At 46.1% G+C, this 133,958-nt stretch overlaps 9 protein-coding genes across 12 annotated transcripts; 7 read left to right on the top strand and 2 right to left on the bottom strand.

Moving 5' to 3' along the window:
* Positions 1 to 16,767: 16,767 nt before the first annotated feature.
* On the top strand, positions 16,768 to 22,137 carry commd3 (COMM domain containing 3). Its single transcript, XM_047023589.1, has 8 exons — positions 16,768 to 16,951; positions 18,891 to 19,002; positions 19,199 to 19,262; positions 19,332 to 19,366; positions 20,320 to 20,380; positions 20,489 to 20,545; positions 20,633 to 20,695; positions 21,814 to 22,137. The coding sequence occupies exons 1-8, from the start codon at positions 16,813 to 16,815 to the stop codon at positions 21,871 to 21,873; spliced, it is 591 nt and encodes a 196-aa protein (XP_046879545.1). The 5' UTR covers positions 16,768 to 16,812; the 3' UTR covers positions 21,874 to 22,137.
* An 825-nt stretch (positions 22,138 to 22,962) lies between these two features.
* On the top strand, positions 22,963 to 32,052 carry bmi1a (bmi1 polycomb ring finger oncogene 1a). Its single transcript, XM_047023578.1, has 10 exons — positions 22,963 to 23,325; positions 26,766 to 26,896; positions 27,245 to 27,341; positions 27,726 to 27,781; positions 28,154 to 28,204; positions 28,755 to 28,863; positions 29,581 to 29,626; positions 29,869 to 29,967; positions 30,096 to 30,176; positions 30,741 to 32,052. Exons 2-10 carry the CDS (start codon positions 26,779 to 26,781, stop codon positions 31,053 to 31,055), a joined length of 972 nt encoding a protein of 323 aa, XP_046879534.1. The 5' UTR covers positions 22,963 to 23,325; positions 26,766 to 26,778; the 3' UTR covers positions 31,056 to 32,052.
* A 2,686-nt stretch (positions 32,053 to 34,738) lies between these two features.
* On the top strand, positions 34,739 to 39,361 carry spag6 (sperm associated antigen 6). Its single transcript, XM_047023607.1, has 11 exons — positions 34,739 to 34,876; positions 35,075 to 35,170; positions 35,294 to 35,460; positions 36,135 to 36,318; positions 36,392 to 36,597; positions 37,020 to 37,193; positions 37,356 to 37,508; positions 37,780 to 37,971; positions 38,165 to 38,281; positions 38,501 to 38,646; positions 38,823 to 39,361. The coding sequence occupies exons 1-11, from the start codon at positions 34,852 to 34,854 to the stop codon at positions 38,884 to 38,886; spliced, it is 1,524 nt and encodes a 507-aa protein (XP_046879563.1). The 5' UTR covers positions 34,739 to 34,851; the 3' UTR covers positions 38,887 to 39,361.
* Positions 39,362 to 43,686: 4,325 nt separating this feature from the next.
* pip4k2aa (phosphatidylinositol-5-phosphate 4-kinase, type II, alpha a) lies at positions 43,687 to 63,158 on the bottom strand. Of its 3 annotated transcripts, none has more exons than XM_047023564.1 (11): positions 62,508 to 63,158; positions 62,171 to 62,411; positions 54,299 to 54,396; positions 54,101 to 54,197; positions 53,278 to 53,430; positions 53,025 to 53,171; positions 52,596 to 52,634; positions 46,317 to 46,430; positions 45,867 to 46,107; positions 45,495 to 45,598; positions 43,687 to 45,240 (listed from the first exon to the last, which is right to left on the bottom strand). In XM_047023564.1, the coding sequence occupies exons 2-11, from the start codon at positions 62,309 to 62,311 to the stop codon at positions 45,160 to 45,162; spliced, it is 1,215 nt and encodes a 404-aa protein (XP_046879520.1). In that variant the 5' UTR covers positions 62,312 to 62,411; positions 62,508 to 63,158; the 3' UTR covers positions 43,687 to 45,159. The 3 variants fall into 3 exon arrangements, with proteins under 3 accessions (XP_046879520.1, XP_046879521.1, XP_046879518.1); XM_047023565.1 differs by having other exon boundaries at positions 62,610 to 63,158; XM_047023562.1 differs by having other exon boundaries at positions 62,827 to 63,158.
* A 154-nt stretch (positions 63,159 to 63,312) lies between these two features.
* armc3 (armadillo repeat containing 3) lies at positions 63,313 to 72,513 on the top strand. The gene is made up of 19 exons (XM_047023526.1): positions 63,313 to 63,857; positions 64,023 to 64,214; positions 64,517 to 64,565; positions 64,676 to 64,793; positions 65,046 to 65,171; positions 65,371 to 65,439; positions 65,630 to 65,805; positions 66,222 to 66,416; positions 66,603 to 66,786; positions 66,878 to 67,030; positions 67,754 to 67,862; positions 68,048 to 68,297; positions 68,383 to 68,519; positions 69,023 to 69,191; positions 69,268 to 69,368; positions 70,705 to 70,803; positions 70,881 to 71,072; positions 71,224 to 71,386; positions 71,657 to 72,513. The coding sequence occupies exons 3-19, from the start codon at positions 64,518 to 64,520 to the stop codon at positions 71,933 to 71,935; spliced, it is 2,568 nt and encodes an 855-aa protein (XP_046879482.1). The 5' UTR covers positions 63,313 to 63,857; positions 64,023 to 64,214; position 64,517; the 3' UTR covers positions 71,936 to 72,513.
* A 1,051-nt stretch (positions 72,514 to 73,564) lies between these two features.
* Positions 73,565 to 75,485, top strand: msrb2 (methionine sulfoxide reductase B2). The gene is made up of 5 exons (XM_047023596.1): positions 73,565 to 73,776; positions 74,102 to 74,199; positions 74,668 to 74,744; positions 75,023 to 75,170; positions 75,308 to 75,485. The coding sequence occupies exons 1-5, from the start codon at positions 73,662 to 73,664 to the stop codon at positions 75,434 to 75,436; spliced, it is 567 nt and encodes a 188-aa protein (XP_046879552.1). The 5' UTR covers positions 73,565 to 73,661; the 3' UTR covers positions 75,437 to 75,485.
* Positions 75,486 to 76,335: 850 nt separating this feature from the next.
* Positions 76,336 to 79,706, top strand: c8g (complement component 8, gamma polypeptide). Of its 2 annotated transcripts, XM_047023588.1 has the most exons (7): positions 76,336 to 76,639; positions 76,930 to 77,075; positions 78,009 to 78,079; positions 78,564 to 78,671; positions 78,799 to 78,900; positions 79,017 to 79,052; positions 79,586 to 79,706. In XM_047023588.1, the coding sequence occupies exons 1-7, from the start codon at positions 76,460 to 76,462 to the stop codon at positions 79,603 to 79,605; spliced, it is 663 nt and encodes a 220-aa protein (XP_046879544.1). In that variant the 5' UTR covers positions 76,336 to 76,459; the 3' UTR covers positions 79,606 to 79,706. The 2 variants fall into 2 exon arrangements, 1 of the variants encoding a protein (XP_046879544.1); XR_006956351.1 differs by having other exon boundaries at positions 78,799 to 79,052; positions 79,586 to 79,681.
* A 1,236-nt stretch (positions 79,707 to 80,942) lies between these two features.
* ptgdsb.1 (prostaglandin D2 synthase b, tandem duplicate 1) lies at positions 80,943 to 83,705 on the top strand. The gene is made up of 6 exons (XM_047023598.1): positions 80,943 to 81,109; positions 81,800 to 81,939; positions 82,167 to 82,246; positions 82,333 to 82,446; positions 82,954 to 83,055; positions 83,209 to 83,705. The coding sequence occupies exons 1-6, from the start codon at positions 81,014 to 81,016 to the stop codon at positions 83,226 to 83,228; spliced, it is 552 nt and encodes a 183-aa protein (XP_046879554.1). The 5' UTR covers positions 80,943 to 81,013; the 3' UTR covers positions 83,229 to 83,705.
* On the bottom strand, positions 83,376 to 89,570 carry LOC124469959 (E3 ubiquitin-protein ligase TRIM35-like). The gene is made up of 6 exons (XM_047023560.1): positions 88,755 to 89,570; positions 88,431 to 88,526; positions 85,945 to 86,175; positions 85,836 to 85,858; positions 85,632 to 85,750; positions 83,376 to 85,297 (listed from the first exon to the last, which is right to left on the bottom strand). The coding sequence occupies exons 1-6, from the start codon at positions 89,154 to 89,156 to the stop codon at positions 84,771 to 84,773; spliced, it is 1,398 nt and encodes a 465-aa protein (XP_046879516.1). The 5' UTR covers positions 89,157 to 89,570; the 3' UTR covers positions 83,376 to 84,770.
* Between the last annotated feature and the right edge of the window lie 44,388 nt (positions 89,571 to 133,958).

The raw sequence follows: 133,958 nt of genomic DNA, 5'->3' as shown, positions 1-133,958 counted from the left end.
TCCTTAGTAGATCGGTCCTACACGGTTTCGCATATAGGCTACGCTATTACATTTTCAGAGCCGCTATTTAAAGTCAATGCCAACATATTTAGTAAAACACTGACTTCTCAATGCCGGTTACTCCCGCCTCCCTAGTCTAATGACTGTGAGTGGCAAAGATCTGAGATTTAAGGCCTTCACTTCAGGGTTCTTATATCATCGTGATACACACTTCGAGTTCAACGAAGAATTATTGGCCTCATTGATGTTCCGTTGTTGATGTTCCGTTGTTGTTTTTTATTTTTTAGAAAGGTCTATGACCAATGACAAGCACGTTGATAGAGAGATAATGTTCCAATGCAAGCATACCTGCTTCTGTTCTGAAGTAGTGTATGGCAGTATATCTGAGTTGGAACGTTCTCACCAGAACATTCCCGGTGTGGCAGAGATTAATGCGGCTCGGGCCTGATGATGAATGTGACGGGATATAGGTTTGAGATGGAATCACGTACCATCATTATCAGGTAAAAATAGACGTGTCATTGGATCATTATGGACTCATAATAATTAATGAAACAGCCCAGCCGTTTTTCTATAGATCGTATATTAAATAATTCTCGTTTCTAACGGAAAATGAATTAAATTGGAAGTAGCCTAATCTCTAGACACAAGCTAGGCCATCCGTTTTAGTCAGGATGCACAGTGTCCACAAGGACACATACCTGCTAGAGTGCTAGTTTTGTGTGTGTTTGTGTCTGTAGATGTACTCTATTTGTATTGGTAATGTTAAAGTTGACGTGGAGTGTGACTGTGTCCTAAAGAAAGGACCAGGCCCCAGTAACAACCAGACCAGTATGCTCTCACCCCTCCCCCTTATCACGCTCCACCTATCAGTGGGTCTCATTAATTATTCGCTCAGAGACCCTGGAGGCAAGGATAAGGAAGGTTGGGGGGCACACACACACACACACACACACTCTCACACACACACTCACACACACTCGGTCCAGTGACTAACACACATACTCAACCTTTCTATCTCCTCATCCCTACAACACACACACACACACACTCACTGAGGGAGTACAGTGCTTTCAGAGGAATGCGTGCCGGGGGAGGGTCATCAGGACAGACAGAGCCCATCTTCATACCTGTGATCTCTGCTTACTTGTTGAACACAGGAAAGAACGTTTTATATGTTTAGGTTAAAACGCTACTAAGTTCCAGATGTTGCTCTCAGAAAGCAATGTTTCATAGTGGGTAGATGCCCTTTATTGAAGGTTGGTGTATTCGCTCCAATGCACAGATTTTGAACTGTGTTCATTGTCACTTTAAACATAGAATCAAATAGTGTTTTTCATATTAATTTAGAACATGTGTAATGCAAAGCTTTTAACATACATTAGTGTTATACTGGGGCAATTAGGAGTCAAGCTGTAATCTCTTAAGAATCCCAAAGCATTATGGGTAATGGGGGGCAAGGGGCAAGACGTGAGATGAGAGATGGAGAGACGAGAAAGGAGGAGAAAGAAACCTAATCTAAGGGCACCAGGTGCACCTTTTGTCAACGTAATCTCTCAGCCCTAGAGACCACACACACACACACACATTTTTAACAAGAGATGTGACGTGAATTCCAGGTTTGGTTTTATGCTGCATCATTAATATTATGAACAGGTTGTCCACATTAACTTGTAAGCTTGTAAGAGTTAACCTGATATCTTGACTTTCCCTACAGACAGAACAGGGGGGAGGAGGGGGAGTGAGAGAGAGGGTAATGACATAGACTGAGAAGTGAGGGAAAAGGGTGAGGAACAGAGATCCAGAGAGAGGGAGATGAAGAGGAGGGATGAGGAAGCGATGAGGGGAGAGGGGAGATGGGTGAAAGATGAGGGGAGAGGGGTGAAGGGAAAGGGGAGAGAGGTGAGGGTGAGAGGTGAGAGGTGAGGGTGAGAGAAGAGGGGTGAGAGGTTAGGGTGAGACAAAGAGAGAGGGTGAATGGTAGCAGGCTGGGTGAGAGGGTGAATGGTAGCAGGCTGGGTGAGAGGGTGAATGGTAGGCAGCAGGCTGGGTGAGAGGGTGAATGGTAGCAGGCTGGGTGGTGATTGTATAACTTAAACAGAAATTGTTTTTCCTGGAACCATCATATAGAGCAGTGCTCTAATGAGGAATGCACCAGAGAGAGAGAAGGGAAGAGAGAGAGGTAGAGAGAAAGAGTTTGAGAGAGTGAGAGAGTACAGGTGAAAGAGAGTGAGGGTGAGAGATTGTGAGAGATGGTAAATGTCGAACAGATTGCTAGTTGAGAAAAACAAACATGCGTAAATCTATCAGTACCTTTTACCCACCAGAACACCAGATAGCCAATATAGACCCCGCCCCCCCCATACCTGCCCCCCTGCCCCTTTGCCCCCCCTGACTCTCCCCCCAATCAGCTCAAGGCCAAGGGCACAGGCTGCCTTATTGTGATTTAATCTTTCTCTAGAACAAACATCAAATATGGCCCCTTATCAGAGCAGCAATCCTCTACCCATCAGCAATCAATATTTCTCATTGTGTGTGTGTGCGCGTGTTTGTGTGTGTTCAGTGTGTGTCTTTAGTGCATGTGTGTGTTCTGTGTGTGTGTGGGTGCATGTGTGTGCCTCTGTGTGGTTCAGTGTGTGTGTATGTCACATCCATGTGCAGTAGGTGCTGACCTCAGTCTCTGCTTCTCCAGTGTGGAGTGGCTGATGCGGCGGATGCTGACCTCAGTCTCTGGGGGCGGAGTCAGCCCGCGGGGGCGGAGTCAGCCCGCGGGGGCGGAGTCAGTGGAGAGGAGGAAGTCGGCGTTGATAAGAGCAAACATCACTTCCTGTCTTGGTGGAGTAGGAGAAGCGGGTGGCTGAGGTGGAGAGAAGAGGACCTGTTGATGCTGCTGGGGCCGTCTCCTCTATGGAGAAACACACCCACACACACACATGCAAGCGCACACGCATGCATACAGACGCACACATGCACACACACTTACACACAAATGCATGCCACTTCCCCTCTATGCCTGCCTCTGAGGGATGGTGGCAGCAGAGTTAGTTACCAGACCAAGCCACAGTCCCAACCCAACGCCTGTCCCCTGTTCTGGAGCTCCACAGGGCCCAGGTAGACCAGAGGGACAACAATCTTCAGGGGAGGGGGAGAGAGACGTGGAGACGGGGTGAGAGAGCAGGTGGAAGAGAGAGGGTAAAAAGGGGAGAGAGAGGGGGAAGAGAGAGGAAGGAGAGAGGGGAGAGAGAAGGGAGAGAGAGGGGAAACTATGTGTGGGGGCAGTCCTTTGTTCTGTCAAGGACTTAACACAATCAGAGCCTACAGAGTGTCAGGAGCACACAGGCATATATCAACTTCAATCTCTTTTTAATGAAAAATCCTGGCCTCTCTAATATGTGCAAATTAACCTCCTCTCCTCCTTTACAACCCCCATCCCTCCCTCGCTCTACCCTTCCTCCCTCACAGAGGCCCCCTCATCAGCCCCTCACCCGCCCCTCTCCCGCACCTCTTCCCCCTCTCTAACTCTCTCCGGTCTTTCTCTTTCTGTCTTTTTTCCCCCTCACTGTTTTGTCCACTTCATATCAATCTCTCACTTTATCTCTCTCCCCTCTCCAACTCTTTCTTTCCCCTTGTCGTGGAAAATCTCCATCTCTCTCCCTCCCTCTCTGTATCTCTCTCTTCCTCTCTTCATCTCTCTGTCCCTCTCTCTTTCTCTTGTTCTCTCTCCACTTATATTTCTCTCTGTGAGCTGAGGAGGGACAGACAGAAGGCTAGATTAGTGATAAGTACTTACAAGAGACAGAGAGAGATTTGTGCTAAGAATGCAAGCTTGCAGCTAGTTCTGTGTTGTGGAGATGTGGCTAGTTCTGTGTTGTGTACATGTGGCCCAGTCTGGTTCTAGGTAACACATCCCTAACCCTCACCTGTAATAACACCATCAGCCTGCAGTGAAACCACCTGTCATTTCTCTGTGTTCTGAAAGGATTTTTCTTTCCCTCTCTCTCTCTCTCTCTCTCTCTCTCTCTCTTTTGTATGTTGTACAGACTATGGTGGCAAACCAGTTTCCCCATTGGGGATCAATAAAGTAAATCATCATCATCATCATCATCTCTCTCTCTCTCTCTCTCTCTCTCTCTCTCTCTCTCTCTCTCTCTCTCTCTCTCTCTCTCTCTCTTTCTCTCAAACACACAGGCACACACACACTCTCAACCACACACACACTCTCAACTACACACACACTCTCAACCACACACACACTCTCAAACACACACACACACGCTCTCAGTGCTTTTACTCAGATGATTACCGTCAGGCTGTCTGATGCCCTCCTTCTCATTCTAGCCATGCTGATTGTAATTTAGAAATTACAACTAATGAGGAATTTTTAAAAACCCGGGGCTGCCTGTATTCTGGGCTCTACAGCTCCCAGCTCTAATGGCTTTCCTGGTATGGAATCCATCTTTCCCTTATTCTGCCTGGCGGGAGGTCCAGCTAGTACACGCTCTCTCTTTCTCCTCCTCCCTCTCTCTTTCTCCTCCTCCCTCTCTCTCTCTCTTTCTCCTCCTCCCTCTCTCTTTCACCTCCTCCCTCTCTCTTTCTCTCTTTCTCTCTTTCTCTCTTTCTCTCTTCATGCTTCTTTATCTCTCTCTCCCCCTCTTTCTCTTTCTCTCTCTTTTTCTATCTCTCCATCCCTATCCTCCCCTCTCTCTCTTTTTTCTCTCTCTCCCCCTCCCCCCCCCCCCCTCTCTCTCTCCCCCTCTGTCTCTCTCTCTCTGCCCCTAGCACTTCCTCGCTTAACACCCCCCCAATACACACACACACAAACTCACACACACACAAACTCACACACACACACACACACACAAACCTTCCCTCAGTCACTAATTGGAACAACTGTTTATGGTGAAAATGCTTTATAATAATTACGTTTCTTTCCATCTGTGAATTATTTTTACTAAAAACGTACAAGTTACAACATGTAGAAACAATGCTGGAAATGGAAAACCACTGTTATTATAATTATGAGTGTGAATACAATTAATTTTATTAACAAGGATATTTAAACTGAAGAGTGAATCTCCAACCGTGAGATGAAAGTGGAAGTGCAGGTGGGCGTCACCACAACGACCAGGAACACCAGGTGTTTAGAACAGCCTAACCAGTCTGGCCACCGCAATGACACACTTGTGTGTGTGTGTGTGTCTATTTTAGAAAGATGCCATAAAAGCTAGATGAAAGCACACATACACAGACACACAGAACCCCCCCCCCCCCCAAACACACACACACACACACACAGACACAGACACACACACAGACACACACACAGACACACACAGACATACACACAGACACACACAGACATACACACAGACACACACAGACACACACAAAGACACACACAGACACACACAGACACACACACAGACACACACAGACACACACACAGACACACACAGACACACACACAGACACACACACAGACACACACACACACAGACACACACACAGACACACACATGCAAATCAAAGCCATCAACAGCTTGTGATGAAGTGAGATGTGGCCACAGCCGAGTGTGCCGTTACCATGGAACCCACTCTCACCTCGAGCAGAGACAGAGAGAGAGAGGAACACAAAGGATAAGACATACCAAGAAGAGAGAGAGAGAGAGAGAGAGAGAGAGAGAGGGAGGGAGGGAGGGAGGGAGGGAGGGAGGGAGGGAGAAAAGGAGAGAGAGAGAGAGAGAGAGAGAGAGAGAGAGAGAGAGAGAGAGAGAGAGAGAGAGAGAGAGAGGGGGAGAGAGAGAGGAGAGAGAGGGAGTGATAGAGGGTTGAATGAGTAGAGAGAGAGAGAGAGAGAGAGAGAGAGAGAGAGAAAGAAAGGAAGAAAGAGGGAGTGTCCGAGTGTGTTAGAGAGAGAGGAAGGAAGAGACTGAAAGAGAGAGTTATTGAGTGAGAGCACACAGCATGTTTATGAATGAAAAGGTAGTTCCTTTGTTTGATCGCTGCTATGGGAGCTAGCAAGAGCTAATAAGAGCTAACAAAAGCTAGCAGGGGCTAGGAAGAGCTAACAGAAGCTAGCAGGGGCTAGGAAAAGCTAACAGAAGCTAGCAGGGGCTAGGAGGAGCTAACAGAAACTAGCAGGGGCTAGGAGGAGCTGACAGAAACTAGCAGGGGCTAGGAGGAGCTAACAGAAACTAGCAGGGGCTAGGAGGAGCTAACAGAAACTAGCAGGGGCTAGGAGGAGCTAACAGAAACTAGCAGGGGCTAGGAGGAGCTGACAGAAACTAGCAGGGGCTAGGAAGAGCTGACAGAAGCTAGCAGGGGCTAGGAGGAGCTGACAGAAGCTAGCAGGGGCTAGGAAGAGCTAACAGAAACTAGTAGGGGCTTGGAGGAGCTGACAGAAACTAGCAGGGGCTAGTAGGAGCTGACAGAAACTAGCAGGGACTAGGAGGAGCTAACAGAAACTAGCAGGGTTTAGGAGGGGCTAACTGTGTGCTGTCTAGGAAGCATCAGACAGGACTGCTTCTGTAATGAGTGACATGTTGATGTTTTGGTTGAGTAGCCGTTAGTTTCCCTCCTGACTCCAGCAAGCAGCTGAAGGGAGGCTCAGTGATCACGGCTTTTAATGCATATTAAAAAGATGGACGTTATAACCTCTTGAACTGTCCATCTCTTTAGATGAAAGTGTACAAATAAAGGCATAATTCTTTCAATCGTTGACACTTCCAACAGAACCGCCCCCCCCCCCCCCCCCCCTTCATCCAGGAGACAAACATTGTAGAGCCTTTTCAGCAATGAACAAGTGAAAAAAAAATTGGGCACATCCTTATGAAGCATCTGTGGGCTTGAAAGTTTTCTGACGATGTTTCTAATCACTGCATGTGTCTGGGTGGTAGAGAAGATCTGGAATGATCTACCAAGGCCCAGGATGTTCCTCTCTATTCAACAGAGGTGCCTCTAATGAAGGATGTCCCTTGAATCACTCACAAACCGATAACATTGTTGACCAAAAGGAAAACATTGTGTAAAGGTTTATTATATTACAAACAATTTCCAAGTTTTAATCGTTTCCGCTGCTGAATCATAACTACTAGATTGGACGATCCTATCTAGAGAGGTCTGTTATAATAGGCCTGTTATAATGTGCATGACCATTCTAGTAATTCCAGCTCTTGGAGTGGTCCTGGCTGAAGGAACACAGGGTAATCACAGGAAGAAATATCCCTGTCCTCCCTAACCCTCCATTAGAACAGCCTGCGTCTGTCTGGGGACATTGATTCCCCCCCCCCTGCTTCTCCACTTTCTTTTCTCTTTCGCTTCTCAGGTTCCATTTGGAGACTGTTCATCTACTCTAGAGGATAGCATAGAGAGAGGGGGAGGAGAGAGAGGGGGGAGAGGGGAGAAAGGGAGGAGGAGAGGAGGGGAGGGAGGAGAGGAAGGGAGGGAGGGAGGGAGGAGGAGAAGAGGGGAGGGAGGAGGACAGGAGGGAGGAGAGGAGGGGATGGGAGGACAGGGGAGGGCAGAGAGAGAGAGACGAGGGGAGAGAGAGAGAAAGAGAGAGAGAGAGAGAGAGAGAGAGAGAGAGAGAGAGAGAGAGAGAGAGGGGGGGGCTGTACAGCAGGCCTGGTCATCTGAATCTCTTTTCTTTTTTCTTCTCTGCCTGTTTGCCATCTCCACTTCCTCCATCATCTGCCTAATCCTTCTCTTCCTCTACCACTCCTCTGTTTTGTTGTTTCATTCCTTCCTTCCTCTGTTCATCTCTCCCTTTCAAGCCAACCCCTCTATCATTCAATCTACCTCTATCTCTCTCTGTCTCTCTGTCTGTCTCTCTGTCTCTCTCTGTCTCTCTGTCTGTCTCTCTCTCTCTCTGTCTGTCTCTCTGTCTCTCTGTCTCTCTCTCGATCTATCTCTCCCGCTCTTGCTCTCACACACACTATGAGCCAAGTCTTGAATCAATGCAGCATTGACTTTCCTATCAATGAACATTAGTATGGATCAGACTGCTGCTTGCACTGCCTTGCCCTGCCCCAGAATCACACACACACACACATCCACACGGCCTGTTGCCACGGGGACCTCTGATTTCATCACTTCTCAGCCAATGACACAAAAAGGGGATGGGCGGGTGGACAGAACGATTCGGACAAAAGAAGAACAGAGTGAAGGAAGGGAGGATGGAGGGAAAGATAAAGAATGGGTGGATTGATGAAGGAGGGGTGGATGCAAAAAGACACGAGTGGATTGATCCACCGTTCATGATAGAAACTACAGGAAATAGACACTGACAGAAAAGAGATTCTGTTTTGTCAGGTGAAGAAACAAGATTCTGTGTGTGTGTACTGTAGCTGAGAGAAGGAGGTGGGTAGAGATGGTTTGTGATGGCACTAAAACAACAGGTTTTAATGATCTGTCTTTTATCCTTAGACTGTCCCTCTCTCCTCTCTTTCTCTGTCTCAACCTCTTCTTTCTCACTCCCAAATATTTCTCCCTCGTCTTTCTGTCTCTCTTAGTCTCTACCCTCTTTCTCTCTCAATCTTTCTCTCCTCTCTTTTCTCTCTCTCTCTTTCTCTGTCTTTAATCCCCTCCTGTCTCCTGTCTCTCTCTCCCTCTCCTGTCTCTCTCTCTCCCTCTCCTGTCTCTCTTTCCCTCTCCTGTCTCCCTCTCCCTCTCCGGTCTCTCTCTCCCTCTCCTGTCTCTCTCTCCCTCTCTCTGGGGGTGGGGACACCTGGGGCTGTGACAGTCTCCCGTGGGGGTGACAGGGGCAGTTCTATAATAGGAGAGGACTGCAGCGAGAACACAAATTAGAGAGTGTGGAGCGCGTGGGTTTTGTAGTTCACTCATTTGGGCCCCAAACACAAGCATGCAAACGCACAAAAGCACACACACACACACACACACACACACACACACATAGACAGGCCACAGGGAACAAAAGGCATAAACCAACATACAAACCAATTAGATGTATGCACACATGCACTCACACACAAGTACGTACAAGTGCACACACACACAAGTACACGCAAGCACAAGCCAGATGCACATTCAGTACAGGAGCTCAAGTACACACACACCAGCCAGACACAAACACACATATGTGTGTACAACCACTCCTCTCTCACCCTATAATGGGTTCTTGAGTCCAGTTGAGACCACTTGCTGAGGTTCTTTTGTGTTCTGTGTACTGTTTTTTATTACAGTATAATACAGCACATGTGTTATACAGGCATATTTTTTATCTTCCTTTAACATCATAAATTAAAAATATCAACAAAATCTGATATTACATGTTCGTAGCTGTTAATTGATTATTTATTTTTTTGTACAGGCCTAAATAGAAATATTAGCGCTACTGCAACCTCCTCATCTGTTCTTTTGAATTGCTTGCCCTCTCTCTCCCTTCTTTCTCTCTCACACCCTCACTCACTGAGGGACGGGGGGAAGGAGGGGTAGGGAGAGGGGGGAGGGGGGAGGGAGAGGTAGGGGGTAGGGGGGAGCAAGTAAGCTGCATGGGAGACTTGAAGAAAAATAGAACAAAGAAATAGCCTTCTTTCACAGCACATGCATGCAAGTTGATCCTCCGTTAAGACCCCCTGCACGAGGAACCTGAGAGGCATCGGGGGCGTCCTTCGCCCTGCCTGATTGTAAAAGCGCTTTAATTTGGACAGGAGTGGACGCCTGCCTGCGAGCGCGAGAGCACGGGGGAAAGCAGACTCTCCTATTCCCTCTCCTCAACCACAACCAAGAAAGACCTGATGAGAAGAGAGAGAGAGAGAGAGAGAGAGAGAGAGAGAGAGAGAGAGAGAGAGAGAGAGAGAGAGAGGGTGGAGGGAGATGCTATTCAGTCATGACAACTATTATCTTTACATTATTAATACATTGCTTTGATTATTAATATTATAAATAAACTGACTAGCCTAATAGACAAATTAATTTTAAGTAAATTATTTTTGAGTGGTGGATATTTTGACTACATACTATAACGCCTGCAAATGTATGTTTCGTAAATGATTTGCTTTTGTGTCGACAACTATTACTCGAAAACAGGGTAATTTAGGCTATCAGATAGTAATTATTTGTAGAATAGGTGTCACCCTAATTAAATGTGTATTTACTTGATGGTGTGCCTCGTGCAGAGTTTGTTAACAAACAACTCAATGAAAAATAATACATAGATATGGCTGTATTTTAATTTCAACAAAGTTTTGGAGTAGCCTTCCATTGCATGGCCAAAGGCGGTAAACCTGGAACACAGAACCAAACAATATGCTGCCTGAAAACCACTCATGAGCAAACAGAGCCCCTGCGATTATGAAACACACACACACGCGTGCGAGTCGACAGGCATTCCGTAATAATAGTGAGTGTTCAAAGGTGACATCGTTTTATTCAAGCCAAAACCAACACAGTCAAAACGCTTTGCATATTGAAGATTTAGTTTTATTTTATTTTAGATTTAAAATTGTATTTAATTCAGCGATTATCGAAGACTATCTGTGTAGAACATGTAGATGACAGGCCTGTAAGATCAAGGATCAGAAGAGCATATAGTTATGAACCGCATTTCGGTGTGATGTGCCTATGACTTGATAACATGGACGAAATTAGTAGTGCATGTGTATTAAGTGTTTGTTAACTTTGTATCCTACTGTCCAACTGAGGCTGGTCGAGGTTATCATAAATAAGGACTTGCCTGCCAATGTAGCCTACTAATGTAGCCTAATGCAGTCAACAATTGTGATAGGCCTACATATGCCTATGCCATATAAACATCAATAGCCTACAGTCAACAAGTAAAAGACTACACTTTGTGACCGGCAACTTTAAACTACAACCTAGGCTACATGAACTTCCAAATAAACCGGATTATGCAGCTAATATGGCATTTCCAAACGTGTCCAAGCCAATTATTGCTAAATATACTTTATATCTATGATTAATTCAACAATGTTAGTACTTTTTAGTCCGCACCCGGGCTTCAGGACGTTAGCCTAATCAAAAAAATATACTAACAAAAAAATAAAAAATCCCAAATGGGTCATGGTTTAGACCTGTGGTGTGTTTGCTGAATAGCTCGATGTCACCGGCGAGTTAGAAGCACGTGGGAGACAGTCAATGCAACGTGCGCCGCCACGGTGAATCAGGAGAGCATGGCGTTCGATCGAAAGAATAATCGCCTGCTTTTGATTAAATGAACAAGAATGTGAATTAATTAAAATACCCCAAAAGTACTTAATGTAGGACTATTCCTACACTCTGAAAAATATATTTCAATAAAACATTTGGGTGGCGTCTCACGAGCCAGGGAAGCTTGCTGGATCTCGAGCTGTAGTTTTTCAGAGGGAGCGGTCCGCGCCCGCCGGGGAGCAAGTAGCTGCTTTTCCCCACGCGCTACGCTCTAAAGAGGAATAGCCGCTCGAGAAAAGCAGAAAGAACACCGGAGAGAAAGTCTCCGCTTGCACCTGTATGAAAATCTCCCACGTGCTGGCATAAAATGGGTTAAAATAGATAAATATTGTTACAGCAATCAGCCTTAGTCAAATGTTCAAAATAACACAAAATTACAACATTTAGCCTATTATAGGCCATACTAACTGCAGTGATTGTAAATACACTATAGTGCTGTAGCAGGAACATAATTGAAGCCTATCATTTTACATTTTTATTGTAATATTGTTATATATTATACATATTTTTTCTAAATAACATATGACTGTGTGACACACCTTTACACAAAGGTCAATGTAGGATTGATTTTAATCCATATTGTCATAATTAGCCAGATTTTTACACGGCGTTTTGGTAGAATGGGTTAGTAAAATAAGTGTTTAATTTGGCAAATTATTCTGAGCTCTCCATCCCTCGAGCTTTAACCAGAAACACCGTGAAGCCTGTGGGCTCGGGATTGTTGGTTGTAGACAAACCAGAGCTTAGTTCATGTACTCATAACTCGAAAAGACTCATTTTAGTCCTCACTACACCCATAGACTAAGCCAGATAAGACGCGTACATCTGTATAAATGCAGCCTCTGCGTACAGAAGAATCGTGCTGTTGCTTACATACAACGTAGATGCCTACATTAGATGCCTATGAAGTAAGCCATGTGGCCTAAACGCACGTCTGGAGGGAATAGCAGCAAGAAATGCATAACAATCACCATCCTAATGTACTCTGTCAGTCTGCGAGGCTGCGCTTTCAACAATAACACTCCATGGCGTGCGCCATAAGTCGTGGACATGAGGGTGCCTCGCGCAGTTATACGCCGGATAGGAGAGAAGGCTGCAGAGGTTTGAGTTGATTTGCGTGAACATTAGACCGTGCACGCCGTCGGTGGGTGGATGGGAATTCTTTGGAGACATTCATTTTCCGTCAGCCCTGTCGCGAGGTAGCGTATCCCCTCCCCCTCTCCCCCTCTTTGTTCCCCTCCATTGATTCTCACTGCGCGAGCTGCGACTATGGGGGGAGAAGTAGACTCTACACGAACCACACCACTGCCACCCAGCGGCCAGCGGTTTGGGCGCGTGACTGTGCGCGTGTGTGTTCTTTGTTCACTTGGCCAAATCGCCTTGCGTGCTTCATAGTTTTACAACCCACACTGTTTAACCACGGGAGTTTTACACATTTATTCATCTGCAAGAAAAATAATGGAAGATATGTAGTAGTGTCCATCGTCTCAGAGCGCATGCGCATCTCAGACAGAACAATTGAGCCGGAAGCACGGTTTCTTACTAAAGGATTCTGAATGTAATTCACATAATTTAATTAGGCGTACATATGTTAATTAGGTACTTAAGTGGGAAATTGTGATTACTGTCAGGCTACCCTAGGTTACAGTCTACAGTGATACATAAGCTAATATATCGGAGGGTGCCTCTGTGCTATATGGTCAGTCAGTCTTTAAGAAATTAACATTCTTACCAGTTCTGCCAGGAGGGGTTCATCCATAATAATCACTTATATACGTCTAAATAACTGGAGATTCTGGAAATAGTAAAAAGTTATAGGTCTTACATTTTAAAACCAATTTTCTTAAAGAGATATGTGAGTATGTGAATTGCTAATAATAAAAAATAAAAATACTAAATCATTTCAGATCAAACACATTTTTTTACTCTGAATTGAATTAATAATATGAAAGTAAGTGTGTGTAGTTGATATGCATACGAGGGTGTGTGCATTTACGTGTGCATGCACGTTAGGGTGTGTGTATTTGTGTGTGTGTGTGCGTGTGCTTGACACTGCACAGGTGCAGATTTTCCCTGTTGGCTTGAACACAGAAAAGGCGTTATTTCACGTGGATGCGATGCGGTGTATCTCCTAGTGCGTGTGCAAATACTGCATACGTTTATTTGCTCACGAGCTTGTTCTGAAGAAAGAACGAGGCCCATATTGAAAATAAGTTACATTAAAACGCAATTTAAGTTGACATCTTTACTGACTGAAACTGGAGCTGGATTATGGTTTGACACTAGATTGATAAAGCATAAACACACGTTTCTAACTAGTGTCACTTCTTATGTTAGATATATACAAGTTCCTATCAATGACTATTGTATAACATTACCTTTTACTGTATAGGTGCAAACACAGCTTCAGAGTGTGAATTTGAACTTCGTGGGGTTGCGCATGCGTCTGGTGCGTATAGTCTCATACCATAAGAATATGATTAAAAACTGGTAGCTTGCCCAGGGGCAACATTCTCTCTCTCTTTCTCCCTCTCGCTCCTTTCTCTTTTATTTTCTCTTTCTCACTTTCTCTCTGAGACTTTCTGTCTCATATTTCAAAATGTTAACAACAAGAACATCAATTTAGAGTTGAGCATCTATAGACAAAATAATATAACCGTTAGGATGCTCTCTGTCTGTGTGTAGATTTACACTTGCTTAATCTTTCATCAAGTACAGCTCGCGGCACTGGGACCTTTAATTGAAGAATGACTTGTTGGATCTCCACCAACCGCAACAGTCGTCTTAACTTTAGACTTTATTTTTAAGTTAACATTTACTTAATTAAATTACAAATTAACCCAGACAAAATAAAATAAAACGTATTGTCCCTGTTGCAGTTTTTATTTTTATTATTTAATTAATAGATAAGAATCATCATCAGTCATTTAAAAACGGGAGTGTTAGACTACGCTACAGCAATGAGGATCTTGCAAGTCCACTATTTTTAAGACGACTGGCAATGCAGTAGCCTATTTGGCTTCTTACTATTGAATCTTGCTTCAAATTGAAATTATAAACGTTATTATGAATCTTCTTAAAAGGGAATGTCATTAGAAATGTAATAGAAGGCCAGGCTATAAGTGAAATCAACGTTAAAGCATGCATCAATTCTCTAACGCATTTCATTAAAAGATATTATCAAATTAACAAAGAGTAACATGCTCAGCAGACAGCTTTATCGTATCCAAAGCGACGCAGGCTCAGACTTTATAGGGGCGATTTGAACTTGTGATCTGAACTTAATATACCAAGCTATACCTGCCCATGTAAACATGCTGTTCATAAACTCTGAAGATGAAAGTACACTCTTTTCTTGAAAGTTAAACACAGAAGGCATGTATATTTCTGTATCAGGGGACAGATGTGGAATCTATTTCCGAACAGATCAAATGAAAAATAAAGTTAATTCTGTGTAAACTGTTTGTGCCTAAGTTTAGACCAAGTCACTTCACGCAACTCTGAATTGAAAGTATATACCATGTGTGAAGGTTAGTAGCCTATATTTGGGACTGAGATGTTGACAGCGTTGCGTCACAGCTTGCTGGAAAAACCGATGATCGACATCCCTGTAGTTCAATTAAAGCACAATAGCTCGTTAAACGTCTTACATATCATACACTTTTACAGCTTTTTGAGTTTTGATGCATCCGTTATAGGTTGTGTTTTTGTGTGATAACACTCTGGGCAGCTTACTGTTTTAGTAAACACTCTGAACAGGACCCTTTTAACTTCGCAAGGATATGGTCTTGAATGGTGAAATCTATCACCTTTTATAAATTAGGCCTTTCCATTGTGATAATTGAGGGCAAGACCCCTCGACTCCGATGAGTTATTATGACGTGGGCTACCATCTGAAACCAATGTAATTTTGTCATACACATATCTCACTAAATGTTGAAAATATTCGTGATCATTTTTGATTGAAAACTGGCAGCGTCATTTAAATTTACCGCAGGGAATCAATGTATTTGCAAAGTCAGGACTGTCATTTTTATTGACGTATAGGCAAGTCGGCTAACCCTCAGAAGTGCCTTGATTCAAACTTAGCTTTTAGCATTTCTCAAATGAAACGTTGTCCAGGCACCAGTTCCAGCAACAATGTCTGAATCAATATTATTCTCTTCAACTGCAAATCGATTTTCGAAGTCATCGCTTAAAATGCAGATTTATGCAGATTAGATAAGTGACGGCGCGCTCGGACTCTGGGAAATCTGCAAGCTCCGTTGATTAATGACAAGACTTTCGAGGACAAAAGTGAGACAGGCAAGACTATAGGGCAGTAAGACAGAGGAGAGCGAAGGGAAGCTAAAGGTAGCCACCGAGATTTAGAGAGAGAAGCCACCAACATTATTTGGGAAACACAATGACGAAGCAGGGTTCACTATTTCTCAACAGTTACACTGAACTTTGATCAAGGAGTCGAGGTCATCTTGATAGCCCCTGCGTGTGTCATTTAGAGTTGGACAATTCATGGGCAAAAAAAAGCCCTGATTCTTATAACCCAGTAGTAGCCCAGTCTTCAAACCCATAGTAGCCTATATCCTAGTTTTATGGCCTAGTGTTTTGTTAAAATACAGTACAAAATAAAACGCTGCCTGTCCTAATTCTACACGGGCTTTTGTCATTTCGTAGACTAATATTATTGGCTGTCAAATTATGTTTTAGGTGTTGCAGATGGCACTATGGGCCTACTGCCCATCACAACCTGAATGAATGACCCTTCCTGACACTGTTATCAACAGCAGTCCAGGTGCGAGGTCATGACCTCTGGCCTTCATAAGCTCCAGATCCGTGACGCATTTCTTGTTTAAAAGTCGTTAAACACATTCACGTCATTTGAGGAAAACAGATATTCACTGAAAACATTAGATTTTTTAATTTGTTTTATTTTGGAGTGCGATTAGCCCATCTACAGCGTTAGTTTCCATAGGTTATATGAAGCGAATGGTTTCCTCTTGCCTGCTGTAACGCCGCAATGTCCCCTTGGGGATTAATAAACTACCTACAACAAGACTACTACATCTAAACCATAGTTTATGAGTAACCCGTGTCTGTGTACTATTAATTATAGGCTTCAATCAAATCAATAGCCCTACATAACTGCCTTAAAGAAGGTAGATTCTATCTAATACAAATGTTTCTTATTTTTTTATGCAGTTACATTCAGACATATGACGGAGCAAATTATCAGTACCCAGACCGTAAACATGTAGCAGAAACGACTAGAAACCCAGTCCCTATACGCTACAGTACCGTAACCCAAACTGGTAGAAGTAGGCTATTGAATTTCAGTGGTACCATTAGCCTACGTTCTCTATGACACGTCTTTATTGTGGCACGGTGGATAATATAGCCGTCCATAAATCTTAGCCAGGAGTTGGAATCGCCATACATCACGAACATATTTTTGTACTATTGATGACCCATCAATAACAGCCTTTAGTCGTTTACTCTGTAATTTTCAGTGGTGAACCTTATAGGACAAAAGCTCTGGCGCCCAGTCTGCTCCGTTCGTGTTGCGCGCTGCATGCGTCATCTGACCACATCACGTGATTTAGTGTCGTGGGTCATTCCTCGCGCAAGATGGAGTTGTCGGAGTCTGTGCAGAGAGGGCTGCAGACGCTGGCAGATCCGACGGTTTTTGACTTGAAAACCTTCACTGTGTTCATAGAGGTTGCTTTTCGAAGTTTACTCTCTGCCCATTCCGATCACAGTATTCTAGGTAAGATCGTCGCCTCTGCAAATCGTCTTTGTTTGCCTCAACTTCTTCCGGTTTTCTTTGAATTGACAGACCCTTGGTGTGATGGTTTTGCAGCACTTGAAAAACAAAAATAATGTGACATCGTCGACGTCTACGAGTGTCTTTTGCATGTTTACGGTTGTCGGGAGTCACAAGACGACGTTCTCCCTATTGTGGGAGTGCTTGTATTCACTAGGATACACGGACATGAGCTGGGTGGATATTGTGTGAACCACAGCCTAATCAGATCCAGGCTGTAGACGTTAGCAACGCTAATAAACAGGGATTGACTGAAGAGACTCTTGAGTCTGATTATAAAGCTGAACTGAACTTGAATATTAAGAAACACAAAGGTCACATCGACAGAAGCTCTCTCAATTCAATTCAAATGTGCTTCACTGGCATGAATGTCACGATAACAATGTTGCCAAAGCATCAAATATCAATTAGACAAAAATACATAGATATAGATGAAAGCATTGATTACATGTATTTGTTGTGATGAATTATGTATGTATGTGTGGTGTGTGTGTGTAGGTCCTTCACCTTCCCTCATGTTGTGGCATGTTGATACTTATTAAGCAGCAAGATACACCCTTCTCCTAGGAGTATGGTTCTTTTGAGAGGCCATTAAGATATTTTACATCTGATATTACAGAGTGGAATTTGCTAAAGTTAATATTCCTTATTTTTAATTAAATTAAATTAAATTTAGTTATTTAGCAGACGCTCTTATCCAGAGCGACTTACAGTAAGTACAGGGACATTCCCCCCGAGGCAAGTAGGGTGAAGTGCCTTGCCCAAGGACACAACGTCATTTGGCTTGGCGGGGAATCGATCCGGCAACCTTCTGATTACTAGTTAGAATGGTTTACAATGTTGGAGGAAGTATGTCTGTGTCTGCCAGTCTGTCTGTCTGCCAGTCTGTCTGTCTGCCAGTCTCACACTGTCTCTCTGTCTCTTTCCTCCTTTCTGTATGTCTATATCTATTTCTCTGTCTCTGCCCTGTGTCTCTCTTTCAGCCTCTGTGTCTGAATGTCTCTCTCCCTTTCTAAGTCTCTCTCTCCCTATCAGCCATAACATTATGACCACTCACAGTGTTATTCACTTCACCTATCTCGTTGTCATGGCATCTGTCAGTGGGTGGGATATATTAGGCAGGAAAGTGAACATTTTGTCCTCAAAGTTTATGTGTTATAGAAGCATCAACACCACATGGATGGCTGGGTGCGTGTGCATCGCTAACCTGGGAAACACATGGCACCAGGATGCACTATGGGAAGAAGGCAAACCTGCAGAGGCAGTGTGATGCTTTGGGCAGTGTTCTGCTGGGACACCTTGGGTCCTGACATTTATGTGGATGTTACTTTGACACCTACCACCTGCCTAAACATTGCTGCAGACCACATACACCCTTTCAAGGATATGGTATTCCATGATGGCAGTCACATCTTTCAGCAGGATAATGTGTCCTGCCACAAAGCAAAAAATTGTTCAGGAATGGTTTGAGGAACACCAGTTCAAGGTGTTGACTTCCCCAGATCTACATCCCACTGAGCATCTGTGGGATGTGCTGGACAAACAAGTGTGATCCCTGGAGGCTCCACCTCACAACATGACTTAAAGGATCTGCTGCTACCGTCTTGGTGCCAGATACCACGGAAAACCTTCAGCAGAGGGGTTAGGGCTGTTTTTGCGGCAAAGGGGGGCCTACACAATTTTTAGCAGGTGGTCATAATGTTATAGTGGGTCAGTGTATATATTTATATAGTGTGAAACCCATATGTAAAGCAAACTTACTGTAACAGGGCTGTACATGGGTAGACCCAGAGAGACCAACAACAGGGTTTATACCCGGCGGTGAGACTTGAGGAAAATACATTTTTTGGGACTAACTCCACAGTTTTGTTTTTGATTCTAGATCAGCCTGAGTTGAAACTAATCGAGCAGGTGTGTTTGAAACAGTGTCACGTGGCAGTGACTTCCTGCATACTGGAGGGAGTCAAACTAAACGCAGACAAGTCCACCATAAGGTACACGTTCAGATTTGACACAGGCTGCTGTTTTTACAAGTATCAAACACCTCCCATTGTCAGAGATGTGGTAATTTGTGGGTGATGTGGTAATATACATAAGGTCAATACTGAAACTTTTCAAACTTATTTACAGAAGCCAACAATAGTGAAAAGTGTTTCAGTAAAAAAAAATATTGGTTACTTTGTCATTCAGCTCCTGCCTCGAGGACAACCGGTTTGAGTCTGAAAGAGCGGAAGTGTTCTACAGTTTATTCCAGGTAAGTGTTTCATATTTGTCCATTTCTTATTCCTGAGGGATCATTGCTCATAACTTTTTCTCTCCACAGAAACATAAAGGTGACCTAGAAACCCTATTGTCAAGGTAAGTTATAGCTTAGCACACAGCGTTTTAAATACATTATGTATTCATTGATGATGATTACAATGTTCACTTGGCAGCATTTTTAACCACACAAGTAATTTTATTGCATGTTTCATAAAATCCTTCATATAGAAATAATGTGCATTTCGTAGGTTCACTGATTGATCCATCATACAGCAGTTTTTACACAGTAAAACTTTAACCTTAATCTATCAACTTACCTTGTCAGTTTCACACCATGAGTTGATCAAATAAATTTAATAAAAACGGCTGTCTGAGAGTGTTCAATACAGTTTCATTAAACCGTTGAATTGTGAAACTATTGTTAAGTGGAAGGAGAAGATGGATGAGACATCCTTAAACTGCCTTTCTTTGATCAATGAATACCTTAACATTTACAACGTTTAGCCTTACTGTATTCTTATTCATTTTAATACATATACGTGTGGCCTAATTATATTTATTCACTAGACAATTATAACATTCGAGAATGTTGTCCTCGTTCTGTCATCGTTTACGTTTTTCTGAGCCAGTGCACGTGTGTGATTTGACAATTTGGCTCAAACAAACTATTTAAATTGTTTTCTTTTTTTCTATGGGGTTTTAGTGTTCTATGGCTTTTACGAGTAGCATTTGTTTGTATTGCATTGATAAAAGACACATTTACATTGTAATTAATCACGCTGATTGTGGGCTTTGTTGTTGTGTTGACAACCAAACGTTAGAACAAGAATCTGTCCTTTCGTCCCCTGTTGCGTGCAATTTGTTAAACGGAGTATTTCCAATATCGTTAACCATAGTGAGTTATAAAAGAGACGTAGCCTACTCCGAAAATATTTGTGGTTTTGATTAGCTTTACATGTATATTAGACTACATTTCATTTATTTCTTGGTGCTTAACACGTTTTAAGCTGTCATCATTGAATCTTCTGAATTGTTCTTTCCTGTTGCAGTATAGGAAGTGGTCCACCCCATGTCAATGACGTATCGTGGCGTCTAGAGTATCGCATTAAGGTAGGGATAGAGTTGTAATATCAATATTGCTAAGCTACTAAAGATAATAGTTGGTTAAAACTGAGTTATGGCAATGTAGGACTATAGCACGTTTGTCTTTTTTTGCAGAACGGGCACGTGCACAAGGTCAACGAGCCTTCCTACCTTATTTCCCTAAACGTCGAGGTGTGTATTTTTATTTGTATTTATTTACAGAAATAAAAAATGTAGCTCATTGGCTTCCTTGTCTCTTACGGTTTTCCTTCTTTGCAGAATGCTGACGTGGGAAGGTCTTTAGACGACGTTCAATTTAATTGTACAATGGAGCAACTGCAGGTAAAGTATTTAGTTAGAAACTTGCACTTTTTCGTGCAAAAGTTGGGTAGAAATTAGGTTTACAATATTCTATTCACATTAACATATCAGACTTGTATGGTCCTTAGTTTTGACACATTTAAAATGCTGAATAAATGCTGGTGATACCGGTGTCATCTACTGGTTTGTCTGTACTATTTTAAAGATAGGAATATATGAGTTCATTTATCAAATGCAAATCACACAAGTTATCATGTTATATAGAAACTGTAACTTTATCAATGCAAATCAGTACCATTAGCTTAGCTGTTGTAAAAACATGGCAGAGAGCACATTTAAAAAGACGGTGCAATCATCAACAATGTGAAATAAAGCTTTCATCATAAAATCATGTTTAAACATTTTAATGACTTGACCATTGTTATTCATCCTCGAATACGGCCTCTGTATAACGTGTCTAATATGGCACATGCATCAAGAAACGAATACTACCTTATTTTGTTTTAACACACCGCACAAATCAAATAACGTCGACTGTGCAGCATTTGATCCTATACTAAACTTGTGTGAATTGTACGTCAGGGAAATGCGCTCTATTGTCTAATGAAAGCCTTGGATGTTTATAGTTTACATCGTGTCTAATTGCGTTGACACTGCGTTTGTCACATAACATTGTCCTTAACGGGTTCTTCATAAAGTGCCCCTATGAATTTGACTGAGTTTATCCGCAGTGGTTTTCTAAGACAGTATCCTATACTATACTGTAGTACAGTAGGCTACTGTAGAAAGACTTAACTACAGTATTTATGTGGCGTATAGGCTATAATGTGTGAATAACTCCGTCTTTTTGGGGTGTCGATAGAAAGTTAACTGTTGCGCTTAATTTATATTAAGTTATTGTCGTGAAATCTATCGTCTTAACAAGTCTCCTACTTCTCCACAAACGGATCGCGATCTAAGTTAATCTATATATTTTTTCCTCTGTGTAAATGATCTGACATTAATATTTAGATGACCTCTGTAAATGCTTTCCTTTCTACCTACTTCTGGTTGAATAATGCCGACGCATATTAAGTCAGAATAAAAATGTTAGAGCGTCTCCACGATGTTGAAATGAACCGATGTTGCCTTGTGTTTAGGATCTGATGGGGAAGATGAAAGATGCAGCCAAGAGTCTGGAGAAAGCTACGCAGTTCTGAACTCCTAGCGGAGACGCCCTGTGAGAACAGTGGAGTCCGGTTTCCGAATGGATCCTTATACTCTTCCCTGCTCACTCACCTTAAATATAGCCTACCGCTGACACCGGAATTTTCACCGAGAACATTCACCGAGCGTTCATACTTTTCTTGTTGTTGTTTTATTCTTTGACATTTAAATTCATAAATAATGTAGGCCTATAACTATAACTTGGCTTGAGTCGTAGACTCTGTCTATACCGATTTGCAATAAAGTTTATAAAATGACTGCTATCTTATTTGACTGCTTGTGGAGGCTATTTGATAAATCTTTAATGTAATAATCCTCAGTCGCGGTATAATGGAATCTGCTTATTTAGATGTAAACCATCATGCTACGGGTTGTAATGCCATCAGTTTCAAGTCAAGGAGCCCTGTCCAGAGATGAAGTCTTTATTAGGCTGTATGTCTCTAAATTGGAATAGCCTCCGTGAAGAAAGATATTCTATCGGAATAGCCTCCAGTGCTCCTGTTTGACCCGTGTTTTCTGGGGGGATAGCTACCCCGAGGAGGAGAGAGCGTGAACATAATGGTAATTATGTGAGCGTGTAGTCTTGGTTTATCCATCACCTCAAGATGGCTCGAATATAGGCTACTATTTAGAAATTCGGGACGTATTTTTCTTTCACTGACGTTAGTGGAATTATCAACGTGGCTCACGTGTATAATTGGACCTTTCGTTATTGGTTACCTACGCAAGGCTATCCACTTGCTCTACGTAGCCTATTTATTAAATAAGCAAGGCAGAGGGCTGGCTCTCAGGAAGATGAACTGTCGATGAAAAGCAACGACTCTGTTTCTGGTAGAATAGTATTGTTCACCAAGCAGCGATGCTACAACTTACTGTTGTCTTGACAGCACGTAACGTGTTGTGTTATCAAAAGCTTCGAGCAATATGCTTAGTAGCATTTAAACTGTGGACGCGAAATGAAATTCTTTGTGTTGAAGTACAATACATTGTGAACGTAAACTAGCGAAGTTCGCATACACCGACACTAATTTCCAGGCCACCCTTAAGGAATGAGACCACGTGATCAGAGCGGGGCGGTCGAACCACAAGCCATTTTGGGGACGGTGTCAGTTTCCACAGAGCACACTCTGCTGCATTTTTCAAGGGGCCGATTTTGGAGGCAAAGTTATCGTTAACGATATCTGACTGTTTGGGACGCACAGTCGAAAGTCTGGAATCTACGGCAAGGATAGATATTTCACGCACTCCAAGTCAAAAACGGGAGAAAAATACGAGTTTTACGCATCTGAAATGAGCTCCGCTTTGCCTTGCGCTCTGAGCAATTGACAGCGTCTGCAGCTAGTTTCAAGATGGCGCCTCGGCTCATATTCATTTTCTGCTGATCGCCTCCTAACTTTCATTGTCTATTCGTCTCCAGTCTCACAGTTCACCGGCCGAGCCATTGGGTATGTAATATTCGATATCTGTTCTTACCAAAGGATAATTTACAAATTGGTCCCGTGCACTTAATTGTGATTTTCGTGCGTACGAATGTGGACCGATCCATGGTGGATGCAGGGCTTTGACAGTGGCTCGCGCTTACCGACGTGGAACACTGTCCTCGCAGCTTTCTAAATTATGACCCCTTCACACATTGTCAATGCATGTCATAGAAAAACTAATTGCGTTCTACACTGTTTAATGTAAGCAACTGGTTAGTATTGTTTTTTGAAACCTACGTTAACGTCGTTTATATTTCTTCAAAATCTGTGATCTCGATCGAACAAGACCGAGATTAGGGAGATGTTCACCGTGGCCAATACTCAAACGGCCCCCCTTATTGATATATTTACTCACAATGTCTTCATTTTATAGAAATATGATCTTCTGGATGTTGGTAACTGGTCACTGTTTTTGCTTTACGCATAGGTTGCCGGGTTATGGATTTATTAACTTAAGTTCTTCATTTGGTGGACTGTCCTATGTGCAGGACGACTGGTGAACCATCACTTCGCCAATATTTAAAATCTATCAGATTTTTAAAACAAAATTTCACGTAAAAAGAGTGAACAATCCCTGTTAAGGTTGTCACCGAGTCTGCACAGTTTTATCGTTTTTGTCAACATTGAGCGCTGGTGGTGAGCACTTTGATTGGGTGTTATCTCAGTAGTACCAAACATAGCCTATTTGAATTAGGCTGTGTCTAAATGCTATATTCAGTGGTGTCTTCATAGCTTTATAAACGCTCCAATAAGGGAGATGATATGTCCACACCAGTTTAAAACACTGTGACGTTTGTTAATATTTGCAATTGGAAACTGTTCCCAGCGGCTCTGCATTGTGTTGTCAGATAACACTGTTTGTGCGTGTGAAATAAGCAACCCACATTTTGAACACGGCCTGAATATTAGGGTTTAAGAATGTGTACATCCAGGGTCTGTGGTGAATTGTTTTAGTTGTTTGTGCCTTTATGTTGCCGCTTCATGATCGCCTATTGAGTGTCCCTCTACCTTACAGAGCCTTCAACAGAAGTCTTGCGCTGGCAGGGACTTTGTAACGCCGTTCCGTCAATGCCATCTTTGGAGGATATAATAATGTCCAGTGTTATTATTCCGAGTTGCTTTTCGATCATGATTGACTACAGAGTATCAAAGCGAGGCCCAACTCTTCACATTTGCCCGCGTTAATTTAACTGTCTTCAAGCTCGAGACCATGGTGAAGGGATTCAAAGTTGTGTCTTGTTGCAGTAAAAGTGGAATTCAAACACAAGGTTCCACCACAAAGATAACAGGGTTTAGATCTATACATTTTATTTAATATAAATTGAGCATGGTGGAGGGGGGTCCATTAGCGTGCTAGACTGAATGACTTCGAGGTCTAGAACCTTTTGGGTTAATTTTGTACTCTGACATCGTATCTTGCACTTGACGCATTCCCATTAATAGGTCGGTATGTAACGTATGCCGTCAACAGGGTCGCTTTTCTAATGTGGACTAATTTGAGTCAAGAATGAAAACAATTCAAACTTAAACCATGCACCACCATAAACCAGGCTTTTATGGATTTGATCTGATATGAGTCTATGTGCCCCTGTAGATTCACTGGAAGCAAACGCATTGAGATTTGTTATGGGCAGTCTTATAGTAGGCTATAGCGATAACAGTTGTGCAAACATGTAGTCGATCGATTGATGGGGTAACCGTGTTTATGTTAGGCTGCTCAGGATAAGTCACTGAAGTCGGCAATCTCAAAATCCGCCTTTTATCATCCTTCTCCCGGTGGCAGTGTCATAACGGCGGCTGTGACCTTTCTCAGGAGTCTGAATTATGTATTTCTTAAAAACAATTTGACTCTAAGTTTATTATGTAATGTGCTGTTCCCATGTCCTTTCTCTTCATTACCACGAATGATATTCCGTTTGGAATCATGTCAGGCGTGAAGGCTGTAGCTATATGGATGATGAGCGCATGAACGTATTTCTGTAGTTTCAACATATTCATGATGGTCGTTTTAGCAGCCTCATGACCCATCTTGTGATTTATAGAACGCTTTATAGTAAAATGAAGACGCTCACTATTCATTTGTGTTGACGTTAGACTATATTATTTTGTGTAGGCTGTGCCGATTTACTGGAAGAAAAAAAAACGAATTTGCTGTTATTTGTTCCGTAGACAAAGTTTTGATCAAAGTCTCGTTTAGGCATGAACAGACATTGGTCTTCAGCGTTAAGTGGAATATAAACTGGATATGTTGCCTGTATAGTCTGGGTCGCGGTCGTCATGCACGACTGCTGAATATACCCATGCAATGTATAGATTTAGTTGTGCATAAACTTGGATAATAGACGTTCAGACGGTGTCGAGGTCGAGCTGTGGTGTTGTTCCACTGACTAACTTATGCAGCACGCATACGGAAACGGCACAATCAACAGAAAACGTTGTCAAAGCTACGTTTTGTTTAATTACACCTGTGCGCACAAGAATAAGGCAAGGCACATCAACGAAGAGTAAGAAATTGCAAATACGGTTGTGTAAAAATTGTGCTCCATATAAATAAAATCGTATCATTATTTTTTTCGAGAAGCTTTTTTTTTTTTTTTTTTCAAAATGGCAGCCATGATGTCGGGACCAGCGGTACCCAGTTCGCAATGAGAAGGACGAACAAACATGTAGCCTTTTATTCGTCCATGAATACCTGAATTAGTGATTACATTTGTCATAAACCGAGTCTTCGGTCACGGGCAAGATGCCAAGTAGTGCAACCGAAGTTGCCATAGAAACGGACAGATTATTCGTGTGTGTTACACCTGAGACGGTGTGATTCAGTGTTTTTCTCTCACCCGAGAGTTTGACGGATAATTAATTACTAGAATGGCCAGAAATAGAACTGATATCAATCCAAATGAACGCTTGTTCTCTCCAATGGTGAACACTCTGATTCGTGCGTCCTCTTATTTTATTCCTTTAACACGCATTATAACGTCTAACTGGTACGACGTTGGGTGAAGCTGTCCATGTTCTTGTCAGTCTGCCACCAAATTCTTTGGACGATTCAGGGGCACTGTTGTGTCATGGTGATAGGGTGGGAGGCTCGAGATTGGTCTCCAATCTGTAACACGTGGTTTTGAATGCTCTCCTTTCAACGTTGAATAATATCTCCACCCCCCAGTTGTCGTACTCTGAGAACGACCAAGCCGTTCATTTGGTTGTTATAGTATTAGCATAAAGTATGATGTTTCTTTAACACCGACAAAACAACCCCCCTCCAAATGGTTTAAATTATTCAGCATGTGATGATTGAGAGCAAACTGGGTAAAGCCAGTTATCTCAGTGTGCCAATATTATTAACTTATAAAATGATTGTCTAACGGGTATTTTTCTCCCCCCGTGCTGGTTGTCGCTGTTAGGACTGTCCATCCCATGACGATGCATCGAACAACTAGAATCAAGATAACCGAGCTTAACCCGCATCTCATGTGTGTTCTGTGTGGCGGATACTTCATCGATGCGACGACAATTATAGAATGTTTGCATTCATGTAAGTTCTGGAACACTTTTTAACGTTCAAGAGAGTCGCCTTTCATACAAAATGATTTTTTTTTTGGCAATGGGCAACAATAAATTTGCATGAAGGAATTCCAATCCTGTTTATTTTTAATTGGTTAGTAAGCATTAGAGTATAAGGATGCAGTGTGTTGGACAAACCAATAAAAAAACAGGATTCGATATCACGTAAAAAAGTAAAAGTAAAGAATATTTGACATGTTGTTTACTTGAAACCCCTCTTTAGTAACAGTTGATCCATTGTGGTAGACATACTTAGCTGAAATGAGCTGTGCATACACATGTTGAATAACTTAACGCTTGGTTTCTCAACGGGTTGCAGTTTGCAAGATGTGCATAGTCCGTTACCTGGAGACCAGCAAGTACTGCCCTATCTGTGACGTGCAGGTGCACAAAACCAAGCCTCTCCTCCACATCAGGTGAGGACAACAGGCTGTCCCTCATAGCTTCAGTCAGGCCCAACCTCAGACTCCGGTCAGAGCTCTGCCACATGTCAATATTTGCAGCAGGGGCAGTATAAAAATAAATAATGGTCTGTTTTTTCTTTAGCGAAGTCAGAACCTTGAGTACCTGATATGTAGTTACCACCCCGGAGGAAATCCCTCAGAAGTTCTTCAGTTGATCAGTGTCCACCATCTTCCTGTTTGGATGAAGTCTAAAAAATATATTGTTCTTGGCTAGGAGATTATTACACGTTAAAATACTTTTTATTCGTCACACCGACCAAAGACAGTGATATGGTAGGACTGTCTGATAATCCACACTCCTCCTGAAACTGTTCCTGAAACTGTTCCTGTCTTAAGGTCTGACAAAACCCTTCAAGACATAGTTTACAAGCTGGTTCCTGGTCTCTTCAAAAGTAAGATCAGTTTACTGTTGGTCTCACTTTCTGTGTTCTAAATGGAAGTTGTTTAGGTAGTTTTTTTTTTGTGGTTTTTAGTTAACAAAAAAATAAATGTATTTACCTCCTTAAAGTACTGTCCCATGGATTCAGAAACCAAATTATTTAGATTGAAAATGACACTTATATATGAATTATTTTTCTTTAAACAAATAACGATATGAATATGATGTACAAATATATGATAGAAATAGGTTATTTGCATGGAATCAAGTGAAATTATTTAGGTAATCAGCAATTTTTTATTATTAATGCAACAATATCTGAGTTGTGATGGACAGTGATTTTTATTTATTTTTTTGACTTGGGACCTAATATTTTTCTCCCCAGATGAGATGAAGAGGAGGAGAGATTTCTATGCAGAGCATCCAGCTGTAGATGGTTCGTTTTACAACAGCTTTTTTTTCATGTTGAAAAGTTTCTGTTCATGTTATTATCAAATAAATTAATAATGATCTGTACGCTTTACCCTTACTGTGTGGATGACAAATAATGTTCAGATTAGACATTTACCCTCTAGCGTACTTTTATTACATTTCACATTTGACTCATTCCGCAGGCATTTTATCCAGAGCGACACACAGAAATGGTACATTAAAGTACAGCAGATATCAAGGCTCAGAAGTGCATAGTTGTATCAGCATTTTGGTGGACATTAATAATGTCTTTATTTACCAGCACAATGCAAAGAGAAACAGCCTCATGTAGTCTGTCACAAGACTATATGAGGCTACATAAGACACGAGTGCTGTCTTGAAATGCAACTTTTTGGACAACTGCAGGATGTTCATACCTGTCTCTCTTCCCTTTTTCTCTCTGTCTTTTTGCTCGTTCTTTCTTTCTCCTCTTTCTAATGCTGTCTTCCTCCCTCTTTCTCGTTCATTCGTTCGTTCTGTCTCTCTCTCCCTCTCTCTCTTTCTCTCTCTCTCAGCGACAAACGGGTCCAACGAGGATCGGGGCGAGGTGGCTGATGAGGATAAGAGAATCATCACAGACGATGAGATCATCAGCCTCTCCATCGAGTTCTATGACCAGAACAAGTAAAACATGCTCATGTTCATCTGTCCTTTTCAGGGACAATGATTTTAATTTCTTTCTATCTTCTGTTTTTGTAGTGCTTTCTATGTGTAACACTTGAATAACTAAGTTACTGATATCGATGTACTCTGAGACAATACATTTACATTTATGCATTTAGCAGACGCTTTTATCCAAAGCGACTTCCAAGAGAGAGCTTTACAAAAGAGCATAGGTCACTGATCATAACAACGAGGTAGTCCCAAACATTGCAAGCAGCCAAAACATGAAGCATACATTGTGAAAAAACTAAACAAGTGCCAAAAGGGAAGACCCATAAGAGCATGCAGTTATACAGGTTACAAATTAAAACAACATGAACCACAAAAAGTGCAGGACTGTACCTGTGGAAGAACAATACATAGTAAAATATTTCACAGCGAGTAAAAGACTTATTGGCCTTACAATACAATAAAGTTTGTAATCATATCGTAGACTGATTATGAAAATAAATCTAAATTATTTAATTTATAACTATTTAACTGTAAAATGTATAAGCTTAACATCAGTAAAAAATATCAGTTATGACATATTAAAAAATAAATTGTTCATAGTGCTTACATTTAGTAGAAGGCACACATACCGTTATTTAACACTATCCAGTATTGCAACTATATTTTCTGTATATTATTGAATGATATTAACACACTATGATTTCCCTGTGTGTGTCGTCTGTGAAGGGTAAAGCACACTCTGTTGACGGAGGACAAGCATCCTAAAGAACAGGTATGTCTGGTCATGTGGAAACCATGGCAACTCACTGCATGCTCCTGTCCTCTGGTTAAAAATATGAATTTACACAGTTAAAGCACATGTATGTTGTTAGCATGATCGCAGTGTGGGCCAACAACCTCAATATTTCTTCTCCTGCCTGGCAGTTTATTTACTTATTTATATATAAACACTGAACAGAAGGATTGTTTAGATTTTTGTCTCCATATGGGTGATGATGATGGTGTTTTGTTTAGGCCAATCACAAGCGGTACCTGCAGTGTCCGGCAGCCATGACGGTGATGCACCTGAGGAAGTTCCTGCGCAGTAAGATGGACATTCCCAGCAACTACCAGGTAGGAGACACTGTGTGTGTGTGCGTGCGTGTGGGGCTCAATACTCTGAGCTTCACCTCCTTTTGGATTCAGAATCCTAGTTGTTGTGCTTTTTGTCCTTTACATCATGTCTCATTTTGCTTCTGAAGGTTGAAGTGATGTACGAAGATGAGCCTCTGAAAGATTACTACACATTAATGGACATAGCTTACATATACACATGGAGACGGGTAAGATACTCCTTTATAAAAGAAATTGAGATTTGTAAAATATATTTGCTTCCTTTCAGGACAAGGTTATTCTCCAGTCTAAACATTTGGTTTCATTTGTAAATATATAGCTACTGTTGTTTCTGCAAAAATCATTGTGTCTTATGCGGCATGTGATTAAAGTACAATTATTTTTTATACATGATTTCCATCAACCGGAACACAATGCCAGTGTAGTGGGGATGGGTAATGCTTAGTGGTAGAGCATGGGGATGGGTAAAGCTTAGTGGTAGGAGCACAGGCATGGCTCAGTGGTCAAGGGTCTGACTGCTGATCAAGAGGTTGCAGGTTCAGATCCACACTAGGAGTTAATTCTAAATTAAATGCATCATAATACATTACATGATTACAGGGGTGTGTGTTTCATTATACATGGCTGAGGAATGTCTTTCTGAAAACAGCAAATATTACCCCCCCCCCACACACACACACACACATCCTCAGTATACATCTAAAGATCTGGCCCACCCACATATGAACCCAAACCTATGCCCCTGCATGATCATCCAGCCCTCTGTGTTCCAGAATGGGCCGTTGCCTCTCCAGTACCGCGTGCGGCCCAGCTGTAAGAAGATAAAGCTGAGTCAGCAGGCGGGAGCCGGACGATCGGGGCCCGAGAGCGACTCGGCCAGCGACAAGGCCAGCAGCCCTGCCGACGTCCCCTCCACCTCCTCCTCCCTCCCCAGCCCAAGCACCCCCCTGCAGTCCCCTCACACAGGCTTCCCCCTCGGCCCTGGGGCCCTCAATGGGGCCTCCACCTCTGCCCAGGGCCGGCCGCACGCCTTCAGCAGCAAACCTCACAAGGCCTCGATCAACGGATCGTCCACCTCCTCCGGATGACCCTCTCTCGGAACCCGGCCCCTGACCTATGACCCCCTCTCTCCAGCCAACGCCAGAACGTTCAGCTACCGTTTCCATGCCAACGTAGTTCCATTGTCGTAGACGCTCTCTTTTTTATTACTGTTGTTGTTTATGAATATAATGAAACGTGTAAGTTTAACGTAGTGGAAGTGAATCATTTCAATAGGAACAGGTTGAGGTTTTGTGATGAAGAGAAGCTGGCAGTGGAACAGCGTTGGGAGACTGTTGGATATAATGGCCAGCGTTTAGTATCCTGAAAGCTGCATTTTTATTTTACAGATGTGACTGAAGATAGCCTTTATATTATTTTTTCTTTCCTTTTAATGATTTATTCAAACAAATGTGTTGACAATTTTAAGTGTGTTTCCAACCTATTGTCAATCAGTTTAAGCATGGTCATGAACTTTTTATTCCTAGAGATGTCTGAAACGGTTGGTTTCCTCTCCAGTTCAGTTCTGTCACTTGGCAACGCAACGCAGTCTTGAAGAAAAATAAGAGCGGCCATAATGGGATTCATACAGAACAAGAATCGTACATTTTGGGACAGTGTTTGGGATTGGTAGAGATAAGGAGCTGCTTGGTTTATTTATGTTCAGCGCTTTAATTAGCCTAGGCTACTTGAAACGTTTTTTCTTTTCTTTTTATAGCTGCCGTGGAAATGAATTGAGTAGGCTATCATTGACTCGTAGGCCTATATCTTTGATACTGATCACCAAGCAAACTGGCAGGTGTAAACGCTCATAATGTACATAGCGATGCAAATTAAATCAGTGATTGCGTCATATGTTCTCTCGCGCCAGAGAATGATTTGCTCTTCTAAATCCACCAACCTCACCCCCCATGTCACGCTCTATGACAAATGTTTTGATGTCTCCCGTGTCCTTCGTATTTGTATCGCTCGATTGTATGGACAACTATTGTATTGTTACTGTTGCACAGTATAAAAACATCTAAATAAAAACATTTTACACTTAAAGTTCATTTTTATTTTTTGTGAAATGCAGCTCAAAGAGTAGGATAGGCTTCTGGGGGGGGGTTGCGTCCGCCATAAAGTTCGTTTGGTCGGTAGCTTGTATTTTTGAACGTTCACATATATATGTATTTATTTTTGGGTGGTTGAATAGCCTAATACTAACCCGAAGACAAAGCGGAACTTGGAAAATGCACAGATGTCTGGTGCATGCGCACCATGGATTTAAATCCAATGAAAAGATGACATGTCAAAGAGTTATGTTAATTAACGACATTAAATTAAATACCTTGGCTTTGTGGTTTAGGTAGACCTAAAATATCTGATTTGATTCTAAACTGTTAATCGATAAAATATTTGTAACTAAAATAATCTTCATACAAATAGGCCTATTGAAAGCCCATTTCCGTAAGAGGCATTATCAATTTGTTTATCTGTCTTCCACTCATACCATTTTAACGTGTTAAATGTCATTTTATAAACGTCTCATTGGTAACCTGTCGAGTAGGCCTACAATTTCGATAGCCTGTTTCAGTTCAAGTCCCATTGTTTGAATGGAACGTTAATATCCTATACATCTGCCTATATTTTATTTCATACTTGAGTCGCGTGACGCATTGTCAGTCACCTAGCTAAGAGACAAATGTGATTTATTTCCCCCCTCACATTGAAGTGTTAATTTAAAATAATCAAATGTTATTAGAAGTCATCCCTAAAATATTTAATTAATTTAGTTAGCCTATAATTAGGCAAGAATAAGCCTAAGTAGGCACACCCATGCCTCAAGATTGTGAATGTTTTGTTCTGAAATAGTTGTTTTATAATTAGTCACTGAACACATCAACAAAAGCTGTATTTTCTTCAGTGAGTAGACTTGCAAAGATAATTATCGGTGACGTATGAGTAGTAGTCTAAATGAGATAGCCTAAAATTTCGATAATGTCCGTAATTTCTAACAATTATGTCTTGTAATGTAATGTGTTTATTCATTTAACTGCAAGCATTATTTTCTTTTTTTGTTGCTGTAAATCAAGGGATCGTGGATACAAATTTCGAAAAAAATTATATAAATAATGTAAATAATGATCTAAGCCTATTTATTTAAGTTGTATTAATTTAAGACGCTTTATCCAGGTATTGGTGATAGATATCCAAGTATCATCTAGGTAGGCTATATTTGAATTATTTGCATAATTAGGCCTATAGGCGAACGCCACTGCAGTTTTAACGCACAATAGCCACGTTTCAGTGTTTTATGGTTTGTTAGATTACCTAGTCTAAATGATTAGGCTATTTAAATGCTTTATTTTGAGAATCTCAAATACAACCGAAACCACAAAATTACATTTGAAACGCATGCCATTAAGACATCATGTTAAGTATAACATTATTAACACATAAAGACTTTCTAAATACATTATATTGGACCATTATATAACACGATAACACTTTATATAACACCCTGCCCTAGATTAATGTATTGTAAAAGTCCTTCCTCCAGTAGGCTATGTCCTTCAGTAAATTGTCATGTGAGGATGTCACTGTTTTGCCCCAACCCACTTTCCTATATAGGCTAAAAACAAGATCGATAAATCCAGTCTTTCTCTGCAAGAATCCTCTCCTCGTTGTCTGTGGGTTTTAAAACATTTTCATCAGATGCCTCGAACGCGAAACGTTAAACAATTTGGGACATTCTAGATGATTAAAACAAAACTAAAATAGCCAATGTAAAATAATTATTTGAATACACAATTTATTTCATATTAACCTACAAACTACGGGTGGCTCAATGCTTTGTCTGTATAGGACCATACACTGTACTTAGCAGAACTTCAGAATGACAATAAGAACCTGAAAAATACAGGTAATTTATGACGTTCGTCCATTCAACGATTACGTGTCATTTTAGTTAGGCTATAGTTAGGTTGGCTCTTCATAATCCCAGGGGGAAATTGCGATAATACAGGAGTCCATATGAAAATTAATCATAATCAAAGTAAAAATACAAATAAACAGGTTACCAATAGAAAATACACAGGTTTGATCACGGGGCTAAACATCTAAAAAAACATTTTCAGGGGACACAGGCTATGGAGGCTACATACATATGGAATGAATAAAACAATACAATTTAACGCTGGTGTCACACTATAGGCTACAATACCACAATACAACACTATACAGCAACACTATACAGTAACAAATAAGTTAACATTATGATAAGTAATTTCAATACATCGTTTTCAGAACACACTGGTCTATACGATCATTGGACAATCATCAGTATGGGGACAGGCTTTTCTAAACCGCCTTGAACAGCCGAGGGTTTAGCCACAAGTAAGATGTGAAATACGAAACACTGGACTGGGTAACAGGATACAATGTGGCTTTAAGAGACAGATCTACAATGTTTCACCGCTACCGCTCGGTGGTGAACGCAATTTAAATGAAAAATACCAATAGGCTACTGTTTGCATTCACTTGTCTGCAAGAGATCTTAGGTTGCATCCAAACAGTAATACATATAGAGATTCTGATATATTGCTCCTAATCCTTTTAGCATTTTTGTTGTTGCGGGAACTATGCTAGCCACAGAGCACGAGCTGTTTTCGCAACCATTTCTGCTTCCGGATTGTTGCTAGGGCAACTGTAACACGCTAACCCAAACTTGAAGCTGAAACAGAAACGCTGCATCGCATTGCACGAGAAAGCAGTGGTTTAGAAAGAATTCACTACAATAATACTTTGTTGTTGTAGTTAATAACTACGTTGGCTTTTCTGAATTTTTTGTATGAGGTTGTAGTTATGAGTCAACGACAGGTTTTGCAAGGTAAGATGAAGTGATAATTATGTGACGTGATGTGAGTGAATCAAGAAATTCGGCAGTAAGAATGCACCGTTTACTGTTGTACCGTGGCACTGGCACTGCCACTACAGTAGGCACGTTCCTAGAGCTACTGTAACATACTGGTATATTTAAACTTCAGGTATGCCCATACATCTCTGTCGTTTCGTTTTTTTACCCCAGTGTTTGAGCAGTATCAAAAATCAAGAACACAATTCGTGCAGACTGTTGCCGAGCTTGCAACAAGACCACAAAACATAGAAACGTTACAGAATGCAGGTGAGTTGTTATCTCCTTTCCCCTCTCACACACTGTCACACACACACTCTTTATTGCTCTCTCTCTGTCACACACACACACACGCACTCAAACACACAAACTCCCTGCCCTCCTCCCTCCCAGGTGTGATGTCTCTGTTGAGGCCCCTGCTGTTGGATGTGGTTCCCACCATCCAGCAGACTGCAGCTTTGGCTCTGGGACGACTGGCCAACTACAACGATGACCTCGCAGAGGCTGTCGTTAAGGGAGACATCCTACCACAACTAATCTACTCCCTGGCTGAGCAGAATGCAAGTGTTACTTACCACCATGTGTGTCTTTGTGTGTGTGTGTGTGTGTATGTGTGTGTGTGTGTGTGCGTGTAAGCCAGGGTCATGACCCCGAATGGGAGTGTGTGTTGAGGCAACTTGGCATTCTGCCTGGGGGCCACTTCAGCAAACCTAAGGACCCCTTCACCTAAGAGCAGAGCCTTTCTCTGTCTCTCTCCTTCTTCCTCTCTCTCTCTCCCTTCTCTCCTCTCTTCTCCTCTCTTCTCTTCTCTTCTCTTCTCTTCTCTTCTCTTCTCTTCTCTTCTCTTCTCTTCTCTTCTCTTCTCTTCTCTTCTCTTCTCTTCTCTTCTCTTCTCCTCACCTCTCCTCTCTTGTCCTCTCCTCTCTCCCTTCTCTCCTCTCCCCTCTCTCTCTGTCTCTCTCTGTCTCTCTCTGTCTCTCTCTGTCTCTCTCTCTGTCTGTCTCTCTCTCCCTCGCCCTCTCAGTCATGTCTAAGTGCCCAGACCTAAAGGGTGCAGAGTTCACAGGATAATCTTGAAAAAATTGGGTCTTGTTTGTAACATTTCTCAGGAATCAGAAGCTTTGATATATAATAGTCCTCTTTTGTGTATGCACATATGATGTGTGTGCGTGTAATGTAGGTGTATTATATGTGACTATCTCCTCCTGTGTATGTGATGTGTGTGTGTGTATAGAGGTTCTATAAGAAGGCAGCAGCCTTCGTGCTGCGTGCGGTGGCCAGACATTCCTCAGCCCTGGCCCAGGCGGTGGTGGACTGTGGGGCGCTGGACGCGCTAGTCGTCTCTCTGGAGGAATTCGACCCCGGGGTGAAGGAGGCCGCGGCCTGGGCCCTGGGGTACATCGCTCGGCATAACGAACGTACGGACACGCAAAATCTCACACACACACACACACAAATCTTGCCCCACAAACACCTGTTTTCCATGTGCAGACCTGTCCCAGGCGGTTGTGGAGGCAGGGGCGCTGCCTCTGCTGGTGCTCTGCCTCCAGGAACCAGAGGTAGCCCTGAAGCGCATTGCAGCCTCCGCCCTCAGCGACGTGGCTAAGCACTCCCCTGAGCTGGCCCAGACCGTGGTGGACACGGGCGCAATTGCCCACCTGGCACAGATGATCCTCAACCCAGACGCCAAGCTCAAGGTGAGGAGGGTGAGGAGGGTGAGGAGGGTGAAGAGGGTGAGGTGGGTGAGGACCAGAGATGGCAAAAGTACTCATCCTTCACTCAAGTAGAAGTGCAGACACTCATGTTTAAAATGACTCTGGTAAAAGTTGAAGTACTAACTACACCTTTTCACTTAAGGTAAAGTAAAGAAGTGTGGGCTCTGACATATACTGAAGTACAAAGTAGCCATTATTACTACCTGTTTTAGTGTTTTAGTAAAAGTAATAGTACTGATACCAGAAAAATCAACTTAATCCACTACACTTTGTTACTTCCCTTCTCTGGTGAGGAGGGTGAAGGGTTAGTGGATGAAGGGCTCTGAGCTTAGAGGAGGAGCTGGAGAGAGATGAATGTTAGTACCTGTCAGTAACTCTCCCTCCCCTCCTTCTCCCCCTCACAGAGGCAGGTGTTCTCCGCCCTCAGCCAGATAGCGAAGCACTCGGTGGACCTGGCAGAGCTGGTGGTGGAGGCGGAGGTGTTCCCGGCCGTGCTGGCCTGTCTGAGAGACCCAGACGAGTACGTCAGGAAGAATGTCACCACGCTGATGAGGGAGATCACCAAACACACTCCTGAGGTACTGACACACACACACCACACACACACACCACACACAGACACACTAAGGTAACACACACCACCACACACTCTTATATTCATCCACACTTAAAGGGGACCCTATCAGTTCAGTTTTATACTTATGTTCACAGACTGACTGCCTGTGTGTTTATGTGTCCAGCTGTCTCAAATGATCGTGAACACAGGGGGTGTTGCCGCGGTGATAGACTACCTGGGAGATTGTCGTGGCAACGTGAGGTTGCCGGGCATCATGATGCTGGGATACGTGGCAGCTCACTCTGAGAACCTGGCCATGGCGGTCATCGTCTCCAAGGTGTGTGTGTACTTGTGTGTGTGTATGTGTGTGAGTGTGTGTGCGTGTGTGTGTTGAGGCCTTTCTCCTCATCAACTTCCTGTCCAGGTTTAACTTGCAAGGTGACTGATTTAATTCCTCTGTCTGTCTATCCCCCTGTATGTCTGTCTGTCTCTCTGTGCCTCTGTCTATCCCCCCGTATGTCTGTCTGTATCTCTGTGCCTCTGTCTGTCTATCCCTGTGTGTGTGTGTGTGTGTGTGTCTGTGTGTGGTTGCTCCTCCCATCCTCCAGGGGGTGCCCCAGCTGACCCTCTGCCTGTCTGAGGAGCGTGAGGACCATGTGAGGGCTGCCACGGTCTGGGCCCTGGGGCAGCTGGGCCGCCACACGGCAGAGCACGCCCGGGCCGTGGCCAGTGCAGGAGTGCTGCCCCGCCTGCTGGGCCTCTACATGGATACAGACAGCTCCGAGGACCTGCAGGTCAAGGTAGGGTCACCCAGCAGGGGCCACAGGTCAGGGGGCGTCTCACCGGCTGTGGTGGTATGGGGTGTGGCCGGGTGGAACACACACAGACAAGGGACTCTGATCCTGATGTTTGTCCTATCAACCCTCTCTATCTCCCTACTTCCACCACCATTCTCTCTCTTTCTCTCCCCCCTCTCTCTCCCTCCCTCCCTAGGCGAAGAAGGCTCTGAAGAGTATCCTCCAGAAGTGCACCCACCTGCCGGCTCTGGAGCCCCTGCTGTACGACGCCCCCAGCAACATTCTCAAACATGTGGTGGGCCAGTTTAGTAAGGTGAGGCTGGAGAGGCTGTGGAGGCTGGGGGGCGGGGGGGGGGGCGAGGCCAGGTCAGCAAGGTGAGGCTGGGGCTCTGTATAAGTTGCTCACCATACACAAAACCCTCACCATTTAAGCTGTAACAGTGCACAACAGCTGTATTCACTACATGATCAGATGCCATGTGAATGTTGGGGGGAAAGGCAGCAGTGTTGAGGGTGGTGTCTCTCGGCCTAGGTGCTGCCCCACGACAGCAAGGCGCGGCGCCTGTTTGTGACCAGCGGGGGGCTGAAAAAGGTGCAGGAGATCAAGGCAGAACCTGGCTCCGCCCTGCAGGAACACATCACCTCCATCAACAACTGCTACCCTGAGGAGATAGTCAGGTACACACACACGCAACAACATATCTAGATGTCCACATGTCCATCACAGAGCTCTCCCAGTGCTGTGTGCCTCTGTGGAGGTGAGATCATGGGTGGAGGTGAGATGATGTGTGGAGGTGAGATGATGGGTGGAGGTGAGATGATGGGTGGAGGTGAGATGATGTGTGTTGTTGCAGGTACTACTCTCCTGGCTACTCTGAGACTCTGTTGGAACGAGTGGAGAAATACCAGCCTGTCTGAGGGTGTGACTCACCACAGGACATCAGCTCACATCCCTCTGCACACCTGAGCTACACACCTGAGCTTCACAGCATCCTAACAACTATGATACTGTGAAAGGACCCCACATATATAGTGAATTAAAATGTTTCTTACTTAGAATGGATTATGTTGTGTTTTTATTGTTTCTCTGTTTTTTTTTTCATGCCTGTTGGTTTTATATTTTTATACCATGTGTCAATTTAACAAATTATGATTATTTAAAGATGTATGTGAACATTTGAAGAGACCCAGTGATCGTTTTCTAAATAAGTCATGAATGTAAATATACATTAACACATTTGTGACAGTACACACTGAGATATGTTGGTTGGAAATTGCAGAATATACAAATTGTACACATTTGGATAAAAAATAAAAATAAAGCACCGAATAATGAACGTTGAACAGTCAAAACGATGTAGAGTAGAAACTAAAGTTAAGTTAAAGGAAATGTTTTCAACAGAAGCAATAGTGGGTCAAATAAAGATGACCGTCAGAATGCGCTGCTATTCTGCTTCCATGTTACCACCTTAAAATAAAGTTGCCTTTACTGAACATAATTTAATTTGGGAAATGTATGTCTTTATCGTTTCTACCCGAAGCAAATAATTATCTAATATAACATGTATTTAATGAAAAACAAATTGATATCAACGAATATTTGACGTAAACACGTAATCTCACTTTATAAAATGAAAAACGAGTATTTCACTTTTAGATCCCGTTTGGACTTCGCTATTTGTGTCTTTGACGGTACCGTGTGTCTTGCGCCCCCTGGCGGCTGTTCTTCCTTCTCGTATTTCCAACAGCTGCGCAGCACATGGCGACCCGCTTTTGTTTATTGTTGCCAGCATGACTCGAGTCGAGATTTTAATGATGGTACAATGAATAAATAAATACATAAATAGGCTAGCTGGCCCGTGAATGCATTTAGAGCACGACCGCGTTTTATGTGAAGCCTAACATGCGTGGTCTGTGCGGGTTAGACATCCTCTTGGTCATGGGTAAATAAGAAAATATTTAAAATATTGTGCAATTTACAATTTGGGTTATAGACTGATACGCAGTTTCATCTTGGAAACGTAGGCTGTATGATTACAGAATTTTGAAAAGATCCTATATCCCAATATCCTATTTACAAACCTTGCGTGATGTTGGCTTAGGGCTATTCTACCAGAGATAGGAAAATTACAGTAGCAGACGGACGTTTTACATTAAATTCTAGGCTAAAGGCTATCCAATCAAGTTGACACTAAAATATAGGCCAACTTTTTATTCTCATAAAATTACATAATCTTTTAAAATTAATTTTAACCTTTGTTCTAGTGTCTTAAATGTATGGTACCAGAGCAGCTTTAAGATTTCGGGCTCCAATTTGTACTTCGTATAAAAAAATTGGCTATTGTAGTTTTACGGACAGCATTCAGTCTCTAAAAGTAGAACATACAAGTCTCCAGACTTAAGTGTTCTGACTTAAGTGTTCTGCAGTATTTGGGATTAAAGTTAATTTAGTCACTATAGGCCTATTCTTGTTCAACGTAGTCAATAGGCCTAGCCTACTTTGTTTTATTCCCTATGAAGCATGTAAACTATTAGCAATTAAGTTACTATTGATGTGAGTAAAACACTAAAAACAGTCTACAGTGGCCTATAGTAGATAATAGATAATAGTAAAATAGGGTTAGGGTTTTTCATTGTTTAAATATTAAACAATGAAAGTCTGCATGCTATTGTATTTGTTCAATATTTGATTGTCTTTTAAATATAATTATATGTAAGAAATTGCAAGGGTGTACATTTCACTGTTAGGCCTGTGCTGTGTTTTAGGTGAAAGGTGAAAATCGTTCGATAAACCCATGTTCTCTAACCGTTTTTCATAAACGTGTTACGCAGCCTAATTAGGACGTGGAGTGGCCAAATAAATGAAAGTATTAGATTAATCCTGTAGCGTAATGTAACCATTTTTGTTTAACGAAAACTATTGAGAAAAAGACCCTCTGTGGTTAAACCGTTGGCCTAGACGAAGTTTGAAAAACTTCAGTTTTAAGAGTTACTGAGGGATATGACGCGGACCTGGTACCATATTTCATGTCGCGTGAGTTCCATGTCTGTTTGACGTTACCTGGTGCGCGTTTCCTGTGGTCATTATCTCGCGTTCACACGAGGAGCACCGCTAGACAAAAAACTACAAAACGAAGACTAAAAGGTACAAAAATAAACTAAGCATTCAGAGTTTAGCAGACCAATTGCTTTATTGATTTGAGTGCAGTTCTTATGGAATGGAGTGTATTGTTATTATAATTATGACCAATATATGTGTAGAACAATAACCATTATAGAACAGGAATTGACCTCACATAAGACAACTCTTAACGATTAATGCGTTGACAGCAATAAACACACACACACACACATACCCACACAATCAACCACACACACAAAATGCTTTAGCAATGCTTAAAAAGTACTCTGGGTCACCACCAAGTTCAAGATGGAATCTGCAAGGGAGACTTTCCTTATCTTTACAGTTCTGAGTGCAAATGCAAAAGGACACGAAAAAAGGTCCGACATGTAACAGTATGATTTGGGTTTGTTCCGCAAAAATCCAGATTTCTAAACTAGTCTGCGTCGTTTTTTAAAATCTTTCCTATCCAAGAAAAATCCCACCCTTGCAGATTGTGTCATTGTCAATCCCTTAACACTTATAATTCCACATCCAGACATCTTATTTTAGGGTCTGGATGTCCACATCTTTCTATGCATGTAACACACACAGTACCCCCCCCCCCCCCCCCAACAAACTAACAAAAACAAATGTAATTGCAACAGTATAGAACATTTAAACCGTACAATATTCTCTGAGCTCATAAGGGGAGGCCAGAGGAAGGAGCCTGGGGTGAAATGGTGTCCGGCTGGATAGCTGATCCCGGTTACCGAGGGAAACCAGTCACCGGTGTGTGATGAGAGGAAACGTGTTCCAGCCCCAGCAGGATGGGGTCAGGGGTCAGGGCTGAGTCCATAGTTGGATTCAAGTCTGTGAAATGGCAAATGTTCTCAGAGCTAGAGAACTCACTTTCCCAGCATGCTCAGTCTCTCCCTTTTCCGCCTTCAAGACCAACACAGAGCTAGATTATAGGGTGTCTGTGTGCGTGTGTGCGCACAGAAAGCGTTAGCCGTTTTAGCAAAAAGGTTATACATATTCACTGTAGCGAGTCCAGGACTGACATGAGGTCTGTAGGAGATCCTGGTGCAGGGATGGAGAGATAAGGTGGAAGAGGGAAAATGAGAGGGAGAATGAGAGGGCGAATGAGAGGGAGAATGAGAGGGAGAATGAGAGGGAGAATGAGAGAGTGAGAAAAACAGACTCCTGAGCATTGGAAGTATAAGAAGAAGCCAGTCAAGAAAGAACATCTAAACACCGATACGACAGTCACACAGAAATAAACACTCCACAACCACGATGCACGCACACACACTCAGACACACACACACACACTGCAGGCAGGCCCCACAGGGTAAACCATGGGTTCACATCAGGCGGTATGAGTCCACAGATGCTGATCGGAGGTCAGATTCCTGTCTTCTTTCCAGAGGGTTAACATGGGTGTTAAATTATCAACGCTGGTCCTACAGCTGAACTTGAGGGCCATGTCTACGCACTGTTAAGCCTCTATATTTGAGACAGACAATATTCTGATGTTGTTGTTTAGAACTGGCGATAAAAAATTAATCAGTTTGAATAAGGAACAGCTGTAGATTAGTAGAGTGAACTTGTACAAAGGAGGGGTAAAATTTACCAAACAAACAACAAAAAAACATGTTAACAATTTTGTTTTAAAAGTAAACACCCTATTATTAAAATAACCATTGACTTTCACTTAAAAAAAACACAAAAAAAAGATTTTAAAATACAAAATTAAATAATTTGGAATATAAAGGCACACCTCTTGCACAGTTTAAAGCATGGTAAAGACTCGGTTACTCTGAGGAAATCAAACTAAACACAAGTTTCAGTTTATGTGAAGGATACCAGGATCCAGAAGGTCCTACAGTCACAACACAGACGGGGGGGGGGGGGGGGGGGGGGGGGGGGGGGGGGGGGGGGGGGGGGGGGGGGGGCAGGAAACTAACTGGTGCCTCTTTCCAGTACATACAGCAGACGCATCTTACTAATCCAAGCAGTTTTATTCTTCATCTGAACACAATACTGTCACTCAGTCTTAGGGTGCAGTTTTAAAATACAACTATATTTCATGACTAAAATGCAAATGTAAAAATATATGTGAATATAATCTATGCATTTAAAGAAAAGGATCGCGTGGAAGCTTTTTGCATGGGTTACAATATTCGAGGAGTTAAACAACGTAACTCGTTGGTTAACCGTAACGGACATTGCGCACAAACAACATTGCGCACAAACTCACACTTGGTCCTGTGTATATTGCCTTTCCCTTGTTAAGACCAACTTAACCGATTAGGATCGTATGCATAACGTTTGGTTCCTTTTTTTTGTGTGCAAAATATACAAATTCACCACGTCATTTCAGAACCCGCCAAATTCAAACACAGAAAACAACAATGACGACAACAACACAACAACAGCAACACAAACAACAAGAGGGTAAACACAAACACACAACATCGTTGAAAGGAGAAACTGACAAGGTTGGTTTGACTTGATGAAAAGCAAGCCCCCCCCTCTACTGCCCCCTCTACCCCCCCCTCTACTCCCCCCCCCTTCTCTCTACCCCCCCCTACCCCTCTACCCCCCCCCCCCCGTACAACACAGAGTTACCCTCCAGCTGCTTAAGGTGAGTGTGTGCTGGTACGATGCCAGAGGTAAAGCCATCGCCTGTCTGTCTAGATCACGGGCACACACACTCCCCCCCCCCCCGTCCTTCCCCTACTGAGACCAGGAAAGGTATGTCTCCCCTCAGAGCGCAGGGGGAGGGCGGCAGGGCTAGAAGGGGGGCAGGGCCGTGTTCCAGAGCTCCAGACAGTTCTTCAGTAAAAGAACGAGAGATGCGATAAATTTTTTTTAGCCAAAATTAAAAAACGGGTATAAAAGTGCAACGGTTAAGGTGCTGATGGCAATGGAGGGTCAACAAGCCTCACCCAGACGCCACGGCAACAAGCGCCTCCCACTCCGAAACCACGGCAACGAGCGCCTCCCACTCTAAAACCACGGCAACGAGCGCCTTCCATTTTAAAACCTAATGGACCAGGATTCTGGTAGAGCGGGCTACAGTGACAGGATTCAGGGTGAGGTGAACTGGTTGACCACCTGACCTCTGGATCCATCTCCAGATAAACCTTCTTCTGCTAGCAAGCTCTCACACACCAGACCCAGACCAACACTGGCTTCTTTCTTGGGAGTGTTTATACATGTGTGCGTGTCTGGAATCGGGTGCAGAACGGAGATGTGGAAAGGTTTATAGGTGTGGGTATATGTGTGTGTTTGCAGGGAAGCGGGTGCCAAACAGGCGTGTGTGTGTGTGTGTGTGCGTGTGGCAGGAGTACAACCACATAGCCTTGCTTGGGAAATCGTCAGTTTGACGGGAGAAGGAACATGCGTAGTCAGGGGGAGCAGCTTATTGGGAGGCTGGAGGAGGGGAGACCCAACAGGGATTGGTTTGGCAGGGTGCACTCATGGCGATTGGATGGTATGGCTGTCGGCCTATTGGAAGACTGCCTCCGACTTCCTGTAGTGGAGCGATTGCATTGGACGAGCCTGTAAAAGGTACACTTCACTTCCTGTTTGACCTTTTTATGTGACGTCACTCTCGTTATTCACCTCCACCTGAGCTCACACAAGCCCTCTGCACCTCAGAAGGTCAATCAGAAAATCACATAAACCCCACAACAACAACAACAACAAACAATGCAGGGTGTTGAGAGGCAGTAAAAAAAAAAAAACTAAAGCCATAATCCCAAACAAACAAACAATAACAAATGATATCAAACAGTAATGACTAGAGGACCCGTTCTCCTCTTGAACCCTTCTGGTCCAAAGTAACAAAGTGCGACCCAATCGAGGAGGCGGCAAATGTAAACGAAGGTTTTAGCTGCAGAGGGGAGCAGCCCGCGGAGGGGAAGAGAACTAGAGAAGAGAGAGAGAGGTGAGTGAAGGAGGAAGGGAGTGGTGGTAGTCATAACAACTACCACCTCTCCTCTGTATGGTCTCCCCTCCCTCCCTCCTCCTCCCCTCCTCCACCCCACCCCCACCCCCCCCGCTGCCCTGGGCGAGGGGGGCTATGACAGGATGTTGCTGATGAAGTCGTAGAAGCGCTTGGAGTACTGCTCTGGGTTCACCGTGGAGATCTCTGCTCCTGCCTGCAGGGGGAGACAGAGAGCCACTGTGACCAGCCAGGCAAGGAGGACCCCACACACACACACGCCAACGCACCGCAGAAGTGTCAGTTCACTCACACTCACACACACACACACACATACCCAGACATACATTCACTTCCTCTCTCACACTCTCCCTCACACACACTCTCCCTCACACACACTCTCCCTCACACACACACTCTCCCTCACACACAGTCTCCCTCACACACACACACACACACAGAGTAGTGTACCCCGTGCTTGACGGTCTTGGCAGCGTGAGCAGCCTTCTTCTTGGCATCATAATGCTGCAGGATGTCAATAACCGCCATGAAGTACACCTCCTTCCTGGGAGCACCTGGGGGTCACACACACACAGGCAGCTGTTACTGACCGTCATGCCTCTTGATGGCGCGCACACACACACACACATACACAGACAGACACACACACACACACACACAGATAGACACACACACACACAGACAGACAGACACACACACACAGGGTAACATCTACTGACCATCATGGCTTTTGATGGCACACACAGACCCACACACACACACACACACAGACACACACAGACACACCGACACACACACACACACAGGGTAACATCTACTGACTGTCATGGCTCTTGATGGCGTAGACATCGATGTTGGGGTGGAACTCTCCGGGCGAGAGGGGTTTGGTGCTGTCCAGGGTGTTGCTGGGGCTGTCTGGGGGGGTGCCCACACCCCCTCCGTCGCTCTCCCCGTCATCATCGCCCTCGTTGTCCTCACTCTCCACCTCCTCCTGCTCCGCCCGCTCCACGTCGTGGATGCCCACCAGCAGGCTGTAGTCCATCAGCTTCAGCTGAGCCAGGAACTGACCAGAGACAGACATGTTCAGGGTTACACACACACACCTGTACACATTACACACACCTGTACACACACACACATACACCCACACCTGTAGTCCATCAGCTTCAGATGGGCCAGGAACTGTCCAGGGAGGAACATACTCAGGAGAAAGCTTAATCACACGCACACACTCTAACCCTGGACCCTTCCTCCCCACACAGACCCCCCTACCTCCACATCTTTCCTCAGCTTTTCCAGGAACATCTTCTTGTTCTCCTCGTCGATGTAGATCTTCTGTCCGTCGTTGATGAAGTCGTTGTCCTTGTAGGTGGGCAGCTCCTTGGCCTGGCGACCAGGGAGGAGGTGACCACACACAGCTAATCAGTACACTGCAGGAGGGGCTACACCTGGAGCCTGCTAACTAGCCTGTTAGCAGGAGAGTGCTACTCCTATAGCCTGCTAGCTAGCTTGCTAGCAGGAGAGGCTACTCCTGTAGCTTGTTAGCTAGCCTGCTAGCAGGAGAGTGCTACCCCTGTAGCCTGTTAGCTAGCCTGCTAGCAGGAGGGTGCTACTCCTGTAGCCTGTTAGCTAGCCTGCTAGCAGGAGGGTGCTACTCCTGTAGCCTGTTAGCTAGCCTGCTAGCTAACCAGTTTGACTGCTTCAGCCCCACTGCTCAGGGGGATGTGAGACTCAGGAGCTGGCTTTAGAAGAGTCAAGACTGTTAAACCTGGTTGGATACAGGAGAGTACAACTGACATGGTCCTGATTGCTCGGCCCGGCAGATGAGATGATGACTAAAGAAATTAAAGGGATAATTAACCCAAATTCAACCTGAACCGAAACGTAAAAGGAAAATATTTGGTAATTTTCTGAATTTAACATTTAAGGTGAACTATCCCTTTAAAAGATCCTTTTCCTGGCCTCATGGTTGAATCTACAGTGTGCTGTGGTGTTTCTTTGTGACCCCAAAACCAGCAGCCTAAAGCAGTGCAGTGGGACTGGGGCCTGGCTGTCTGCAGTACCGGGGAAGGCCTGTGGAGGGCAGGGGCGTTCCGTGGGACAGGAAGGGGGCACGCTCTGGGGCTCAGAGGAACTAGTAAGCAGGAAATGAGGAAACGGGCAGCAGCTCTACTGAGGAGTGTTTCTACGGCAGCGGGGGAAGCAGTGACACACAACCAGCACCCTGCAGCACTAGAGTGAGCAGAGAACACACACACACACACACTTACTCTCACTCGCTCCAGACACAAAATGAGGCCACAGTGAAACATGCACTTGTCCACAGATCATACAACTGAAATCTCACAACAGTATACACAGCAAAGACACAGGTAGACACAAACACATGACCATGTACATATATACAAACAGACAACCTAAACCCCCACACACACACTCTCTCTCTCTGTTCCCGTGTGGATGTGGGAGAGATCCTGAAGAGCTTAGCACCTAATCCCATTAGACCACTGAACCAGAGAGTACCTGGACCTGTCAGGACATAGAAACACTGTCTACCTCCAGACTGTAGCCCTGCTGTCATATGTCATCCATCCATCCTGTCATCCATCCATCCGGTCATCCATCCATACACATGCGTTTCCTCTCAGTTCACACTTCCTAGTCGAACTTTAAACTTAAAGCGGTTTGTTTTAGGTGGATTGTCCTCATCCTAAACCTAAAGAGGGTTCGATGTGACCCTCTGCTCAACCCTGACCTTCATACCCGGTAACACCGTCACCGCCACCCTCCCCTGTCAATACTGCATCTGGGTCAGCTATATTTTCTGTGTGTGTGTGTGTGTTTGTGTGTGTGTATGTGTGTAAAAGTGAATGAGTGACAGATTGAGAGGGATAGGAGAGAGATATACAGAGAGAAAGGGAGAGACAGAAAGCTAGCCGAAGTGGAGTGAACTATGTCAGTTGTAGCCGGCTGTGCATCGCTCAGCCTGTGTAGCCGGCTGTGCATCGCTCAGCCTGTGTAGCCGGCTCTGCATCGCTCAGCCTCTGTAACCGGCTGTGCATCGCTCAGCCTCTGTAACCGGCTGTGCATCGCTCAGCCTGTGTAGCCGGCTGTGCATCGCTCAGCCTCTGTAACCGGCTGTGCATCGCTCAGCCTGTGAAGCCGGCTGTGTATCGCTCAGCATGTGTAGCGTGCGGCTCCGCTTGTGTCTCTACTCCGGCAGAGAAGGTGAGGTGATCCTGCACTAAGGAAACCTCACAGATGACCACACTTCCCTTCCTGCGTCTGAATTCAGACCGTGGGTACTGGGGCCTGCTTGAGCGCAGTAGTCCCACATCATGGGAAGAAACTAAAAATTAGAAATCAGGACCTAAACATGACGGAGGAGGAGTGTCGACTGGCTGGCCTCTCGCTACATCATACTGTTTTAGACGACAAGGAGCATTCAGTGGTCCAGCTATTGGGACAAGCCTTGGGGATGAATGAATAAGATAGGTGGAAAGGTAGATTGATAGATGGAGATAGATGGAGATGTAGATAGATATATCGAGAGGTAGAAAGAGAGGTAGACAAAGAGATAGATATTTTGATAGACAAGTCAAGCGATAGATATATGGAGTGGAAGATAGATAACTAGATATAGGTAGGTGGGCAGGTAGGTCATGCCTGGTATATATATATGAGCCTGGTTCTCGTACATCTCTTACGTGTTTCATTGCGCAGTAAAAGCGCGTGGCGATCCGCAGCGTTTGCAGCCTTTGCTGAACGTTAGATTTGGGCCTCGGGGGCACATCCTCGGGAGGCCGCGGTTGCTAGAGAGAGAGGGGGGGGGGGAGGGGTTGTGGAGGGGGCAAGGGAGGATGTGAGGGAGGGGGTGGAGCAAGGGAAGAAGGGATGGGGGAAAGGAAGGAGGTGAGGGAGGAGGCAGAGGAAGAGGAAGAAGGAAGTTGGAAGGAAAGGCAAGTGTTTAAGAAAAATACAACTTGTATTGGTTAGAAGGCGACAAAGAAAAGAAAAAGCTGCTTTTCAAGGCGTGTCTCGGATCCAGCTGCCTTTAATGAAGGAAGAAGAGCCAGCTGCCTTTAACGAAGGAAGATGAAGAAGAGTTTCCACGAGGAGGGACAGCCTGTCTCCCTGGTGTTTCTTGGACGTTCAAACTGAACTGAAGCTCTCTTTTCTCTGATGTTTCTGCGTCTCTGGAACAAGTTAATCCACCTCGATGACCTACATTCCTCCTCACCTACTGAGCATCCTCCTGTGTGGCTCTAATCTGTGTGTGTGTGTGTGGTCTGACAGAAGGAGCCACAGTCTGGCCTCAGGGGGACTGAGGCTGGAGACCTGGCACTCTTCTAATGCCACCAGCACACACTCCCATTACACCACACACACACACACACTCCCATAACACCACACACACACTCCCTTAAAAGCATACACAGACACACACTCCTATAGCAGCATACACACACACACACACTCCCATAGCAGCACACACACACACACACTCCATAACAGCACACACACACACACACACTCCCATAACAGCACACACACACACACATACCCTTATCCAATGGGGACGCCAGCTGGTGCTGCTGGCGTGAGGAGTGTGGGTCAGAGTAAACAGAAAACAACATATAAACAACAACAACATCAGCAGCAGTCACATGGCCATCTGAGACAGCTGGATCCAGGAACAGGCCCAGCAATGCTTCCCTTAAGCCTGCTTTCTCTACCAGCAGAAAATCTAAACAGCTGAACAACTAACTAACAACTGAAAGGTGTTAGTTAGTTGGCTGGAGGTAAGAGACGAAGTCACGAGGGGGCGATCCTGCCCTGCTCCAGGTGACAACATCCATCTTTCTCAGTGAGCTGGGAGCTGACTCTCTCCTCTACCCTGCCGTGGTATCTGGCTACAGGTGTGTGTGGAGCTGAGTGTTCGGGTGTCTGTGGAGCTGAGTGTTCGGGTGTCTGTGGAGCTGAGTGTTCAGGTGTCTGTGGAGCTGAGTGTCAGTAGCTGTGGAGCTGAGTGTTCAGGTGTCTGTGGAGCTGAGTGTTCAGGTGTCTGTGGAGCTGAGTGTTCAGGTGTCTGTGGAGCTGAGTGTCAGTAGCTGTGGAGCTGAGTGTTCAGGTGTCTGTGGAGCTGAGTGTTCAGGTGTCTGTGGAGCTGAGTGTTCAGGTGTCTGTGGAGCTGAGTGTTCAGGTGTGTGTGGAGCTGAGTGTTCAGGTGTCTGTGGAGCTGTGTGTTCAGGTGTCTGTGGAGCTGAGTGTTCAGGTGTCTGTGGAGCTGAGTGTTCAGGTGTCTGTGGAGCTGAGTGTTCAGGTGTGTGTGGAGCTGAGTGTTCAGGTGTCTGTGGAGCTGTGTGTTCAGGTGTCTGTGGAGCTGAGTGTTTAGGTGTCTGTGGAGCTGAGTGTTCAGGTGTCTGTGGAGCTGAGTGCAAGGGGAGGTCTCTATGGAGGTTGGAGGGCTGGAAGTCCAGTTGTGCACAGACCCCACTGCAACAGGCTGGTAACATAGGGATAGGCCAGTAACCTAGGGATACGCAGGTAACCTAGGGGATACGCAGGTACCACCCCACCCTGAGAACTCCCAGGTTGTGCGTATGAGTAGAACAGATGCATGCAGCACAATGTTGGGTCTCTACACACGTGTGTGTGTGTGTGTGTGTGTGAGACAGACAGAAGCCTGCAGGGGAGGTGTGTGGCGAGGCAGCTCCATGCTGGCGCATGCGTGGGGAGAGAAGCGCAACGAGGGGCCATGCAGTAGGACAGAACAGGGTCACTGGCTGGGCTTGTTGTTTGTGTGTGAAGCAACGCCACACACTGAAAACACACACACCGGAGATACACACACATCACAGCCTGGATGGAAACGCTGAATCCTCAAACACTGGTTAGTGGGATGAGCATCCCAGTCATTTACAACAACTCTAGAAGTGCCCCCTGAAGTGCTTATTTAAGAGGTGTGTGAATGACTGTGTGTGTGTGTGTGTGTGTGTGAGGCAGAAAGATTGTGTTGCATGGCCGTGCATATTCAGGACCAAACTGTGCCAGGCCAAACATCCAAGGCTGAGCTCCAGAGAGCTCTGTGTATGAAGCTCCCGCCAGCAGCACAGGCAGAGGAGCTAACGCTAGCGCTGCTAACCCCGCTAACACCAGCGCTGCTAACACTAGCACTGCTAACGCTGCTAAAAGAAGTGCTGCTAAGACTACCGCTGCTAACCCCGCTAAAAGTAGCACTGCTAACACTAGCGCTGCTAAAAGTAGCGCTGCTAACCCCGCCAAAGCTGCTACAACTAGAACTGCTGATGTTGCTAATGCCGCTAATACTGTTAACTGACTGTATACTGTTGCTAACACACCTTAATGTGGGCAACACAGGTTACACAGGTAGCAGCAACAAAGAAAGCCCACACGTAATCCCTAATCTGGTTAATCTCCATTGTTAGTCTGTAAAGGAGCATTTAATACACACTCAGCAGAGACAGACAGACAGTTAGATGTGAGTGTGTGTGTGAGTGTGTGTGTGTGTGTGGGGAGAATGTAGCCTCCTTGAAGTCTTCATGACCCGTGGACATGACCTCCCCACCCTCTCCCCTCCTCCCCACCCTCTCCCCTCCCTCCCCACCCTCCCCTCCCTCCCTCCCACCCTCCCCTCCCTCCCACCTCCTTCCCACCCTCTCCCCTCCCTCCCCACCCTCCCCTCCCTCCCTCCCACCCTCCCCTCCCTCCCACCCTCCCCTTCCTCCCACCCTCCCCTCCCTCCCAGAGGAAACACCTGACCTTTCAGGGTCGGATCCTCGCTCTTCCCAAACATGACTGTGGTCCAGAGCATGCGCACCCACACACACACGCACCCACACACACACACGCCTGCTTAATACAGGCGCACACACACACACACACCACCTTCTTTGAGTGAGTCAGCGTGTTTTCATGGTGCTGAGCAGGGCAACAAAGCACTCTGAACCAGTCCTGCATCCAGAGGACCACTCCACCACTCCATCACTCCACCACTCCATACAAGAGAAGCATTAAACCTCCTCCAGCTAGCACCACTGGATCACACACACACACACACCAGTCTCTCACACACAGACAGCAAGCAGGGGGCACTGATGAAACTGCAGAAGCATGGAGGGGTAAAGCAGCTGAGGACCTGGCATGCAGGGGTCAGGGGTCAGGGGGGGTCATGTCAGGGGGGGGGGGGGGGTGAGAAGGGGCTGACTGAAGAAGATGGATGGGCTTCACTGTAACTGTCCTTCCCCATCATGCCACAGCAGGTGGGCACAGTCTATACCCTGGTGTGACACACACAGCAGGTGGGCACAGTCTATACCCTGGTGTGACACACACAGCTCTCTTCCTGGGTTCAACCAGGAAAACAAATACAAAGTGAACAGTAAAACTAATCAGTGTTACAAAAATCTGGGTAAATGACCACGAAGTGACGATTGTGTGTGTGTGTGAGTGAGTGTGTGTGTGAAAGTGTAAGCGTGAGTGTGTGAGTTAGTGTGTGTGTGTCACCAAGGCTATGGAGGTTGACTGTACCTTCTCCTTGTCACTGGCCTCTCTTGCTACTGTGGAACCCTGAGAGAGAGAGGGAGAGTTATAGAGGGAGAGAGAGATATAGAAGGAGAGAGATAGAGGGAGAGAGATATAGAGGGAGGAGAAAGAGGGAGAGAGATATAGAGGGAGAGAGATAGAGGGAGAGAGAGATATAAAAGGAGAGAGTAAGAGATATATAGAAGGAGAGAGAGGGAGACAGAGATGTAGAGGGGGAGAGACAGAGAGAGAGAGAGAGATAGAGGGAGAGAGAAGAACTTAAGTCTCATTAAGCTGATGACGACAGTTTCTTTTCTAGTTTATCTTTAGCTCATAAGTTTCAAAATTTCTAAACTCCCACATCTCTCCCAGCCCTCTCAGCCCTCCCTCCCCTCCCCCCTTATCCCAGCCCCCCCCCCCCCCCCCCACCCCCACCTTCAGGTCGTATTTGCGGCAGACGGACAGGCGGTGAGAGAACACGTGGCGGGTGACGATCATGTAGGTCTCGTCTCCGTCCACGGTGAGCCGGTACATCCCCAGGAACTGAGGCAGCAGGGTGCTGCCATGGCACTCCACGATGAACTACACACACACACACACACACGAGGAGAGGTGTGAGTGAGTGTGTGTGTGTGTGAGTATGTGTGTGTGTGTATGTGTGTGTGTGACAGCGTGTGTGTGTGTGTACCTGGTGGTACTTCTTCAGGATGTTGTGCATCTCGGCCACGTCCTCGCTGCTGATGGTCTTGATGACGTAGCGCTTGTCGTAGGAGGTGTGGAAGCGGGCGCCGCTGCGGCCCTGAGCCTCACTGTTCAGAGGAGCGCTGCGGGTCAGAGAGTTCTACAGGGGGGGGGGGGGAGAGGAGGAGGGGAGGGAGAGAGAGAAAGAGTGGGGGGGAGAGAGGAATAAATAAATAGAGAAGGGGAAGGGCAGAAAGATAGAGAGACCACGAAGGGAAGGTCATTACAGTGTGTGTGTAAATATACCCTTAAAAACCAAACAGACCTAATTTGTGTTCTCACATTTATAACTAATTTTAGGGTCTTGGTAAGAAGCTGAATAACAGTTGTTATTAGAGGTAATTAGTGTTGATGCTATTTTTTCCCACAAGCATACTGTTACAACAGATGTGTGTGTGTGTGTGTGGCAGACCACAGCTGTCTGTGCCAGTCTCAGCTGGCCTCCACTCCAGCTCCACAGGAGGGCATGTCACATCACACACACCAGCCCAGGATGAGAGCCTTCCCCTGGGCTCCACAGAGCCCCTCACTGCCCCTCTCCCACCCCCACCACAGAGCCCTGATCCTGGACGTGTTCCGGCTGGCAGACCCCTCACCTCTCCAGACAGCAGCTGCCCACAAGACTAAGCCCTCAGCTGGTCATGCGAACCTTTCCAACTCACTAGCGCCTCACCCCCTCTCCTCTCCACCTCCCTTCTGCCCCTCTTTCCTTCCCTATTGGCACTTTCCCCCTTCCTGTGTGTGTCAGTATGTGTGTGTGCTGCACCTACCTGGAAGTCCTGGTCATCGATCCCAAACCTCTCCCTGAGGTTACGGAACACCAGAGGACAGTACTCCTTAAACTTGAAATGGCTTGGCATGTTCTCCCTGCACACACACACACAACACCAAATAATTAACCCATACTGTAATGAAGATGAGCATTAAGTGTGTGTGTTTGTGTCTTTGTGTGTAAAGTGTGAACTCACTTGTTGAAGAGATGGTTGTCCACCTTGATCTTGGAGTAGGCCTTGAAGTCATCTGGCATCAGCATGATAGGGATCTGAACATGGCTCAGCTCATTGATCTGGCAGGACACACACACACACACACATATCAGTATGAGGGAGGCACATTGCGCCACAGCACTACTTGAAAGTCCACTAAGGCTGACCATCTCAGGCTTGGAGAGCAGGAGAATCGGTTTGAACCAGATCTGAACCTACACCTGAATCATGTTTCAGGAAGTGCTTATGGGAGATAGCAGAGCTTTATGTGGACCATGACAGCATAGATTGCTTTAGGACTGTGATTCAGGCTCAGCTAGTGTCACATACAGATGATTTCAGTTCTGTCTTTCTCAGTCTATCACACACACACACACCCACCCTGTCCTCCCTCCCTCCATCTATCTCTCTCTGCCTTGTGTGTCACTGGGTGCTGGCAGGTTGAGCAGGTCTATTAATAGTCTCCAGTCTGTCTCGGGCTTCTCCTGAAGCAGCAGTCGTCCTCGTCACAAAACTAGAACGACAAAAGAACCTAAATCCCAGTTTGCACCTCGAGCCAGAGCGACTGGAGCGCGTCTGCAGCCTGCAGCCTCCTGTAATTTAAAGATGATTCTGGGTCTGCAGCCTGCAGTAAAGATGGTTCTGGGTTACACAGCCACTGTGTATGGACTCACAGCTGCAGTCACACCAGGATTTAGAGGTCATCTGCTTTGTAAGACGGAGCTGGAGGATCTGAGCCGCATCTCACATGCTGAGGCCTCCGAAGAGGAGGAGGGAGGAGGGGAAGGTGGAGAAGAGGATGAGGTGGAGGGAGGAGAAGTGAGGAGAGAAGGAGGAAGAGGAGGAGGGAAAGGAGAGGAAAGGGGGAGTGGGTAGTAGTTGGGGAAAAGGAGAGAAGCAGGAGGAGAGGGGGAGAGAAGCAGGGGAGGAGGAGAGAGGAGGAGTATTAGGATAGTAATCCTCCATGATCCTCACAGCAGATGGTAGGGAACATAGGGCTCAGCTAGACTGCTCTGGAAGAGTGACGGCATCTGGCTAACTTTGAAGACAGGGCGAATCGTGCCTCTGAGGGTGTGTTTCTAAAACCCTGGTCCTCGAGGGAAAAAGAGTCATAATGTGGAGTTGTGTGTGTTTCATGTGATGGCCCAGAATCAACATTAGCCAATAAACTCATGAATCAAGGTGTGTTGTGTTGTTGACAAGAACAGAAGGAATGCTTGCATGTTCATATAGCCGCCTTGGTGTTGCACAGCGGGCTGGTGACAGGTTTATAGACTACGGAAAGAGAGAAGGTCCAAAGAGCTGTGGCCCCTTGCTGGCACCGCGCTGCGCCTGGCACAGGCGCCAACGTCACATGGGGCGGAGAGATGCATTGTGGGTAACCTAAGAGGAGATGTCCCCTCATGACAAAGCTTTGTTTCAAATAGGGGGAGGAGAGGAAACAAAACCCTCTTGCAGACACACACACACTCTCTCTCTCTCCCTCTCTCTCTCTCTCTCTCTCCCCCTCTCTCACACACACACACACAGCATGCAGTACTATAACTCACATGCACCTCGCATAATATGAGGACAGGATAGGGAACTCAGACACCCCTCCCCCCCTCCTCGTCTTCCTGCCCTCCTTTTTCTCCTCCTCTCCTCTCCCTCTCCCCAGCCACGCTGTCCTCCAGGGAAGCTGGGCTGAGACTGGCAGGGGGCCCAAGCTGCAGCAGAGCCCCAGACAGGCTAATGCATCCAGGAGGGAGTTGGGATGATGCAGCTCTGTGGAGGACACCCCCAAACCTCAAGCCTCTCTCCTCCTCAGACCTCACCCTGTGTGTGTGTGTGTGTGTGTGTGTGAGAGAGAGACACCAGGCTAGGACGGAGTGTTGGAGAGAGGAGCTTTCCTCATGAGCTCTCTGGTTAACCTGCTGGGCTTATCTCCGCGTAGCTAACAGAACAGCAGCCAAGTCTAACACCACCACTTCCTGTTTGTCACCATGGTGACGAGCTGGGGCTTCCGCCCGGAGCGGAGTGAGCACGCTCTGCGGCACCGTCAGACAGGAAGTGAGAGAGAGGGTGCTCAGTCAGCAGGGGCGGCACTCGTGACCTCCACAGAGATACACCAGCACAGAGATACACCAGCGCAGATAGACACCAGCGCAGAGAGACACCAGCGCTTGGCCTTTGGACAAGTGCATTAGCGTTTCACTTGTCCATGCACAAAAGTCACTTGTCCTGGTAAAGTTTTATCATTTTATATATATATATTAAAAAAATGTTTTGTGTTGACGTTAGCTAGCTAGCGTTGGCAGCTGTGTACCTAGCAAGTGTTAGCAGCACTGGTATCGGTTAAATGTACGTAGTTGAATATCAGCTAATATTCAACTATAAAGTATACACCTTTTAAAGGAGCCCTTGGTAAAATCAGCCTCTGCCAGGTAGAAAGAGAAATTATAGAACAAATAAAAAGTTAACACCAACACTGCAAGGTCTGTAGAGATATTGAGACTTTGACACTTTTTTGTGTTTTGCAGAATGCAGAATCCAGTTAAATAAAATCATTTAAAAAGACGTAATGAGAGGCACATAAGGTGAAGTAACAGGACAGTTCTTTTCCACTTGTCCCAGACAAGCTGACAAGCCTCAGGGTTTCCCACAGAAAATGTGTTAGTCAAGGTGGGGGAGTTTCCTCTCAAAACGAAGTTCTCTAGAGAAGGGAGACTGCCGGGGGAATGAAAGGGAGAAAACTGGCGGAAAAACTGTGAATATCGCAAATAAAAAATAAACAGTTTTTTTTTTTTTAAGGCGGCAGGCGTGTGTTGCTAAGACGGTGGCAGTATGGGATATTATTGTGTCGATGTCCAATCCAGTTATTTACGCGACAGGACTCTGCAGTGGAAGAGACTCAGTCTTATGCCAGAGTGTGTATGTGTGTGTGTGTGTTTTTTCAGGTTAATATCCATGAGTGTGAATCACCAGACATCTACCCAGCACAGGATCAGGGGTAACTTCAACATACACAGTTAGTGAACAGCTGAGATAAGGACCTTTTAAAAAGGTCACATATTACTCTCCTGCACAATCAGACCACAAGTCTAGACTGTACCTTCCTGGACAGCCCATAAACAATTTCACCTTTTTAAATGTTATACGGGCCTATTCATTTCAGGAAGGGGCCCTATGGAAACAATACACATCCCTGTTGTCTCTGAATAACAATGTTACCAAGAGGGAAGGCATAGCTTCCAGCTCGGTGGTTAGAGCCTTTGCCTCTCAGATCAAGAGGTGAGGTTCTCTGACATGGCATCCATATTAGATATGATGATATATTGTTAAATCTTACATTTTGTATACATCTGTTAGAACTGCTAGAACTGCAGGCTTGCTGTATGCACTACTGTATGTGTGTTAGATAACAGCTTCTGATTAATGAATACAAATGTCAGATGTAAACACAGTTGTCCGCATGGACCTGGGATATGATATGATCCTCTGCCAGAGTTCTGGGGTCAGGTGATCAGGTCAGGTGATCATGCAGTGGGACTTATTAAAACACTCAGCTAAATTAGCAGGCTCCTCTTACCACCGCCTCTATCCGTTCAGCCCTCACTCCCTCATTACTCCCTCTGTTCTCACCCACAGAGGTCAGCCTTAATGAGGACACACCCACACACTGCAGGACACGGCACACACCTACACACACACTCTTACACACTCTTACACACTCTTACACACACACACACACACACTCAGTGATTCAGAATGAGATTCAGAGAGGGAGAGGAGAGAGGGAGAGAGGGAAGGAGGAGATTCAGAGAGAGGAAGAGGAGAGAGGGAAGGAGGAGATAGAGAGAGGGAGAGAAGGAAGGAGGAGATAAAGAGAGAGGGAGAATGATGGAGCACATAGGACAGATCCAGACTGACCATCAGATATATCCTGCTGATCCAAGCTGCTGATACTGACCCAGTCACCCTGGCTGCTGCAGGAGGGAGACCATGTGGTCTCTCTTTCAAACACACACACAGTACTTGGCTGCCTGGGAAAATTGCGTTCTTTTGTGGGGTTCCTTTTATCTTATTTTTCATCCATATTCACTGGATATTAGCTGCAGGTCGCTCCTGTGGCTAATAATAGAGAGTCCAACTCTTATGCAATCTACAGACCCAGACCCAGCTACTCTGCTCTGAAAGAGAGAGAGAGAGAGACAGAGCTCGAGGGGGGAGGGGGGGCTGAGGAGGAGAGATGATGACACTGAAACGGGAGTGTGAGAGAGGGATATGGGACGATGCTGGAGGAAGGAGAGAATGTGTTGGCGGAGATATGAAGAGAGGGAGAGCGAGTGTTAGCGAGAGAGACTGTGAGAGAGGAAGAGAAATAGAGAGAGACTGTGAGAGAGGGAGAGAGAAATAGAGAGAGACTGGGAGAGAGAAATAGAGAGAGACTGGGAGACAGGGAGAGAGAAATAGAGAGAGACTGGGAGAGAGGGAGAGAGAAATAGAGAGAGACTGGGAGAGAGGGAGAGAGAGACATTACATCACCAGACCTGGCCTAACCTTTCTGACATCACCAGACCTAAGCCCTAGGCTTGATGAGCTAAGCCTAAGAGCTTGTTGTCTTGGACATCTCACTGCATTCTTGCTGCTGGAGAATTATGGGAAAGCAGTTTACAGTGATACACCCTCACGTCCGTGCTAATAGCCAGTAATGCTAAATACACAAGACCAAGCCACTGTCTCTTGCACTGGGGGTTATCTGTTATGAGTGAGGACTAGCTGTGACAGTAAACTGTGTGAGGTTTAGAAAGAACCACACGCCAACCTCTGCTGGTCAGATGACGGCCAGGTGACGACAGCGGCGTTGTGACGCGTCTGACAGGAAGCAGCAGAGTGCCTGTGATGCCGCTCTGTTGAACATCCTGCCTGTGATGCCGCTCTGCTGGAGCCTCCTGGCTGTGATGCCGCTCTGCTGAACATCCTGCCTGTGATGCCGCTCTGCTGGAGCCTCCTGCCTGTGATGCCGCTCTGCTGAACATCCTGTCCATCTGCAGACCCTGCTAGTCAAGACTAGCTGAAAACCTTCATGTCTTGCACACATTCCAACAGCGGTGCTGCGTGTCTTCCCGACCAGCCAGCGACTGTATCAGGGTCCTAGAGTCTGTGGAGTTGGTGTCTGAGTGAGTTAGGCTGGATGGAACCATTTCTATGGGTTCGGAAGTTCCAGCTAAGGAATTGGCGGCAGGGTCTTCGAGCGAGTGAATAACAGTCTTTCTGTTAGGAGACTCTCTTCACAGGAAGATCATCGGACAGGCAGAGTTTGAAATGGGGTTCTGTCTTAACACTCAAATGTCTTATTTCACCAGTCAGGACTTCAAACTTGAACAGTTAACTGTCACTAGTTAGCCATAGTAACCATACGGCTCCAGCAGTAAGAATGCAGTGCAATAGCTGTTCTGCAGGAAGTTCCAGTGTGATGGGTTTGATTGATAGGTCCCTACAGAGATAAAGATGGTTCTGTTTCAGGGCCTCTGTGTGTGTGTGTTGTGTGTGTAAGTGTGTGTGTGTGTTGCCTCTGCAGTGTTGCACTGAATGACATCCTACAGACTCCCACTCTCCCCATTCCAATCCTTGTGTTCCATCGACAGCAGACATTCCAAATGACCCCTTCTCAAACTCGGGGCAGGAGGAGGGGGGGGGGGGGGGGGGGGGCAGGAGGGGGGCAGGGGGGGGGCGTGGGGTAGGAGGGGGGCTGACACACCGTCAGAGAGTGCCTTGAGGCAAACCCTCTCTATAATCAACACCACTAAACTATCACCCTCCTTCCCTGCTGTCATCATTTCCATAACAACCATTTCCATAATTACTATTATGATAACCTTTGTTCACTTTGATGAGAAACAGTGCTGTTTTAAGATGGGAGTCATTTCAAACCTCATGAGAAGAATAACAGTGGCCATAGTAGCCTATAGGTTTAGGATGACTGTTTAGGATTAGAAGTAAGTCTTTAAGGACTGTGTTATGTAGGTTTTAACATGATATTCTTAGTAACGTGTATAAATGGTCTCTCTTGCAGGGTAAGTCAAGGTTGTTTAAGTCCAGGGAATAAGAAGCTGACACACTAGGGAATCAGACAAGCTTAGTAAGTAACAATAATATTATATTGTACTCAATTAGCCAAAGCTGATATCCAAAGCAACATACAGACGGGGGATTTAAAGTTGGGACCTTTTGATCTGCAGTCAAATGCTCTAAACACCTCACCAGACAATACAACAACAACAACAAAAAACGTAAAGCAACGAAGCTGACGTTCTAACAGAGACAACACAGTGCTGCAGGACTGGATCCTAGCACATAGCACAGTGCTGCAGGACTGGATCCAAGCACACACAGTGCTGCAGGACTGGATCCTAGCACATAGCACAGTGCTGCAGGACTGGATCCAAGCACACACAGTGCTGCAGGACTGGATCCTAGCACATAGCACAGTGCTGCAGGACTGGATCCAAGCACATAGCACAGTGCTGCAGGACTGGATCCAAGCACATAGCACAGTGCAGGACTGGATCCTAGCACATAGCACAGTGCTGCAGGACTGGATCCAAGCACATAGCACAGTGCTGCAGGACTGGATCCAAGCACATAGCACAGTGCAGGACTGGATCCTAGCACACGATACTTGTAAGCTGACTAAGTGAGCGGCGCTCGGTCCAGCTAGATCCAGGAGCGTTGTGTAACCTCCACTTCAGTACCACTTTCAGGCTGCGGGGACGCTTCCACACCGACACACACACACACACAAATCCACGCACACACACACACACACACACACACACACACACACACACACACACACACAACTCAACACGGACCCACACAGATTCACACACCGATCACCGTGCTCTACCACTGAGCTATACGCATCCCCGTTCCCCATCCCTCTCTCCATGGGTATAGCCAACCCTCTCTCAATGGGTATAGCCAACCCTCTCTCCATGGGTATAGCCAACCCTCTCTCAATGGGTATAGCCAACCCTCTCTCAATGGGTATAGCCAACCCTCTCTCAATGGGTATAGCCAACCCTCTCTCAATGGGTATAGCCAACCCTCTCTAAATGGGTATAGCCAACCCTCTCTCAATGGGTATAGCCAACCCTCTCTCCATGGGTATAGCCAACCCTCTCTCAATGGGTATAGCCAACCCTCTCTCAATGGGTATAGCCAACCCTCTCTCAATGGGTATAGCCAACCCTCTCTCAATGGGTATAGCCAACCCTCTCTCAATGGGTATAGCCAGCCCTCTCTCAATGGGTATAGCTCAGTGATAGAGAATTGGGCTGCAGCTCAAGTAGTTACGTTCAAATCTCCAATATCTCATATATGGCACAACACACAACAGGAAGCCTACAGGGGCTTCTCTCTGACTGACAGTCACAAACACACACACGCATGCCCACATTCAAAACAGATGGACTGAGCTTTTAGAAAGGTCACATCGTATGCAAACCTGACAAGTCCAACAGCGTAACACTTGTTGTTAATCATATTTAATCACACCACACAGATTAAGCAATGGTAGTCAGTACAAATAACACATGCTCTATAACGCAGTAGATGCTGACTATAGTCATATATATATATAAACAGTCAAATCACTGGGACTAGCAATACAAACTCGTTAGGCAATGCTTCCAACCCTGGCTGAAATTCGGAATGGCAACTATTTGCATTTTACAGGACAGCTGCGGATGAAATTCTTCTACACAACCACCGCGAGCTGTCACCTCTGATTTGCGTGTATCAGCCGCTACACGGTTATGAGACAGTGGTCAAGGAAAACTGTATTTTTGATACGGCACACGATGGACTCACCGAATGGTTCACTCCCCACATTAGGACGCTCAGAAGAGGGTCGCTGGCTCGGAAGAGCTTCACTTTCTGAGCCACGAAGTGTTTCTTCTTGGTCTTCGTTTTGCTCGCAATAGATGCGGCAATGCTGCTCGCCGTAGCCATCTTTAGCGGTAGTAAACTGGCTGAATCTCAGATAGCTCGCTGGGTATCTGATGCTCACCACCAGCTCACTCCTCAATGATCACCGACACTCTGCATTTAACTAAAAATGAAAATAATAATTACAACACTCGTCTAAATGTGTCCTCGTTCACAGATTTACTGTTGCCAGGCACCTTGGATTTTCGAAATTTATCACCGTTTTTTTATTCATTAGCTGAGGAAACAGCGAGCAAATATCTTCGTCTATTATAACTTCCAGATATTGTTTAATAACCCATCACTTCGACAGTCAAGTCACCTCGGTTCTCGCACCCAGCCAGTCCTCACTGATCTGACGTTAGCATAGCTTAGCTAGCTACTAGCTGCCTTGTAAGCAACTAACTGACTACAACGCAACGGGATGAATACTCGTTTGGCATCCAGTGGGAAAAAACCCTCACAAATTAATACTGCAATGTAGAAATGGTAAACGAAATGTCATGCAGCTTCGTTATATGGGTATTTAGCTCGCTGACCAAAGAGCTTCACAAACAGTCCGTGGTGTCCAGTCCGACCTTCGGCAGCTAGCCCACCCACACACAGCCTGGCTCGAGCACTGCACAGCACTGGCAAGCTGTAAAGCTAGCTAACAGTTAGCTTGAATGTTCGTCAGATGGCAATGGCTTTCCTTCCTTGTACACGATAACGGGTCAGTCCGTAGATATGACAGCGTGGGGCCTCACGATTAATTCTTAAAGGCTTTATCTCTTATCGCGTACAAATATGTGTGTAAAATCTACGGCTCATCAAATCCGCGGGTATGTGGCTTCCGGCTCTGTGTTGGCTGTCAACTGACAGCTCTAGCTGGAGGGAGGTGGCAGCTCAAGCTACGGTCCCTCGTGCAGGCACATTCAAGCTTCTACTGCTTCTCTCGCTCTGATTCGCTGCAACACAACCCCTCCCTTCCCTAAGCCCCCTCACCCCTTCCCCCGCGTCTCTACTGTGCAATTTCTAATTTCTCACTCCTACAACACGCACTGTATAATATTAGCAAAATGACGTGCAAGATTGTTAGCCTAAACCTAATGGATTAACGGTATTTTTACTTGGGTGTGTGCGTTTGTGTGTGTGCGTTTGCGTTTGCTCGCGCACGTGTGTTTGTTTGTGTATGTGTGTTTATCCAATGCCCCTTTTGCAAACCCCCTAATAATGTACAAGTGTTAAACCCATGTGAGCATGTTCAACATACTCCCCCCACCGGCAACTTGCTTGTTTGAGATTAATCTGAGGGCAGCCGGGCCCGAGACAGCGGAATGACAGCGTCCCGCACCACCGGAGGTAGGCCTAATGCCGTTAGAGGTCATCTGGGTTTTGGTGCAGAGTGTGCTTTTTCCATCGGCGCTCCGCTGCTGCTGTGTCAGTGCGTCTCCGAGGAGGGAATCTCAGTTTGCTGATGTAGTGCTCATTTGTTTTATGACTCACCCTCCTCATGCCAAGGGCTCCGTGCTGCCAGAATGGACCACCTCTTAAGGGAACAGGCATCTTTACTCCCGGTGAACACATTTAGGTCTGGACATCCACCTACATTCTTACCAGCATTTATATTTGACCGTGACAATGATTTTTCAACCACACGCTAAACAAACATTCAAGTACTCGTTTTATCACGGTACATGTACGTTTGAAGATGAACCCTTGTCAATTCATATTCTATAATAATACACTTTCACAGGTCAAATCTCCGGACCCTGTATATGGTCCAAGGAGGTCACGAGCACGTTTTGAATTACACCCGAAACAATGTGGTTCACGTCGCTTAGCAACCAAAGTCATCCTTCCACATTTCCAAAACATTGCGATCTGTCTGGCTAACAAGCTAGCCGAAAACCTGGGCGCTTCTGACTGGTCTGTGAGTTATTAACAGGTAATGAACCCAAAATAAAGGGCGATTAAGAAAGTCACAATTACTGACCTAAAGCTTTCTTGTTTGTAAGTGTATGGTAGGGTGCAATCTTTCATCAAGTAGTTAGCTAGCTATCTCTGTGTAGCTATTGCTGCCTACAGCAGCTTAGTTTATGGAACATTACTCATTAGCCAAGTTCAGTTAGTTCTCTACTTAGCTGGTTTGCCAACAAACTAAGCGAAACTACCACCAGCTTGCATTTAAGTGAAACAATTCATAAATACGTTTTTCTAATTTGATAACAGTCTTGTTTCTCGTTTCAGAATGGGAAAGAAAGTGAAGAAGGAGAATGAGGCACCCTCTAAGGACATTGTAAGAATTGACTATCTTACCCCTTTCGTTAGAGTTAAATTGGTGCTGAACACACACACTCAGTCATTCAGTCATCTGTATGCACACCCACCCCCCTCCCCACCACGCAGTTTGACCCCCTGCCCATCGAAAGCAGGAAACCAGCCACTGTGGTTCTCATGCTCAACTCCCCTGAGGAGGAGGTCTTGGCCAAAGCATGTGAAGCTATTCACAAATTTGCAAAGAAAGGTAGTATCCCTCTGTCTCTCTCCTCTCTCTGTCTCTCTCTGTCTCTCTCCTCTCTCTGTCTCTCGCTCTCTTTCCTCTCTCTCACTTCTCTCTTTTGCGATATAAGAGCAGCAGTGCTTTCGTTTATTGACTGAACAGATTGTGTTTGAAGCCTATGAGATTGTTTTGTTCTAAAGTGAACTGAGATTAGCCTGAAAGGAAGGTGCCTCTTCCCGTGTTTATCTCCCCCTCTCCACCGCCCTCTGGTGGCAGGAGATGAGAATTGCAGCTCTCTGCTGGGACTGGGGGCTGTGGAGCCTCTCTGCCAGCTCATCTCCCACGAAGACAAACTGGTGCGACGCAATGCATTCATGGCTCTGGGTGTCATGGCTGCCAATGGTGAGAGCCTTTGTGTTGACTGGCTGTCTGGCCGTTTTCTGATTGTGTGTCTGTTTATCTGACTGGTTGGCTGACTGACTGTGACTGTCTGATTGTCTTTCTGACTGTCTGACTGTCCATCTGGAACAACTGATTGGGACCAGCTGTTGGAGAGAAAAGAAACCAATGTTTTGAACACCGTAATTTCTGTTATTGCTAGGTGATGTGAAGAGACTTCTGAAGAAAATTGACGTCATCCCTTCCGTCATTGCCAAACTGTCACCCGAAGGTATCTGTCCATCCTGAGGAATACACACACACTGTGATGTCATCAATACAACCTCAGTCATGCACATCATCACACTCCATCATAGTCACTCAAGTCTTAAAAAGCAATCAAGGGTGCCCACAAAAAATGACTAAAAAGAAATCCCCCCCTATCTATGTCCTGCCCCAGCTGAGTGTGTGTTCTTCCATAGAGGACTTGGTGGTCCAGGAGTTTGCTTCTCTGTGCCTGGTCTCCCTGTCAGTGGACTTCAGCTGTAAGGTCCAGATCTTCTCCAGCCAGGGCCTGGGGCCCCTCCTGCAGCTGCTGTCCAGCCCAGACCCTGACGTGAAGAAGAACTCAGCCGAGTGCATCTGTAACCTGGTCCAGGTGACCCCTCCCTCACCCTCACACACCTCTACCACCCCCCAGGTGACCCCTCCCTCACCCTCCCTCACCTCTACCACCCCCCAGGTGACCCCTCCCTCACCCTCCCTCACCTCTACCACCCCCCAGGTGACCCCTCCCTCACCCTCCCTCACCTCTACCACCCCCCAGGTGACCCCTCCCTCACCCTCCCTCACCTCTACCACCCCCCAGGTGACCCCTCCCTCACCCTCCCTCACCTCTACCACCCCCCAGGTGACCCCTCCCTCACCCTCCCTCACCTCTACCACCCCCCTATCACAGGAGCTCAGAGGGGACTGGGTACCAATGCTGTTGTTTATGTGTCTGAGTGTGTGTATGTATATGTGTGTGTGTGTGTGTGTGTGAGTGTGTGTGTGTGTGTGTGTGTGTGAGTGCAGGACGTGCCCAGCAGGGAGGCGGTGTGGGGGCTGCAGGGGATCCCCCCCCTGCTGGAGCTGCTGAGGTCAGAGTTTGTGGTGATCCAGCAGCTGGGCCTGGCCTCCCTGGAGCTGCTGAGCCTGGACCCAGACACACGGGCCTGCCTGCGGGAGGAGCAGGGGCTTGCCATGCTGCTGGAGCTGCTCGCCAACAAGGTGAGGGGGGGCTAGTGTGTGCGTGTTTAGGGGGTGGAAAGGTATGTGTGTGTGTGTGTGTGTTGGGGGGTTATTGTGTGTGTGTGTTTCAATGCTTAATGCACTGATGTCAAAGGAGGAGATAGATTTGAGCACGTACTTCCTCCACCCCTCCACCTCCCCCTCCATACTCCCCCTCCCCTCCAGGAGTGTGGGGACCTGCATGTGGCTGCTCTGCGGGTGCTGTCCTCCTGCCTGCTGGAGCAGGACAGTGTGCGGGTGCTGGCTGAGTCTGGGGGAATGAGCACCCTGCTGCAGATCCTCCTCTCCTCCCCGCAGCCTGCTGTCCAGGCCCTCGCCCTCACCTCCCTCGCCAGGGTCGCACACACCTGTGAGCCAGCGCGCCTTTCTGTGTGTTTAGATGTGTAGGAGGTCATTCATCCAGGTTTTGTGCTCAGCTGTGTGTGTGTGTGTGTGTGTAGCTGAGAATCGCCAGCTGCTTCATGAGCAGGCTGTGGAGCAGGTCCTGGTGGAGCTGCTGTGTGTGGAGAACGACAGCGTGAGGATCGCTAGCTGTCAGGCTGTCGCTGCCATGAGCCTCAGCATGACCAGCAGAGACACCTTCAGACACCTGGGTGAGACACACACACACACACACAGAGACACCTTCAGACACCTGGGTGAGACACACACACACCCACACAGAGACACCTTCAGACACCTGGGTGAGACACACACACACACACCCACACAGAGACACCTTCAGACACCTGGGTGAGACACACACACACACACACAGACACCTTCAGACACCTGGGTGAGACACACACACACACACCCACACAGAGACACCTTCAGACACCTGGGTGAGACACACACACACACACCCACACAGAGACACCTTCAGACACCTGGGTGAGACACACACACACACACACAGAGACACCTTCAGACACCTGGGTGAGACACACACACACACAGAGACACCTTCAGACACCTGGGTGAGACACACACACACACACACAGACACCTTCAGACACCTGGGTGAGACACACACACACACAGAGACACCTTCAGACACCTGGGTGAGACACACACACACACACAGACACCTTCAGACACCTGGGTGAGACACACACACACACACAGAGACACCTTCAGACACCTGGGTGAGACACACACACAGAGACACCTTCAGACACCTGGGTGAGACACACACACACACACACACAGAGACACCTGCAGACACCTGGGTGAGACACACACAGATAGGGTTTAACACAAACACAACACCAGTTCCAGTAGCAGTGGAAGGCGGAGCCATGCTTCATGAATATGCACATCTGGGCGTGTTTCAGATGGCATCCGCGCAGTGGTTAAGTTGCTAAGCAATGAGGGGTCAGAGGTGAGAGAGGCCGCAGCCCTGGCCCTGTCCAACCTCACACACGACCACCAGCTCAACGCCTAGTGAGTCCCTCATTTCTCCCTCTCCCTCCCTCCCTCTCTCTCTCTCTCTCTCTCCCTCTCCCCCTCCCTACCTCTCTCTCTCTGTGTTATTGTGTTGCTAAGCAGAGATTGTTCTATGAGTGTGAGTCTGTATGTCTGTGTGATTCTGTGCATCTGTGTGTGTGTATTGCGTGTGTGTGTCTCAGTGCGGCGTACGAGGCGGAGGGAGAGCAGGGATTGGTGCAGCTGCTACAGGATGGTTCTCCTGGGGGCGTGGCCCACGCGGCCGCCGCCCTCTCCCACATGGCCCAGCAGGAAGTGGTGCGCAGCAGCATCCTGTCCCGTGGCGCCATGCGGGCTCTGGTGGAGCCCCTCAGCTGCCCAGACACACACACACTGCTGCACACCACCCAGGCCCTGGCTGCTCTGGCCTGTGATGCTGACGGGAGGGCAGACGTAAGACACACACTCACAGACACACACTCACACACACACATATAGACACACACACACACTGACCTTGTCTGTTTTTCTCACGTAGCTTAGGAACGCCGGCGGCCTCGCTCCATTGGTCAGGCTGCTACAGTCCAATCACAAAGCAGTGAGGCGCAATGCATGCTGGGCCCTCAGCGTGTGCGCCAATGACGAGGCCACGGCCGTGGAGCTGTGCAGCCTGGGGTGAGCCCGGCCATGACATCATCACACAGATGATGTCACACAGATGATGTCACACAGATGATATCATAGCAGCCAGGGCTCTCCAGCCCTGCTCCTGGACAGCTACATGCCTGGACGTTCTCACTCCAACACTAATGTAGCACACCGGATTCTAATAATGAGCTGGTTGATCAGGTTAAGTAAGCTGGGTTGGAGCAAAAACCCAGAGGTAGGGTGCTCCCCAGGAACAGAGCTAGAGAGTCCTGGTTTGGAGAGTACTGCAGAAGATCGAGGATCAGAAGTGCATTAGTTCTAACAGGATTTATATTCTACCTTCATCTAAAGTAAAAAAGGAGTCATGTTGTTCGTTCCATGAACAGAAACCGACTAGAGTCAGTAGATGGCGCTATAGTTACAAGAAAAAGATCCAACCTTTTTTCGAAAATACTTTTGAAACCTTTAGAAACATTTTTTTTTTCTGTTCTTTTGTGTAAACTTGGTCCATGTATCTGTGTTTGTGTCAGGGCCCTGGAGCTGCTGCAGGACATTAACTGCTCAGTGAACCGGAGGAGTACTTTCAGTGAGAGAGCCTTCCAGAAGCTTCTGGATTTCAACCCTTCCCTCAAATACAGCCTGACTGGCCGGCTGGGCTGCACAGACCTCATCAGCGATGGCTTCTACGACCCCGGACAGGTACACACACACACAGTCACACCCCACAAACCTTCAGACAGCCCTACACCCTGGTTAAGTCCCCTCCCCTCCCCAGGCTCGTCCGGGCCAGACAGTGCTGTCTCTGGAGGAGCTGTCCAAGCAGCCTCCCACCCAGCGCAGGGCTGTCATCACCGTCAACACCAAGACCCTGCACACGTGAGTCAGGACAGTCACACAGCCCTCTAGAAACACAGCCCTCTAGACCCACAGCCCTCTAGAAACACAGTCCTCTAGAAACACAGCCCTCTAGAAACACAGCCCTCTAGACCCACAGCCCTCTAAAAACACAGCCCTCTAAAAACACAGCCCTCTAAAAACACAGCCCTCTAAAAACACAGCCCTCTAAAAACACAGCAACAACCTCCTCTCTCTCCTCCCTTCCTCTCTCCTCTTCTCCCCTCCTCTCTTCCTCTCTCCTCTTCTCTTATCCTCTCTCTCCTCTCCTTGTGTCTCCACTCTGTGTGTCTCCACTCTGTGTCTCCACTCTGTGTGTCCACTCTGTGTGTCTCCACTCTTAGTGTCTCCACTCTGTGTGTCTCCACTCTGTGTCTCCACTCTGTGTGTCCACTCTGTGTGTCTCCACTCTTAGTGTCTCTACTCTGTGTGTCTCCTGGCTGCTGACAGGCTCACAAAGAAAAAGATGTAGCGTGAAAGGGTAGCTAAATGCTAGTGGGCAGGCACACACACACAGTACCACACACACACAGTGCCACACACACACAGTACCACACACACTCACAGCACCACACACTGTGTCTCCATCTAGCATTTGAATGAATTGACTTTGTTAAAGAGAGCAGACCCCCAGGGTACCTCTCTTCCACTCCAGTACCCTGAAACTAAACACACACTCGCACACTTACACACACAAGCACAGTTACACACACACACACAGCGCTCATACACACCACCCCAGGAATAATGGAGCACCCTATTATGCTGTAGTTCTATAGGAAGGCAGATGGGTGTCTGGTGTGAACTGAGTTTCACCCTGTATCCTGGAGGGGGGGGGGGGGTCTGCGACCTTCATTCATAGTCACAATGTGTCCCCTCACTGCCACAGCAGTCCTTTACCTCTGGCTTCCCTGTGTGCTTGATTTGCTCTGCTCCTTGAGTAGTCTGTGTGTGTTTGTGGTGCAGAGTGGGGTGGATGCTGGTTGGCCCCTGAGTGTGTGTTGTAGAGGGGCCCGGGGTAGAGGGGCCCGGGGTAGAGGGGCCCGGGGTAGAGGGAGATGCTCCTGGTGCATGTCAAGCAGGCCAGAGCTGCTAGCAGGCTGCCAGTAGACCCTGTTAGGTCCAATAAGACATGGAGTATATCTGCTCTAAATGTATTTACACTTCCCTATATTTGACTGTTTTTGATTCATTATTGTATGCTCCCTGCTTCCTTTTTTCTGTTTCCTGCTTCCCTACTTCCTGTTTCCTGTTCCCTACTTCCTGTTCCCCGCTTCCTGTTCCCTGTTTCCTGCTTCCTGCTTCCTGTTTGCGGCAGGGTCCCAGTGGAACAGTCAGAGGAGAGGCTGCAGGACATTCCTACTGACGCACGCACTGCCTCGGCACTCAGCAGCAAGGCCAGCTCCAGGACGCCAAGGTGTGTGTATCTGTGTGTGTGTATCTGTGTGTGTGTGCACGTACAAGCTGTTTGAGATGTTGACCCTCGCTCCACAGTAAAGGGAAGGGTAAAGGGCGCAGAGAGGACGAGACCCTAACCCAACAGGAAGTCTCCACCCAACAGGAAGTGTCGCTTCCAGAGAAACCATGGATACTGCCCTTCGACTACGCCCTCCAGCGCCTGGTGTCTGAGGCTGCAGCCGTGCTTCCCCTGGCTGAGGAGGCGGAGCAATACAGCTCTCTGGCCAGGTGACCCATCACAGGATTGGGGAATTAGTTATGAATCTTCATTTCAGGGCTCCCTCAAAAACTTCATGGCCAATGCGCATTGGTTTCTTGGCTTGCCATTGGCTGTTTCTGCAGCTACTTAGGCCCTAAAACTCCTGTGATTGGCTGTCAGGCTGGTGAGTGAGGCGATGGGTGGGGCTGTGGAGACGGACAGGCAGCATGACTTCCTGTGGGAACTCCACATCAGTGAGCTGAAGTTTGAGCTGCAGTCCAACATCATCCCTATAGGCCGCATCCGCCTAGGGACCTTCTACCACCGAGCCCTGCTCTACAAGGTAGCACACTTACCATACACACTATCTCTGCTCTACAAGGTAGCACACTTACCATACACACTATCCCTGCTCTACAAGGTAGCACACTTACCATACACACTATCTCTGCTCTACAAGGTAGCACACTTACCATACACACTATCTCTGCTCTACAAGGTAGCACACTCCAGTGGATCACCTCACATCTCCCACTCCCTCTCTTTCTCTCTTGCACTTCGAACCCTAACCCTTCCTTGCCCCCTCTTCCCTTTATCTCCCTCCTTCCCCCAGGCCCTGGCTGACCGTATCGGGCTGAGCTGTAGCCTGGAGCGGGGGGAATATAACCGGGCGTGGAACCAGGTGCTGCTCTCCAGCAGATCCCCCCAGGCACCAGGCCCACTCCCCCCCCAGGCCCCACGACCCCTCCCCCCCCAGGCCTCAGGCCCCCTCGCCCCCCAGGCCCCACGACCCCTCCCCCAGCGCAGGACCTACCTGGTTGACCTCCTGTATCAGCCAGGCAGGCTCCTGAGGATCAACACCCCCGCAGCCATTCACTATCAGACCATCTAGACCCTCCACAGTCACTACCAGACCATCTAGACCCTCCACATTCACTACCAGACCATCTAGACCCTCCACATTCACTACCAGACCATCTAGACCCTCCACATTCACTACCAGACCATCTAGACCCTCCACCTCCCTCCACATTCACTACCAGACCATCTAGACCCTCCACCTCCCTCCACATTCACTACCAGACCATCTAGACCCTCCACATTCACTACCAGACCATCTAGAGCCTCCACATTCACTACCAGACCATCTAGACCCTCCACATTCACTACCAGACCATCTAGAGCCTCCACATTCACTACCAGACCATCTAGACCCTCCACATTCACTACCAGACCATCTAGACCCTCCACATTCACTATCAGACCATCTAGACCCTCCACATTCACTACCAGACCATCTAGACCCTCCACATTCACTACCAGACCATCTAGACCCTCCACCTCCTTCCACATTCAATACATCTAGACCCTCCACCCTCCCTAAACTGGCCAGGAGCATTTTGAATAACCAGTACTTTAGAAACATCAGTGCCTTAATGCCATTGAACTATTTTCATCTGACATCTGAACAACCGTACTTCTATTAAAGTTTTGTTAAAGAGTTATGTTTAGTTGTTGTGTATTTGGGGTTTGGGTAGGACTGGGGCTAAGTTCTGCTTGTTAAGATGGAGCATGTTCCTCACTGAGGGAACAATAGTTTCTAATTGGATGAGCCAGTCAGAACCTTAATTGATGCAGGGGCAAGTATGTTTTGCTATTGTTCATTCTGCATGTAGTATCATATTGTCAATTTAGTTTGAAGAGAGGCTGTGTTCAGTTTACCCTTCTCATTCACGTTTATCTATAATATGTAGTTCTTTCCCTTTCCTTTAATATTTATTTTGCCTGTGTGTTTAACTGCAGAACACATCTAAACTGCCGAATATCCAACTTGAAACTGTAAAATCGGTACTGTGTTGCCTACCACGATCAATCACTGAAACGATCGCTACTTGTTAAGATAGGCTATAGGCTACTTGAAGGATGTTGTAACTTCACAGTCTAGAAGGTCGGACTCGCGCCCCCGGTGTCCTAACATGCCTTCTGCAAGCTGGGACAAGGTTTTATTGATCTAATCTTCTGTTCGCTGGGTTTACTTGAGATAAATTCGGAAATACTTTATCTGCCGCACGCCGGTGCAAGCAGTCTACATGAAATGGTCACGTGTCCATGTTTCTGGCGATGAAGATTGTTCTGGACATCTCAAACCATCATGCTATGGATGTAGCCTACTATGTTAGACTACTTGAACACGTTTCATACCGATACAATGTTTGAGTTTAGACAAAAAGGCAAAAGTTTAATTATAGGCATGATATTTGGTCACGATTCCGCAATAGGCCTACGCCAATTGAATTCCTATATGAGTAGTAGTATATTGTAAGGCCCATAGCCTACATCTTAGTCCATGATGATTTGGCTTTTGAAGCCATTGCCAAAACCAAGCAGGTGCAAAGGACCTTGTATGAGCTCTTATCTGCATTCTCAACTTTGACCCGTATCATTTTACTATCTGGTTTTAGACCAGGTCGCAGAGGACATAACTGACAACTTATAAACGGACGGTAACTCGCTGCAGGGTCTAAAGTCTCCCGTCAGCGGAGAGGAGATCCGTTCAGTCAGCGTCTGACATCACAGGGCTGCACTTGACTCCAAAAGCGCGTGCATCGACAGAGAACATGTCTGGTCTCGTAGGTCGACTCTCCAGGGTGATTTCTCAAAGTGCGGTCGCCAAGTCTGCATTGTTGCCCAAACGAATCCCAGCCTTCCGCCGTGCTGTCTTCACAAGTGCAGGTAAATCCCCCGTGAAGCCCGAGTTCTAGCTGTCAAGCTGCTGCCTAGCACGAGCTGCCTAGGGCTACTCGCCTATGTGAAACTTTGCATGTCAATGTGTTTTATTTTTTATACAAAAAAAGTTCCGTTTTAACACGAGGATGATTTCGGAAACGATCCATCTGTGACGTAATATGTTGTAGCTATTTCCCAGCAGGATCAGTCAGTTAAACAGAACCGACATTTGAGGGTTGCCAAAATCACATTTCCCTTAGATCGAAGAGACAGCATCAAAATATGACTAAAATGCACAAAACACTGCAGTTGAAAAATGTGCGTGTGACAGGCTTGCAGTCTCTGACTCGCTATGATGAGACAACAGACTGGCAGAAGAAGCTCTCTCCAGAGCAGTACGTAGTCACGAGGGAGAAGGGCACCGAAGTGGTAAGTTGTGTGTGTGTGCCTATGTATTAGCATGTACCTATATGAGTGTGTGCCTGTGTGTTTTACAAACAGCTACAACAAACTGACATAGCCTACATTCAATCCTTATCTAAACGTCAGTGTGCAGGTTAGGATGGACGACTTTGCATGTTGTTACACAGGTGTCTATACAGCAAACGGCATGTCTGATACTGATAGGGACACTGCCACGAACCAGATATAAATAAAACGACTTTCCACTAGGGGAAATCATGAGCTTCTGGAGATAATCTTGTAAACGGTTTCAGAGGGTTTAATAAGAGTTGAAATGACTCACCCCAGGATTGCACAGTGTGATAGTGCATGTTATGGGTTCCCAGGCCTCTGTAGCAGAAGACACTTGTCATTCGGCCGTAAAGTAACTGTGGGCTCTCTAGTTGTTTGTGACAACATTGTTCTGGACTAAATGTCACGTATGTGTGTTTTCAGCCCTTCAGTGGAATCTACCTGCACCATAATGACGTGGGAATGTACCACTGTGTGTGCTGTGACTCTCCCCTCTTCAGGTAACATGCCGACCTTTGACCTTTCAGCTTCACATTTAAATTGACTCCAAGACAGCAAGAGGGTACATGTTCTCATCTCTCTCCTTCCGCTCTACTCTCTCTCCCATCCCCTCTCTCGATATTTCTCTCACTCTCTGTCATTTCCCCTCTCTCACTCCATCCTCTTTCTCTTTCTTCACCCTCCCCTCCTCTCTCTCCCCCCTCCCCTCCTCTCTCCCCCCTTCCCTCCTCTCTCTCTCTCTCTCTCTCTCTCTCTCTCTCCCCCCTCCTCTCTCCAGTTCGGAGGCTAAGTATGAATCTGGTACGGGGTGGCCAGCGTTCACAGAGGCCCACGGAGCGTGGGGCAGAGACGAGAGCCACGCCTCCATCATCCGTCGCCCCGACAACAGTCTGGGCAGCGCAGGGACAGAGGTTCTGTGTAAACATGTGAGTTGCTTTCTGGGTAAAGAAGCCCGCAAGGAGGAAGTAGTAACAACAGCACTCTGTTCCTGGTTCAGCCAGTAAATACGTCCTGAAACGAAAGGATCCATATGTAGTCATCTGTGTGTGTGTGTGTGCTGCAGTGTGATGCCCACCTTGGTCATGTGTTTGAAGACGGCCCGGACCCCACAGGCCAGCGGTTCTGCATCAACAGCGCGGCCCTCACCTTCAAACCTCGAGAACAGAGCCCCTCCAACGATGCAGACCAGTAGAGGCCCCACCTTGTTGAGACACGCCCCCACACCATCGAGACACGCCCCCCACACCATCAAGACACGCCCCCCACACCATCGAGACACGCCCCCACACCATCGGAACACACCCCCTGGAGGAACACCTCACACCCAGAACTAAACTCAACCCCCTGGTCTAACCCCAACCCTGGGCCCCCCCTTAACCCTCCAGCTTAGCCAGGGCTTCCTGTAACACTGTATATGAAGTTGAGAGGAAGAGGGTTTGGATGATTTTGTGTAGCCCTTAATCTACAGTGTTTCTGTGTTTTCAGTGTAACTGTCTTAACCTACATTGTTTCTGTACGATAGACAGAGGTTCATCTGAATGTAATGTATTCTTTTAGCAGACGCTTTTATTCCAAGTGACAATATGCAACCTTTTGATTTGCAGTCAGATGTTCTCCCACTGAGCACCCCTGAATCTGGAAGTTCAGAGTTTGTGTAACCAGGATCTGGGTCGAGGACCTGGGTGTCATCCAGTCTCCACCTGACTCAACCTGCTGCTGACCAGCAGAGCAGGAGCTGTCTGCTGCTGGGAGACACGGCTCACACTTCCCTCCTCTCTGCGCACTTCAAAATAAAGGCCATTTTGTCAATAAATAAAACAATCAAAAAATATTTTTTGTATTTATTGTTATTTACTGTGTTTAATTGGGGGTCAAAGGGTAGAAAGATTGTAAAGAAGTTTGAGTTTTCACATAATGAAAAAAAAATCACTGTGTCAACAATACCGCCCCCCTCTCTGGAGGATCAATACTGACTGGAAGGCCCATCCCTCACCCAGGTTAATGAGCAACTGATAGGTCACAACCCTGTGTGTGTGTGTACGTCTTTGGGTTTGTGGTGTGTGTTTGTGAGTGTGTTTGGGTGTGTGTGTGTTCGACCATGGGATAGTGTATCAGAGTGTGCCTCAGACAGACAGAGAGAGAACACACAGACAGCAGCAGGAGAGGTTGGAAGCAGCAAAGTTGAGCACTGCAGGAGACGTCTGTGAGAGTGAGCATGGTTTGGGCACGGAGGGGGCTAGTGTTGGGCCTGCTGGTGTGTTTATGTCTCACGGAGACCCTGGCACAGGGTACTGGAGGGGCAAAGAGCAGGCCCAAAAAGGAAAGACCCAAAAAGAAAAAAGACCCCACCACCACCTCTGAGATCGCAGCGGCCCAGAACGTAGACATAGACCAGGTATGTGTGTGTGTGTGGTCTTTGTACCTTGTCACTACTTGTGTGTGCTTGGATGCAAAACCTAGAATATATATTTTGGAAATGTTTTTTTTTCTTTTATACATGTTTTATTGTAGATGAAATAATAGAATGTGAGGATAAAATAGCAGACAGACAGGTTCAGACAGACAGCTACAGACAGGTTCAGACAAACAGCTACAGACAGACAGTTACAGATAGCTACAGACAGACAGGTACAGACAGGCTGGTGAAACACCTGGTCAGGTTCTCCTGCGCGTTCTGTGTTGCAGATGGCGGGGACGTGGTACCTGTCTAGCGTGGCGTCCAAGTGTTCCTACCTGATGACCCACGGGTCCAGCGTGGAAGCTGTAGTGTTGACCCTGACCCCGCCCTCCAAGCCCAAACAGCCCCTGTCTGTCAGCACCATGACGCGTCAGTGAGTACACACACACACACACACACACACACAGTCAAATATGGACACGCATGCATGCACACATACATACGCACACACACTTGCAGTATTTGTGACTATATTATGAGTAATGTAATTATTGTTATGTAATCATTTAGCAGATACTTTTGATCCAAAGCGACAGGGAGGATTTGAACCTACAACTTCTTCATCTGCAACAACATGCTCCACTATTGTGCCCAATGACACGATCTAGTTCTAAAACTTACCAGCAGAGGGCACTATATATTTCATTTCAGTCAAAATCGCTCTTTCTCTTTGTGTGTTTGTCTCTCTCTATCTTTCTTTCTGTCTCTCTGTCTTTCGCAAATATTTTCTCTTGTTTGATGCAACAATCTGTTGACTCTTTCTCTTGTTTCTCCGTTACTCCTCTCATGCTCCCGCCTGGGGCTCCATAACAGGAAGAGACTTGTTCTTGTTGTTCAGTGGAAATTACTGCCGTAATGAGTAATGAGACTTGACTTTGTGACTCAACATATTCCTAGAAGTCTGAGTGTGCGTGAAGGTTTAAGCTCAGTCATTCTTTGGCTGAGAGACAAACATCTTTGGATCTGTTGAGTCTTGAGGGTTCCTCGGGTCATCCATGCAGCAGAGCAGGGAAGCTGTTGGCTTGGGTTCCACTTGGCTTGCAGATTCCCTGCTGAGGCAGGGACCTGCTGAGGCAGGGGTCACGTTCCCTGCTGAGGCAGGGCAGGGGTGCAGAGCTGGAGCGTGATGAGAGCGTGTCTGAACCAGGCACGGCTGCTCCTCACTGAAGGAATGTGTGAGCTCACAAGACGAGATTTAACAAGTCACACTGACCTCCTCCCTCCATCTCTCTGTTATCTCCCTCCCTCCTCTTCATCCTTCTGTTCCTCCTCTTCATCCTCCTCCTCTTCATCCTTCTTATCTAAGTAATCATCAGTGCTGGGAGGTGTTGCAAGCCTACACTCTCACCCCCACTCCAGGGCACTTTGTACTTAATGGTGAGTACACACACACTCACACACTCACACACACACACACACACACACACACACACACACACACACCCACACCCCTTACAGACTCGGTTCTTTGAAAACAACCCATAAAAGTCCCTGCGTGTATCATGTCTGTATGCCAGCCAAACATCAAGCATCTCAACAGCTGCACCCTGATTGGCTGCTTGTTTAAACTAAACTCTGTATTTCATGTCCAGTCTCGCCACCTTCATGTTTTCATTTACCAGCGGCAGCCTGGACACTTCAGCACAGAGCGACAGAGAAACACACACATAGATACACACATAAACACGTACTTAGATAAACTCACAGATAGGTTAACACATAAGTGATCAGCATGTGTGAGAACAGCCATGTTTACCTGGGTGTCCGTTAGGCTCCTCCCCCTCAGTAGGCTCCTCCCCCTCAGTAGACTCCTCCCCCTCAGTAGGCTCCTCCCCCTCAGCGCTGTGCTCTCGTCCAACAGGGGGAAGGCCTCTGCTGGACACGGCTGTGGTGGTTGTGGACACGGACCACAGCTCCTATGCCGTCTTCCATCTCCAGAAGAAGGAGCAGGTCACCCTCAAATTCTACAGTGAGTCTAAGGGAAGCTGCTGCACACAAGCACAGCAAGTCAGGAGGCCGTTCTGACACTGCAGGACTCTTGTCTTGCGTCATTTGTGTAAATCTGATGTTGTTGTTGTTGTTGTGCCTCTTCACAGGCAGGACTAAGAAAGTATCAGAAGCCATATTGGATAAGTTTCAGGATGTGGCCAAGAAGCATGGCTTTGATTACGACTTAATGACTCCCTATCCCAGCTACAGTGGGTCTGCTCTGCACAGTCGTGCTGTCATCTGCCCACAACACAGACAGTTCAACAGCTTTATTCTGCACACCCTGAGGATTTACAGGGTGAATTAATGTGTCTTTCTTTAACAGGTCACTGTGAGTCAGTAGAAAAGGTGCACGTGATTAGTAAGTAGATATTTTATGTTAAGTTTATATAAAGCTTATATAATAATAATTTATTATAATTTAAGCATAATTTAAATGTTTAACATGTTGTTTCATGGGCATTTTGCTGATAAAACACGTAATCTACGTATCTAATCTTGAGTTGAAGAACTAGCTAGTTTACGAAATCAGAATGGTTACAAAAGCACCAGCCTAATTCAACGTTAGAAGCATCTGTTTGCTCATTTGCTCCGCCTTATCTGATGGTAGAGATACGCTGATTGGTTTATTTGGGAACCAGCAGGACCAATCAAACCCTTTTTCACTTCCTAACTCACGTTTGTGTCCAGCATGGTTACATTGTGTAAGGATTTGTTACATAGACTCACATTTTGTAAACGGGTTACTTAACTTGGATATTTATTTATTTAGTTGAAACTTTTAGTTGTCAATATCTAGCCTACCTCATTTGCTAACATTTCACAAACAAAAATTTTAGTAATGTTTAATAACTTTATACACTTTGTATTCCGGTTGTTTCAACTGTCTTACAGACTGCGTACCGTTCTGTTGAGGAAACGTTGTGTTCCATGTCCTTCCCAACCAAGAGTACTGGTCAAGCCGGCAGACTGCGGACGGCACTATATGCCAATAAAAAAAACAACGATTACTTAACTTGTGTTATTCATTTATTGTAATGGAAAAGGTGCATTTTAACAGCATAATGTGCGCTGTGTTTAGCAAAAAGTTTTTTTATTTTGGCTATTTGCAAAGACGAACTGTCAAGGGAAAGGATTAGGAGGTGGGGGCGCCAGGCGAGCGATGCATCTCAGGAAAGCTTAAGAACCCACAGACTGAGTATGGTTTGAGGTGTTAAACTAAAATATCTTGTCATGTGTGGGTCAACCCAAGTGAGAGTTGGCACTGGAATCAACATATTGTTTAACAAGACGATGTGGCATTGTTGAATTTGTACACCTTTCAAACAAATAGATTACTAAAATGTAAATATAATATGTATAGATTGAGGCTAGTCCCATCTATTGTGTTTGTGTTGTCACCAGATGTGCGGGAATGGTTAACTGCGAACTTGTTGAAAGGGACTCTTAACACATCCCAGATGTTATTTTGAGGGACTTTTTGTTATAAAACTGCAGAATCCTACCCCCACTTAAACCAGTGTTGGTTACGCAAGGCTGCTGACAAGATTGCCTTTCTCTCGGATAGTATATAGTCCGCAGCCGATTCGCTCTCGTGGAATGCACGGGATAAACTCTATAACCTTCTAAACACGAACCAACCTGTTGACACACAGTGCTGTTATATACACTGACATAAGAGATAGACAACACATTATATTGTATGTATAGGCTTACAGAATATTCTTCACTCAAATCACATCACGTCTTATTACCTGACGTTTCTACATATTTTCAGACATTTTTGTATACCTTAATTGAAGTATCGTAACAAGTATTGGGACAGTAATGTCACCATTTAAAGTTTTTCTTTCACCTAAGGAGTAGGAAAATAAGATAAAATAGATGAATGTGATGCAGCATTGATCAGAGCAGCAGCTTCACATCCAGATGTGACCTTAGGGTGGGGTAACGGAAACAAAGAGAAGACATGCTGGGCACCCTCCCCCTGTCCCCCTCCTGTCCTCCCCCTCCCCCAGTTCCACTCCTACCCCCCTGGCTCCCTCTGCCCCCTGGTTCCTCCTCTCCCTGCCCCCCTGCACCACATGTGCTAGTTGTGTAACAGTGATTAGTGTGCCTGAGGGGTGACAGGGAGGAGATGTGGGAGGACCTGTGCCTTGGAGCAGTTGTTATGTGTGTGTGGGGGGAGAGTAGGTGGGGGGAGAGTAGGTGGGGGGAGAGTAGGTGGGGGGAGCCTACAGCATATAAAGAGCGTGTTTCCCTCTCGGTGTACACCACCTCTTCTTTACACACACACACACACTCTCGTGAAGAGCTGAAACCATGAAGACTGAGATGTTGACAGTGTTGGCAGCGCTGCTGTGTGGAGCAGCCGTCTGCACTGAAATCGTACCCACCAAAGACTTCAGTCTGGAGAAGGTAAGAAGGAGATGAGATGAAGGGTGGGAGATTGAGTGATACAAAGAGAGATAGAGACGAAGATAGAAGGAGATAGAAAGAGATGTACATCCAGTTGGAGAGATAATGGGAGAGAAAAGAGTGCATAATATGCTATCTGTAGGAAGCAGGACTCATGTAGGAAAGACTTGGGTGTGAAGAAGTTGAAGAGATTAGACTGAAAGATGAGCGATGGAGGTATAGAAACAGAGAGAGAGGAATGCACTATGACTTTACATTGTTTTTATTGTAGCTGTTTATGGAAGAAATGAGATGAAAGAGAAAAAGGGTTACACAGATGAGAGAATCATGGTTCTCCCTGTATGACGATCCAGGAGGAGGGGGCAGGGAACGTTTTTCCATTTAAAATGAAACATCAAGGTGATGTGTATGTGTGTTGATGTTTGGGTTTGTTGGTGTGCATTGATGGGGTTGTGTGTAAGTGTGAACATGTTTAAACACTCTGTCCAACCACTCCTTCCTTTTCTTCATTCTTTTGTCTCTCCCTCTTCACCCTCCCTACTCTGTCTTCTCTCTCTCCCTCCCTCTTCACCCTCCCTCCTCTCTCTTCTCTCTCTCTCTCTCTCTCTCTCTCTCTCTCTCTCTCTCTCTCTCTCTCTCTCTCTCTCTCTCCACGCTCTCTCTCCCTCCTTCCTCTCTCCCCTGTTTCAGATGGCTGGCAAGTGGTACTTGGTTGGCTTTGCCACCAACGCAGCCTGGTTTGTGAACCACAAGGCTGGTATGAAGATGGGCACTGCCACCATGGTGGCCACAGCTGGCGGAGATCTGGACCTGTCCTACGCCAACCTGAAGTGAGTTAGTGAGCGTGCCGTGTGGAAGTGTGTCTGTGGTACAGCCCAATCCATACTGGAATGTTGGGGCTGATGTCTCTCTCCCTCTCCCTCTCCCTCTCCCTCTCCCTCTCCCTCTCCCTCTCCCTCTCCCTCTCCCTCTCCCTCTCCCTCTCCCTCTCCCTCTCCCTCTCCCTCTCTCTCTCTCTCTCTCTCTCTCTCTCTCTCTCTCTCTCTCTCTCTCTCAGGGAAGACGGTAGCTGCTGGAGAATGACTCACCTGGCCAAGAAGACTGACACCCCTGGACGCTTCACCTTTGTCAGCCAGCGTGAGTTCACACACACACACGCACGCACGCACACACACACGCACCTACCTCAGTTCAACTCCCCATCCTCTCTTTCCCTCCTCCAGGTTGGAACAATGAGAATGACATGCGTGTGGTGGATGTCCAGTCTGATGACTATGCTCTGGTCCACACCATCAAGACCAAGGAGGGAGTGTCGGAGGTCCTCAACAAGCTCTACAGTAAGAGATCCTCCTCCACAGAGGAGCTCTGGGGCCTGCTGAGGGGGGGGGGGGGGGGGCCTGGCTGAGGGTGGGCGGGGCCTTGCTGACGGGGGGCGGGGCCTTGCTGAGGGGGGTGGGGCCTGTTGAGGGGGGGCAGGGCCTGGTTGGGGGGGTGGGGCCTGGCTGAGGGTGGGCGGGGCCTTGCTGAGGGGGGGCCATGTGGTCATGGTGTGATGTAACACAGTGGTGTTGTGGTCATGTTGTGGTCATGTTGTGGTCACGTTGTGGTCATGTTGTGGTCACGTTGTGGTCACGTTGTGGTCACGTTGTGGTCACGTCGTGGTCACGTCGTGGTCATGTCGTGGTCACGTCGTGGTCACGTCGTGGTCATGTCGTGGTCACGTCGTGGTCAAATCGTGGTCATGTTGTGGTCACGTTGTGGTCACGTTGTGGTCATGTTGCGGTCATGTCGTGGTCATGTCGTGGTCACATTGTGGTCACATTGTGGTCATGTTGCGGTTGCAGGTCGCAGTCCTGAGGTGAGCGCTGCCCTTCAGGAGAGGTTCCGACAGTTCTCCGAGGATACGGGAATCCTGCCTAGCAACATCGCCATGCTGCCAAAGAACGGTGAGACTGCAGTCCCTGACAAACACACATACACACACATACACACACACTGCACACACTGACAGATAGAGGTGTGTTGTCGTGGTGATGCACCTGGCTCGAGTCAAGTTGAGATCCAAACTTCTACTCACTGTCTCTTCCTGTCTGTTACAGATGAATGTAGAGAGGCTTAGACTGCCTCCATCCTCCCACTTTCACTCTCACACACACAAACACACCCTCTCTCTCTCTCTCTCTCTCTCTCTCTCTCTCTCTCTCTCTAACACACACCCTCTCTCTCTCTCTCTCTCTCTCTCTCTCTCTCTCTCTAACACACACACACCCTGCTCACCATCCTGGGACCTGTCTGCAGCTGTACTACCAAGCTAAAGCTAAACACCTACAGAGACCTGATAGCTCCACCCTACCCTAAACACCTGCTACAGAGAGCTGCTAGCTCCACCCTGGCGCTTCTACCAGATCTCCCTCCCCCAGACCCCCTCCCCCCCTGGTCCTCCAGTGGAGTCTGGGAGGACAGGTCAGCTGTTTTAGGACCAAGCTCCTCTCCTGTCTCCACCCTCCCCATCTCCACATGTCAACAAGTCATTTTTTTATACCGCTGATTTCTGTTGTTGTGATTTGCTTTATTGAAATAAAATTGTGTAAAAATGCCCACTTTTAAGAGTTTTGAATGTGATGTTTGATAAACAGAGGAGATATGTACTGTCTCTAAACTGGTTCGATGAGGTTAGAGAGTTTACTGGAGGAAGAATCTGCTGTGCTGCATGTGCACTACTGGTGGAGTAGAGAATTACATGAATTAAACTGAAGCGCAGGAGAGATGAACCACACTGCAACACATCATGTTACAGGTCATAATATTTTATTAGAAACAAAGACATTATAGCTGAATAAAGTCAAGATTCATGTTCAAATGTACACAAATAGAGTAATACAGAAAGTTACTATGTTGTTTGTTCTGCACCAACCATCCAAAGGAAAAAACTCCTCCCTAGAACGGCCCTCGTCAGAGAGGTATTACTCAAAAAATCCTCACTCACACTGACAGCTGTAGCGCTTATCCTCGTACTCGCCATGGCTTTTGGGTTGACAGTTCCGGGAATTGTGTCGGACGTAGCAACAATAACTAAGGGGGCGTGGCTTGGGGAACGGTCAATTGCCTTCTTTGTGTGAACTGGATTCTGATTCTGAGCCGACTAAGCATTTGATTTAGAAAATTAGAAAATTAAAAAATTACACAAATTTAAATGTACAAGCATTAGATTTTTACCACAAAGCAAAATTACTTCAGATAATGTATTAAGAACACAACGCTACCTATAATTCACTCATACGTCTGATTCTCATGTTGATCTTTGTTCTGTGCACCTGGATGTTCATGTTAGAGGCTGGTGGTCTTCATGACAGGAAGGTTGTAAACACCCAATATGCTGTTCTACTGTTACAGAGAGAGGTGGTACCATCTCTAATGACAATGCTGTTCTACTGTTACAGAGAGAGGTGGTACCATCTCTAATGACTGTGCTGTTCTACTGTTACAGAGAGAGGTGGTACCATCTCTAATGACTGTGCTGTTCTACTGTTACAGAGAGAGGTGGTACCATCTCTAATGACAATGCTGTTCTACTGTTACAGAGAGAGGTGGTACCATCTCTAATGACAGTGCTGTTCTACTGTTACAGAGAGAGGTGGTACCATCTACAATGACTGTGCTGTTATACTGTTACAGAAGCCTTCACTGGTAAGATCCTCATAGACTGGAGAGTGCAGTTAGTACCAATGTATGGAAAGACTCGCTCAGTGAAGGTGTGTGTGAATGTGTGCAGGTGTGCGTTTCTATCAGGGTCAGAGAATGACAGCTTTCCTCTGTTCCAGTCCAGCTGCACTCTGATCCTCTGGGGGTTCTGTCTCACTGTGAGAGCAGTTCCTGCCTCTAAGGAGGAGTGTGCTATGTATGTACCATTGTTTAACCAGATTCCCCAGTATCCATCCTCTATGTCTCCCTTCCTCTGGACAGACTCTGCTAACACACCCAGGAGCCAGCATTTACTGTCTCCCACCTCAACATCCCAGCTGTGTGTCCCTGAGTTAAAGCCCTCAGAACCCAGGACCAATCCAACATTATCAAACCTCACTGGATTGTCAGGAAGCTGTTGTCCCTCATAACTCCATCTCACACTGGTCAGATCCTGAGACAGGATGAGGTCTGGGTGGGCAGTGTTGGGGTCCAGAGTCACAGGAGCTGAGGAGAGAGATCAGGTTTGTGTTGATGCAGTGTTTGATGTTTACACCCTCACCCACCAGGAGGTGACACCATGACAAACCCAGTAATGATTACATAGCATGTATGTGGATGTCAGGGGGTTTCTACATGTTATGATCATGTTGTATATAACATATATGTGGTAGAGCAGTTTATTTGATTAAGAAACATTGGTCATTTACAGTATGTAGCCTGTACTGTAGTGTTAAGGATGGTCTATGCACAGATATGACCATGATAAGACAGATCATGATCAGTAATGCAGAATACTGTAAGTACTGTATTGAATATTCCTACATGATCTAATACTCACTGTATGTGACAACGTCCTGCATCTTCTCCCAGACTCTGAAGGTCAGGTTGCCCAGGTGTTTGGCCAAGTCTATCAGCACTCCTGAGACCAGCTGTGGATCTGGCAGAGTGGACTGGGCTCTGGAAGAACATTCTGGAGTCAGAGCTGCTGTGGGGTTGGGTTCACAACCACAGACAAGAGAGAGACAGGAGGCAGGTCACTTACCTTTTCACTGTGTCCTTGTAGTTCTTTGGAGATACAGAAGATGAAGTTAGACACTCATAAACACACCCAGCCAACCATTCCATATGAATTTAGAGAGATCAGTCCTGACCTGCAGGAATGAGATGTCTTCAGCTCTCAGCTCCTCCTCTATGGCTCTGATTGTGTGTGAAAGTGTTAATATCTCTGTGCTCAGCCCCTCAATCTCCTCCTTCATCACCTGACTCTTCTGCTTCTCCTCCTCCCTCAGTACAGCTATCCTGGCCTCCTCTTCCTCTTGTAGAAACTGGTGAAGCTTCTGAAACTCCTCCTTAATCTGCCACTCTGTGTGCTGGGTCTGGATCTGCAGACATAGAGGTTCATACAGGGTTTAGCGGACCAGAGTTCTTAATGTTAAAACAGTGATATACAGAGTGCCCTGGTGACTCACTGGTCAAATCTACACACCATGGAGGCTGAGACAACCCAGTCTCAAACTAATGCGTATGCAAACACCTTCAAATAACAAACATCAATTATAATTTGCCACCAACACCAAGCAGCATTATTGTAAATAAAAATAAGAAAAAAGATAAAACACACAGGCAACTTAGGCTCGGTTCATGCCTGCTCTGGAAGGGCGGGCTGGCAGATATCTTTGGAGTGGGCAACTAGGGTGATAAATTATCCAGATTTGTATTGATTTATTCTGATTTAACTCTGTAGCCTATAACTCAATATTTTTGAGATATTTTGTCCAAAATATTCGACAGGCCAAGCCACGAACATGTACCCCAAGGACAACAAACCCCTAACCCTAATCTGATAGCGAGGTCTGTTTAGTCCATGTCTTATGCAGAGCAAATTATCATCTTTTAAGTTTGTGAATAAACAAATGCAGAAGTGGGTCTGTACCCTAATATTGTTTGTGCCTGTGCGCTACCAAATTTATTGTTGACTTTGACCACTGATGTAGTCTATTTAGATAATGAATGGTCTTGGAATCTGTACTTGGAAAGAAACCTCACTGCAATGGCAGGTTTGGATGTTAAAAAGACTTTGTCGTGCAACAACACCAAACCCATTTTTGGAAAGGTCTTTTAGGTTAAATTATGTAAGGGTCATCATTAAAGGGTCACCTTTAAAGCCCTACATTTTAGTGATTCAAAGAGCTGCTAAAATGGATGTGATGGATTTAAGGTGTGCCAACACCAAGCGCTCGAAAGACTTCATTACCACAGAGGTCTGGGCGATGGGTCTGTAGTCATTAAGTCCTGTTGGCCTGGGCTTTTTGGGCACAGGGATGATGGTGGAGGACTTGAGACAGGCTGGCACATGGCATGTCTCCAGGGAGGTGTTAAAGATGTAGGTGAACACTGGAGACAGCTGGTCAGTGCACTCAGACGGAAGCAGAGTCATTAGCAGAGAATTGATGTTCGAGTCTCTCTGAGTACAGTCGTTTAGCCTCTCTCACCGCCTTGCTAAACCTGTTCTTTGACTCCTTGAACCTGCCCTTGTCCCCACTCCTGAACGCGGCCTCTTTCTCCAGCCTCAGCCTTCTGAGTTTTGCTGAAAACCAGGGTTTGTCGTTGTTGTAGCTCACCCTGGTGTGTGTTGGTATACAGCAGTCCTCACAGAAGCTGATACACGAGGTCACAGCCTCCGTGAGCTCATCCAGACTATTTACATTTACATTTAGTCATTCAGCAGACACTCTTATCCAGAGCGACTTACAGTAAGTACAGGGACATTCATCCCGAGGCAAGTAGGGTGAAGTGCCTTGCCCAAGGACACAACGTCATTTGCCATGGCCGGGAATCAATCTGGCAACCTTCATTACTAGTCCGATTCCCTAACCGCTTAGCCATCTGACTCCCTACTATTGGAGGCAGGACAGAACATATCCCAGTCAAGCCGTCAACAGTGATTTGCATGTTCACAGTGAGCCGTCAACAGTGATTTGCATGTTCACAGTGAGCCGTCAACAGTGATTTGCATGTTCACAGTGAGCCGTCAACAGTGATTTGCATGTTCACAGTGAGCCGTCAACAGTGATTTGCATGTTCACAGTGAGCCGTCAACAGTGATTTGCATGTTCACAGTGAGCCGTCAACAGTGATTTGCATGTTCACAGTGAGCCGTCAACAGTGATTTGCATGTTCACAGTGAGCCGTCAACAGTGATTTGCATGTTCACAGTGAGCCGTCAACAGTGATTTGCATGTTCACAGTGAGCCGTCAACAGTGATTTGCATGTTCACAGTGAGCCGTCAACAGTGATTTGCATGTTCACAGTGAGCCGTCAACAGTGATTTGCATGTTCACAGTGAGCCGTCAACAGTGATTTGCATGTTCACAGTGAGCCGTCAACAGTGATTTGCATGTTCACAGTGAGCCGTCAACAGTGATTTGCATGTTCACAGTGAGCCGTCAACAGTGATTTGCATGTTCACAGTATGACGTCGAAAGTGATAGTTGGCTGAGGCCTCTTTCCACTGAATCCACCCCCTTCGCCCCCCCTCTCACCACACCCCTGTCCTACTAAAAATCACAATCTTTATCAGAAATAAATAATACATTATGTTTTAGATAGTGAAATACTATCAACCCACATATATACCTTAATGTGTCCTGCTGTTTGATCACAGTTTTTTTTCACTTCATAAAAGACCTCCAGCTTCATCTTTAAGGACTTCAGAGCAGACTGGAGTTCCTCCTGGAATGAAACAAAACGTTTGAAGGAAAGTTGATATCCTCTCATTTGACCAGCTATTTCTGAGACATGTCTCTCTGACAAAAAACTTGAAGAACAGCCAGGAAGTTGTGATATAATTATGGAACGTCATACATCACATACAGTAAACAAAACATATATACATTATTTACTGTATACAGTATTCTGATACCAACATACAATATATGTTCTAGTACTAAGTCATCATACCTTGTGATCCTGTGCAGCTTCATCTATGGGTCTGCAGTCATGGTTTTTGTGTTGTCTGTTCTGACACACCAAACACACTATTTGTTTATCCTGCAGACAGTAGAGCTTGAGTTTCTCCCTGTGCAGACTGCACAGCACCTCAGACCCTGCTGAAGCTCTCTGACCTCTCTCCTGTAAGAAGGACTCACACAGGTTCTTCAGGACCAGGTTACATGGTGACTCTAGTTTAGAAGATCTTCTCCTACAGACTGGACATTCCAGTGATTCTTTGTGTTTCCAGTATTCCTGCAGACAGGCTTTACAGAAGCTGTGGCTACATCGCAGGAGGACAGGGTCTGTAAAGATGTCACGACACACAGGACAGGAGAGATCCTCTTCGGGGCAAAACAAGCTGGACGCCATTTACTCACCCAGTCACACCCTCCCGTAGAACGTAGTGTGGAGATTACTTTTGAGTTGTATTTAGTAAACTCACTTATACAGTCAGCAGTGCGCTCTCAGTCAGCAGTGCGGTCTCTGTTGATGATAGTATTCCTCCTGTAGCAGTTTGTCTCTCTCCTCTCAGTGTGAGCAGAGCGTCGAGTCTCAGGGTCTTGGGGCGGTGTAGGTAAACCTTGCCTTGGGCACCAAATGTGGTTGGACCGGCACTGGGTTCAACTCAGTGCTGCTTGGTGAAGATTATTACAGACACAGGTGTGACAACACTAAACTTTGTTTCCTGCTTTCTGAGAGGTAAGTCAGTGAGGACTGGGTTTTGAGAGACCAGGAAATAAACTACATCGGCACAATCCTGAAATATGACATTCCACCTCTCTGCTACTGCTTGATGGTGGATGTACATCATACTTCTCATCTCCACGCCCATTTCTCTCCTGTGTGTTCCTGACATCCTTCCACAGCAGGATGTGGACGACCCAGAGCCTGTGGACACAGGACACTAGCGCCCCCTGCTGGCCGTGTTTCACATTCAACATGCTGTTTCAGTTGGAGAATCCTTGAGAGAAGTGACATCAGGAGCCCAGCTGGAGTAAAGGGACTGTGTCATGTGACCTCCTGCTGGTGACAGGTCATGTGACTCTGACTTAAGGTGCATTCGATATCGACTGACTTCATGCAGCACTGCAGTCGGCTGATTTGAAACAGTGAATTCTGTTAGACCTTTTGTCCGACTTGAGACGGCGCTGGGGCTAGGTCACTGTGTTGGCGATCAAAGTACCGTGAGGCCGATTCGCGAACTGCCGGCTGTGTAGCCGAGCTCATTTTCTCAAGAGCAACTGCACGGGTTCTAATGACCACACAACTATTTCATACTTGGCCAGACTCACACACGACAACTTTGATGCGTGTTTTGCAATTATTCTGACACCTTCAGTTTCGCTTATAAAGTTTATTTATATCACAGATGTATACATGTCAGTTACTTGCTTTTTCTACAGGTACACTTGCACTTAAAGATTCATGTTGTTTAATTGTAACTTGCTTAACTACATGCTCTTATGGTTCTTCTCTTTGGCACTTATTTTTTGGTTGTTCACAATGTGTGCTTCTTGTTTTGGCTACCCGAAATACTTTGGGGCTATCTTGTTGTTATTATCAGTGACCTATGCTCTTTGTAAAGCTCTCTCTTGGAAGTCGCTTGTGATAAAAGCGTCTGCTAAATGAATAAATGTAAATGTTACATAAAACGTCATGTTTTAATGTGACAGCAAATCACTGTACTACATTAACAACTTTATGAGGCTAGCAGGTTTGCAATCGACCTTCTTGATAGCTTACTAATAATTACTTAATCTGGGGTGGTGAAAACATTTCTGATATCTCTCTTCTTTTTGGGTGTAATTTTCCTATATACAAAGCACAAAAGGCTCAAAACTATCAATGCTGAGACCAAACGAAATACTAATATTGTGCTTTATTATTTTCTGGCGTATTTAGTAGCTTACCGTGTCAGACTACTGCCAGCTCTCTTTCTGCAAGTCATAAGTGTTTCAGGCTCTGCCACTTCAGCCAATTAAATGACATAATCTTATCTCGAGGGCGCATTAGTTAACTTGGAAATGTATTTTTCACTGTTCTGGGCGACAAACATACTACAGATAATAATACGAATGAGGTTTGCAAATATATTTTGCAAAATACTTTTTTCGAAAAATAACAAAATGTTGGTTGGGACAATTGTGTCTTTCCCAAACTTTGGTGGTGACTAGTCCATGGATCCTATGCAAACCTACACCCTTGAGATGAGAGAAACACTGAACTCTACTTATAGAGTTCAATCTATTCCTGGATTCTGACAGGAGTCATGCAGTGGGTGGGACTTCATACCATACCAGGAAGTAAACTATTTCGGTGTGTAGCCTACTGAACAGAGCCCCACCAGAGCATGTCTAATGTGGATATGGGAAGAAACCGATATGTCTATTGGGAGACTTTTGCCTCTCTGCCCAGCACCAATGATCTGCGTGTGTTTGTCAGGTGAGTGTGTTTGTCAGGTGTGTGTGTTTGTCAGGTGAGTGTGTGTTTGTCAGGTGTGTGTTTGTCAGGTGAGTGTGTGTTTGTCAGGTGAGTGTGTGTTTGTGTGTGTGTTTGTCAGGTGTGTGTGTTTGTCAGGTGTGTGTGTTTGTCAGGTGTGTGTGTTTGTCAGGTGTGTGTTTGTCAGGTGTGTGTGTTTGTCAGGTGTGTGTGTTTGTCAGGTGTGTGTGTTTGTCAGGTGAATGTGTGTTTGTCAGGTGTGTGTTTGTCAGGTGTGTGTGTGTCAGGTGAGTGTGTGTTTGTCAGGGCTGGTGTTGCTGGCTGTTCTCTCCCCAGCCTCCTACCTCTCTCCTCCAGCCAGCTGTGTTAACAGGCTCGGCGAGTGAATGATGTGATGTACTTTTGCCATCTCTGGTTACTGTCACAGGGACCAGATCGTGGTTCAAACACGGCTAGCTGTCGTTTCCGGTGGTTTATGGAGACTCACACAAGACTCTTACGAGACCAGGAAATAAACTTCATGAACACAGTCCTGAGGTGTGGGATTCCACCACTCTGCTACTGCATGCTGGGACATTTAGCATTTCAGACTTCTTGTTTCCATGCCGATAGTAACAGCTTCATCGTGTCTCGTGCTCATGCTGTGGGAGGGAATGGAAACACACCCAGGGTATAAAAAATAAATCAATGTATTTATTAATAGCAGATTTACAATATATATATATATATATATATATATATTAAAACGAAACATTAAAGAAGAAACATCGATAAACAGAAACAATATTTTACAATTTAGATAGAAATTGTTCTATTATACGAGAAGTTTAACACTTTTTTATTAGAGGAGATTTTGTGAAGCGATGATAATAATAAACATAAATCGGAGGGAAAAACTTTATAGTTAGGTTTGAATTTAAGTTTTCTAACTTCATGAATGTGGCATTTACCCATGATTGTTCAATACAAATATAATTCAAGGTATCTTCAAGCTCCATATTGTCACACATCCAGGGTTAATTACCCCTGTTCTCTGCCTGTACACCACTAGATGGTGCTGTTGTCACTAGAGAAAAGCTGGAAAGGGTAACACCCCCCCTCTCGTAATAAGCAGGAGATGTAAATCCTCCAGCTACTTCCAATTACAGCACACACACACACTCGTATTAAAGTACACACATTCTCTTTCTCACACATACACACACACATACACTAACACAAAAGCACACATACAAAGAGCCTTCTCTTAGGATTTTTCTAGGATTTTCTTCATCCGCTGGTTCGCCATGACGCCACTGAATTCATTTATCATAATGAATGAAACCATTCCTCCAACAGTGGAGCAAAGAATAACAGATCTTTGATGAAGTCTGGAATAAAAACACCACATGTTCTCTCTCTCTCTCACACACACACACATGCACACACACCCCGCTCACCATCCTGGATCCTGTTTGCAGCTGTACTACCAAGCTAAAGCTAAACACCTACAGAGACCTGCTAGCTCCACCCTACCCTAAACACCTGCTACAGAGAGCTGCTAGCTCCACCCTGGCCCTCCCACCAGACCCCTCTCCCACCAGACCCCTCTCCCACCAGACCCCTCTCCCACCAGACCCCTCTCCCACCAGACCCCCCTCCCACCAGACCCCCCCTCCCACTGGTCCTCCATTGGAGTCTGGGAGGAGAGGACCAGTGGACCAAGCACTTTCTCTTACTCTTTCTCTCCCTTTCTCGTCTTTCTCCAACTTTCTCCCTCTCTCTCACCCTCTCCCTCGTTCTCTCTCTCTTTCACTCTCCACCCCTCCACTTATCTCCCCCCCTCCCCCCCTCCTTTATTTCTTCCTCCTGACATGTGTCACATTCAGGGCTCCTTCTCTCCAAGGATAAATGCCAGATTACATGCTGTAGTATTTTTATCCGTGCAACATTAAGGGAAAGAGCTTACTGTATCAAAGCCCTGAGGAGATCACACACACCACCAGCAGAACATGGAGACGTAGAGTGTAATGTGCCTCCTTTGATCTCTCCCCCCTACTCATAATTACCCCTGCGACACACACACACACACACACTGTCATAAGCTTGTACGCATCCTCACATATGCCCACACACAGTATACATGTAGATACCACATACAGTACATGTATGAACAAGAGAGGGAGAGAGAGAGAGAGAGAGAGAGAGAGAGAGAGAGAGAGAGAGAGAGAGAGAGGGAGAGAGGGCGGATGGATGGATAGATGATAGATAAATAGAAGAATACATGTTTTGTGAAGATAACTGGATCTAAACCATTGAATGTCTACAATGTCCCTGTGTGTTTATACTTACTGGGGGGACAACAATGCAAGAATCAGTCAGCCTATAAAATGTTGATAATGTCCGGGGCTACTTATTGATAAACCAATTGCAGTCTAAACCAAAACGTGTGTGATATCCTTTAGCCAATAACTCAAGGCCGTAATCATAATACACATCCCCCCCAATATTCAAATCTGGTCAAAATGTCCCCCCCAATATTTTGATATAGAAATATAAATGTGCTACCCTACGACAGGCAACCAGGCACGCAGTCCGAAATTATCATTTAAAAAAAAATATTCGTCCCCCCCAATGTTGACTCCATGGCTACGGCCTTGCAATAACTTACATTTTGTTGAATGATTGAAGGTTTAGACAACAAACATTGTAATGATAAAATAATCACGACTATCGAAAATGAATGACAGATTGACAAGGCAATTTCCTATTCCGAGTTTGCCATTTCTCTACGCAAGAAAAAAAAAGCTATATGCAAGAAGCGCCATCTAGCGATGATTGTGTCAGTAACAACGTCCCTGTCTGAAGACTTTGGTGTCATGTGACCGACTGTCCGCGCTGTAAGTAAGAAAAACTGTCTTGGCTTCTGGTGTTCCATCTTTCGGACCGGCATCATTTGCTCTACAGGACTTTGATCATCATTTGATGCCCCTCACGTGGTTTATTGCTTTAATAATATATCAGTTCCACCACAGTACTAGCTCAACAGCGCACAAATAGAGAAAACAGAACTGACCAAGTATTAGCTAACTGGTTGCTAACTGGTGTTTCTATACTCATTGCTACCACTACACCCGGTGCTTTGGATAACTGGATTATCACTATCAACGACTGAAGAGCACATCCTAGCTGGATGTAGTAATGATGTAGCTACTATGTTGCTCGCTCCAAGCTTCAGACCTGACCCCCAGACCCCGGGTAAGTAAAACTAACTTGTTCAGCTGAGATAGCTAAATGATGCTGTGTGGGATTGCAAGAGCTAACCAGTAGCCTATGAAGGGCGAAAATACAGGGTGTTGAAATGACAGCCTGGAAACATAGCTAGCTCTACAAAAGAAGTTAGCACCCTGGCCTGTGTCTGTTGCGTTTCTGCAGTTACGTTTTTGCAGTTTTATCTATCGCTCAACAAGCTATTGAACTCATGTTCTACTGTAGGTAAATGCGTCCGTGGCTTGCTAGTTAGCTACCATTAGCTTCACTTTTCGCCACAAAACCTAAATTAACGCCTAAACCTTCCGAAGGAATCTTCGGGAACAAGACGCACATTTTGACACAGTGTAGTGCAAAAATTGAGGGAGTAGCAGTGGCGATTTTATATCCTTTTCAGGTGTGCTCTCAAGCAACCCTAAACTCTAACCCCTAAATGTAATCTCAGTACCCCTAAAAATAATAATAATAAAAACATAAACTTTATTATAGTTCATTATCATTTGATGCCAGTAGCCCATGGAAAAAAGGGAAATCCTTGTTTTTTTCATTCATTCAATAATTTGCATTATAATAAATGCATGTATTAATTGTTATCCAGTGAAATTAAGGATTTATTAGCAAGGGGGTTTAGCACTTTTGCAAGGCACTGTATTCATGTCACATTCTCATTGGAAGCTGACCCCTAAAGGTCTGATCCTAGAATTGCCCCTTGTGAGTACTTAAGGTGGGAAAATAATAATAAGTAAATACATGTTTGAGAAACAAGATAGGTTGTTCCTACCCATTAAAGTGAGGTGAGAAACAGAAGGGAAGTCACAAGGCAAGAAAACAAAAATAGAAGCTTGTGTTAGCTTGTGTGACGTTTCACTAGCTCAGCGACATCCAGTCTGGCCCTTTGTAAACACTCCCTGCTTGACCCACCAAAGGGCTGGATCGATAGGAGGCCATCTGGAACGCGCAGCCTCGATTTCCTGAAGAGGGCAACTCCACATCAGGAGGTCAGGTAGGAGGACCCAGGGGGAGGAGGTTGGAGTGTGTGTGTGAGTGTGTGAGTGTGCAAAAGGAGGATAGAGAGTTTGTGATCAAGAGAGACAGAAAGGGTGGGCGGGGAGATGGGAAAGGCTCTTGATGTCTGTGTGTGTGTGTGTGTGTGTGTGATTGAGATGTTGAGAGGTTGAATTGGTTCTAAATGTCTTCTAGGTGAAATCAATAATGACCCCTTCAGGTAGTTAATCATGCTTGACCTGTTTGTCTCCTCCAATCAGGGATGACCAGGAAGGAGGGTGCCCCTGGTGTGTGTGCGTGTGTCTGTTCCTTGGTGTGTGCTATTTGGTGTGTTACCTGGGGTGTGTATTACCTAGTGTATGTTATCTGGTGTGTGCCACCGGGTGTGCGCATAATCTGGTGTGTGTTACTTGGTAGGTTTGTGGCCGTTGTGACTTTTTTACGAAAATAGTTTTTCAACCTTTTGAAACTTGTTTCACACACAGTGAAAGGAGAGGAGAGGGGAAAGAGAGGCATAAAACAGAGTAAAGCAGAGTACAGAAGTCTTCATAATTTTTTAGAACCTTAAAATTAAAAATAAGATTTTGCAGCCTTTTTAAATGTTTTTTTTTTTTTTTAATATTTTTTCTACCTTTTTTCTAACCTTTTTAAAATACATATTTTCTAAACCTTTACAAACTTTCTTACAAAAATAAATAATTCTTAAACCTGGTGTGTGTGTTTAAGAGAGAGATATTTACCAAGAGGGCAACTGTGATTGAGGGAGAGGAAGGGAGATCTACTATCCTAGACTGTATTCTGTATAGACGTGTTGGCCCTCTGGTGTTCAGGGAAGTGTTTACAAGGGCCGGGTTTTCCAGATTCGTTAAGAAGCTCTTAACGCTAATAGCGTCTTAAGAACGTTCTAAGGGCGCTCTAGAACGCTCTTAGAACGTTTTTAAGAAGATCTTAGCATTAAGAGCTTCTTAACGAATCTGGGCAACCCGGCCAAGGTTTGTCTGAAGTCCGTATGGAAGGAAGCACAGAAGTAAGGGCTTAAGGAAGGTGGCAGCAACCAACACAAACTGAAGCTTCCAGCTTCATGTTCACATGTGTTTTACAGGACTTCTGTAGAACCTGCACGGAGACTGGAGCTCATGGTTAAGAAAGGCAGAGCTGAGCAGTGATCACTTGACACCAAATTAAAACATGGAATCTAATATCTTTCTGATATCTTTCTGCACCCACCAAGCCAAGCAGCGTTCGGTACACAACACCTGGCCTCCAAGTGAACCAGTCATCTCAGGACAATAATCCATGACCAGTCGGATCATACTCTCACTTCAATTCTCAATTCAATGTCGACAACCTCCGTCCGACCACTCTCTCCTTCCCTTAAACGCTCCCTTCCTGGTTCCCTGGCCATGATTACAAAGACAGCAGTAGTTGGTTTGTGAGTGTGTGTGTGAGAGAACGGGTGACAAGATGGAGAGGGGTGAGTGAGAGAGAGAGCTGGAGCGAGGGGGAGAGAGAGCTAGGGAGTGAGTGAGAGAGCTGGAGCGAGGGGGAGAGAGAGAGCTAGGGAGTGAGTGAGAGAGAGAGCTGGAGCGAGGGGGAGAGAGAGCTAGGGAGTGAGTGAGAGAGAGAGCTGGAGCGAGGGGGAAAGAGAGCTGGAGCGAGGGGGAGAGAGAGAGAGCTGGAGCGATTGAGAGAGAGAGAGCTGGAGTGAGGGGGAGAAAGAGAGAGAGAGCTGGAGCGAGGGGGAGAGAGAGAGAGAGCTGGAGTGAGGGGGAGAAAGAGAGAGAGAGCTGGAGCGAGGGGGAGAGAGAGAGAGAGCTGGAGCGAGGGGGAGAGAGAGAGAGAGAGAGAGCTGGAGTGAGGGGGAGAAAGAGAGAGCTGGAGCGAGGGGGAGAGAGAGAGAGAGAGCTGGAGCGAGGGGGAGAGAGAGAGAGAGCTGGAGCGAGGGGGAGAGAGAGCTGGAGCGAGGGGGAGAGAGAGAGAGCTGGAGAGAGAGAGGCCGACACGAACTGAGACGTCACGCTGGATGCAGAGCAGCCGTTGTGACAGGAACCCTGAGGACAGGTCTCGTTTCCAGTGGGGACCTAATGGAGGTGACGCCATGCTGTCGATTCTCTCTGGTTAATTAGATGACGTGTCATTTCAGCTCCGGGGAGGAAGCTGAGAATCAGCCAGTTCCATTTGAATAATTACACAAGGTTGAGACCCCACTGTGTCACACCATGCCATCTAATGTGCTTTCAACTACTGCAGGGTGTAACAATGAGATCTTTTTATAATTGTAAAAAAAAATGTATGACTGAATTGAACTGGTCATCTAGTTAGTACGAGGTTCATGATAAGGCAAGATTTAGACTCTAGTTTCACATCAGGTCTACTCTCTGCATCTTGACTTCAAGTTGACTCATCAATCAGCCGTGTGTCGGTCATTGACTCACAAAGTGTTTCATCAAATGCGTAAGACGATGGCGGGGCCAAAGAAAGTGTGGCTCCATATTCCTCTTGGTAAACACACACGCTACGGGCTGGAGTGAACACACTGGCAGTCGAAGCTCTCCGAATGCTTTCTAATAGTCACCATGAAGTGGAGAGGCTCTCCCGCACTCTGCTGTTCCAAGCCGTTTGCCGGAAATTGTTTCATCTTGCATCTGGCCACACTCCATCACAACAAAGCATTCAGAACGCACACGGATCATCAGAGGGAAGAAATAACAGGAGAGTCCATCCAGCTCTCCTCTGCACAACATCCAGCTCCATTTGAAAATCCATTAGGTGAAGCTTTGAGGCCGGAGAAGAGAGAGCCATTAGAGTGTGATTAAAGGGATGATTCATTGGAGAACACGGTCTCTTGTTTTGGAGGAAGGCCTGAGTCTCGACTGAGAGAGGAGGAGGAGAAAGTAGCCTCTGTTCCTCCGACACACACACACACTCTCACACACGCACACACATGCACACGGACACATACAAGTGCGACCGCGTGTACACACACACACAAACTCCTTCGTCTATAACAAAGGCTGGGTCGGACACAATGAAAGCAACTACAGCCTCCAGAGTGGAGTGAGGAGGAGGGGAACACACACACACACACACACACTCACACACACACACGCACACTCACACACACACACACTCTCTCACACACACACTCTCACACACACCACACAGGAGAGGGAAAGAGAAGTCGAGAGAGCATGGGGGGGGGGTAGGAGGGGGGGGGGTTTGTGAGTGTCAAATGTTGCACATAGAAATGAACCCTGCTCTCCTCATCATCCTTCCTTATCCATCCCTCCATCTAACCTCTGTTTTTCCCTCCCCTCTCCTTTCATTGGAAGAAACCCAGAGCTTTTCCTTTGGAAAGTCATGAAACAGTTTCCAGAAGTGTTCAGCCCTTGACCATCTTTAGTCTGCTCCTCTCTCCAGGGGTGAAAGCCCAGCGCTGGGATCCAGGGTTACAGGTCGGGGCCCGCTCAGTTGGAGAGCACCGTCGAGTGGCTGGATTGATGATCTCCATATGCATAACAAGGGCGAGGAGGCTGGAGTCACCTGCTCCTGTAATGAGGCTTGTCCCCTGAAGCCGATGGGTCCACTCAGAGAGTAGGGGGAGTGGGAGAGGCCACAGCCACCACAGGCATCACACACCTCTCGTCTGCTTGACGCTACAGTCGTGACATCCGAATAGAGACACTCGGAGAGATGAACTGTAGCACACAGGGTGACAGGCATCGTTCAAAGGACTGCGTTTGGGGGGGAAAGACAAATGGCACATAAACAAATGGGTATTCTTCACTTTTCGATAAGAAGTCAAATGCTGAATTTAGCTCTCTCCTTTTTATCTCCTTCTCTGCTCTCAGAGATGGCAGATATCCAGTAGGTGATTAGTCAACAGGATGGTCTGTTGGCAAAGTAAACACAGACAATGCTTTTGCTAAGGTATCTTTTCTCAAACCTCCCACAGCATTTACAAACACGACTCTGACCGCAGTAGTAACAGAAAACACAATTATGGTTTGAGTTACCCATGCGCTTGCAGATGTCATGCGGTTTGACATGAATCATGAACTTAATTGCGTCTGACTGGAAATTATGGAAAACATATCATTGATACAAAAAAGACAAAAAAAAACATGATTTAAAAAATATTTAATGATTGGAGCTAAAAATAACATTAACGAATATTTATGGACGTTTTTAGGCCAAATTAACTGTCCACGCAGCACTCTAATATAAATGCACATTAGCATATATTATGATTTATAAAGCTATGCAAATGAGCTGCTTTAATTAAAGCTAAAATGTAATCTTTCTCCTTCAAGTTCTCCGTAGGCAAGCTAAGCACTCCTCGCTGTCAGGCGGGAATTAACTCAACAAAAACTGCTGGAGAAGCTGAAGTTTCCTCGTCTCTCTAATTCCCTTCTGTTTTTCTGTTTCTGGTGCCTTGGGTCCATCATCACCGTAGGTTCTATCAGCTTGGGCTTCTCCCACAGGTTTCATCTCAGCGCTACAACGCTAAATGTGATCAGACGTTTCTGGGTTGGCCAGATTCAGATGAGTGGCTGTTTTCACGAGAGGCCTACGTTAACTTCTTCTGGGATAGTCCTGCTGTTGGCCTCACCTTGTCTGTCTGGTCTACTACAGTACTCACACACTCTGTGTGTGTTGGGTTTGTTGGTTGTGTTGTGTAATGTGTGACACACACACACATTCAGGGGGACAGTTTAATTAACCAAGTCTCTTTATGCAACTCAGACCCAATTCTTATTATGACACATTGCAGTCCAATGTGACAAATTACAGCTGCTATTTGAGAAAATCTCACTCGTTGCATAGTTGTATGTTCTGAGGAGATATGAGGTTTGGGTGATGTGTTCTACTGTAAGGGATGAACCAGCACACAGCCCGGTGCATGTGGTTCCACCTACCAGCAGCAGGGGGCAGTGTTAGACCAGAGAAAATCCTTAGGCTCTTACAATCACCTTGCTTGCCTCTTTCTCTCAATCTATCCCAACCATTTCTATTTTTCTCTCCCACTCTTGCTATCTCTCTTCCTCCCTCTCTCTCTCTCTCTTCCTCCCTCTCTCTCTCTCTTTCTCTCTCACGTTCTTTCTCATCTGAACTCTGATGAACACCGCTTTATTACGAGCTACAATGCGTGTAATTAGAAAAGAACAATATGCATTTTTCATGAATACATCCAATTGATTGGCTTTGGCACTTTGTTCTTGTTTTTGATGAAGTTGACTTGGATCAGAATAAACACAAAACTCCCTCCAGAGGGACTGATATGAAATTATAGATACGAATACACGCATGTGCATGTCAGTGGTTTGTGTGTTTATATGTGTGTGTGTGTGTAACACATTAGTTGAACATACATACTCACACACTACAGTACCACTACTCCATTACACAGTACTGCTGCAAAAACAGACAATGAAAGAAATCGGGAGAGGAGAGAGACAGAGACAATGGAGAATGAGAGTGAAGATTGTTTGGAGTGAGGAAGAAGGAGTGTGTTGCAACAGGGGAGAGGAGGTGAGGAGAGAAGTGAAGAGGAAAGGAAAGGAGAATTAAGGCTAGGAGAAGAGGAGAGGTGAGTAGAGGTCAGCAGAGGAGAGTGGGGGAGGCGATATGAGGAGATGTACATAGAGGTGAGGTAAGAAGAGGGGGATAGAGGAGAGGAGAACATGTAAGAAAGAGAGGTGTTCAGTAGCGCTTCTATGTGTCTTTGGGTGTGTGTGTGTGTCAACAGGGTGTGTGTGTGTGTCAACAGGGTGTGTGTGTGTGTGTCAGCAGGGTGTGTGTGTGTGTCAACAGGGTGTGTGTGTGTGTCAACAGGGTGTGTGTGTGTGTGTCAACAGGGTGTTTAGCAGTTTGTAGGCGCCCTCCAGCGTCTGTGTCAAACGAGGGCTGATTTAAATATCGTAAACAAATTAAGCGGATGGAAGGTCATTGGTCATCCCGGGGATCATATGCATAATTGGCTCTGGTGGTTTGAATTACAGCCTGCTGCTCTGTGGGAGAGACTCAGGGAAAGAGAGAGGGAGAGGGAGACAGACAGGGAAGTTGAGAGAGAGGTGGGGGGGGGGGGGGTTGAAGGTTCAATTACAGTCAGATGTTGCCCGGCCCCCTTAATCAGCATGTATTAGCCAATAGGAGCTCAGTGGCCCTTTTCTCTATGCCAGGTCGCCTCCTTACCTGGCCCCTGGGACAGCAGAGTAGGCTCTCAGACATGGAGGAAAGAGAGAGAGACAAAGAGAGGGTGGGAGAGAAAGGAGAGAGGAAGGGGAGAGAGTGTGAAGGAGAGGGGAAAGGGGACAGAGGGGGAGAAGGAGAGAGGAAAGGAGACAGAGGGGGAGAAGGAGAGAGGAAAGGAGACAGAGGGGGAGAAGGAGAGAGGAAAGGAGACAGAGGGGGAGAAGGAGAGAGGAAAGGGGACAGAGGGGGAGAAGGAGAGAGGAAAGGAGACAGAGGGGGAGAAGGAGAGAGGAAAGGGGACAGAGGGGGAGAAGGAGAGCTGTGGTACAGGAAGCCCTGAGGACTGATGTTCTCTCCCAGGTCCAGTCTGTCTCCTAGACACAACATCACTCCCCAAGACCAGGAACAGAACCAGGAACAGAACCAGCAACAGAACCAGGAACAGAACCAGGAAGGCTTCGTGTTAATCTTTCTGTATTTGTGTGTGTGTGTGCATGTTAGTGTGGTATTGTGTTAGCGTTTTCTGTGGTAGTGTGTGCGTGTGTGTGAGTGAGTGCACAGAAGGATAAGAGCACGGTATATAAATCACAGGGGGGCTCATTGGGAGAAGGTCACTGTCTGGCCCCTGCACCTCATTTTGGGCTACACACACACACACACGCACACAAACCTCCAACCCTCACATGTAGAAACACACACACAACCCTCACACACACCAGTGGGAGCAGGTGCACACGGTCTCTGACAGGCTCCTGCCCCTCATTTCGGGGCGCTCTGGGTGATTCTCCAAACGTAATGGATTCTCCTCTATTTCCAGTCCCAGTGTCAGTATTCACACACTCCCTCACACACTCCCTCACACACACACACACACACACCTGGACAGTAAGGCAGTAGGCCGGCATGAGAGGAGGCAATCGTAAGGTAAACATCTTTCTTTATTCTGATATCTGCTTTTAAGTCCAATATGCACTGTGAATTTCTGCATGTTCATATGTCTGTACCTCAGGTTAATGTGTTGTTGGGCGTGTCAGCTTGTGTATGTGATACAGGAAGTGTGTTCATTGCTGATCAGGTTTGTTGTGTGGCACACTTTCATGCATGGAGGGAATTTGTGTGTGTGTGTGTGTGTAAGACCACCATTGTGTGTGTGAGAACACTCAGAAAAACACTCTTGATGATGACATTTAATGGAATACCTTTACCTGTGCTTGGAAAAATGTGTGCATACCTGTGTGTGTGAACACAGCTATATCTCCTCTGAATTTGAATCTGTCTGGGGGGGCGGTGTAGGGGGAGGAGCCATCCATCATATGCAATCATGAGGAGCACAATTACTTCATCATGATTGGTTGGAGACAGGAAGGTTCATTTGCATAGGGATGATTGACAGTTGAATCAGAGGCAAAATAACCTTTATCATGAAATGCAAAATGGGACCCGATCTCATTACAGCGTTTGGTTCAAAGGTTGGTCACGCTTTATAATTTTCAATACCTTTCTTTGCACATGTTCAAAATACACTAAATAGAGGTTCTTTTAAAAGGTGAATTAATCATTTACATTTATTCGTATAAAAAAATAGACATTGATAATAAAAAAAAACAACCTCCAAATTGAGTAAGTGCATTATACTTTCTAGTAAATATAGAAGCAAACTGATTATCATGTAATACATTTCAAGAATATATGGAAGTGGAAAATAGCTGCTGGGTTTGGGAACGCCAAATGTTGTATTACATGAGCAGGGATGTGTTCTTTGAGTCTCTCTCTGTAGATCTCTCTCTAAGCTGTGTTTCTCTGTAACTTTCTCTCTTTCTCTTCTCTTTCTTTGACGCTGTAAATAAGGAACAGGGTGTTCATCGGCCTGACTTTCTGAAGAGTGTACAGTACAGCAGACATGTTGGCTTAGCACGCTCTCCACTGTCGCTCATTCTCTGCTTAACCTTACTTCTCTGTTCATTTACACACCCTTCTCCGTTGGTCCTGCCTTCCCTCCTCTCCCCGTGACCCTATGTGTTTGTGTGTGGGTGTAAAGTGAAAACACCTTAACTATAGGGGGTGAAGTGGAATGGTGACCTAGATAAGGCTACTTCACGTAGAAAGAAAACGACATTACAGCCGATACAAATCAAGGGCCGTTATATTTCATGTTCTGTTTTGTCATGAATGTTAGTCCCCCGGGCTGAAACAAATTCATACAGTGTTTTTTGAACAGTTTTACAGAATTACCGGAATTGTATAACTGTAGGCTATTACAGTGGATGTTTGGTAGGCTGACTGAAATTGAAATAGAGAACAAATGTTGATCATCCGAACAATTGGAGTGGTTAGATGACTCATATACGAGGTGAGCGACAGAAAGCTGGAACGTCAAGTTTCCTCGCTACATAGTCTGAACGAACTCTTCTTAATTAGCTACTTGCTAAACAACATTTATTGGAAATGCCTCAATCCGTTTTTTTTTTTTTGCAAACTTGTCCTTATAACCAGTTTTCCAAAAACACATGTTTTGGGGGCATTTTTTCAGTTATAAGATGGTTTCCTGAATCGCAATTCCAGCAAGAGACTGCTGGAAAATGTGAAAACGTTGTTTGAATCAGCTTTTTTCAAAGGGATTTCTTATTCATGAAATGTAATATGAATAAATACTTAAAAATATCAGTAGAAGGGGAAAAGTTCATGGGAAGGTCAAGTCAATATAGTTTAGGACCATTTTTACACAGAATTGTAAATTGTAGCCTGGAGTTTTCAACGATGTGAGGTGTCTCCTTACTAATTCTTGCATGAAGGGAAATAAGAGAACCTGGTTTCATTCACACGTTCACTCTTAATATTTTGAAAGGTAAATAAGCAGCAAGTAGACTAATGTATGTTGTATTCTATTTAACTTATGCCATCTTCATAAATAGTAGGCATACATAAGGCATACATATTTTTAAAATACAGACATACTTGTAAAATGTAAATATATATGAATATGAAAACTATTGTCTTTAGATTAAACACTATATTAGATTAAACAATATATTAGATTAAAACAATAGGTTTGTACGTGAGGAAAAATAACGCTGCAGCGGCCGCAAGCACACCTCAGTTTCGACAGAAATTGTACCTTCTATAGTTCTCAATAAAGCTTCAATTCATATTCAAAATTCCAAAATGTACATAAAAGTGTTATAATTGTGAGCATGGCTGTTGATATACATCCAGTAGACACTCATTTGTTCAACCAATTTTGTTGAGAAGACAGAAAAAGACAGAAAAAATGTAAACCCTTGACGAGACAACCGTAAATACGGAAGCACGTTTCACCTGTCAGATTTCTGAAGTTCTTGGAATCGCCAGTAGGTGGCAGTATGCTCATTAGAAAACAGCGCTGTGTGCCGCCGTGTGATTGGTTGCGTATGGAGACAAACCAAGACAAGAGAATGAGCTATTGTTGGTATGTTTTTGTGAAATGGCAAACAAGGCCGTCTTTAGCTCGGCTTATAGAATATGTTAAAGTGCTGCCTATAATGTGCCGTCTGAATTATTCGCCTTATCATGAAGTGCATTTACGATGTGAAGTCATAAATATGCATCCGCGTGAGTGTTTACCAAATTGCGTCCGCTCCACCCCTCGTCTTTCACTCCCTCGCGCACACTTACGACACAAAAAACAACATGTTTAAAATGCAACCAATGACAGGCTGATTTGAAAATATTTTCTCTCCTTACTCTCTCCTTTTCTTACTCTCTCTCTCTCTCTCTCTCTCTCTCTCTCTCTCTCTCTCTCTCTCTCTCTCTCTCTCTCTCTCTCTCTCTCTCTCTCTCTTACCCTCTCTCACCCCCCCCCCCCTTCATCTCCACTTTTTGCAGATCTGCTTATTGTATTACAGTATATGATTCAGAAATGTCACAAAATAATTAGAAGATTCCAAGAATTGCAATGATTGTACTCATCTGCAATTCTCTGGATTCATTTTTACACACACACACACACACACACACACACACACACACACACACACACACACACACACACACACAAATGTATGTTCTCTTTTCTCTACCTCTTCCTTTATTTCTCTGCTGGCTCATCTTCATCATCCAATCCAATTTTCATTTCTATGGATTTCCTGCAGGCAGCCCTGACCCCTAACTCTGACATATTACGTTCTTAATATCCAGATTAACGTTTCTTTAATCTCTCTACAACACGTGAAATTAGTTCTGCAATCAACCGCAAAGGTCCTCCTTTCCTCCTCCCCTCCTCCTCCTCTCCTCCTCCCCTCCTGCCCTCCTCCTCTGGTCCTCTCTTCCTCCCCTCCTGCCCTCCTCCCCTGGTCCTCTCCTCCTCCTCCTCCTGCCCTCCTCCCCTCCTCTGGTCCTCTCCTCCTCCTCCACTCCTCCTCTCCTCCTCCTCTCCTCCTGCCCTCCTCCTCTGGTCCTCTCCTCCTGCCCTCCTCCCCTCCTCCCCTGGTCCTCTCCTCCTCTCCTCCTCCCCTCCTGCCCTCCTCCCCTGGTCCTCTCCTCCTGCCCTCCTCCCCTCCTCTGGTCCTCTCCTCCTCCTCCACTCCTCCTCTCCTCCTCCTCTCCTCCTGCCCTCCTCCTCTGGTCCTCTCCTCCTGCCCTCCTCCCCTCCTCCCCTGGTCCTCTCCTCCTCTCCTCCTCCCCTCCTGCCCTCCTCCCCTGGTCCTCTCCTCCTCTCCTCCTGCCCTCCTCCCCTCCTCTGGTCCTCTCCTCCTCCTCCACTCCTCCTCCTCTCCTCCTGCCCTCCTCCTCTGGTCCTCTCCTCCTGCCCTCCTCCCCTGGTCCTCTCCTCCTCTCCTCCTCCCCTCCTGCCCTCCTCCCCTCCTCCCCTGGTCCTCTCCTCCTCTCCTCCTCCCCTCCTGCCCTCCTCCCCTGGTCCTCTCCTCCCCTCCTGCCCTCCTCCTATCCTCCACTCCTCCTCTCCTCCACTCCTCCTCTCCTCCCCTCCTCTCCTCCTCCTCTGCTCCTCCCCTCCTGCCCTCCTCCCCTCCTCCCCTGGTCCTCTCCTCCTCTCCTCCTCCCCTCCTCCCCTCCTCTTCTCCTCCTCCCCTCCTCCTCCTCCCCTCCTCCTCCCCTCCTCCCCTCCTCCTCTCCTCCTCCCCTCCTCCTCTGGTCCTCTCCTCCTGCCCTCCTCCCCTGGTCCTCTCCTCCTCTCCTCCTTCCCTCCTGCCCTCCTCCCCTCCTCCTCCTCTCCTCCTCCTCTGCTCCTCTCCTGTGTGAGCTGGTTTCTTGGTTGCTGTTGTCAGGAGGAGGCTTGCTGGCCCTGTCCTGTGCTCCTGGAGGTGCTGTCTGAGAGAGGGAGCCTGGAGGTGCTGTCTGAGAGAGGGAGCCTGGAGGTGCTGTCTGAGAGAGGGAGCCTGGAGGTGTTGTCTGAGAGAGGGAGCCTGGAGGTGCTGTCTGAGAGAGGGAGCCTGGAGGTGCTGTCCGAGAGAGGGAGCCTGGAGGTGCTGTCCGAGAGAGGGAGCCTGGAGGTGCTGTCCGAGAGAGGGAGCCTGGAGGTGCTGTCTGAGAGAGGGAGCCTGGAGGTGCTGTCTGAGAGAGGGAGCCTGGAGGTGCTGTCTGAGAGAGGGAGCCTGGAGGTGCTGTCTGAGAGAGGGAGCCTGGAGGTGCTGTCTGAGAGAGGGAGCCTGGAGGTGCTGTCTGAGAGAGGGAGCCTGGAGGTGCTGTCTGAGAGAGGGAGCCTGGAGGTGCTGTCTGAGAGAGGGAGCCTGGAGGTGCTGTCTGAGAGAGGGAGCCTGGAGGTGCTGTCTGAGAGAGGGAGCCTGGAGGTGTTGTCTGAGAGAGGGAGCCTGGAGGTGCTGTCTGAGAGAGGGAGCCTGGAGGTGCTGTCCGAGAGAGGGAGCCTGGAGGTGCTGTCTGAGAGAGGGAGCCTGGAGGTGCTGTCTGAGAGAGGGAGCCTGGAGGTGCTGTCTGAGAGAGGGAGCCTGGAGGTGCTGTCTGAGAGAGGGAGCCTGGAGGTGCTGTCTGAGAGAGGGAGCCTGGAGGTGCTGTCTGAGAGAGGGAGCCTGGAGGTGCTGTCTGAGAGAGGGAGCCTGGAGGTGCTGTCTGAGAGAGGGAGCCTGGAGGTGCTGTCTGAGAGAGGGAGCCTGGAGGTGCTGTCTGAGAGAGGGAGCCTGGAGGTGCTGTCTGAGAGAGGGAGCCTGGAGGTGCTGTCTGAGAGAGGGAGCCTGGAGGTGCTGTCTGAGAGAGGGAGCCTGGAGGTGCTGTCTGAGAGAGGGAGCCTGGAGGTGCTGTCTGAGAGAGGGAGCCTGGAGGTGCTGTCTGAGAGAGGGAGCCTGGAGGTGCTGTCTGAGAGAGGGAGCCTGGAGGTGCTGTCTGAGAGAGGGAGCCTGGAGGTGCTGTCTGAGAGAGGGAGCCTGGAGGTGCTGTCTGAGAGAGGGAGCCTGGAGGTGCTGTCTGAGAGAGGGAGCCTGGAGGTGCTGTCTGAGAGAGGGAGCCTGGAGGTGCTGTCTGAGAGAGGGAGCCTGGAGGTGCTGTCTGAGAGAGGGAGCCTGGAGGTGCTGTCTGAGAGAGGGAGCCTGGAGGTGCTGTCTGAGAGAGGGAGCCTGGAGGTGCTGTCTGAGAGAGGGAGCCTCAGCACCTCATACACACACAGCAGGGCTGGTGGACCCCTCCCAGACCTCCTCTCCTCCTCCCAGACCTCCTCTCCTCCTCCCAGACCTCCTCTCCTCCTCCCAGACCTCCTCTCCTCCTCCCAGACCTCATCTCCTCCTCCCAGACCTCCTCTCCTCTCTTTAAGGAGAGTGATAAGAGCATGCTGGTGATGCTGAGCAGGGCAAATTGAAAGTGAAGATTGCCTTCCCGTAGACTTTATCTTTCCCCACTAAAACAGGGACGCGCGACTACAACTACACCTATTGATTTTGCAATTTCAGCAAATTAAGAAGGAGACAGGCGAGGCTATTAGAGGGACAGGGAGCCTTGCTGGGCCTGGTGCCTGGCCTTCCACTGAACACAGAGGAGTGGGGTGGGGGGGTGGGTGCTGACATTTAAACCCCCCCCCCCCTCTCGATTGCTGGGTGCGACCACTCTCGGACACCCTGTCTAATTATGCGTCTGAATTGAAGAAATGGGTGCAAGTATTTATACGGTCCTGCACGCTCTTCTCCTGCAGTGAGGGAATGAATATAATTATACTAATATAATATGTCAATGGGTTCCCTGGCTAAGCGCATATATAACGGGGATATATGGAACAAGCTTGTAGGCAGGATGAAGAATTACCTGGATGCATGGAGCCAGCTGCAGTGAAAAGGCCAAGCCAGACCGTGGTAATATGGGTGGTAATATCTACGCCTATATCAAGAGTAATGAGGGGGATAAAGAGAGAGAGGAAGGAGAGGAGAGATAGTGAATAAGAGAGAGAGAATGAGGGAGAGAGAGAGAATGAGGGAGACAGAGAGAGAGAATGAGGGAGAGAGAGAGAGGGAGGGGAAGAGAGAGAGAGAGAGAGAGACAGAGAGAGAGAGAGAGAGAATGAGGGAGAGAAGGACCACTGGTGTCCACCATTACACCAGGAGAATAAACAACATGTTGTTGTAATCAAGTAGTAGGGGGCAACACAGCAGGACTAATCCTCTCTGTACTTTTAGGTGAAAGGTGATATTTCTCATCAGATTGTCTCGTAGCGCTGTGTGACGTCAAATATTGGAGTTTTAATATGAGAAATACAATTTAGGTATGTGACGGATGGCTCGTATTCTAAGCGGTGAACGTTTTTCATATGATCATTTTTAGGCCTTAAAATGATGAAATATGAGCCTCTTTTATTGATCATTAGTCTTATGACTGCACCTGCTTCAACAATTTTGTTCCTACTCCAAATGTGCACAAAGATCCATATTTCAAGTCGTTAAAGTAGAACTGTCTCATTATTCAACTGGTAAGTAAAGGAAATTATTGAGACAAAGAGAAATACACGAAATCCAATTTGTCAATTTTCTCTATTGTGATTATGCTTCAATGTGTTCTTTTTTTTTTGCCCCAATTTTACCCTGAATTTAAAACTAGCGCCTCAGGCGCCTCGGAAAAAAAGACCGAAGAGAAACGATAGAAAATAAAAATAGAAAAAAATCTGAAATAGACTGAAAGGCTTACACACCAGGCGTGTGAAAGGATTTCCCTACTCACCTTGGGATATTAAGAAAGCAAATTGGTGGATGTGAAAATTAAAATCCTACTTCATGTGAGGAAGGTCTTTGCACATTTCCTGGCCTCTGAGTCGTGTGTGTGTGAGCGTGTGTGTGTGTACCGTGGAGAGACGTGTGTACTGTACTGTAGTGTGTGTGTGTGTGTGTGTGTGTGTGGGGGGGGGGGGGGGGGGGGGGGGGGGGGTGAGTGCTCGACAGGGGAATCACAAGCTAATTCATTGATTGCCCCTAGATGTGACGGCTGCTAATTGTTAGGTAATTAACATGGTGAGTTGTAATCATGTTCGCCTAAGGACCCGATTAATGTTTCAACATGTCGTATGGCCGCTGAGGGGCTGAGAGAGGGGGGGCGCATAAGCCCATCTTCTGGCTCCAGGACAGATGGCACATTGTCAACAGCTGACATGTTCTGTTTCCCTGATGAGGGGAGAGAGAGAGAGAGAGAGAGAGAGAAAGGGAGGTAGAGATGGAAAGAGAGATAAAGGGAAAGACAGAAAGAGAGAGCGAGAGAGAGAGAACCCTCAGGGCCTGTCCTTTTGTTTCAGCATCGTTAATTAAGTGCTAATTGAGTGTAATTATGTACATCATCACACAGTCTAGATGGAGATGTCAAGTGCTGGTGTCAGGGAGGCTGGTGGGGCGAGGCTGGTGGGGCGAGGCTGGTGGGGCGAGGCTGGAGGGGCGAGGCTGGTGGGGCGAGGCTGGTGGGGCGAGGCTGGTGGGGCGAGGCTGGAGGGGCGAGGCTGGAGGGGCGAGGCTGGTGGGGCGAGGCTGGAGGGGCGAGGCTGGAGGGGCGAGGCTGGAGGGGCGAGGCTGGTGGGGCGAGGCTGGAGGGGCGAGGCTGGAGGGGCGAGGCTGGAGGGGGGAGGCTGGAGGGGAGAGGCTGGAGGGGGGAGGCTGGAGGGGTGAGGCTGGTGTCAGGGAGGCTGGAGGGGAGAGGCTGTAGGGGGGAGGCTGGAGGGGCAAGGCTGGTGTCAGGGAGGCTTGAGGGGCGAGGCTGGAGGGGGGAGGCTGGAGGGGCGAGGCTGGAGGGGCGAGGCTGCCAGACGGCTGCGATCTGTTGATGCCCGGGCACTAAGCAGTCACCACCACAGCCCCAGTCTGATCATGCTGAAGAGAAACAGCGTTTTCATGGTAATAAGGACTCAGATAAGGGGAATTGTTATTGTTTTTGTTTAGCTAAAAAAGTCATTAAGTCATTGGGCACATTTACTGAATTTTTTTTCCATCCCTCCCTTTAGTTTTTGTGTGTTTTCAAAGACAGAGAAAAGTGGATGGACAGATGAGAGAGACAGAGACGGAAGGAGACAATAGACAGAGGGACAGAGATACAGTGAAGGAGGAGAGAGACATGGAGATGTGGAGAGACAGAGAGAGACAGATATAGAGGGAGTGAGAGATAGAGAGGGTGTTGCAGCAGGGTTGGAGTCTGACTGTGATCAGATAGGAGGTGATGGAGATGTGGTACAATCTACTGTGTTCACACCTCCAGCTAATCAACATGACAGAGCTGCCCCAGATACAGCACACACACACACGTACACACACACACACATACACACGCGCACACATACACACATGCATGGCAGTACTGGATACTGTGTGTGTTTGAGTTCACAGAAGTTATAGGATTATCTGCATCTTGATTATCAGCTCCGCCATCAATATTAGTTTTTATGAAGCTTCTCTCGGCATGTTAGCTAAGGGAGTGTACGTGAGTGTGTGTGTGTGTGTGTGTGGGGGGGGGGGGGAGAATCCTCTTCAGCTTTATCTTCATCAGAATGTCAATGGAGCAAGAACACCAAGAATGCATTTCTGCATTGACTATTTTATAGGATGTCTCCCGAATGTTGATTTATTATGACAAATGAAGAGCTATTCATCTTGACTGTTTGCTGCCTTGTAAACAAATAATCCTCTTGTTTTGTGTGGTATGAAAAAAACATTTGGAATTATTTTGATAAAGATAAAAAAAAATATTTAAAGACTTTGTAAGCAGCTGCTGTGGCCTGGTGACTAAGCATATTTGTGTGTGTGTGTGTGTGTGTGCATGAGTGTGTCAGTGTAGGTGTTTGTGCAAAACATTGTATTCCATGTCTACTTGCATCTGATCCAGAAGTCTTCCAGACAAGGACAGAGAAAACACTACTGCATATTCAGTGTGTGTGGTAGTGTGTGTGTGGTAGTGTGTGTGTGGTAGTGTGTGTGTGGTAGTGTGTGTGTGTGGTAGTGTGTGTGTGGTGGGGTTCAGCAGTGTGTCCTACTCTCTGGTTAAAGGGGAGGATAATTTAGCCCCACAGGGCCCTGCTGTGTTCATTAGATTTAAAGGGAGGTGTTGTTGTCCTGATTCGGCCTTAACCGGTTTGAACTGGACACCTTAAAGGCATGAGACCCTCCCTTTAAATATAACAGAGGAGACTTCATACAAAACTCATCTAAAGGATTTTAAAAGCTGTGTCAATGTTTTTTTACTTTTTTTAACTTTTATACTTTGACTATAGTACAAATAATCTTTTTTTTTCTTGGAACCATGTGTTGTGGACACAGCTTCTAAAATAAGTTCTGATTAAACAACGAGCGTTCTTAGTAGAATTATAATGTTGCACACGTACACACACGTGTACACACACGTGTACACACACACACACACACACACACTTAAGCAGATAGGGGTGTTATAGAGCACATCTATTCTATCTATCTTCAGGGCCTTTAAGCTTCAATTTCATTAAATTAAAAGACACACAGTGCTGAACAAGAACATTAGAAATGTCGTACTTTACCAATCAAACTTAACCCTCGTTTTGAAATACCATCTGCTATTAAAATAAAATAAGGATTTTGTTGTTTTTAGCAGTCTTTTAATTTACATATTAATTTGAGTCTGGGCCTTTGGATGTTAATATGACAGGATCATTCCAGAGCAGCAGGATTAGGGAGCAGTCTTGGTGGGAGACCTGATATCAGAGCCTCTACAGTATCATCAGCACTCAGGTTTTAATCAGCGCTGGAATATATGGAGCATCAATTATTGCTTTTTAGGCAAACTTGTGTTTGTGGGCACTTGATGGACATCTAATTCTTCAGCATTTTAAAGGGTCTTAAAAGGCTGCTATTTCCATCCAGATTTTATGAATATATTATGTTGAAATAGAAGGTTTTAATTCATGAACTTGAAATGACCTCAAATTGGCAAAGCACCAAACTGAACATTAACTGTAAACTGCTCCAGTATGCACTACCCCCCTCAAAATCCCCCCCCCCCCCCCATTTTTTTTTTATAATACTGTATGTAGACTTAAAAAATGTATATAGCAACAACTTAACCTTTAGAACAGTGGCAATGTAAAATCAGGTGTTACTGAAGACAATGATGTTCGAGACAAAAACAGAAACCGCTATTTATCTCAATCACTTCAGTCATCGGAAGGAGAATGCTGTGCTGGATGTGAGAAGAGACAGAGATGGCAGGTGAGAGGGAGATAGGAGGTGAGACGGAGATGGGAGGTGAGAGGAGACAGAGATGGGAGGTGAGAGGGAGATGGGAGGTGAGAGGAGACAGAGATGGGAGGTGAGAGGGAGATGGGAGGTGAGAGGAGACAGAGATGGGAAGTGGGGAAGACGACTCCATCAGGCGCTGTTCTCACCCTCCACCGTGCACTGCTGCTCCACGTGCACTGCTGCTCCACGTGCACTGCTGCTCCACGTGCACTGCTGCTCCACGTGCACTGCTGCTCCACCGTGCACTGCTGCTCCACGTGCACTGCTGCTCCACGTGCACTGCTGCTCCACGTGCACTGCTGCTCCACGTGCACTGCTGCTCCACGTGCACTGCTGCTCCACGTGCACTGCTGCTCCACGTGCACTGCTGCTCCACCGTGCACTGCTGCTCCACGTGCACTGCTGCTCCACGTGCACTGCTGAGCTCACAGAACAATCACATCTACATACAAGTTCAATTCATTTAGCTACGGTGTCATGCTATTACCCAAAGCAACGTTCAAGTAGTGCACACAGACAGCACAGCCCAACAGCACAGCCAGACAGCACAGCCAGCCAGACAGCACAGCCAGACAGCACAGCCAGCCAGACAGCACAGCCAGACAGCACAGCCAGCCAGCACAGCACAGCCAGACAGCACAGCCAGCCAGACAGCACAGCCAGCCAGACAGCACAGACAGACAGCACAGCCAGCCAGACAGCACAGACAGACAGCACAGCCCGACAGCACAGCCAGCCAGACAGCACAGCCAGACAGCACAGCCAGCCAGACAGTACAGCCAGATAGCACAGGATCGGGACAACAGGATCTCAAAGATGAGGGATGAGAAACCGTCTGTGAGGAACTATCTGGGAAGCACACCAAGCTTCCAGACCAAAGCCATCAAACAACCAAATTCTAACTTTCCTTTCACCAGCACAAACAACTAGTCTCCCATAGAGCGTTGGATGGATGGATGAGATGGATGGATGGATGAGATGGAGGGATATCTCTCTCTTCCTATCATATCGGAGGCATTAGGAATGAAAGCTTCCCGGTCGGGCCCTCCTCAGATCGCTCTCCCTCTCCCCCTGCAGCGAGTCCAGCCAAACACAGGCGGGATATATCATTATCACAACTTTGGGAGGAAATCCAGGGGATCAATACGTGTGTCAGCTCGTCTACACTGGGGACTGGGGACACACTGTGAGGCTGGTTCTACCACTAGCCAGGCCTATCGAGCCGCACGCACACACACACACAAACACACACATGCATGTAGGCACATGTGCACAAACACACATGCCTACATGCATTTGTGTGTGTATGTAGGTCCTGATCATGATGAACAGATGAGACACAAGATGTTGCTGTAAACATACATGTACCAGCTACTGTACAGACTGGAACCATGAACCACTGCTTGTACCAATCAATATGTAGCCTAACATGAATGTCTACTCTAGAATTTAGATTGAACTGATCAATATAACCTGGAATTCTACAGCAAACTGTGAAAGGGGTCAATTTAAGGTCAAATGTAATGAAACTTAGACTTCGAGTGTAGGCTGCTTGTGTATGCAATGGATGAGAGGAGTGGTGGCAAGATATGCAGGTATAAATGAATAAATCTTTCCTTTCCCTGTCCTACTATACATTTCTCTCTCTCTATCTCTCTCTCTCTCTCTCTCTCCTCTCCCCCCTCCATCCTCTCACTGTGTTCATCAGTGTGTAATGGTCAGCGATAGACAAAGCTGTCTCTTCACATGTAATTACCATCCAGTAAACAGGTCAGGTCCGCACACAGCTGCTGCTGCTTTCAGGGTCTCTCTCACACACACACACACACACACACTAGCGGCGGGCCCAAAGCCCTCCCGGAGTATTGATTGGCTGTGCTGTGACATCTCCTGAGCCATGTCACCCTAGTGAAAGAAGCCTCCAAATTGACCAATAATAAAGTGGTGGAAGTTGTAGTGGCTCTCTCCAGGGAGCCGTCCAAGTGGAGGGTGTGTGCGTGTGTGTGACGGTGTGTGTGGCTGTGTGTGTGCGTGTGTGTTTATTTCACCTGTGTTTGAGTGCACCTGTTAGACCTTATGAGACAAACAACGTCATGAATGCAAGATTGCTACGATCTCTCTCACACTGTCCTCATCTTTCTCTCGTTCTCTTTTATGGTCTCTCCTTCCCTCTCTCTTGCTCTCGTTCTCTCTCCCACTGTCTATCCCTCTCTCTTAGTCCTTCTCTTTCTGGTTGTATACGGGTGTATAATGATAAACCTGAGCTGTTTATTCCTCTACGGTGGACATGAGAGCAGCCAAATGCATTCTCTATCGATGTGTTGTTATTCATGGCCCATCCAGTCAAATTACATCACTTTTACAGGAAGGATATCTGATAGTTATTCTATCCAGAGTACCTCAGTATCATTTGAGGCACTTTGGTCCTGTGTGTTCTTTGCACCCACTGTCAATATGATTAAAAATCAGTGGAGGGGCAAGTTGCTTTTGGTGAGATGATGACTGTGTTTCTGCTCATTGATTTAGCATTATTGATGCAGATAATAACGTGTGTACTCACACACACACACACACAAACACCTACACACACACACCCCCCCCCACACACACACACGACCACACACACCCACAAACACACATACGCATCTAACTGCATTCAAACACACACTCACTCAAACACAAAGATCTACCTGCATTCAAACACACACACACACACATTCACCTGCATTCAGAGACACCCTTACCTTTGTCCACTCAGTAAGAGCTGTGTGTGTTTTAGCTTTGACTTCATCTCAAGCTGCTGCGACGCACCAGGACTGCAGGAGCTCACACTGACTCTCTTGAGCATCAGTACGGAATTAGAGAAGTCATCATAGGTTCACATTTGAAGTGTGTGTGTGTGTGTGTGTGTGTGTGGAGCGCAGGTGATTAGTCCTCAGCCTGACGTAGAGCCCAGTGTGGTCTCTGTCTGATGGCTGCTCATGAAGGACTTCTAGACAACACTGGGTGCACTCTCATCTAACACTGGTGGGAGCGGCAGTGTGTGTGTGTGTGTGTGTGGGAGCTTCTTAGGCAGTGTGTGTGTGTGTGTGTGTGTGTGGGAGCTTCTTAGGCAGTGTGTGTGTGTGTGTGTGTGTGTGCGTCAGCTAATCTCAGTGTTGGTGGGTAAATCTAACTCTTGGCATGTGCTGTATGTGTGGATTAACTCGGATATTAGATATTAGCATCACTTTGATGTATTTGTGTCTTTCTGAGGAAATGACATTAATTAACATCCGGCCTGTTTCCATAAGCCACAAGCCACGGTAGTTAGTGCTAATTACTGCTTGATGAAGCTTTTAAAGAACAATCGACATATTTAACTGAACACATTCAAGATACAAGATACCCCCCCCCCCCCCGCCCTTCATGTCCCCTGGCAGTACCACACGCTCTTACACCCACACACACACACACACACACGTGAAACCCCCTCCATTCACACACTCTAGCCCACACTTCAGTGCACATTCAGTGTCTCTCTCTCTCTTTGTCCTGCCTGCCAGGCTAGCTGCTCAGACAAGGAGACTGGATGGTTCAGTTTGTCAGTGAACAAGAACAATTTGCTGTCTTTTGTTGGACATGTCATTACAATGACGGGATCTAAATTAAAGTGTGGGCTTATTAAAGCCAGTGTGTGTGTGTGCGTGCGTGTACATAAGCAAGAATGTGTGTGACTGTGTTATGTGCGTGTGTGTGACAGTGTGTATGTGCGTGTGTGTGTGCGCGTGCGAGTGTGTGTGTTGACACTGATCTGCCCAATAAACTCACTGTCCGTGACTAAGGGTGTGCTTTCTACAAGAAGGACACGATTGGCTGTGAAGACAACTGCGTTTTTATTGGCCCCTGGAACGCTCTCACTCTCATCATGTTAAAACCTCTGTGATTGGAGACGTGATGTTAAGCGACGTTTCCTGTGGGTTTGCATGCTGTGTGGAAATAATTGAGGATGGAGCTGTTAAATTGCTTGAAATGTCTAAATAACCAGTTTGTGGATAGCTGATTAGTTGCTGGGGAGGGTGCAGAGATAGCTGATTGGTTGCTGAGGAGGGTGCAGAGACTGGAGAACGAAGCAGAGCTCAGCGAGGTTGAGGTTGGAGAAAAGAAGCCTTTAGACATTAAAACATGTGTATCAACTGGTTGAACAACAGTAGTATGCGTGTAAATCTAGACTGGTTACAATGTGGTATCAAAGCAGGCAAGGGGATATTAGAGCACATGTCTATATCAGTACATAACAACTGTTCTGCTTTATTTGAATGCATTTTGACCTTTTCTATCGCGTTTGAAACAATCACGCGCACATGCACACTCTCAGTGTATAGGTTAAATCCAGAACACAGTTGAAGGCTTGTCAAAATGTGTGTGTGTGTGCAGACTGTGGAGCTATCATTACTCTGGTCAATACTGACATGTGTGTATGTGTGTATCAGTGTGTGTGTGTATTGATCAGTTGATAAAGGAGATGGGATGAGAGAGGGATAAGGATTCATTTGTGGTCCTGTTTAGACCCCGTTTCTGTGAGGTCAAACAGCCAGCTCGGTCACTAGAAACACCCTCCTTACATCCACAAAGCCCTGCTTGGAAAGGGTTACTGGAAATACATCCAAACCAGTTGTGAGCTGACACTGCTACAATGCATCTCAGAGCTGCATGTCAGAAGCATGGCGTTGTAATGGTCTGCATGGCGGAGCCTTGTTGCTAATCTGTATTTGGTGACAGTGTCTGTGTACCAACATCCTTTGAGTCTGGAAAGAAGCCTTGAGGCCCCAGTAATTCTTCTGTCCTTCCCCACCCCGGCCCTCGCCCGTATGCACTCCCCCCCCCCCCCCCCCCCCCCCCCAGGGTGTCCCGAGCTCCCTCATTATTGTCGTCATGGTAACCCCTCGACCGTTTGACAGCGGCGGGCTCTATCGCTCCGGACCCCCTCCCTAACCCCCCCTCACCCCCCTTCACTCACCCCCCCCCCCCCCTTCCCCCCTGTCTCCCCCCCCTCTCCTCTCCCAGCTCCTTTTACTGTAAAACATGTCTTCCGGACAAAATCATCAAATCAGAGAGGCACCAGGGTGATGGGTGATGGGCCTGCCTGCCTCCTGAGGTCTCTGCCTAAACGTCTGGAGCAATCACAGCCTGACCGCTCTTTCATGTCAAGTCCCAATTCCATCCGTCTGCTATAAAAAGCCCACGACTTTCAATTGCATACACACACACACACACACACAGGAACACATGTCCCCCCCGCACCCCTCCCTCCCCCAGCCCCCCTCCCTCCCCCAGCCCCCAATCCAGATTTTACAGACATGCGGAACGGTGGATGTTACTCCACCCCCAAATCTGCTGGCGTCCAATTAAACATGGGAATATTGATCTCATGCCTCCTTCCTGTGGATTAAATTTTTTGCCTTTGAAAAAACTGTACATGAGTACAACTCCACACACACACACACACACACACAGGTCTACTGGGAGACATGAGTGGGCCTGCTGTTGTGTTCCCTTCAGGAGCTGCGTGTTGATCCCATGTCATCATCCCTCGACTTCATAGGCTCCTCTTGATGATGTCAGCATGAGATGGACTCCCACCTGTGTGGCTGACATGCTCCTGTGTACCCCTGTACACACACACGCACACACACACACACACACACACACACACACACATACACACTCCTTGTCCACCCCCCCTGCAATGTTTTAATCATAATAGTTTGTTTGTAATTACAAACATTCTGAGACTGAAATATCAAAGACCTTGATGGTATTCAGGCCTATGGGTATATGTTACTGCTTTTGAAAGCACACACACACACACACACAGATATATATATATATATATATATATATATATATATACGCACAAACACACACACACACGCATGGACACACACGGACGGCCACACACGCACACTTCAAAAGCACTCCCTCCTTTTTAGACTTGTCTGCAGCACGTTTGCATATACCTTGAAGGCCCTTCATTGTGAGCCGTAGGGTCAACACGAGGAGAGAGTGTGTGTATGCTGTGTGTGTGTATGTGCTGTGTAGAGGTCTCCAGGGGCATGACCAGAACACAGGGCAGACCTTCCTCTTTACCCTCCCTCCACCCCCCCATCTCCCCCCCACCCCCCAGACCTTCAAGGGGCCAGACTACAAATACACCCACAACATGTGAGGCATGTTAGCCTTCAAGTTTCAAGTTTTTTAAGGTGTTAGTGAATCAAACCAAGAATACAAACCACCAATCAAAAAACAACAACACTATTTTCAATGTTTAAAAACGTGCAACTCGCCTCATTTGCATTTGTACAGGAGGTGACTACTGTGGTGAAGGTTTTGCAGTTTTAGAGTGGGCATTTCATCATAGTTCAAAGATATTTCCCTCGCATAATCTTTAATCCAGCACTATGCTGTTTACACTGTTCCTAGGAGATGAAGCAACATGGAACACTATAATGATGATATTGCATAGTTTATCCGTCATTACCAAACTCATCAGTCAGAATGCAGAGCCAAATTTAACTTCAGTGTATTAAGATCCAGACATTTAAGCTTCAATCCAACTGATAAGTAAGTATAATCATCTCTTACGATGGCAAACTCGCTCCTCTGCAAAATCACCCCCACCCATCCAGTACAAAAAATAATAATAATTTCATGAGGGTATGATGAGGAAACCATCCAAGCAATGTCACAGCAAATCTCTTTCTCTCTCATTCTCTCTCTCTCTCTCTCTTTCAAGAAAAATTACAGTACATCAGAATGAAAGGGACCCAAAATCAACCTATTTTTGTAAATGTCATATTCATTTTTGATATAAAATTAAAATAAACAAGCTTTTTCTAATTGCATCAGCCAACCTTTTAATTGAACCAGTTCTCTTTTGGTTCTGTTTTCTAAAACTGGTTGTTCCCATTCTTGATTGTGATTGGCTATATCGTGTTCCATGCCGTTGTAAAATACAGCATAACCTCACAGGTTGTCCTCATAACATTCTTTAACATTCCAGATTACTGCGCATCGAATATTTCAAATGGAAAAAGACGGCAAAGGTGTCCATCTGGCTGTTGCGTGGCAACGATTTATGTGGAACTATACTTTGTAGTGGCGGAAGAATGACGGTTTATTATCAAACTATTTTGTTTCTAAAACATTTTTTTTATGAAACCGCATCAAATATTTTTTGTAACAGTTTAAGAAAAGCAATAAACCCTGTGAGTCCGTGTTTTGCTTTTGCATATTGCTTAATTCTATATCTGTGGAATTAGATTGAAAATGAGACTTAAGCAATATGACCGAGTACTGCTGGTCTTCCATCAGTTGCCTTTCAGGGTCCTTCACTTGGCTGGATGTGCTATGGGAGGTGTCCAGGATTCTCTATCTCATGGTCCCGGCCGTGGGAAACCTGGGAAGATTTGTGATTTCTACCAATGGCAAGGACCCTGCAGTCAGTCCTTAAGACTGAAACTGCATCAGGAAATTTGGGGTATTTTGTGAATTTGAAAGACTATCCAGACAGTACCTCCCCTCAGACCTGTGTTGAGAGCACAGTCTTCCCCTCAGGCCTGTGTTGAGAGCACAGTCTTCCCCTCAGGCCTGTGTTGAGAGCACAGTACCTCCCCTCAGGCCTGTGTTGAGAGCCATGGCTGCTTCATATCCCACTGTCACAGAATAAACACAGTGCCTGTATTTGGTTACAAACATCTCTAACTGACAAAACAGAGCCAAAGGTTTAGCTTCAACAGAGACACAGAAAGCTCCAATCACAAGGTCAGATGAATCTCTGGGAGACTGTTTCAAGACTCTGAAACAACAGTTGACCTATTCCTTATAAAGAGAACTTGGAAATGCCTACTTTAAAGAATACCTCCCATATTAGACAATTTGCTGCTTTGATAGAAAGAAACCATCAATTTGTCCTGACTCTTGACTGACATAGTTTTTTTTTTTACTCGCTGTGATATATTGTTTTTATTGTTGCTTGTTTTTCTACAGGTACACTTGCACTTATAAAGGTTCATGTTGTTTAATTGTAAGTTGTTTAACTACATGCTCTTATGGTTCTTCCCTTTGGGATTTATTTGGTTTCACAATGTTTGCTTCATGTTTGGCTACCCGCAATGTTTTTGGGGCTAGTTTTGTTATTATCAGTGACCTGTACACTTTGTAAAGCTCTCTCTTGGAAGTCGCTTTGGATAAAAGCGTCTGCTAAATGAATAAATGTAAATGTAAGAAGAATTGTCCAGTAAAAAGTTTTCCACTTACCCATTCACACTGGTCCATAGTCAGGGCTCTGGTTCGGTTGAAGAGCTGCTTCAAAGTCTGTATGAATCATGAAAAAAAAGGTTTCTGCGAATGACCTTGTACATTTTTATAATAGAAAGAAAAAGAAATGAATGTCAAGACCTAGCCATGAAAGAAATGTGTTTTCAGTGGAGGCAGAGAACTGCCTAGCCTCTCCAGAGTCATTTTCATTCACAGATCAACAGGCAGCCACGGTAAACAAGATGCATAGGGAAAAAGTGAGATATATTTGATCGTAATACAGGATTTTTCCCCTGAATGAGCGGCGATCAAAGGAAGTGTGTGTCTGAGGGACTGTGTTGCCTCAAGCACTCAGGCATAAATTCAGAACAAATCTTATTTCTCGTACACGGTATTGCTTTAATTTCTACACTTGGCTACAAAGAGGAGGAGGGGGGCAAATGATGGGGAAACTACATAGAAGTGTTGCTCGTCTTCTATATAACCTTATTTTGGAATATATAATATACCACCTGTCCCTTTGGTTCTCCATAAAATCAGTTTTGTTTGAAAATGAAAAGCAATTTTCCTTGGGTTTATAATCCTTGGTAATAGTCAACCATCATTTTTAATCTTTAGATGCATTTTAAATCCAAGCTGTAATGTCTTAACTCTCTGACAAGGTCAAATATCTTAGCAAATAAGGCTTAGGCTTTGTTTTATATGAAAGAATTACATGATTAATACCGAAGAATTAATCACGTCCCCTTCAGATTTCCCAGATTGAGTTTGTGAAGGATTACGCTGCCCTACTTTTTCACATGCATAGTTAGACATGGCAGTTTTTTTTGTTCTACTGCTAAATATAATATTTTTTAACTCTTTGCGTCCTTGATTGCTTTTACCCATAACAATAATTGGCCATTTTCATTTTGTTTAATGGTGTAATTTGAGAAGAATGTTGGAATTTGAGAAAAAAGAAAGAAATAGATGACGTCTCTGTAAAGTACATTTTCGTATTGGGTCGTGATTGACATCGAACTCTGATGCTGGTGAGCGAACAGCAGGATCATTTGGGTTAAAGTGCAGGTCACTCTGTCACTCCAGACTCCAGAAGGTAGCAGTCCTAACAACCACAAGTTCAAGAACCACACCTCAACAGAAGCCGCGCATCAGTTCCCCCCTCACGCCTCCTCACATCTCACCGTAGTCCAAGAGGGCATTTTTTATTCATGCGCAGTTTTCAAAAACCGGGTAACACGCTCCCCTCCACCTCCCCCTCTCGACCATGTCAAAACAAACACAGATTTATCCTTCTTCTGATTCATGAAGGTAGCAGCCCGTCGGAGCGTCCCAGCATTCACATACACCTGCTACTGATGAAGGGCAGACGTGTGGATGTGTTCATTCAAAACCCGCTCACGTATTTACTGTTCTCCATAAATCTAAAAGCACTTGGGATGCGGGCTCTGTGTTTGTCTGCCCTCACGTTCCCTTTACAAACTGTCTGCATGAAGATAAGTAGTTTGTGAATTGCTTGACTATATGCATATTGATGGTTTTTCTTCCAGTATTCCGACCTAAATGGTAAAAAAATGGCCGTGGATGCATTCTGGTAGCGCAGCACAAACGCAACGTGAAGACACTTGCTCGCCCTTGGTTTCGGTAATGATGCTGTATTAGTCTGTGGTTATTTAACAGACCTGTTTCACTTGAGCTGTAACTAAACCTGGTGCATCTGCGTACAATGCATTTACATACAAAAGCGGAAAATACCGGCAACAATCAATCCAAACGTCCTCACTCGGTTTCTTTTTTACTGAGCATGTCGAAAATGGCGCCTGTATGCATGTGAGAGCTCGTGGTTATCGTATATGACTGACACAGTTTGACCCCGTAGAGTCTGTTTTGTTTATAATCCATTTGAAAGCGTCCACATGCAGCACCTGGCCTGCAGTCAGGCCAGAAAGCCGGCTGTGTGGATGACAGGCATTACACAATGTAAATGTTTCAGAAAAACTCTACGTGGGATAATTGGAAATGTTTAAAAATGCATGGGGTTCAGCAGGATAGCCTGCGCGCACACACACACACGCTCGCACACACACACACGCGCACACACACACCGTGCGCCCGGCTCGTTCTGATATGATCCGTCAGAACTCATTAAGGCGCTAAAACATATTTCCAACTGACAACCGCGGTCTCCATTAAAAAGCGCAAATTATTGTTGAAAGATATTCCCCCCACCTGCACAGTGATTTGCATGTGATTGGAGCGATCAGTTCAAATGAGAGAGCTTTTACTCCCTTTAGAAATGCATGGCACATCACCAGATCTGTGTGAGGGGGAAGGCTCTAAAATGTAAACTCAGCTTTTTAACTGCCGCTTCTTTGAAGCTAATGTGACCTCAGGGATGATTGGCAGGTTTTGGTTCCGCCCCCTGCCTGTGTGAGTGTGATGCTATTGGTTGAGGTGCATCTGTTTCCTTATTTATAAAAAAACTTAAATTGTAGATTCTAAGCTAAATTGAGGTGATAGAAATGTGATCTGTTTCAGCTTTGTTGTTGAGGATGTGAAGGGCAAAGACAATTCCACTCTCTCTCTCTCTCTCTCTCTCTCTCTCTGTCTCTCTGTTTCTCTGTCTCAGACCATCCGTTTGTCTGACTCTCTGGTCATTAAAAGTCTTCATGAAGCTGTCTGGAGATCCTTCAATCAGAGGAGAAGTGGCCACCGGATGAGAATCCCAGCATATGCCAGTCAGCCTGTCTCTCTGATGGAGAGGAAGAAGCATTCCTGCTGAGAATCCTGGACACACACACACTCACACATATACACACACACACATGCACATACACACATGCACATACACACACTCACACACTATGCAGCTAGCCGTAAATGAGCCTCTTCATTGTTTTGCGTGTGATTAAGGCAGAGAGACATCAAGTCGCTGTCATTGGCAGGCTTTGTGTGTTATCCATGGCGTTCTTCTAAATGAATGTCAGCTTGCTTTACCCCGCGTGGGCCCCATGTCCTCGATCGATACTTCATTAGCCTGGATTGTCTTGTGTCCATGCAACCTTGAAGCTGTTCCTTAATTACCCCTGCATTAGTGCCTGAACTCAGCTGTGGACAGCTAGACCCAACAAACCTGCCCCCCAGACCACCCCCTCCCTCCACACACACACACACACAGCCTAGAGACTGTGGAGAGGGAGAGAGGGTAGAAAACAGAGGTGAGAGGGAGGGGGGCAGAAGGGTAGGGGTGGATGGGGTTGCAGATCTTAGATGAGAGTATTGGTAACACGCATGGAGATGTAGTGTGGTAACAAGAAAGTATTGGTAACAAGATAGTTTTCTGTGTTGTTTTAAGACGCACTGAATGAAGAGAGAGTGCTGGGGTGGGGGTGTGCTTGCAGGCAGAGATGGAACTGTTGATTCCATCCATGATAATGTCTGCTTTGTGTGGGGTGGGCCGGACCGGTCAAGGAATCATTCAGGAACAAGAACGGCCATGCAGAACACTGAGGATTCTCGAATGTCAACAACCTTGGCATTTTGATTGTGTGTGTGTTTGTGTTTGTGTGTGTGTGAGTGTGTCACACACAACACAGCACAAATCTAATCCTTTCTATTCTTGGGCATAGAGCGAGGGGTGGAGTGAGAGAGGGGTAGAGAGTGAGGGGGAGAGAAGGGGGGTGGTTGGGAAGAAAGCAATGGGGGTAGAGAGCGAGGGGGGGGGGGGGGGGGGGGGTAGAGAGCGAGGGGGGGGGATAATGGAGGAGGAAAATAAGAAAAAAGAGCAGCACATATAAATCTGATTTCTTGGCTTGTGCTCAGTCTCAGTGTGGGTGAAATCTGGATAATTCAGAATTAATGGCTATCAAGGTGGCATTTCTGAGAGAGAGGGAGAGAGGGAGAGGGAGAGAGAGGGAGAAGGAGAGAGAGGGAGAGAGAGGGAGAAGGAGAGAGAGGGAGAGAGAGAGAGAGAGAGAGAGAGAGAGAGAGGGAGAGGGAGAGAGAGGGAGAGGGAGGGGGGGGAGGGAGAGGGGGAGAGAGAGGGAGAGAGAGGGGGAGAGGGAGAAAGGGAGTAAGCTAAAAGGAGAGACAAAGGGAGAGGAGGGGAGGGTCGGAGGGGAGAGACACAATCAAACAGGAAGGGGGGGACAGAAAGGAGGGTGAGGAGTCACAGGGATGGGAGGGGGTGCAGTCACAGGGATGGGAGGGGGTGCAGTCACAGGGATGGGAGGGGGTGCAGTCACAGGGATGGGAGGGGGTGCAGTCACAGGGATGGGAGGGGGTGCAGTCACAGGGATGGGAGGGGGTGCAGTCAAATGGCACTCATGACAAATGACATCTCCTGTCCTCCAGTCTCCTCTGCTCAGCCCTGTGATTTGTCATCTCTACTTCTGACATCCCTCATCCCACTATCAAATCACACTGACACAATGATATTTTCTAATTCTCTTCCAGCCTAGGAGCAACACCACAATAATGCTGCAAGCATGCAACTCTCTCTCTCTCTCTCTCTCTCTCACTTTCTCACTCTCTCTCTTCTTCTCTCTCTCTTTCTGACCCTTTGAGAGACAGAAATTGTGTTTTTATCTCCCACATTATATATTCACATGAGAAGTATCTTTTGCACACAATTTATATTTTACATCAGACTTATACATTCATTCATAAATGCATCAGGATTTTCAAAAAGGTACATATTTTGGATACACACCTTGATTTTTTGAAATATAATGCCAACAGATACAATGCTATGGCCACCACCACAACAACAACAACATAGTAAAAGACAGTTTGGAGGCTGCAAACAAGGTGAACAGCCTCTCCCCAGCCTCACCCCAGCCTCTCCCCAGCCTAACCCCAGCCTCACCCCAGCCTCTCACCAGCCTCTCCCCAGCCTCACCCCAGCCTCTCCCCAGCTTTACTCCAGCCTCTCCCCAGCCTCACCCCAGCCTCTCCCCAGCCTTACCCCAGCCTCACCCCAGCCTCTCACCAGCCTCTCCCCAGCCTCACCCCAGCCTCTCACCAGCCTCTCCCCAGCCTCACCCCAGCCTCTCCCCAGCCTCACCCCAGCCTCTCACCAGCCTCTCCCCAGCCTCACCCCAGCCTCTCCCCAGCCTCTCCCCAGCCTTGCCCCAGCCTCACCCCAGCCTTACCCCAGCCTTACCCCAGCCTTACCCCAGCCTCACCCCAGCCTCACCCCAGCCTCACCCCAGCCTCTCACCAGCCTCTCCCCAGCCTTACCCCAGCATCACCCCAGCCTCTCACCAGCCTCACCCCAGCCTCTCACCAGCCTCTCCCCAGCCTTACCCCAGCATCACCACAGCCTCAACCCAGCCTCTCCCCAGCCTCTCATATCAGTCAGGTTCCTGCAGGGGCTAATCTGCATGCTAATCCATGATCTCGTGTCTCGGGTCACGTGTCCACAGTGGTGAGGGACTGTCTTATCTCAGATGGCCCAGTGGGCTGTAATGCTGCTCCTGGCTCCAGAACAAGCAGGAGGACCCAGGAGAACCCAGCAGGTGATCACCACCTCCACAGCCCACACTCAGAATCTCACAGACACATGGATCTCCTAATGTCCATCTGTGAACACTTGTCTAAGAAGGTTACATATTATACAACTAGTTCTCTGATTTACGCTACTCACAAGCGAATGCAAATGAATTATGTTAAATTGTGAGCCTGATCATATTTATTATTCCATATTTGCATTTTACATTGTTAAACCGCAGCAGATTAAAGATTGGTAAAGGAATGACCGAACATAACGAGTCTTAATGTGGAGATCAGAGATCACACACACCCCCAGGTGGTTCCTCTGGGTGACACACACACACACACACACACTGTGCATCTCCACATGTCTCTCAATGTAGCTGATGGTGTGGATTACCCCCAATGACTCACTGTGTGTGTGTGTGTGTGTGTGCAGTGTCAGGTCCAGGCTTTAAACAGCAGGGGTAATTGTGCGTCATCCAGCCAGGGATGTGTTTAGCTGTTGGCACCACAGAAGCACTGTTGTTTTATGTAATAAACGTCAAGTATGCATGAGCACACTCGCTTCGTTAGCTCTCTCACTAACTCCCCGACACCAGCCATGCCTCCCAGCTACGAGCTAACGTCCCCTAAATGACAACTGTAATTACCTCACATCAGCACCTTCAGCGCAATGCTTGAGTGCTACATGCTAGCTAGCGAAGGAAGGAATGATTCACTGTAAACGATTGCCACTCCGCGCGTCGATGTTTAGTGTTTCCTTCTCTGTTTAGTTTTAGATTACTGATGGCTGCAGCCCTGGTTTAGGTGGGACATGAGATGACCACCAGAACAGAGAGAGGCAGAGACACTAAATGGGATCATTTCCTGGATAAGAAGTTGACCCACAAATCTGCAGCTACGGCTTTCAATTTAAGTCTCCCTTTTCGCACACACACACGCACACACGCACACAGACATGGGGATCTATGTGATTGATTTGCCTGCCCAGGAGATGACTACTGATGAGGGGTCCCTCATAGTGAGCCAGAGAGTGGCCAGCATCTCTAACCCCCTCGCCATAATCCCCCCCCCCCGTCCATTTCCTTCTGATTGCTTCTAAATTGCCTTCTCCCAAAGTTTCATGCTGGTCTCCCCCCCTCGCTGAGTTTCCTAGCCCCTGGTGTGTGCAGATGAGTTGTCCCGGCAGTTCAGAAAATAGACAGCAGGTACAAAATGGCTGCCAATCGCTCTGTTTCCTTTGAATGGAGGTGGATATGTCAGCAAAGTGTGTGTGTTTGCATGTGTGTGTGTGTCCATGTGTGTATATCTGTGTGTTTCTACACATTGAGTTCATAGCATCGTAAAATCTGTCATTAAAATGCATTATGATCTTACTGTGTCAGGAGAGAAGACTAGTAGAGGCTCCTTCTATCACACTGTCTCCTTCTTATTCTGTCTTTTATATACTTCCCACCCCTATCTCTTCCTGGGTCTCTCTATCTCCCCATCTCGTTTTCCTTCTTTCTCTCTTTTCCCTCCACCCTTCTGTCTGCATCAGACTGCAGAGTTAGCAGAAATGTAATGCAGAATTATTCAAGAGAGCTCTGTCACCCCCCCCTGGGGCCGCTGTGATAACGGAGATATAAGCTAACACACTTTGATTTGTTTGTCGCTCATTTATCATGTGACCTTTCCTGCTATCATTAATACTGCTCAGGGGCAGATAGAGGGAGAAACGGAGGGAGAAGAGAGAGAGAGACATAGAGAGAGAGACATAGAGAGAGAGACGAAGAGGGAGAGAGAGAGAGGGAGAGACATGGACAAGTGGATGGAGAGACAGACTGACAGCGGCAGAGAAAGAAATATAGAAGGAAAGAAAGAAAAGAGACAGCAAAATTGAAAGAGAGAGAGAGAGGGTGCAGTGGGGAAGAGTGTAGATTGCTTTTCAGGAGAACTGGTTTTGGTGAGCACAAACAATTTCTGTCATACAATGTAGCATCAGTAGCACTGGCTGCAGAGAGAGGGAGAGAGAAAGAAAGAAAGAGAGAGACATATATATATATATATTTATATATACAGAGAGAGGTTGTTATTAAAATGTTGTTGCCAGGTAGCTGACAGCCCTGGATGTGTAGCTTGTCTCCTATTGGACGAAGGGGACAGTCAGAAGAGTTACTGACTTAATACACTTCAGCACAGGTGCCTTAATGCTCTCTGTAGCTGTGCAGGTGAATACCCGTTAACAGCCAAGCTAAACATTTACATACAGGGATACCTGGTCTTAAAATATCGCAATATCGATTGTATTGATTGTTCTATTAAAAAGCTAACATGGATTTTGAGAGCAGTGCTTGCGTTCTGCTGCTGAAATTAACCGGATAACTTCACGCGGTCAAGACGTTTTCCCCGTGCGACCAAGCATACGAGGCCGCGGCCGTTACTTTATCGACAGCAGTGTAAAACCACGGACTGAATTTAAGTGTGGTGTTTTATTGCTGCATCCCATCAAAACATCCGCTGAAAATTAGAGGACTTACTACTGGAAGAGTGGAGACATAATGACAAGAGAAACGCATCTGAAACACTGACTTTCAGAAACACCATGGAAGCTGTGGAGCTGAGAGAGAGAGAGAGAGAGAGATAGAGAGAGAGAGAGGATTTAATAGGTCCCCGAAACATGTAGGGTGTGAGATGAGCTGATAAAACCACAGGATAGGGGAGGGAGGGAGACTGTATGTGTGTCAAAATGTGGTTGTTTGGAGATTGTGATTCCAGCCTCAGAATGATTCGAATGTGACATTATGTTCCACCATCTTGGGTGTATGGACTTGACCGTCAAGTCTAAAAGATGAACAAACTAAATGATGTTGTCTTTCAGTTCCTTTCTATTCTGTTTTTCTTCATTATTTAAAATATTTAAGAAATACAGTTTTTGCTTCTTTTTTTGTTGCTTCTTTAATAAACAATTATAAAATTGAGACTTAATCTTTAAAATAGCCTCAGACTAATAAACAGTCAGACACACACACACACACACCAATAAACATGCCTCAACAAAGGGTTGCAGGGGACCTCAAACAATCAGACTCACCCCCCCCCAACACCCCCCCCCCCCACCCCCCCACCCTCCTCGAGTGTCAATGTTATGCTTCTGACATCAGAGATGCAGGTTGTCATGGTTACGGGGTCAGGAAAAATCCCCCCCCAACATCCCTCAGTCGTCCAGGCTTTGCTGATGTCACCAGTGAAAATATGAATTTAAGATACAGGTCAGGGGATACCTAGCGGGGAGCTGAGCAGAAAGCAGGCAGTATGGTCCTGTGACCATCCTGTGTTCAAACGTCCTTGAAATTCAAAACATTTCAATCTGAAAGAGATTTGTCATCCGGACGCATCTCAGCCTTTCTCCCTTTCAGGTGCAGTTAGACTGTTTCAAAAACACATCAGTGAAAACCTAAGCAAGGAGCAGAAAAGGAGCAGAGGAGAAGAATGGGTGTGTTTTCTAAGGAGATGGATGTAAAAGAAACGCTGTTCAGCTGAGATTAGTGTGATATTAGTCTCAGCACTTCAGCTATTAGAAATGCATGGTTTCAACAAGTATCTAAATTTCAATACAAATTCTAAACCATCAAGATATTACTTTTTTGTGTTTGTTTTTAATGAGGCATTTTTGTGTTTGTTCAATAGACAAATGGAAAGGCATTAGTAGGATGATGGGGCTTTGGATTGTAAAACCTCTCTGTGTCCATTAAAGGATTCTGTCCTTTCTTTGACAGCCTTTCTTTAAGCTTTACATTTATCTTCTTTTTGTCTTTATTTTATTTTTATTGAAAGATTTACATCTCAACAAATTCTCGTGTTTTTAGCAGCTTGTTTTGTATTTTTTGTTGATCGTTGATGGGATATTCACTCTGCTGAAATGTGCTCGCATGTCACATAGATTAATCTTGTTTTTGTTTTGTGGTAAAAATCAGAGAATTTGCTCCATATAATATTATAATAATTCCTTGAACAATGTTGTATATTGTTTTGGTTCTCATCTTTTTTTTATCGTTTTTCTATTTGATTGTTACAGAGAATGTGGATGCAAAAAAAATATTAACTCGTTGCACTTATTTTTTTTTTAATATTTTATAAATGTACATGCCTTTACAAATAAAAATGTAAAGGTAAATTAATTATAATTGCTTCTACAGAATTGTTAGTTTTGTAAAATAATAAAGAACATGTATACATACATTTGTATATTTTCCATCACATTTTTCAAATAGTTACAGGACAAAAAGTGCATACAAACGACCACAAAAAGTGTTACAGGTTGAAGATAAAATTCATTACCTCAGAAACATTCTAACGTATGAATCAGTAACATTAACACAGACAGCATGCCTTGCCTAATTGCCTTTTGATAATTCTGATTGATTATTGATCCCCCATCCAGTGGGGCCCTGTCATAAGTTCCCTCATGATGCTGTGTGCTGAACTGCAGTGAAAGCCCACACTCTCCACCTCTTATTCTCCCTCTTAACACGTTTTTACGACCCAGGTGCTTTCATCTTTCCTCTTAAGTTTAACCCTCCTCTGACCTTTCTGTGTCTGGGTTTTATATGGTGTGTCCGGGGACCAGCCCGGCACGCTAGCCAGCCCCTGCCCCAGCCTGCTGGAGGTGGAGGCCCTGCATCGCTACACTCCCTCATCCCAGCCACCCCCACACTTCTCCTGCCCCCTCACTACCCCCTCCTCATTGTTCACGCTGGCGACAAAGACTTCCTGGTCTTTCATCCGCTCGGTAGGCTTTGTCCATTGCCGAGCCTTTTTTTTGGCATCGATGCAAACATTAACATCAACCAGCTCACGGGCACCAGAAAACAATCGAGTAAACGTTTCTCCCGATCCAATACACTTAAGCTGACGCAAAGTTAAAGTCTGGTTAGTTAGCTTTAACGACCTGGGGCTCTGCTGGCTGGGCTGGGGGGCACGGCCTGGGGGGCACGGCCTGGGGGGCACGGCCTGGGGGGCACGGCCTGGGGGGCGCGGGCGGAGAGCGGAGGAGGGAGTGGACGAGCAGGGTGGGAGACAGAGCAGAGCGAGTGAGAGACAGAAAGACAGAGAGAAACAGAGAGAGAGAGAGAGAGAGAGAGAGAGAGAGAGAGAGAGAGAGAGAGAGAGAGAGAGAGAGTAAAGGACATAAGGGATGTGACCCTCTTGATCTTTGATGACCCAGTCTCTCTCTCTCTCTCTCTCTCTCTCTCTCTCTGTCTCTCTCGCTCCCTCACACACACACACACACACACACACACACGTATACACACATGTGGTGTATCTCACACTCTCTCACTCTCTCCTCACTTTTATTTTCTGTTTCAACAAAAGCAGGATTACTGGGAGAGAAAGGCTTGCGTTTGTTTGTGGGCGAGTTAAGCTTTTTTGGGGGGCCAAGGGTGTCCCCTCTAAACAGTCTACCCAGGGATGAGGGATAATTGTCCAGCCATCGAGTGACAACCAACAGTCTCATTACAGATGGAGATTGGTCTCGGTATAGAATCTCACTAAACATCAGAATGCAAATTCAAAATGGAGACTGACCTCTCTTTGTGTGGTCGGACAGAGTGGGTCATTAGTATTTTGTCGGGCCTTTTTATTGGGCCTCAGTCAGAGTTGGGAGTCAAGCTTTGTGAAGGAGCCGGTCGACTGAGAGAGGTGTTGATACTGGCTTCAAAGACCAGCTCAGTCCTTCATGTCACCGCTCTCATGTGACGCCGTGACAATAAAGGAGAGAGTGGAGGTGCTTGGAGGTTCATTCCCGTCGGTTTGCATCTCAAACGGCTGGAACCCTTTCAAGTTAGAAGGCGTTAAGAAATGTTCACGGTGTGTTTTTGTATTTATGTTATTGTAAACTTGGCAGAACATTTTGACATCCATCGACAAATGTTCTTCTCTCCTAAACATTTGATATGAATTTTTTCTTTGATGCGTAGCTATGAAAAACATTGTGTTTGTAGACAGTATATAAGTATTTGTTTAATCTTGAACAGATCTTTGTAAATGTATATCTATGCACATCAAAATATAAAATTCTTAATAATTCGTTGTTGGAAAAAATATATTCAAATGTAATTTACATTTAGTTTATGAAACATTTTGAGAAAGATGTGTGAAGGAATTACAGAATAATTTAAGCTTTGAAATGATAAAACTAAACTTCACGATTCTTTAGAATTTCTCTGAGATTTCCTCTTGGAGAGTGAAATATCAGAAATATACTCCTCACTTCTCATTTTATTAATGGCATAATTTTTATTTTTTATTATTTTGGTTATCTTGATTCATGTTGTAATTATTGTCTTACTCTTGGTTATATTAATTAATGTCTTTCAGTAATCATTTGACCATTTGCTACCTTATTTGATGCAGTTAATGTGCAGATTTATGTAGAAGGACAGTGGACAACATTTATAATCCCCCTCCCCCCACCTCTCTCTCTCTCCATCGCCCTCTCTGTCTCTCTCTCTTCCTTCATCTCTGTCACTCTCCTTCACTCCGCCCCTCTTCTCCATCTCTTTTTCTTCATTTCAATCTATTCCTCCTGCCCCCCTCTCCTCCCCTCCTCCCTCGAATGAGGGACAGAGATGTCCAGGACTCAGAGGAGCAGACCAATAGGAGGCACAGCTAGACCGCAGAAACAAACACTCCGCAGAAACCACATGAGGAACAAAAGAGAGAGAGAGGCAGAGAGAGAGAGGCAGAGAGAGAGAGAAAGGCAGAGAGAGAGAGGCATAGAGAGAGAGAGAGAGAGAGAGAGAGAGAGAGAGAGAGAGAGACAAGAAAAATTCAGAAAGGA

The sequence above is a fragment of the Hypomesus transpacificus genome, chromosome 8 (assembly GCF_021917145.1).
Source record: "Hypomesus transpacificus isolate Combined female chromosome 8, fHypTra1, whole genome shotgun sequence".
In the NCBI taxonomy this organism is placed as follows: domain Eukaryota; kingdom Metazoa; phylum Chordata; class Actinopteri; order Osmeriformes; family Osmeridae; genus Hypomesus; species Hypomesus transpacificus.
This window is presented reverse-complemented; position numbering and strand designations above follow the sequence as displayed.

Coding starts and splice junctions, on each gene's coding strand:
- pip4k2aa (XM_047023564.1), bottom strand. CDS start 62,311: ATGGCTACGGCGAGCAGCATTGCCGCATCTATTGCGAGCAAAACGAAG. Junction 54,397..62,170: donor TGTGGGGAGTGAACCATTCG/GTGAGTCCATCG, acceptor GTGTCCTGCCAG/ATCAATGAGCTGAGCCATGT. Junction 54,198..54,298: donor GACAACCATCTCTTCAACAA/GTGAGTTCACAC, acceptor GTGTGTGTGCAG/GGAGAACATGCCAAGCCATT.
- commd3 (XM_047023589.1), top strand. CDS start 16,813: ATGGAGTTGTCGGAGTCTGTGCAGAGAGGGCTGCAGACGCTGGCAGAT. Junction 19,263..19,331: donor TGTTCTACAGTTTATTCCAG/GTAAGTGTTTCA, acceptor TTCTCTCCACAG/AAACATAAAGGTGACCTAGA. Junction 20,696..21,813: donor GTACAATGGAGCAACTGCAG/GTAAAGTATTTA, acceptor CCTTGTGTTTAG/GATCTGATGGGGAAGATGAA.
- spag6 (XM_047023607.1), top strand. CDS start 34,852: ATGAGTCAACGACAGGTTTTGCAAG. Junction 34,877..35,074: donor TCAACGACAGGTTTTGCAAG/GTAAGATGAAGT, acceptor TTTTTACCCCAG/TGTTTGAGCAGTATCAAAAA. Junction 35,461..36,134: donor ACTCCCTGGCTGAGCAGAAT/GCAAGTGTTACT, acceptor GTGTGTGTATAG/AGGTTCTATAAGAAGGCAGC.
- ptgdsb.1 (XM_047023598.1), top strand. CDS start 81,014: ATGAAGACTGAGATGTTGACAGTGTTGGCAGCGCTGCTGTGTGGAGCA. Junction 81,110..81,799: donor AAGACTTCAGTCTGGAGAAG/GTAAGAAGGAGA, acceptor CCCCTGTTTCAG/ATGGCTGGCAAGTGGTACTT. Junction 82,447..82,953: donor GGTCCTCAACAAGCTCTACA/GTAAGAGATCCT, acceptor TTGCGGTTGCAG/GTCGCAGTCCTGAGGTGAGC.
- bmi1a (XM_047023578.1), top strand. CDS start 26,779: ATGACGATGCATCGAACAACTAGAATCAAGATAACCGAGCTTAACCCG. Junction 26,897..27,244: donor TATAGAATGTTTGCATTCAT/GTAAGTTCTGGA, acceptor AACGGGTTGCAG/TTTGCAAGATGTGCATAGTC. Junction 29,627..29,868: donor ACAAGCATCCTAAAGAACAG/GTATGTCTGGTC, acceptor TGTTTTGTTTAG/GCCAATCACAAGCGGTACCT.
- msrb2 (XM_047023596.1), top strand. CDS start 73,662: ATGTCTGGTCTCGTAGGTCGACTCTCCAGGGTGATTTCTCAAAGTGCG. Junction 74,745..75,022: donor TGTGACTCTCCCCTCTTCAG/GTAACATGCCGA, acceptor TCCTCTCTCCAG/TTCGGAGGCTAAGTATGAAT. Junction 75,171..75,307: donor CAGAGGTTCTGTGTAAACAT/GTGAGTTGCTTT, acceptor TGTGTGCTGCAG/TGTGATGCCCACCTTGGTCA.
- armc3 (XM_047023526.1), top strand. CDS start 64,518: ATGGGAAAGAAAGTGAAGAAGGAGAATGAGGCACCCTCTAAGGACATT. Junction 69,192..69,267: donor GCTTCTACGACCCCGGACAG/GTACACACACAC, acceptor TCCCCTCCCCAG/GCTCGTCCGGGCCAGACAGT. Junction 71,387..71,656: donor ACCGAGCCCTGCTCTACAAG/GTAGCACACTTA, acceptor TCCTTCCCCCAG/GCCCTGGCTGACCGTATCGG.
- c8g (XM_047023588.1), top strand. CDS start 76,460: ATGGTTTGGGCACGGAGGGGGCTAGTGTTGGGCCTGCTGGTGTGTTTA. Junction 77,076..78,008: donor GTCAGCACCATGACGCGTCA/GTGAGTACACAC, acceptor TTCTTATCTAAG/TAATCATCAGTGCTGGGAGG. Junction 78,672..78,798: donor GGTCACCCTCAAATTCTACA/GTGAGTCTAAGG, acceptor GCCTCTTCACAG/GCAGGACTAAGAAAGTATCA.
- LOC124469959 (XM_047023560.1), bottom strand. CDS start 89,156: ATGGCGTCCAGCTTGTTTTGCCCCGAAGAGGATCTCTCCTGTCCTGTG. Junction 86,176..88,430: donor AAACAGCAGGACACATTAAG/GTATATATGTGG, acceptor CTATGTCTGCAG/ATCCAGACCCAGCACACAGA. Junction 85,298..85,631: donor GCAGGACGTTGTCACATACA/GTGAGTATTAGA, acceptor CTCTCTCCTCAG/CTCCTGTGACTCTGGACCCC.